The following is a 138,852-nucleotide window of genomic DNA, read 5'->3' on the forward strand; positions in this document are numbered from 1 at the left end:
TTCAGTGGAGATGTGGAGCTGAATGTTGGCCGTGAAGCAGTGAAACTAAACTCCATGATGGGGGATTATGTTTTCTTTAGCGTATAATCACCTATCACCTATAAGAATCATTGTATTTTCGTTACCCCAGAACAGGGGTGTCAAACATATGACCCATGGGCCAGAACCAGCCTGCCAAAGGGTCCAATCTGGTCCACTAGATGACAAGACTAAGGGATACCAGGTTTCAGGAGCAAGTTAAACAATGCGTTGCCTACTTCATGTAAAATTATATTTCAGTGTCTTTTCCACCCTGACCAGAATACAGTTGTCAGATACAACAATGAATACTTATTGTGATCATGTTTACAGATATTGAACATTGTGCAAAATATTGTCAATCAGAGGTTTCAGTTCCAGAGAATCTGTATCTGGAAATGTGTGGATAAATGCACATGTAATGAGAGTGAGAAGCAGACTGGCTGAATGTGGAAAAACTGAGACATACTGCTGAAATTGCAGTTATTTTTCTTGAGACATCTCAGGCTGTTCATCTGTTTTGTAAAAGGATGAGCGTGTATAGAATGTATTGTGATTCTTTGCACAGAAAAAGGGAAAATATTGGAGCTGAAGGTGCTTACAGGTTATTGTGCAATGGTATTATTGGTCTGGCCCATTTGAGATCAAATTGGGCTGTATCTGGCCCATGAGCTGAAATGAGTTTGACATGCCTGCCTCAGAACAAGGGTTTATATCTACATAGGGAGGCTGTTTGTTTTGGGGAGGAGGAGACCATTAAGAACAACTCGTCTACTGGTAAAACACCTCTTGAATGTCTTGATCTTAAGTTATCAGAGGAAAAAGTTGAGCACACATTAGCATGTGGTGGGCGAGCCACCTGTCTCCGAGATGCAAAACAGCGTCTGAGAAGCTTGTGATTGTTTATCTTCATGTTTGTGTGTCCACTTCCTGTTTTATTTTGAAATGTGTTCTCATTGTGTTTAGTGTTTCTTTTACTTCCTGAATTTTTGTTTATTACCTCATGTGTCACCTGTGTCTTGTTCCACTCACCTGTGTGCAGTTAGTAATCAGCCCTTGTGTATTTAAAGCCCAGTGTTTCCCCAATTCAGTTGCCAGATTGTGTGTTCATGCTTTCCAGCCTTTTTCTCGTGTTTGATTCCTTGGTTTTTGACTCTGCTTGGATTTATGAACATTGCTCTCTGCGTGATTTCCCTGAATGGACTTTTCTGCCTTCACTGACTGCCTTCACGTGTTTGACCCCTGACCTCGTAAGTAAAGATTTTGATTTTGTTTTGTGTTTTTCTCAGCAACTGAGTCCCAGTTTTGTACTAGATCGTTACAAAACTGTTTTATTCGATGTTTTAAATGATAGGTCTGTTTGTTCTGGAGAGGAGGAGACCAGTAAAAACCTCCTGAATGCGTGTTATGGTCGAGCCGCCTGTCTCCGACATGCCAAACAGCATTGGAGAAACACTATTTTGTAACATGAGACTGCTTTATTCAACTTCTTAACAGTTTTATTAACCTGGGCTGTTTGTTTTGGAGAGAAAGAAACCTCTTCAGTTAATTCAGATCCTGCTAAAAACCTCCTAAACAATGACCACTAAAGGAATTCATACCTGGAGAAGTTTCAGATGGTTGCAATCTGCAATCCTTACAGCCATATGTCACTTAATCCCCTTAAATCTTACACACTGGACCTATAAAGGAACAATTCAGCGTTTAATAAAAAGGCTCATTTGCTTTCTTGCAGAGACTCTCATATCTAAGTAGTATCAACCATCTCATCTCACTCCACTGATTAAGAATATAAGCACTTTCAAAAATGTCAAACTATCCATTTAATTAAACATTCAAATGCTTCCTGATTTTAACCATGGTGTCTTATCTGCACACTGAGGTCAGGTCAATGTAGTCATATCTCTTTTGAACGACACACGGCTACAAGAAAACAAGCAGTAATTTGTTTGTTTACTGGTAGTGTGCAGTATGTCACATCCCTGCAAGCTGAGAGGAAAATGCTTTCATTATTAAACAAAGCCCTAAGACGCTGAACATTTGTGTTAGCAGTAATTAATGCACTTTCCTTCAGGGTAAACAGTTTAATTAATAAATAAACAGAAAACAGCTGAAGGGTTCAGTGCTCCTGATGCAAGGTGAGTGGTCGGAGCAGATTTACAAGTCTTCCTGTAAAGCTCGAACGAGAAAAACTGATGGAAGAGGCTTGCGCTTTTATATGAGCGGTATTCCCTAAATCCACATCTCACGTTAAAGTTTCATGTATCTGTCACTTTCAAAGTGGTATTGCGGAGTCAGAGCAAATTGAACATTCATCCTGAGGGGTTATAAATATCACATCAAAGAATCTGATCTTTTTTATTGAGAAAATGTACACTGCCAACTGACAAAGGCATCAATTCTCCCCTGATGGACTTGGGCTCATGGATTTATGATTTAAAAATGAGCTTTCATATGAAACCTGGCAGTCAGGTGTTTCCCCTGAAACCACCCGCTGAGTTGACATGAAGAGAAAAATAAGAGCCAACCTGCTCCGCTCTGCTTTTTCTATTTGCTTTTTTCCCCCTCGTTGCTTCCTCTATTCATTAATTCCTCTGCCTCATATTGCATGTGACATTTATTCTTTGATGCTGCAACAAATGGATGTTGAAGTACGACTTTGATATGACAATATGTCACAGCTCATTGGCTGAGCTTTGAATCACCGCGGCTAGTGATCCAAGGTTAAATGTTCAATCAGACTCTACACCTTCACCTTGTCTTGTCCTTGTACAGAAATAATTACTCCACTGCGCCCCCAGTTTCTCATGATAGACCGTTCCAATCAATCACCTGGATTACCTTCGTACACCAATCACATCTTCAAATAATGAGACTAAGATCCATCGGTAAATGAATGTGTCACATCACTCAGACGGGATGGGGATCATCTTTGCCCTGGTGGACAAATAACTGTCCACGTCTTATCCATCACTCCACTTTCATCGACAGACTTGTTGGACACATGACCTTTCCATCCAAAGTAGGTGACCAAGCCATAATAATTACTTTCTGAAATAAGTTTTAATAATCTTAAAGTGATTATTTATTATACATAATTCTTTTAAATGTATTATTTATTGGTCATAAGGGATGGTCGGTGTGTGCATTGAGCAAATGAGTGTTGTGAGCAGAATACTGGATTTAACCCCTACAGAGGCAAGCGTCTGGAGGATAATATGTCCCAATCTACCAGTGAAGACAGCAAACAACTGAATTAAAACTAGGTGCTGTTGGTGGTTGAGGTGGTGAAGATGAGATGAGAAGAGGATGTGGAAAAGATGGAGAAGTGCTGATGATACGGATGAGTAGAGGAGTCTCCGTTCATCTCCTGGATTCTGGATACGATGGCTGGAGGTAAACGGGGTGGAAGAGGGCACGACGATTCTGCCTAAAGTAACAGCTCACAGCAGCAGAGGAGAGAGCAGATTTAAAATATTGCAGTAGCATCCTGATTGGCTGATAGAGATCGTAGCGAAGTTTGATTGGATAACTAGAAGAGTGAAGCCCATTGACAGTCGTTTAGAGGAAGCAGTGGGAGTGGGAGAAATGTGAATGGATGAGCACAAAGAAAGTCTTCCTGACTGAACTTACGCTGAGCTTCATTTACTGTAAGTCCTGGGTATGAATATTCAAAGCTATGAGTTTATGGCCTATAGAGTGCTTCGGGAATGAATCCTAAAATCGGGAAATGAGTTGGCACTTTTGCACTTTGGGTCCTTCATCTCAAAATCAATAAGTTATTTTAAATGGGTTTTTGGTTAGATGCCTGAAACAAGATCTGTGGTTAACATAAGCTTAAAAGATTTACATGTTTTCTTATGACCTAAAAAACCCAGTAATTTGTTACACTACTTGTTATGCTACTTTCCCATTACTCCCCATAAAATTGGTAATTGTGTATCTCCCCAAAATTCAGATGTGTGCCTCTGTTTAATGTCTAGCTGAGGCTAGATAGCTTCTATTTACCTGGGGGGGTTTCTGTTGCCTGTGACCGGTATTTTCCCAAGGCTCTGCCTGAAAGACAGAGTCACATTTCATCCCCAACATATCCAGCCACAAGTTTCATGACTTCTTTGTAGTAGCTGTCCAAGATTAAAATCTAGTTTTGGTTGTTAAGCTAGTGTAGGGCTACAGCTTACCTCCACGGCTGAGGAGAGTTCACCTTTGGTGAGGTGTATTTCCTTGTTGTGTGGTCGATCCTAGTAGCCGAGTATTTCAGACCGGAGGTTTGAAGACATGTTTTTTGCAGTGGAAAGAGTTTTAGTCCAACTACCTGCAGCAACAGTCCAAGTCTGCTGCTGTTGTATTTCAAGTCAGTAGTGATGTGATAACAAAAGTAACGTTGCAACGCGTTGTTTGGTTTTGGAGTAACTGTAATATTATTACTGAAATTTAATTGGTAATTAGTGACACTACTCATCACTGGAAAAAGTAATATCATTACTACTGCCCAACACTGGTGGTCGGCGACATTACACTTCATCAAGCTAAACACAAACACTTTTGCTGCCTTCCATGTACGTCAGAAGTTGGAACTGGGATAGATGTTGCACCTAAATTGACTGCGTTTCAGTCCAACAAGCTGGAAAACCAAGATGTTGTTTGCAATCTGCTTTAGACAGGTTAGCCATTGTTAGCAGTACCAGTTGATATATGCATTATGCTGCATTTTGTGCATACAAACACTGTGGCAACATGTCTATGGATAAAAATTAAACAGCTCTATGTGTGACACACAATAAGACAGACGTGCTAATAAACAGCATATTACTGCAGATTTCACTACTGTTAAAGTGCTGAGCAGCCATCTTGGATTAAAGACACTAACAAGCTCTGTAGAGTCACAGTTTAGAGTCGCATGTTAATTATCTGTGGATTCATCACTACAAGCAACCCCTTTACAGTTTAAACACATTAAACCATAGTTGGCTATTTTTTCCATGCATGCACTTGTCCAACTGATTCCAGCACTATAATACTGAAGGCTGCTTTTGACTGCAATGTTTTGGCTGCAGGGCCTTTCCAGAGATGAAAGCTTGTGCTACTGACCTTGTGTGACCATTAGGGGCTGGTGCTGGAGCCCACTTACAGTAAGTTCTGTATGGGGAGGGGGAATCGATAAAGAAATACAGTGCTGTTATTGCTCTTTGCTCCGAGATCATCACTGACCTTTTAGGCTTCCTGATATTTAGGAACTGCAACTTGTCTGGTGAACACAAACATCCTGTTAAAAACAGAAAATGCCAAGGTGTCTCTTTAAGCATCACCTTTTCTCCAGACTGAGGTGTTTATTCATCCATCCATGGAAACAAGACCAAAACAAACATCTGTTCAGTGCAGTAGGTTTTGTTTTGGACTCTGATTTTGGGGTATTCCCTGTGTTATGTATTTTTCAGCTGCAGCTCCTGTGCATGTCGGAACAGGTAAGCTAACACTGCCATCACGAGAGGAGCACCTGATTTTGTCTTCTAGGATCTCGAGTGAAATTATGCATGCAAGTTCTGGCACTTTGAACATGTTTGAGCAATTTTCATTTTTGTCAGGGAGTTGTTTACATCCAGATCTGACGACATCTGGAGTTTTGATGAGGAAAAAAATCTTTTGTTTGCATGCTCAGATTTCTGCTCAGAGTATTGGACAGGTGTTTCTAAGGAACCAGTCTGTTCTGCTTATTGGCCACGCTGTGCACACACACGTGTAAGTCCCTGATGGTTGTCCTCAGGCCTGGTGAATCTCACATAGAGCAGACAGTAATGAGAAAAAGGATAACTGTGTTCCATCAACAGCTGAGCCCTGCAGCTCCTGTCAGCATTAAATGCACATATATAGCCGCTGGCCATGCAGTTGCTAAGGAAGTGTCGGTATCCAAGCAGGAGTTGGCAGGGAAACATCCCCAAAGTTGATTCAAGAGATTGGATGCCGCTGGAGTTGATTTCGAGCTGCATCCATATTTCATTTATGTATAGTAGCTCTCTGAAGGGAAAGAGGAAAATTACCTGGGCATCTGTAAAAAGGCTGCGGTGTAAAGTGTAGCAGGTCCAAAATAAACTCTGGGAACGTCATTATCGGCTTGTGGACATGAAAAAACAACGTTAGTGGTGGGACAGGACAGTAGTGAGAGTTATGGCTCTGAAAGCTCCAGGCTCAGACTGTATTAACAGGTTTCTACATTAATCTTGGGTCTGCAGGGCCTCCAGCAGGCCAGAGGCAGGAAAAATAGTGACCACCATGACGATGCTGTTTCCACACCTGATAACTGATCTCCAGTTAAAAGCTGTCAAAATAAGACGTGTTGCAGAAGTGCACTGTAAAACATCAGACAGGAAAACACAAACTCCTCTGACTAGAAATTATGATTAGAATGAATGCACCACTGAGATTTCATTAATCTCATTAAATTAAGTTTCTAAGGAGTCATTAGACTTTGGTGTAATGGTGTAAATCAAATTTCTTAACTCAGCAAAACAGTGGGCCTCCTGAGGTAGTTTAGGACCACTTCTATTTTTGGCTTATAGTGTTTTACTCTGCTACCCAGCAATTAATCATAAATATTTTCTAGGGCTGACATGATTCCTTGAGAAACTTGGGTAACTTAATGACTAAAATTTAATACCACCTATCTCTATACAACACATTATTTCACACAGATGATTATTACTGTCACACAACGTGTTTGCACTGTGGACAGGCAACATGATGACATGGAATTGCAAAATGGAAGAAGCGAAGAGAAAACACAGGCCAGAGAAAACAACAAAGTGTCTTACGTTTGGGATCCTGTTAAGCTGAAGCAAAATGAAAACTGCAGCGCGTCCAGTGCTGGCAAACTGCATCTCCGAAGTCGCATGCAGCTCTTGAGCCCCTCTCCAATGGCTCCCTGTGTCTCTGACCAAAAATTAGGCTTCATGGAAATGAATCATGGTAATTTTTGAACATTTTAATTTTAATTTTTATTAATTTAATTTTTTTAATTTTTTAATTTATCGTTGTTGTGGTTCTTGGGATTCTTACATTATCCAATTGTAAAAATATTTAACCTATAGGCCCACAAATTTAAAAAAAATGTTTTAACATTTCATCAACTAAAATGTGAGTCATAGCTTTGTCTACAGCCTGGCGCCTTTTGTCTATATTTTGCTGAACATCAAGAGCAGGGGCTCATCTTGAGTCTCCTTAGAGAGGCTAGCTATGGATTCAAAATCCAGACAGGAAAAGTCTTGGAGGAAAATATTAAATTTAATAGTGCATAGACAGATCACTGCAAGGTACCAAATATTCCTAAACACCTTACAGCAGAGTAGCCACCCAATGGTAAAACATAATAATGATTACACTTATTAGTAATGTTGATAAGCTAATTCAGACTTAATAAGGCTGTGTTACCTTTATTAAGGCTCAAATGTATTTTATGGCTCCAGACAGATTTAACTTATTTTTTTGGACCAAAAATTACTCTTCTGGTAGTACAGGTTGCTGACCCCTGGTGCGATGTAAAGCCAAACTAGCCTTCCACAATAGCACAATGTCAATGCCTGAGTGTCTCAGCAGAAATCATCCAGTCTATGCATCCAGTCCGTGAAGCTGACCTGAAACAAGGTTAACATTAACATAGCATATAATGTAAATCAATATTATTGTGGTTGCTAGTTGAGATGAAGGTCCCTAAGCGCTGAAGGCTGCACCGACTGAATTTGAACTGCTACAAGCACTATCTGAAGGTCTGTCCCTGCAGTTGGCATCCACTTTCCTCCCAGCAAAGTAGTCTTCAAGTGACATGGAATGAGACAATTACTATGATGACACACACACACACACACACACACACACACACACACACACACACACGGGAGACCTCTTATTTTCTCTTTTGTATATTTACTTTTGCTCTTCAATAAAAGTAGGCTATTTCTTACCTGAATACCCAATTAATCAGTGGAATAATTGGTAGCATACTCGATTATAAAAAGAACTGATAGCTGCAGCCCTGGTATTTTCACAAATGCAATCACTGATTGATCCCTGATAGTTTCATCATTTTCCTTGTGAAAGTGTTCATCCTTTTTTTTTTAAATTTATTTTTAGGGCTTTTTGCCTTTATTATATTGCAGCTGGAAAGAGACAGAACAACAGGTACTGAGAGAGGGGGAACAACTGGCAGTAAAGGGCCACAGGTTGGTACTGCGCCTGTGCCACTGCAAAGGCCTAAGCCTAGTTGGCCAAACATCCTGCCAGGTGAGCTGAAGTCACCCAGATGTAAGGGTCTATTCTGAGGTTGTATTGTTGAGTCTCTTTTGTTGTTGAGTCGATTACCATTATTTTTCCTTTGTTTTGTCTTGGTTTCTGTTTTTGGTGAGTGTATATTTTAGGACCTTCTTGAAAACAAATGATACACCTCGAGGGGTTTATCCTGATATAAAACAACTAAAGAAAACAAACATAATCAGAAGTTGCTGTGTGTCCTTAATACACGCTAAGTCATTTCATGGTTATTTCCTGCGATAATATCAAAAAAACAGTTCTATCCGTGATGATGGTAAGTATTCACTTCAGTCCCTAACCCCATAAACCTCTAAGTTAACAAATACTCACATGTTTTTATTGTAGCGCTGGTACAGAAGTGTCTCTAACAAGGACAGCCAACGCTGTGAGGACTTTGTGGGAAATGAAGAACAGACCCTTTGTACTGAGAGTGTGTAAGTGGAACGCAGTGTGGCCTGAACTGAACATGTTTAGTTCATTGTACTTAGCTAAGCTTTCTTTACACTTTGTTTGGATAAATAATGAATCACTTTGCTGATGTGAATAGTTTTGTTCATTAGGCTACAGTACAAAGACTCATAATCACAGACCATGTAATTTGTTCCCTTTGTGTGTGTAATTACATTACTAAATGCACTTTACTACGTACATCGATGAATGAACACAGCAGAGTTCATACGACTGCAACGTTCAGCACTGATTTTGACTGTCTTCAGTTCAGTTTTAATGTTCAGTCTGTTGCTGCTTGAAGCTGTTCAGTTTTACAAAAGCAAGGTGGCCGACAAGCGCTGTGCCTAAAGGTGGTTTCAGACAGCGAGCAGGTGCCATCACAATCGGCAACAAAAGCTCCTAGCTAACTCTGATAACTGCTGTTTTTTTCTTTTTTTCTTTTTGGTAGTATAATCTCATCACAGAGTGAAATAGAGCAGGTTGTAGCTTAATATAGAGGAAATTATTAATTGTTGATAATTGTTAATATAACAAGTTTTGCTTTAAAAATGTTTGGAAATTGTCTGGATTAACAAACTAACCTTACTTACTCCAATACCACTTCTCTCACTTCTCTCACTGATCTGTTCGTTCTCTGCTGGTGAAGAATTGTATAAAAATTAAAATAGAGATATTACAAATTAGCAATAAAGTCGTAACCTTGCAAGATGCAGTCACGCAAATTTTACATGTGTGTAGTTGAGGTCAAAATGAAGGTCAAGTTTGAAGATGGGTGTGGTCCGTGCAAGGGCGTTGGAAGTAGGGAAAGGGCCATTGGCCCCTGACTTTAAGCCCCTGGCTGACATTCGCTTTAAATTACAAATCGTTTGTTGTGACTGGAGTGATCTCATCACAAGATGGTCTCTAGTTCCTGCAGTTTTTTTTAATTAAGCTTTTGACCAGGATTTAATGAACCTTTTATCACTGCTAAGGTTCACAGCGGTGCTCTCAGTCTCAAGTGAGGGGAGCCCCACTGCTAAAAACTCAAACTCAGTCTCACTCCGAAGTCATCGATATCTGGCGCTTGGGCAGTGACTTGGGGTGTCAGACACTAATGAACAAAGCTGTCCTTTCACGTCGGAATGAAACGCAGTCAGTTGCCATTTTAGTTTTACGGCACTCGGTGGCTTCGGTGGAAACATGGTGGGACAAGAACAAAAGATAAGGCGAGGAAAGTCCGAGTGGGGCATGTGGGAAGGGTGGTCGATGGGTCCAACGAACACTGACTTTCACCTGGGAAAGTAATGTTTGCATTCCATAAGATTATAAAGCCAAACCCTGTTTTTTTTTCCTTAACTCAACCACATTAGGAAAAAAAAGTCAATTTGCAGTGTTGTATCAACGTAGTGCATTTATTTTGAAAGAGACTGTATGTAAATGTTAAATTTCCTGTGAAAACGCAAGTATATTTTGAAAGAAGACAATGCATGTAACAGGCAGAACTTGACACAGCGTCCCAGAACATCAACAACCAACACACCCAGGGTATCCTGCACGTCATCTCTGGACGTGGAAAGTCCATGACCAAACGTCAATATGTGACGAGGTCAGAGTGAGAACGTGTTTCAAAAACTGCTGATTCATTCATTGCTAAAGGTGAATCAGTGTTAGTCAGTTTGAAGATTTGTTGTTCCAAGCTCTGAACGCCTCTGTTTTTCCTCAGTTTAACCAGCTCACAATATTTTACAGTGCACAGGCCCACAACGCCTCAATCCACAAATCATTATTCATTTCAAAAAATCTTTTAAATCCCACATTTCCACCTTCCAAGACTCCCAGACCAGAAAATGTGTCTGGCCTGGACCAATAACCACAGATCTCTGTGCTTGTGCTGCACACACAACCACAGTCCTCTAACAGAAGAAGTGGCTCAGACCTGTTTGAATTAAACTAAACAGTGATGTCTTGTCACGCTGAATGTATAGCACACCTACAGCTACCGAGTGGATATGAGAAATCTACAGAGTTAAAGATGCATGTTCTCTCCGAGGTAAACGAAATCCCCAAATGAAACAGAGGAGGAGAGAAATTGTGTGTGACAGACAAATGGATCTTTCCCTCTCGGTGAATCAGATTTCTGGAGGAGGAGGAGGAGGAGGAGGAGGAGGGGATGCATTGGTGGCTCCCCTGGCCTACTTTCCTCTATTCACCAGCCAGCACATCCTCCTGGGAACACTGGAGGTATACAGTATAAGGAGGCAGTTCAGCCATGCTTGGCTTGTCGCCGCAAGACAGCAAAGAAATGGCTGCACTCAGGGGGGTTAGCAGGATGGGGGGGAGAGTCAGTCAGCACACTTACTGTACATAAAGAGGGAGAAAGGGCAAAAATGGTCCAGTCATTCCTTATTTCGATCTTTACGCTCTCCATTTCCTCTCGCTCTACATCTTCGGTGTGTCTTATGTGTGTTTGCTCACTGCTTGGTTAAACTCAGGCCCAGCAGATGTTTTCTGTTGTGCCTGAATTCCTGAAAAAAGAATAAAATATCAGATTGACATACATCTCTACACTCTTCCCCCCCACTCTCCCTCTCCTGCTCTCTCCTGTATCCCCAGGCTGCTGTCACTGGCTGAGCTACAGCAGGTAGACACCCGTAATTATTAAGGTGGAGGAAAACCTCACACTAAAGTGCCTACAGGTGTTTTTAATGCAGGGGAATGCACACAGAAACAAAGGAAAGGTAAAAACGAAACAGCACAACGCAGTCTCAACACAGAAACACACGTCTAAAAGCTTTCTTATTTCAGATTAAGCATGTTAATACTCCTCTTTACGCCTCTTCCTACAGATTTGTCCAATTATTCCTCTTAACAGCGTCGGGGGCTTGTTGCTAGGTTACAGCCAGGTAACGCACACCATTACCACAGGAGTTGCTGAGATGAAGATGTTTCCAAATAAAGACGATTCAGTACCTTCAAGCTTAAGAGTGTCAATTCTATTGTCACCTTCCTCTACCCTCTCGTCTCTGCCAGCTTGGCCATGTGACAGACACAGACAGGCTCACTTAGCCAGATGGAGATGCATGAATTCACAGATGATCTCATGTGAAAGCACGCTGATTTTAAATGGTGTATCAGTCAAATTCTTTGGGGGGTGAAATGTTTGCCATTTGCCTCACAAGGATGGTTTCTGCTTAAATATCTGTGTTGATGAGAACTATTTTCCAAAAGGTTTCGCCTCAGGATGAATACATGTTGAAGTTCTGGAAAACAGAATTATGAGTCAGGCTATCAAATGGAAAATTAAAGACAGCGAAGCCTATTCAGTGGCAGTGCAACCAAATGTGTGTGTGGTTCTGCTACAGGGCACACAGGCGATGAGTCTTACCCGTCTACACCCAGTCTCACAGTTTTGATCCTGGTCCCAGAGTCATACAGGGGGCAGGAAGCCATGAGACATGATGGCATGTTTTTCCCCTGGGAGCTGGCTGATGCCCCCTGACAGATTGAGGCTGCATGGGTGTGTTTGACATCTTCCTGCACGCATCTGTGTTTGTGTACGTCTGCGTGTGTCTTAGGGACGTTGCGTTTATCAGAATAATGGCAGGCAAATCGCACAGTTGGGGACAAAACCTCTACGGCTTTGTTTGTTTGTTCAAGCAAATTAAATAAGAATTCTAAAATAAATGAATCATAAAAAGCAATCATCAGTGTTTTGTGACTGATCCTCCTACTGCGATTTCTGCTCTATTTATCTTTTTAAAGTTGCCAAATAACTTTTAATTGCCTTTTTGTGAGGGTGGGCCTAATCCGAACAGTTTATGTTCAGTCACTGAGTTTGTCTCTGATGCACACTATAAATTTACATCTAAATAAAGACAAGTTTTGGTTTTACAGGGAGTAACATGTTGGGACTACATCTTCTTTAACTGCAATTTTGGAACCCATCGACTATCAGTCTGATGACGATGGCCAGTATTTCAAATTTTGGTGTAGCCAGCGGATACCTAGGCCAAGACTTCCTCTTTCATGCACTGGTCATTGTTTACAGCCTAAAGATTCACAACCTGAGATGCTATATGAAGGGAGTCATGATGTTTTATCACTGTCATTGTCCCGGATGTGGGAGGACATTGTTTGTTTGCTGCTTCTCCACCTGAATTCAATTCCTTAACTGTCTTAGTGTAGCCTAGCACTTTGGCTGGCTGTGTCTATTCTAAAGTTTTAACTCAGCTGTATTCACAAACTTCTGTGTGGATTCTGCTGTTTTGCTATAAACACAATTCTGCATAAGAGTGCAGATGCATTAAAAAGGAAGCTAATAAAAAATGAAATATTGACCTGATTGGTCACTCTGACTTCACACGGATTAAAAACGGAAACCAGAATGCTTCCAATACCAAAATCTTGTCCTGTTGCCTTGAGATTCTGCCTACGTATACAGGTGCCTGTTCATAGAGACTAGCCAAACTGCAACTAGACACAGTGACTTTAAGGGTCCTGACACACCAATGTTGGGCTGTTGGAGAGCGTCTGTCACCCAAGTTTTTGCGGTGTGTCCCACACTGTTGGCACTGGTTGGCCCTTGATGGCTTTTTTCGGCTGATTCAGTGTGTAGAATTGTGTAGGAGCTGGCAGAGCCTATGGGTGAATGACGCCACTCTGATTGGCAGTTCAACTCAATGCAGGTGAAGAGAAATGGAGGTAAGAAAAGCAAACAAAGTCAAGATGGTGTAAGACTGAAAGAAACTTGTTATCATATGTTAGATGTTTTAGCCATTGAGCTCTTGTGCAGAAACAGTTGGTGACTGTTTGTGTTATGTTAGGTAGCGACAAACGATAAATATCCTTTGCTCAGGCAACATTGAGTTGTGTTGTTAATGTGCTAGCTGGCTAACTAGTGTCCTAAACACATCTTGTTAGTCTTCCGATTTCCCTTTGTGAATGACAAATACTGACAACAGCTGCCTGCTGCTATGGAGAGTTATTTCCTCTCGCGAGGGAGCAGAATGTATGTGCTAGTTGGCCCTTAGCTGTAGTCTTTGCGTGTGTTCGGGTGGAACTTTCTGGCCAAGACACAGGGGAAATGGGGCGCTGCAACAGTTGGCCTTCATCACCACTAGTTCTTTGATGTTGGTTAAGTGTGACTGGGCCTTAAGTCTTGTCGTTGCTGTGAGGTTGCCAGGCAACCAGTGGAGACTCCAAGAAGTCACAATATGTCTGGATGCTGGTTTTAATGCTTAAAACTAAGTTTAATTGTCTTCTGACTCTAGCTACATACAACGCTACAGCTGAAACAGAAAATTAATGAGCAAATATTTTAATAATCACCTAATATTTTTCAAGTAAAAATACCAAACGTTCACTAGTGTGTGATGATTTGCTGTTTTTCACTGGTTTTCATCATGGTGAGTTGAGTATTTTATGGTTTTGAACTGTTGGTTTGACAAAAGAAGAACTGAATGTTTTGACAGCCAATTTTCACCATTTTCTTATAGACTAATTGATTGATTGATCAGTTGACAAAATTATGAGAAGATTATTTGATAATGTAAAGAATAGTTTGTTGCAGTTGTACTTGAGACGACATGAGCGTGGGATCAGTCCTTTCATCCAGATCCCAGCAAGCATGGGTGTAGGTTTCATTTCAACATTGGTGGGGACACATATGAAACAGGGGATTGAGGGGTCCTCTGCTGGAAAATTTAAGCAGCAAACACTTAATTTTCTGCATTCTGGTGAATTTTTATGGAATAATTTGTGCCTTTTCTGCATTTATGGTGGAAATTTCTTGAATTTTGACAAAATAAAAGTCCTCTGCTTCCTTCATGTTTTTATTGGGGGGGACAAATGCACATAATCTACATATTGAGGGGGACGTGTCCGACTGTGTCCCTTCTGAAATCTGCACCTATGCCAGCAAGAAAGTAAATAAGCACATGTCCCAAAATTCCACACTATTCTCTTACTCGACACACTATGCATGTCAGAGTGAACACAAAAGAAGCGGCACAGTTGCAACAGAAAAAGGAGCTTTTATGCCATTTTAAACCTGCACAGCATAAACCATGTTTCATCATGAGGCAAAGACAGTTTTATCTCTGTGCAACAACCACAGAACGGTGAAATTACATTGTGTGTTTACGGGAACTAACATTTACATATTAAAAAAACATTTAAGGACAAAACAATCCAGCATCACATCACCACAAAAATGCAAATATTAAATTACTTCTATGCTGTTGCCGGGGAAATTCCTTAAGACTACATCTCCTGTGTGTGTATGTGCGTGTGTGTGTGCGTGTGTGTGTGTGTGTGTGTGTGTGTGTGTGCAACAATGAGGCCTACTTTGTGCGAGCTTGTGAAGCATGTCTGCAGCCTGTTTAATGAGATAGCATGTGGTATGATGCTATGTGTGTGAAATTGAAGCGCGGGCTGTGTAAATTGAATTAAATGGGTTTGTGTGCGATAAGAATGTGCATGTGAGGAACGGCCTGTAAGCTAGCACAGTCCGCCTATCACTGTGCGTGTGTGTTATGTGATTAACATGGACACAAGAGTAAATTTTTATTGCCGGCAGCTTGGATGATGGTGGAGGAACAAGTAGACTGTTCACCGAAACATGCCAGAAAAAAAATGGGTTTCAAATTATTTCTGCACATGTAATGAACACAGCGTTCAGTCCAAATTCCCCGTGGTTCGACATCCGCATGGTTTCACTGGAAGCTTTCACTGAAATAAATAGTTTGCTTTACTCGTTCCCTGCAGCAGCGAAAGCTTCCATCACCTCATCTGAGTCACCTCGAATGTCATTAATTAAAGTTTGGAGAGTGAAAGGCACCCTGGGTTTTCTGATCAGTCACCACTTCTGTGAAATCCTTTCTGAGTCTATTAAAATTGTTTCCTCGAATTCTTGCAAAGTGACTTAGACCATCACCAAAAGGTCAAAACCTGAGACTGTAAAGTGATTTCGGAGCTGTGTATTGAGTGGTGCACTACATCCCAGGGGGCCACGGATCACTACATTTGTTGATCAATCACTGATTAGCCAAGAAAAACAAATAATCTCTGAACTGAGTTGTGTCAGAGCCTGAAGAGAGAACTTCTCCCCAACACCAGTGATCCATGTGAGCGCTCAAGGGCTGGGGGAGGAGGCAGTTTTAGTCAGTGATTCACCTCTGCCTTTCTTTACTCTCTGAGCCCTCTGAAAATACCCAAGGAGCCAAAAAGAAAATACCTCACAGCTGTTCTCTCGGCAGCCAAGCCATTCCTGTGATACTTTTCTTACACAAGCAGGCAGACGGAGGCCCTGCGTCTGAACCGAGCTCCTGACGAGTCTTTGAATCCAACCTTTCCATAAGATAATCTCTGCCTTGTTTTAAACTTCACTTTAAAGCCCTCTTTGCCATTATTCTTGACTCCAGAAATGCTCTTAAAATTGCAGACTTCCTATGGGCCAATAAGAAAGGGATCAGGAGAAAACACAAGGAGGCTGGGGGTTGGAAGTATCACGTATGCCACTGGGAATGTCAGTGTCACGACCTTAGAGGAGAAGGCAAAAAGATCAGTCTCTGGAGCGCTTATCTTGCTCTCCATCTGTAGTAGATTTTGTGACACGAGGAGCACAGAGGGATAGAAACACTTCAGACAACCCCCCCTCCACCTTCACCCCCTCCAAACCTGAAACAAACGCACTCCTCTTGTTTTCTGGCTGTGAGAGAGGCACACAGCATGAATAATTAACAAGGGACAAACAATAACTATCAGCTGTCTATCTGAGAGTTGTCACTTATCTGTGGCTGGAATCAAAACAGAGTTGAGCTCATTTCTCAAGCAAGCAATACTCATTAATCCCACAAACACAATATTAGTTTATGCCTTAGGATACCCTCTAGTCACAGTAATTTGTTGTACTGTAACTTTTTCATTTCTTTCCCCACAAGTGATGGTCTGTATCTTGTCTCATATGTATTAATAAGATGTTGACTGTCACCATCACTCTGTTTGTGTAAAAGATCATCAGGGTAAACACAATGACATGAGTGATTATTTTGTCCAAAGAAGAGACATTTTCCCACGGAGACTACAACAACAAACTGTAGAGGAAGATAAGAGCCACATGAAAACAAAATATATTTGAATTCTGAGATTAATATCTTCAGTTTGAATTCAAAGAAAAAGATTAAAGTCAGAATTTTGCTCAAATTGTTTTTATTCTGCAACTGAAAGAAGACTTTGAGTTTTAAGATGAAAAAATCTGACTTTATTGTCATAATTCAGATTTTATGATGGATTTTTTTTTGTCTAACACTTAGCATCCAGACATTAAAGCAATCGTTTGAGAAAAAGCGATCCCACTCTGATTTAGATGAGAGGATCAATACCACTCTCAAATCTATCATTTAAGGGGACATTTCCCTGATCGTCTACTTACTTTGTCAACTACAGTGTGGATCCCTGTTTGGCCCTGATTGGATTTTAGTTTCCAGGTGGTATTTGGGGCTCCACAGAAGTACATTTGAAAACTCAAAAGCAGCAACTCTTTCCAGAAATCATGACCCACAGACCTTGTCATGAGCAGTTTCATGCAGGGACTATTTTCTGTACACCAACCACACCCACCAGCTGTATCACTGCGCAGAAGGGAGTGTTCATCTACTGCTAGCTCACTTAGCCCCACTGAGCTAGCTAACAATACAGCTCAGCCGAGGAGGACGCCATTAATGTTTACATCTCACATTGACCCAACCAGCATTTGTATGTGGGCCCCATATATGAGCTGAAAAATGGGCCCTATGTAGGATTGTCCAGGGGTTCCATTGTGGCTACATGCCAATTGCCCACATGGGTGGTTTTACCCAAGTTGGCCAAAGATAAGATGCCTATTTTGGGCCCTTACCCAATTGGTGCCCAGGTAGCCGTAGCATAACCCATGTGGGGACCACTTGAATAAAACCACCCATGTGGGCAGTTGGCATGGAGTCATTATGGAACTCATGGACAGTCCCATATAGGGCCCATTTTCAGCTCATTTACTGACCACATGGGAAGTAGATGCACACTTGCACAGTGATACGTTTGGAAGGCGTAGTTCTGTAGAAAGAAAATAGTTCCTACGAGAAACTGCTCACAACAAGGTCCGTGGATTATCTTGAGTAACTGGGTCATGATTTCTGTAAAGAGACATTGCTGTTGAGTTTTTCAAATGTATTTTTTTGGCGGTTCGAGCACCACAAGCCAAGTGCCATCTAGTTCTGTTGTACTGGAGAGATGGTGGACGCCTTTATGGCTGATATATCCAAAAGTCGGCAACTCACGCCAAAGTAATCTAGCCTGAAAAACTGCACTACAGGTAAGAGGAAATATATGTGTTTTTGATTTAGGGGTGAACTGTCACTTTAACTCTTGGCAATAAGCACATTTTCCCCAAAATGCTGTTCTCCTTTAACCTGAAAACCAATTTAATGTGTCTCTAAGGAAGGAAAAAGGAGAATTAAAAAAAAGTTTTAGCAGAACTTGACTACAATCCAGAAGTATGCATCTTATTTTGACATGTGGTTCACTGCTGTTGATACAGATGCTAAAATGTATGATTTCTGCTGTGTGCATTAACAACTCCAAGAAGTCCTAACACCGGAGCGACAATAGAGCAGAAGGTAAACTGGGGGCGTGTATATGAGCGCAGAGTCTCCGCCCTCCGGAGCAGAGCAGGCAGCTGGATGAGCCGCTCCGCTTTCAGTGACTTCACAAAACTGTTTGCATACCAATCTCTCCTCTCAACACTGCTTGTTACTGTTAGTCCAAACTGGGATCGCAGATCTCGGAGCGGTGGATTGTATTAGCTGGACTCTGCTGGGCACAAATCACCTCCGTGGACCTCCCAGCTGATCGGCATTTTTATTTTGTTTCATATCAACACTTCCCTCCAGCAGTCCCAGGCTTCTCACAGCGGCTTTTTGGGGACATTTACGCAAGGAAGCAGCTTGTCACAGATACAGGTTTCGGCACTGAGCTGCGCTTTGAGGTAAGAAACACGCTTTACAACTACAAGTCTCCAACTTAAATGTGTTGAAATGACAAGTAAACGATCATATTTGGGATCCGTGGATTGTTTTCGCGACTGTCGTGTTGAACGCGCTCATTATTTACAACAGCGTGTCTGATGGGTGATGTGCTTTGATTGCTGCTTTACTTTGTTGCTGCAAGTTGAGCTAATGAACAAATAGCATGACAGAGAAATTACACTAAGAAGAAATCACACCCAATTGTTTAAATCGTTTATCAGGCTTCAGTCAACTTGAGGTCAGTGTTATTATCCTTTTGGGAATAAACACTCATGAGCAAACACCCAAGATCCTCAGGTGACTATCTGTGTCCTGAATCAGTCTGTGCAATGTTATAAATATGCTGTGTACAGGTAATAGTGGGTTATACTATGAGAAACCTGACATCAGGGGGGGGATCCAGAGTGATGTGTGTCAGTCTCCAAGCTGGCATCCTTCCCACGGGGCTCCAGCCATAACCGTGGTGAGGCTGTCTGCACACATGTATGGGGTCAGCAGATGGATGCCTCTGACGGCGCTACCTTTGCTGTAGGGCAGGAGTTCACTGTCAGTTTGCATTAATCAGAGAAGGATACATCATCCAAAACTACCTCATCCCCCTCCACTTCTCCCTCTGTGACTGAGCTCCACTGAGGCGAGCATGATGCATTCAAGAGCTCTGAGATAGAAAAGTCAATACACTGAGGACACTGATAACACATGCTTTATTACAGCAGTGCTGATCATGTGACTTTTAAGTGAATTCAGGGTGGTTAACTCAAAAGTTTGGACACCAACAGAGTAAGAAAGTTATACTCCCGCTGACAAGACTCGAACATTTCTCCAGATACAGTAACAGCTGGAAATAAGGTTATAATCAGATTTCACCTGAGGAGATTGGCTCCAGGGGAACCATTAACACACACCAGCGTCCAGGTGAGTGTGCTGGATTTTCTTGCCTCGAGTTACTCACTCTGGCTCTCTGTCTCCCCGAGGCTGGTACAGTGTGTGTCTGGAAAGAGGAGAGAAGAATCATATCACGCCCCACCAGCTTGCACAGACTGACAAATCAGCTCCTGTCGTGATTAATGAGCTGGGCTACCATACTGCTGCATCATGTAGAGATTTCTCTCTTTCTCTGTCTCTTTTTTGTTCCACCCTCCTTTTTTTCCTTCTTCTCCCAAACCCCCTAAATGACTGGGAGTTAACAATTTGTAGAGAGAGAAGCTCACAAACTGGAAACAGAGGCGTGTTTGTTCGGCATGTTGCGGGTGAACATTTGCCTTGTCAAAAAAAAAAGAAACAGTAGTATTGATGCTTTTGGAGCAGCTGCCAACACGGATGACTAAACTCCGCCTAAAGCCTTTCTCTCCTCTGCTTGATTCACACGAGTGTTGGGAAATAGTTTTGTTGCTCAGACACACAAGTGATGTCTGCGGGATAAGTACAAATGCAAACAACAGGGTTTATAAACCTACAGTGTAATTTATACAGGGAATAAAGGTTGGCAGCAACAATGGGGAGAGTAGCAATTAGGAGGGAGCATGTTTGAGTGTATTCAAATCTCCTCCGAGCCAAGCTGCTATTTATTCCGCCTACAGACACAAAACACCTGGTGTGAGACTTGCCACTGGTGATCAGTGCACTCATTTTTAATAGTGCCTCTGATAATGTGTTGCTCTTAATCACACATTTGCAATGCCAGCGAAGAAACGTACAGCAAACACAAATGAAAAGGACAAGAATGGAAGTGTGAGATAGAGTTAGAGAGACATACGCAGGCTGAAGAGACATATAGTTTATGAGTCTGTGTGTGTGTGTGTGTGTGTGTGTGTGTGTGTGTGTGTGGTGAGTTCTCTGCTGCTCGGCCTCCCAGTCCTTAACAGAAAGTGTAAATTTCAGTGTATGGCAGCTCCTGCTGAGAGGGACTGGGTGACTGACACGATGCCACCTGACCTGGCAGAGCACCGCTCATTAAACGCATGAAATTAATCAATCCATGGTTCCACTTGGTTGGGTGCCTCGCTACTCCTCTTTCCCCCTCACCACTTTCACTGTTTCTGTCTTTCCTATCTATCGGCTGATGTGCCTGCAAATGAGTCTGCTGCCTTTTTGGCCGGTCATTTGATCGCCGGCCCTGATTTCCCATCCTTGATTCATCCTGCCTCACCACAACCTCCGTCCACCTCCTCTATCTGTCTCCCTCTGTATCGTCTCATCTATTATTCTTTCTTCTTCTTGTCCCCATCCTTTCTCATCTGCCCCGTCTTCATTCCTCCTCTCATCCAGGCTGCAAAGCACGTCTGTATCTGTATCGATGAGTTCAGAGCAGCAAGGCGGAGGGAAAACGAGGCTGGGTCATCACTCTACACTCTCTTTCCCCTGTATCAGCCCCACTACGGCAGCAGCGGTCCGTAGAGAGCCCGGAACTAAATGGAGTATCTATTGGCTCAATGAGAAAATTGCTTTTTTCGATTGCTAGAGGACCCTTCATTTAATGTGTGTGATGCAGAGGCCTCGGCTAGTAATGGGTTCAGCATCTTTGTTGTCAGGAGACATGAGAAAATGAAATTTGCTTTTCAGCTGGCAGAAATAATTTACTCTGGGAAAGGTGTATTTTTCATCAGCTGTTTAAAAGCCATGAAGGTGTGTGTTATTATATATGTCTGGAGTGTGATTTGTGAGCACCGAGTGTTCAAACTCTGTGGTTTGATGTTGTGCAGTTTTAGCTAAAGGTCATGTCATACAAAAACTGCTTTGGTGCTCCTCTAAAGATGGATTTAGTTGTTTGTTAGGGAGTTATGGTGTAGCTACAAGCACAGACAGACTCCTCAAAATGCAACTACGTGTCGGGTACGGCTGTGCCTGACTCAGAGTTATGTCGGTTGAATCAGATTTGGCTGTTCAATACGAATATTTGAGTACTTTTCCCCCTTTTTCCTTTTGTGGAGTGTGAGAATTTAAATGGGGTTTGGCAGGACGTTTCGGGGCGACAGTGATGCTCATCTAACAAGTTTAGTTAGCTAGTAATGCTAATAGATAGCAAATGTACAACACTTCGTGCCAACACTAGTTGCCATGAGCTGTAAATCCTCCACCTCTAAGTAGAAGACAAAAGATAATTTTATTTCAGAGCTTGATAAGGCAAAGCTTCTCTTCCTCCTGGCAGCTGCCTCTATCTCACTCAGGGTCACCCTGGGTCTGGGTCAGCAGCTGCCTGTACCAAAGAGCAGCGTGAAAACAAGGAGTACTCATTCTGCAGTTACATCTGGGGACCAAAATGTCCCCAGGAGAACACTACACACTGACGGACAAAATAAAAAAAGCAACAGCTGCTCAACTTAAAGAATCTCAGCTCAGATCTTCAACTGATGATTCAAATATCTGCCTCTCCGTTGGCTGTCATTGGCTGTTTACTGCTGGACTGATGTAGAAAAATGGATTTATAGATAAAAGTAAAATGAAGCAAAGTTTATTTAAAACATACAAAGCGAATGAATCAACCACGATGTACATAAAGCATGAGACTGATGCATCCACAGTAGAACATCATATGTGTGTGGAGCGATAAGGAGACTGTAACCTTCCTCAAATAATTACATGAAACAAAGATAAATGCCATATTTACATTGCGTTTTCCACATCATTTAACTGACGTTCTCTTAATTATGTCACCTCTTACTCCCTCTTCTTCTGCAGTGGTTTAATGGCATTTAAATAGAGAATTAGCCACTGACTGTTTATCTTCAATGTGATATTTGCATAAAGATACTGGATAGAAATGCACAATAATTCGCACCTTCTTTTGCACATTGTCTGGAAATTTGGTCCAATTTGGTCTAAACTTAAATTGAAACATGTGATGGTTCAGTTTGAGCTAATTATCTTTTACAAATTTCTTAAAACGTCTCCAATAAAGACATGATCTATTTTAGTACAAGCTTTTGGTCGATTTCCTGCATGGACATTAGAAAATGCTGTCTAATCCAGTGCTATCCACCCATTCATGCATTCCTTTGGCCCTTGCGTGCCTCCATATGGGCCAGGAAGTAGCGAATGACCTAAGCTAGTTCGCTGAGAGCAGGAAGCTGAGGGGCCCCTCCGTGCTGACGTTTCCTTTTTATCTGGAGGAAGCAGGCCGGCTGTTTGTGCTCAACCCAAGAATTCTTTGTGCTTATCTTGCGTTCACCCTATTTCCCTCAATAATGGCTGTGCTGAGCAGGTAATGAGGTAAAAGGTATGTATTTGACAAGCTGGGCTCAGCAGATAGCGGGCTCTCCAACGGGCTCACGGCTTGGTAGGCGCTTAGTCGAGGGTACACTCAGCCCCGTATCGGGATGTTCAAATCACATCTATCTTGAAATCCCCCCAGCCATCTTTTCCCCCGCATAATGTTTTTCAGAACTAATAAACCGTGTCACTCAGGTGTCCATTAAAGGCCGCTGGTGAGTACCCGCTGGTCATTACACTGAGCAAGCACACTCGGTAAATCCCTGTGCCTTTGCTGGAGGGTTTCTTCATCACCTTGTGCTCTTTTCATCCCCCAGATGTAGTCAAAGCTCAGAGAGGAGCTTAGGCTAGCCGGGGAGTCTGGCACAGATATGTGACACGGGGCTGACTTGTGGGGAGATTACCTGCCTGGCTTTAACACAACTCTGATCCACTGAATGATGCTGAAGTTTAAGCACATTGCCGCCTGAAAGAACATGGAACAAAAGATGTGGCAGAGCACCACACAGCGTTATGCTTTATGTGTGGTATTTGTTTTTTTGTTTGCCGCATGAACAACCGGCTCTTTACTTAGTTCACACAATAGCGCTGAGTTGACTCGCAGTGGGCTCAGTGTTGGCACACTGGGCAGGAGGAAGCTGGGTGCTAATCAAGTAGCACCAGGGAGGAAGAGCTCATTTTATGGATGTGTTTGTTTCCCACACTCACTGACTAACACTAAAGCTTTTCACTATGGATGATATTTGGTGCCAGATTTAACATTTTATAGATAAAGAGCTAGTAAGACTCCTTGTTTGTTGGATAAATCGCTTGGTTCCAGTTAAAGATTTCACTATTCAGAGGAATCATTTATAGACACACATGGAGGATTGTACATTGTGAATCATTGCAGGACAGATGATGTGTAGAGAATAAGAAAAACACTGTTATATTTGGAGTTCATACTGTCAATAGACTGAATGTGAGGAGGTGGAACATGCTTCTCTGTCTGTCTGTATGTAAGCAAACATCCACAGGTGTTGTTCTGTGATGGGGTTCAACATTAATGTTTTATTTTCACTTGCTCAGTCGGGCAAGTGGATCAGAAATCTGCCAGCAAGAAATCGATTTTTACTCGCCCCATACAAATTGTTATATCTATTATAGCTGTAATGAAGTAACAAAGACTAAAGTTAAATGTCATGTTTAAATTTTATGAACGCCACCCAACTGAACTACTGATTCCAGGATAATTAAAATGCTTGCTTGCGTTTCAGCTCATAAACTTTGTCTTTATTTGCTACCATTTTCTTCTAAGTGCCCGATCAGTGCTGCACGTGTGCAACTCCCAGCCAAAATGAGAAGAGAGGTGACTCAGTTCTTAGCCACTTCCATCATCAGTTCTGGAAAAACAATGTTTGTACTTGTTTGTTAACACTAGCTGAATCAGGCAGGTCAGTTGCTAGATTTACTTGCCCCACGTGGCACTTTACTTGCCCCGGGATATCGGACAATCCTTATTGTTGAGCCCTGTATACTTGTTCAGATTTTGGGTACTATGTTTGTATGTCCAGTTCTGTTTGGAACAGGATTTGCTGTTTGTGGTTGAGATTTGAAGGATGTGCTGTACACATTAGAGCTGAATACACAAGTAAATTAACCAATTATTTGATAAAGATCTTGTTTGAGTGTTTCAAGTGCTTTTTAAGTCATTTATAAAGCAAAAAATCCCAAAATGTCCTGCTTCCAGCTTGCAGAGATTCACTATAATAATTGTGTCTGTTGGACGTCACCTTGCACTTTAGGAAACTGTGATCACCAGTTTTCTAGACCAAAAAAATAATTAATTGATTTATCAGAAAAATAATAAGCAGATTAAGTCATAATGAAAATAAGCTGCAGCCCTCTGTGAACCTCTTTGACCCACAGTTCCCCATAAAACTGTTTTCTGTGTGCATATGCAGGGACTTTTTTTTTTTTTTTTACATAAGTATGACATCAGTTTCCACTGATGAGGAGGCAATGGCATGCTTCTGGGGATAAAAGCCATTGTGCTTCACTTTCGGCCACTGTTCTGCTTCTCTTTGGCTACTTTTCGGGGATGGTACTGCGAGCCGAGCTCAGACCAGATCTGTTTTTTCAGCCTCTCCCAGTGACTCATTGGGTCTAATGGTTCTCTCGTCTCCTGACTCAGGCATTTTTCTGATGAAATGGGACTCTCTCCCGGCTTCTGGTCTTTCTCTTTTCTGTTGCCCCAGCCACAACTGTGTCCCGTCTCTCCTCTACTCCACCCCTTCTCCATTCCCAGGTTCTCCTCCTCGAATGCTCCTGCTCTTTCCATCCACGTTTCTGGAATAAGAGAATATAGCTTTACAAGATTGCCCTCATTAGTCTTCTGGGGCTTAAAAAAAAAAAACGTGTCCTATTTTATTACATATTCAGCTCTGCATTTTTTATTTCCTCTGCCTAAAGGGGATCTGAGTCCCTGTAAATATCCTGTTTATTTTTAATCACTGATGATAGGCTACACAGTATAATGTGATATGGTAATTGTTTCTCGCAAATACAAACACACACTTGCTCTCGCCACAAATTGATTCCGTAATGTAGAGTGCAGAAATTGTTGTAGGGATGGACAGTAGATTGGTAATGATGACCCAGATAATTAGCCTATTATCATTTTAAACAAATTAAATGCATGTCGGGTGTTGGAGCTGGATGTTCGCTCATTAACTCACCCTCTCTTGATTGGAAGTTGGGATATGAGGCCGAGATGGTGTGGTTACATCAGATTTATGGACACAGGGAGGACTGGTAGTTGGTATATATGACGTAGTCTTGTTTGCTGTCTCGGCTTTTCCAGCATGGCTGAATTATAGAGTACCTCTAAGAGATTTATTTTGAGCGTGATTTGGGTTTGCATCCCAGTCTGCTAATAACACTTTGCCGTTCCAGTCAGTGATAACCGTACAAACCTCAAATACACAAACACAAATGCACATGAAGCTCTCCCACACACACACACACACACACACACACACACACACACACACACACACACACACACACATCCCTGCAGTCTGGATGCTGCTGGCAGAACTCAGCAGGAAATGGGGTTATTTTATATTTACTGTACATGCATCTCATATCTGCTGGAATCTAGGTTAAATGTTTTGCATTGAACTCATAAACATGGCACAGAAAAAACCTTAGCAGAGACTTCTTGATTTCGACTTGGAAGTGAAGGTTGTAAACTTCAGTAGATCTAACTGGGCTAATGTGATTCTCTTTCTTCCTTCTTGCAATCTGATTTTGTGCATTTGTATTCAAATACCATGCCAATATGAGTAAGTACTTTGAAAAGCCCCAGCAAATTTCTTTCCGCTAGGCTGGCTGTACTTTGCTGCCTTTGAAGCCCACACACCTTGTCCATAGCGCTGCTCCCTGCAGCTCCTGTGGGATAACAGCAACGTTACAGTCCCTCCCACAGGGCGAGACTCACCGCAGGTCTATCAGACATATGGGCTCCTTGTCATCCTCCGCAGCATCGGGGGGACAGATCAGTGTTTGATTAAAAAAAATCCACAGCAGGGTCCAACTTCTACCTGGGGAAACCTGGGGGAAGGGTTGGCTAATGATGTCTCTCCTGCCAGGATCACAAGACTCTGAGATTGACGCTTGTGTTTCATTTCTAGCTTGTTAAAGAGCAGGAACTGAATATCTTCAGAGCTCCTAAACAAATAGCAGTGTAAGGTGAGGGCCATCTGTCTGTTTGTATTTAGAGCCTCTCTTGTGGTTTGCTTTGCTTGACTGATAATGTTATCTCTCCTGCAGTTACAGCACATAAAGTCCTCCTGTGTTGAGGGTGTGATGCAGGTGTCTGCAGGATTCTCTGCCGGTGTTTCTTCAGTGTCATTCTGTTTATTGCCCTCAATCACACCATTACGCCACATGTGGTTGAAAAGTGAAGCACAAAAGGGGTGCTGAACTGTTACTGACATCTTAGCCCTAAAGCCAGTTGAGGTCGTTCAAGCAACCCAGCCGGTTTGTGCGCTGATTGCAGTGCTGATTCTCCCCTGCATGCTTCTTGCGATGATGAATTTACTTGTCTTAACAGCCTCTGCATGTCTGACTGAATAGTAGCCATTGCCTTTTAGCAGCAGATCAAATGTACATGCTGTAGACAGTTATTTTTACTCCTCAAAAGGGAAAACAATTAGACAGCAAAGACCGAGCGCCTCACTGCCTCATGATTATTTTATGGTGCTTTATGAAATTTTTAGCCCACTACCACTTTAAAAGTGCGCTTCTCGAGACGCATTCACGGGTCACTGGACTAAAACACGGCCTCTGTCCTTTGGGCAAACAGTTGGTCAATGCCAGTCGATGTGTTACGGCCACAAGCAAACCACGGTGCCATTACTGTGGAGGGAATGAGCTGCATTTTATAAACTCAGTGGCTCAACTTCAACATGGAATCCTTAAGAGCGGTTTTCTAAGAAGAGAAGAGCAAAAATAGATATGAGGCAGTATTTTCTTCGCTGTAAAATTTCTTTGCTAATAGTTATTAGGGTAAACACATGCACACCATGAAGCATAATTCCTTTTTTCCCTAATCCTCACTGCGCTGCATCTCCTTTTCTTTGAAGCTTAGGGAGAAAGGAGAATCCACTGCACAGAAAAGCTAGCCACTGTTTAACCATTTGAAGTATATTAAAGGAGTTTGATATTTTCATGAAAATGTATTTCAGTTTGTATGTCGAATCCGGGGATCACCTTCACATGTGTTTGTCAGAGATAGCACAGGCACGGCAGGTGTCTCCGGTACGTGAAATTAAATTGGCTGCAATGTTCATTGATTTAGGCGTACAGATGCCTTTGGGGATTTTATTTTCAGTCGAACATCAGGTGATCTTGGATGGCTTCCCACTGATTTGTCACCCGTCCCGTGTCAGAACGACAGGCCAGCAGCAAAGTCGTCCAACCTCATCTTGACCACCTGGGTGTGACGCTCAGAACTGTGAAGTGTTTGAGGAAAAAAAGCAGACGGCTCAGGCATTTCTCCAAGAGTTTGCGCCCTGGAGAAACGGGCCCAGATCATGTTTCCCGATAACACTTGGCAGGAGTTGGATCCCATGTGAAATGCTTCAGCACTAATGTTGAAGCCAGAGTGATTTTGTGGGTGTCTCTGAAAACCCCTGGATGTATAGTGGTTCGTTTGGTTTTATCTGTCAAGCCATACAGTAAAAAAAATCATCCGTCTTCATAAAGAAGAGGGAAAGATGGCTGCAGGGAAGATGGTCTTTTCATAAAGCTGGGCTGTCTGTGCAGTAGAAAGATGCAAATACTTTACCATTAGTGCTTCATGACTGGAGAAAACAGAGGAAGGGGGCTGTGGCATTTGCTTTTACAAAGAGATAGAAAACCTACAACTACCAGAATGCGCTGCGCTGCACCGGATCAATGAACACTTCCATTTGTGGGTGACATATAGCTAAAATATGTTTCTATGAATATCTGAGGCAAGAAATTGGCAACACAGCAACAGAAGCTTGGTTCATATGTGATCAGCACTGCTTAGTTTTAGCGTTTGAGCTCAGTATTTTCAGTCTCTCTGTGAATTCCAGTACCCATATTACCATGCTATATAGTGTGCCAGAAAAGGTTTAGTATGTCACAATACATAGTCTGTCAAATGTAGTATGCCAGAATTTTTTTGTATGCAGTTAGCAGTATGTCCTGATTGTGTGCATACTGCATGCAACAGTGCATACTGTTCAAGTGCAGCTGCAGTACCTACTAAAAGTAAAGAGGAAAAGTATGCGATTCGGAACACCATCTGTTTTTACAACACAGGAAACAGTGGTGCCCACTTCCAGTTCACAAACAGCTTGTATTACAGCCAAACAGTGCACTGAAACATGTTTCTTAAGACATTTTAGGCAAGTAAAGGCAATGTAGTAACAGAATCTTGGTTTATGTTTGCACTGCCTGGTTGTACAGGGAGGTTTTTTCGTCTGAGTTTGAGAGACAGCGAGAGAGGGGCGGATCTCTATCACAGCCTGGTTCTATACTCTTTGTGTCTGTGGTGGTGGGCATATGAAAATGTGGAAGTACAATCTGTAGTTCCAGCCTGCAAAAATCAGATGAGCAGGGAGATCTGGGCACTGGTAAGATAGAGGGCAGTTTACCACAGTTCATTTACACATACTGCCCACATTGTTATGATACAAAGCTGGTTGAAAATCATCAAAGTCTCCCTTTAACTGGTGGCTCAGCTGGAGGCTCCAAACTGGTGCTGTAACTCGCTGCTTGCTTGGACAGACGACAAAACAGGATGTAACACAGATAAAAGCTTTTAAACTACTTTCTTTAATACATAAATAAAATTTAGTCTCAGTCAGTTACCGGACATGATCTCATTTGATCTCCCCACATTAAAATGATGCACTAAAGAAACAATGAAGGAGGAGAAGGCCAATGTTGTGAGCAATTACTGAAACCACTTTCACTTATCTCTGCAGGCAGTTTGGATTTGGACAAGCTGCTTTTTTTATGTAATAAGGAACAGATGTCCAACCTTTTCTTACTTAAAACATCTCTGAGTGAGCTTTCCTTACATTTGCCACATCTAGAGCAACCCCCACCTCACACAGCCACCCAGCCTTGATAATGCAGTCAATGCTGCGCGCTTTCAAAGCACTCCCTTCAAATATTTGGCCGGCTCTTCTTGCGTATGTATTTATTCTGTTGCTTTTGGCCTGAGCTGAAGTTTTGTTGTGGTTCCAAGAAGCTTGAGACTTTGCAGACAGTTGGAGATATTGCAAACTTTTAAAACAAAAAACATTTAATATCTCCTACTGTAACTCTGCAGCTCATTATGCTGAATCTCCTCCATAATCTCCCCCTGCTTTGCTCATATCGTCACCATTTGGTGGCTGGTATCAAAGTCTCATGTGGTGAAAATTAATGAGTCGCGTTTTTCCTTTGTTGTGTCGGCTCATACGTTGTTTGTCTGGACTATATGACAGAAGCCCTGAGGAGATATCAGCTTTCTGACTTCTTGTAACAATCTACAACATTCATCTGTGGCAATTTGATGAACACTGCTAAAGTCATGGCTACAGGTGATTAGCACAGCAGTCACACAGTGGCTCGGCTTCAGTTCACAGGACTTCAGTACATGCATCTCCTAGACAAGTGGAAGGAAGATAGCAATTGTCTTTTTTTTGCATTTTCTATTCAAATGTTTAAATAAGCAGAAGAGCAGTAATGTGTTTCACCATAAATATCCCAGCTGTGGTCACTCCTGTGGTCATGTTACAGTAGTGGAGAGCACTAAATGGGCTGTTTATTTATAACTGTTAGGCTGCGGTGGGCTGATGGAGATATGCTATCCCGCTAACACTGCAGTGTGCACGCTTGGGCGCGTTACTCACAATTTCATCACTGCACCCAATTAATACCCAAGACAGCATTAGCAGCATCTGCTCGGGCAAGACAGTTGTCATCAGAATTGGAAGTACGCTCAGCAGTGGGGTTTTTGCTATTCTGAACTTGTCATCTGCATGTTCTGCATGAGCACGCTCATCGAGAAGCTTCCGTATTATGGCTGTTTTCGTAGTTTTGTGTCGTAAATCAAAACCAATCATTTTAGATAGGCTTGACCTCACCGTGTTTCTTTGACCACATCCGTCTCCACACAATTGTCTCAAATCCATCATGTTTTGTGGTGTAAACCTATTGACTTGTGTTTCTTCAGGGACCAAATCTTGGACCGCCTCCAAGCAGCTCAGTTTCCATCCTCTCCCCATCTTTCCTCTGTCCCCCATAAATCAATGTGATGTAATTGCATAAACTCCCTTTCCCACAGCTCGGGGCCTGGAGGCAGTGTATTCTCAGAGAGAAAGTGTTTCAGTGTGGCCAGTTAACCTTAACCCACTGACTCCCACAACTGTAATGTCCCTGGCTTGTGAAAGTTTTATTTTGGCCCTGAAATATTGCTGTTTGCAGAGTTCCTTTAAGTGGTAATGTTTGATGTTTCATGCATAGTTGTTCCAAGCAGCAGGGCTGTGGAAGTTAACTTTCTCACAGCTGGTACTGACTGTTTACATCTGGCTAATACACTTTAAGCTCAGCAGATTAAATCTCATTTCTCTGAGTGCTTTTTGTGTTGAGCCAAGCATGATTTCTCCTGACGTCTCCCCGCTTGTGGCTCCCTCAGCCTATCGAAGGAATGTTTCTTAAAGCACTCCTGCATTTTCACTAGATTGTGCCATGGAAAATGTCCAACCCTCTTTTTCCACATCTCAGTCCCTCTTGGCTTCCTCTTGGGACTCACATACAGGCAGGATATCTCCTCAAAGGATATCTTTCAACTACTTATCCCAGGAGTATCGAGCTTAGAGTGAACCGATGTGGAAAGGAGTGTACCTTAAGGTTTTTGGAGTGGGCAGAAGTCTTAATCACACAGTTCAGAGTTCTTCCTTATCCTAGTTTCATCTTCCGCTGCTCCAGTAATCCTCCTGCCATCCGTCTCGCCCTGCTCTGTCGAAGAACACGAGTGATAAAACCTTCTCTTTTTTTTTTTATACTCCTCATGCAGAAACATATTTTCAGGCTCTTTGGCCATTAGTGAGAGCATATTTGACAGTGTGAGAGACAAAAAGCATGAGTCATTTTCACTGCTGGTCTCTCTGTGATGTTGTGAGTTTGTCACAGCTTGTTACCTGCTATCACCACAGCTGCCACATACAGGCTGACACAGATGAAGGATTCGGAGGGATTTGGGGTTCTTGGGCACATGTGCAGCTTTATGAGGAGGTCCCAGTGTGGAGCCCCCTCTGGGCTGAGGAAATGATCCAGATGCAAAGCTTCTGGGTCTCATAACGCAGTGGGACACCTGCCCTGCTGCTCCTGTACAGCCTCCTGCAAAATCCACAAAGACGCAGACCATCAGCTCTTTGTGTATGCAGCTACATAGTTATAAAGGTCTGTTTTATACTTGTATTCTTTGTAGCTTGTATAATACGTGTGTTGGCTTTCAGTCTTGCAATGGAGCACAGCTTTGTGTGTTTCAGTGGAGCACAATTATTGCTAAGCTCAAGTCAATGTTTGCTCTTGAACAGTCTGCTGCCTCAGTCACTCCTAAATACACCTGAATGTAAACTGTTGAATCCAATGCTAGGCTTTGCATTTTGAATAGTTTCACCAAAGTTAATGGCTCTAAACCTGACATAAGTTACAACACAAGACTTACTTTTTCTCCAGGGGTTTGATAGAAAGGAAGACCTGCTCTGAGTAAAGCCATGCCGCGCCCATTTGTGTTTATACTGTCAGTTTAGCCTCGCCATACCACGCCAAGCCACGCAGGAGATGGACCTTCTCAGGAGTAGGTCCAAAGACGGGCCGCCAGCCCTCAAGGGGGGAGCGGTGACGTCTTGCCGACTGCAGCCAACCCCCGACGACCCTGCTTCTCTGCCCCAAACAAGCTCTGCTCTACTCACCTCTGTCTGCAGTAGTATACTTGTTATCACTACAGTTACTGAGAAACAATATGTAATTGAATAACAGTCACTAATCTAAACGTTGGTACTTACGAAAGAGTTATAACTAAATGTAAAAGAATATATGAATTTTCATTAAAAATTGACAGTTTCAGTGTTGAGTACTGATCAGAAAGTGATCAAATGCAATCACTTACATTATTTTGATGATGTAACTACAATAGTTACATTTTTAACAGGGTAACTTGTACTTTGTAACCTATTACATTTCAAAAGTAACCCTCCCAACACTGCATGTAGATGAATACACTAAGTTATGCTTGTGTTTGTAGGTGCTGTTGAAGAAAAAAAACTACAAGTCAGTGCAGTTTTTTTAATTTATTATGGATATCTTGTCCATTTCCAGAGGGGATAATAAATCAACTTACCTTCTTTATTACTCAATAAATCTGAGCACAAGAAATTGATTTTAGCATACGCATAATTGCCTGTATCAGATCAAACTTCATTGATTTTTACTGTCAACTAGTTAGATGCAAGAGTGCAATCAGCAGGGACCTCCTCATATTGATTCATAAGGTGTTAATATCATATCTGCTGCAATCAAATTGTTACAGTTCTGTAATACTGCCTTACCATATTGACATTATTTTTGTAATTGTGCTTATTTTTTTAAAACGCTGCCCCCTGACAGTTGATTGATATTGATGAGTGATAGTACTCCATAAGTAGGATTTCCCCCAGGAATTGGTTTAGCAGTGGTTGTTGCCACCCAGATCTCAACGCTTTTCATCTTGTACTCAATTTAGTAAAAGTAGCAACACTCATTTAATATACAGCACTTCTGCTCTTTCCCTGAAGGTTAATGTTTTATTTCTTAAGAGTGTATTGATTTTCAGGATGTTAGTGAAGGTGCTCCACCATAAATCACTGTGGGAGCTCCAAGGTGTGTCTGTAATGTGTTTCTGGAGTCTTTTGTCCAGATTAAGCAACAGGTTTCTTCACACCTGTTCCTTCTGTACTTATCTCGACATGGTTTTTGAGAGGGATTTTGGCTGTATCGCTGCAACAATTAACAATGCCATGACAAAGTTGTGAAATCCAAAATACCAGCAGGCCTCGGATATAAACTGGGCAGAGATCCTGCCATCGTCCTCCACGTTTGTTTATACTTTTGTGTTGTAATGTGACCCACATGTTTGTACTCACAAACAATGGAAGTCAGTGTGTTGTTGCAGGCCAGGCTTTACGATGTTGTTTAACCTTGTCTGAACCTGGTCGAAAACAACGAGTCTATGCTTCAAATATGCCAAATAGAAACATTTGTTTTGGAATCTGAATTATCTGGATGTCAGTGTGGTGTGTGAGTAGAGTAGTTAGTTTTGCTGGGTGTGCTCAGTAAAGTATGCAGTGAAAACCATCAGCAATGGGAACCAGACCCACTGGGCCTCAGATTCTGGGCTGAACTCATGGTGTAACTACCAGGCAGCGATCCAAGTGTCCCTCTGCCCGTTTTTTTGGTTTAAATCTTTTCACTGGGAGTTATATTTTATACTAATCCTAGTTATGTGTCAAAGTTTTTGTTTTTCATTTGCACTGCCATGTCATGTACAGCTGCCAAGTGGTCATGAAGCAAAATTCAGATTAACAACAGCAAAACACTGCTTTGGCAGTTTCCCGTGCATATGAGCAACATATCTATTTCAGAGAGGGAGTTTTGCTTGTGGAGGAGTCCAAACTCAAATGCCCTCCACTGGTTTTAATTATAAAAATAAGTTGCATCTGGTCTCACTGAGCCAAGGATCTGTTTCCACTTCTTGTGTATATTCTGCATTTAGATGTTTACCGTATTGTTTGTCAGCACACTAAACAGCTTCTTTCTTCAGCAATATAAAGATGAAGGTGAGGGCATGTTAAGGACAGATAATCACAGTTACAGGTAACCTTACAGGTACAGGACAGTCCCCTCTGATAAGGACCTTGTGGTTATGATCACAGCTGAAGTCTTTGCCACAGAGTGTGATTTCAACAAATGTACAGAACATACTGATCTCTGGTATTTTAGTAAAATTTAAATGAGACCTAGAAATGGTTACCAGATGTGTTCTTCTTAACACATGCTGCGGTGGCTGGTTTGACTTATAGGACAACAGTGGCCACGTATTTCTACATCCAGTGTCTTGTGGAAAATATAACCATGTGTTTTAGTAGAAATACCATGGATTCCCACTGGATTTCAGTCTTTTGGGTGTAGCAGTCAACACTAAACAACAAATATACTCATCAGTTACTGTTGTGTAAGTGTTATAAACATATTTCAAGTCCCCTCTTGTTTAGAGTGAGTAGGTTTAGGGCCAGTTCAGTATGTGCTGGTTGACAATTCCTTATCAGAGCTGAAATGATTAGCCAATTAAGCAATTGATGTAATGCCAGAAAATTATTAGGACTGATCCATTTAGACTTGGGTTAGAATAGTCACACTGCGGCTACTCGACTATTTACACCCATCCCCATGAGGTGTTATTATGGATCCCACTGAGTGCTGTGAGTGGCTACTCAGAGGTGGTTAGTTGAAGAGGTGAAGGTAAAGAGGTCATGGTTAGGGCTTGTACTAGCCAATCTCAGACATTCTCTGAGAGTAAAGTGGTAGATTTTTAAGATGAAACTCACAAAAGTGCCACCAAAAAGTCTGGTGATGTATTATAAAGAGCGAAACAGTCTACAAAGGGAGTGAGACACAGTGGATAAATGGGTTAAGCACATGACTTTCGCACACGAGACAGGGGTTTGTTTCCTGTGTGAGTAAATGCTGGGTTTTTATGTTTAGACTTAGTTGACTTATTAGGCTTATTGCAAGTTTTTTGGATGTATAAAGCTGCTGTATGCACACTGTGTTAATCAACTTTGGCAGAATAGCTGAATAATCCCATTTTTGTTAATGCCATATTTCAGCATTGTTAGGATGCCCAGGAATATACACTTGGGTGTAGACAGCCACATTGGCAATCCTGCCTGGGTGTAAAAAGCATTGCTGGCTAATCGTACGAGCAAGCATGAACGCCCTAAATTCTCTATTTCCATCATCTAAATTGTCAGGATTTGTTGCTTTTGTTGAATCTAGTGATAAAAACTTTTGGTTTTGGAATTGTTGGTTAAACCAAACAAGCAAAGTCAAGATATCACCTTGGGCTTTAGAAAACTGTGACGAGAATTTTTAGAAAAGCTTTAGACCTTTTTTAGCCCAAATGATGACAGAATAATCTGCACAAATCTATAATGAAGACAGTCATTGCAGAGAGGGCATGGCATATATGGATACTATGTCGATATCATGATATAAGACTCAATATCACCTTAGACAGATAGATTTTCATGATATTAGGGACGTCCCGATCAACTTTTTGGCCCCGATCCGAGTCATTCGATACTGACTATCAAAAATCTTTTTGACCTTGTCTCTGTCCCTTTGAAAGAGTACCCTGTTCTTTGGTGTTTGTAGCTTTGTTGCAAACGTTGCCTGAGTTACCTGAATGTACAGCATTTCATTCAGTGTTTATTTTCAGCATCTGTACATCTTTTTCGCAGATTAGACTTTAATAATGTAAAACTCTTATGTGCTTTTTGCTCCTGGGGCCTTTGTTGCGCGGATAAACACTATACACCATACATGAACGAGACTCTCATACTGAGCTGAAATGAAACAAGTGCTTATAATTCTGGTAAAAAAACACTAATAAACAGACTCACACTGCACTTTTGCTCTCAGTTATGGCACGTGGTGTTTTGCAGCGGGCGTGGCTCAGCCCCTGCTCTTACACACACACAGGAGCTCAGCTGAGTGGAGGAGAAAAGCAGAGTGGAAAGTTTAAGACGACTGCATTCTGTGTGTCTCTGCATGAAAGCTTCCCGAGTAAAAACACCTGTGTGACAGATGACGGTAAACAAAAGATCGGATCCTCCGTAGAACTCAATATAGCCGATCTCGATCAGATAAAAGATGCCTTGATCAGTCCTGATCCTGATTTTTGATATTGGATCGGGACATGACTATATGACTATATGACTATACTATCATAAGTGTTGTCTCTTCCTGGTTTTAAAGGCTGTATTACAGTAGAGTGATGTAATTTTCTGAAATTACCAGGCCTTTACTCATGTAATAATTATATCAACATGACTGATTGATATTTGTAAAAAAATTTCATTGTGTTACTATTTTGTGAAAGTACCAACAGTCAGCTGATTAAAAATATTGTGCTATTTGATTTTCTACATATTGCCCCACTGTAGTGTGGTCCTACCTTTTTTCATAAAACTATTTCATCATATATAGTCTCTCTTCTAATCTGACTTGACTACAGATCTGGTGTGTTGTCTTTTGTGTTCGTGTGTAACATTTTAGCTGAGGAAACACATCCTGAGGAAAGAGTCAGTGCAAACTTCCTCTTTGTGCTGGCAGCTTGGATCTTCATCTTCCAAGTTTTGAGGCCCTGTAAGCTGCATGATTCTCAAGCTTTACTGGGCTTTAGGATTTAACTAGGGTGGAAATGGTTATCATGCAGCTCCTCGTCAGCTTGTAGGGCCCGTGGGTGGGGGAGTCGGTGAACAAACTGGCGAGAGTTTAATAGCCCCAGCCTCCTCTGTGTACGTAGTAATGAACTCTTACCTTGGCTTGGAAGGCTGCACTGCTGCCATCCTTGCTGTGTTTTTGTAACCCTCACTAAAAAAGCCTTGCTCTTAATTGTGTCCCAGGGGGCCCGGAGCGCTCAGTATTCACAGCCTTTCCTGTCCCTCGTACTGATCCTCCCCCTCTTCCAACCTTAGCCCCATCATCCCAATTCGACAGGTCTCTACTCTTTAATCGCTCAACTTCAAAGCGCCGTTGTGCTGCCCCTCAGGCCCCTGGCTCCTCAGAGACAGGGGGCTAGCCTTTGGGGCCTGGGAAGTAGGGTGAAAGTGTGCTGGTGTACGAGGCGGCTTGTTAAGTTCGACAGGCATGGGTTAAAGAAAACAACAACAAGTAGTCCTGCTGCTGTTCTTCATCACCGTGTCACTGGAGTGAAGCTGATGTTGTGTAATTATAGACGCAGGTTGCAGATGTTTTAAAGGGTCTGAGTTAGACACCTCTCACCAGTCTTTGATGAGGCCATCTTTGTCCAGGCGAAAGATACGGGCTGCTGTCTGAGGAGCCTGCTACAAAGAGAAGAGGCCTGGTTAATATTTGCCGCTGACTTACCAAAGAGGTGGACACAGTGTCAGCTTTCATCAGCAGCAAAATAGCACCCTCCAAGCACGTTACCAGGGGCTGCGCTCTTATCAGGTTTCCATTAAGCACAAAACAATTAACACAGAGAAAACAGATGACTGCGTAATGAGTTCAGTCTGCATCTCTAGCTGGAATAATTGTGTACCGCAAATGAGTGAATACATTCATGCCCGGTGTGTAACCCGAGCGCACCTACTGTAGCGTGGAGAACAAAGAAAACAGTGGGTTAGCTGTGGCCAGAGAAGAGAGAGTGAGTGATTAATTGAGCGATGCCCTCTGATCATAGTGGGGATTGTTTCTCCATCGTGGTGGTTTATCTTTATCTCTGGTGGTTGACTCACACTGTTAGATCAGTAAATCCAGATGGGGTGAGATGATAATTCTGCCTCAGCATTGCCCTCATTAAAGCAGCCATTCGGGAGATATATGGCTGCTGGCAATTACCCTCTTTCTCATTTCTATAATATTATCCGGTGATGTATATGGAATTGGACTTGCTTGGCGATCACCAGGGAGAGCTGACATCCAGAGCTGTGGATTTTCCCTTTTATTAAGTGTGTTTATAAAGGTTTGATTCCAAGCATAAAAGGCCCCAGAGGTCATCGTCTGTAAATGTGCCGTTGCCTCTCCGGCTCAGAGGTTTGCTTTTATCAACACTGGTGAGAAATTGAGGGCAAATACAGCTGTGAGGTGTAGATGGAAGAATAGTCACTTCCTCCCTAGGTTTCCTGCCCATTTCCTGTCCCCAGAGGAAGTGTCGCTGGTCAAGCTCCCTGCTGTTTTCTGACCTCTGACATTTCAGTCAAGGTTGGCCACCTGATTGGCAGGATGAGAAGACTTATGGAGGCGAGGAGAAAACATAAAAGAGAAGTCCCTAGCCAATTGTGAAAATGTAGTAAAGGTCAGGGCGTGCTTGAAACAAACAAGTTCCTGCAGTGTGTCATCAGATCATGTTTGAAGGTCAGTGTTAAAAGGATACATTATTGGTTTTCAACCAGCTGTGTATCATTTCACTTCCCTCCATCTTACCAGTGCTCAGATCTCCCTGCTCATCTCTCATCTCAAACCCAGCGGATTTTTGTTGGCTCTAGGGCTGTTGCTTGAACTACAAATTGTGCTTCCGCCTTTTCATATGCCCATCATCATGGATGCAAAGAGTACAGAAGCAGATCGACAAAGAGACGCATCCCTCTCTCTCTCTCTGTCTCTCAAACTCAGATCAAAGTGTAAAACTAAGAAGTGCTGACCAAATATAAACCAAGGTTCTGTTACTGTATCGCCTGTATCTCGCCTTAAATGTTTTCAGACACATAAATAAGTGCTTTGTTTAACACTGTCTAAACAATGAGACATTTTAGACAAGAAGCAGGTGCTATACTGTTTCCTGTATTATAAAAACAGGCTGAAAATACTGAAATCAAATGTTTTTAGAAACATATTTTAACTTACTGTTGAGCTTACAGATTGCTTGTTAGTAGCCAGCTATCATATTGTTTCCTGTGATAAAATGGCCAAGCCTGCATTACTGTGTGGCGCTGCGCATCATGTTAGTTCTATGTTTTCTCCCTCTTGAGCGAAAGCAAATGCCGCAGCCCTTTCTCTCTGTTTTCTCTGGTCACATTATAACACCAATTTTAAAAGCATTTGCGTCTTTCTTCCACATAGACAGCCCAGTTTTATGAAAAGAACACCTTTCCAGCAGTGAATTACTTCTTTTATGTCTGTTATGAATGTCTACACTCAAAGATATGGTGAAAAGCCTGCGGTCACAGGGGCGAAACACAAAGAATCATACAAACAGAGGTAATACTGAGTTCACACTTTCGGACAGTCTCTCCTCATGTTGTCGCACTTGCATGTACACACAAAAAGTACACAGAACAGACAGAAGTAGATGTGTTAAAAGTGAAAACAAGAACTTTAGAGAGAAGTTGAAATCCTTCCCACACTGAATACATTCAGACCCAACCTCAGAAGACCTGAGGATAATTAGACCTAAAATCCAAAGTGCGGTCAAGCTGGACAGATCCTAATATAGAGAGAACACCAGCACAGCAGCAGCATGAACCCCTTTTTTCATCTCCTGCACCAGCAGTGAAACATTCTGCAGCCAACTGGGCGAGAGTAGGTAATACTTTACAAACTTTTTAATGTCTGTCAATCAAATTCCAAAAGTCATTTAATAGCATGCATTTTCATAGGCTACAGATTTCCAGAAATCACATTGTGAATATGATGCACCATGTGATCAGAGCTAATAATGAATATGCTGGGATCCATTCAGTTTCGAGACCTGTGGCAGGAAAATGAGACCCGACCTGAGCTGATTAGACCAGTGGTTCCTAACCTACTCACCAGTTGGGAACCACTGAGTTAGACTGAGTATAATTTGGATCTAGTCCAACTTGAGTCCGCAGCCCCCAGTACAATATTTGATACTTTTTGACGATACTTTTTTATTTGAAGCATAGCCACTCCTTCACTCCTCTTATTTCTTTATGGCCACTTCAGCTTCCTCTGTTATCTCTCTTGTGAATTGGCCAGTGGGGTTTAACTACAATACAAACTGTATGTAGATTAAGCACATAATTTGTAATGTGCTAGTGTCTTACACGCTGAATAGATGTTGGTGATGCAATAATATTGTCAGAGCCTGAAATAGCAGAGGCTAATCAATTAGTGGCTGCCTTGATGTTTAAATTGCCCGCAGTGCTCGTGAGCTTAAATGTCAATGACTAGTTGGCGAGAGAGATATCCTTAAAAGGGAAGCTATTGAGCGGATGTAGATGAAACCTTTTCTCTAGTGTTGAGTCGTTCGCCGCTTTGTTGGACCCTCAGCGGCCTGGCCTTTCTGTCTCCCTCGAGGGTTCGTCCCATTGTTGTGCTTTCTCAGCCGTCTGCGCTGATCTCTCTTCTCACCCCCATAACCGATTCAATGAGGCTCTGCGATCCTATTGGTGCTCCACTTTGCAGTGAAAAGGGTTTCCATGGAAACCAAAAAATAATGCAGACCCTCACCACTGTTGCTCTCCAACAGCTAATAGCTCTCTAAACAGGGGTTCAGGAGAGACACCTCTGCAACAGGCTTCAGGGTAAAATTTGACCACTCTGCTGCTCAGCACCAGATTACAGACGATTATGTACCTATCTGCTGCTGTTGTGATGGACTGAAACAAAATGGAAAGGGATTATGGTGTTGTATTGCCTAGGGATATGTTTGCTAAGCCATATGGTGAATATTTTGTAAATGACTCTTTCAAATAGACTCCATACGCTGGCTCCCTGTGCATGTGTAACCACCGTAGAGATGCTATTGATTCCCTGAGCTCGTGCTTTGTAGTGTCTGAATTCAATGGTCTTTGATAAGGGAGTGTATCATTCCGGTGCATCTTCCCCACTTCTCGGATTTGTCCATTTTCCTCACTCAGGCTTTGATTGCCTTTCCTAGATGCAATCAGAAGCCCCTGTATTGTGTACGGGGGAGGGTGTGCTGCTGCCACTGTCAGTTGGGTTCTACGTCCTGGTGAATCTGATGTCTGCTGGCAATATGGTGTGTCGGCGGGATGATGTGGCTGGCTCTATCAGCCAGAATGCTCCTGGGACATTCTCCATCCCCAGCCCCCTGTCAGACTGAGAATACCCTGCCTGTATTTCACCATCTAATGTGGCAAGAGCTGCATGCTGTTCATGCCTCCGTAGGCAGCTCTCGCCATATTTGATGCTGTAGTTGTCTGTGCCAGTGCTTTGAATACAGCTCCAAAGTATTGTCAGTCAAAACCATGCTCCTGACTATTTTTGCACATCGATGCTGGAATACCAGCAGTTTAATTGGCTCTCATTGCTATATCGTTATTTTCAGCTGGGAGACACTTGTGGCAAAGCAGTTTAGAACCAGGAGAAAAAGTTTAAAGCATTTATGCTCATTAGACACGGTTGGTAGGAGACGTATTGTGCATTGACAGTTTAAGCCAGCAAGTAAGAAAGCAAGGTATTCTCCTCGCAGTGAATAATGCATGAGTTCAGATGCTCATCAAGGTCACGTCAGAAGCTGTATGAGGAGTCTGTGGTGAGTTGAGTCTTCTAATAAAGGGTAATTAACAAAGTGAGAAGATACACACATTCGAACACCTCAAGGCAGATATTAAATTTTTACCTGCCAAGAAAGGAGGCCTGGACTGCGACCATTAAAGGCACTACCTTTATTTTATTCTTTCCTTGTTAATTTTGCCTTCCAGCTGAGAAGTGAAACATTCACACATAAAACACTGATGCAGTCTTAAATTAGCTCGCTGCTGGGAGCGAGCGCTTCATACATAATAAATGCAAACTCTGTCATTTTAAGTGTCCTAGAATTTTATTTTCTGTGGGGGTTTTTTTTTCTAACTCAGTCTTATTCTGCACAAATGAATTACGCATACCAAGACAAATGTGCCACTTTTCTGTCTCCTGGCTGGTGCCTCACTGTTTATTCATCTCATTAGCTCAGTCGTGACCTCTGCTTCTTCCTTTGTGCTTCTGTCCAACAGCCCATGAAAACAGGAGAGGAGAGAGAACCGAGAGAAGTCGTCAGCTTCACCTGAACAAAGAAGAGGCACAAGCAGATACACATGGTATGGCAATATTTTATCTATAAACGAAGCGCACATGGTCTTAAAGAAAACTCTCAGCTGTTGTTCTGCCCAGCATCCGTAATGTGGGGGTGTTGCCGTGAATGATTTCTACTGAATCCAGCAGTGATTCCACTCTCAGCAGATGCATGTTAAATCAGCGAGAGAAATAGCAGAAAGACCTTGTTGACAGACTCTTTTCAGTAAGATGCTGACAGCACAGGCGCAAAGCCATTGTTGCCGTCAACAGGAGGCACGGCGCTGGCGAGAGCCGGTGCGCGAAGCTGGTCCTGCGAAGAGGCAGACAAGTGCTTTTGTCCTTTACCCACCACAGCAGGCCAGCACTGGTCTTTGTTAGGCTCTGATTTGCATTGGCATTTGTAATATTAGTATTCAAGGCACGGCTGAGAGGCAGACATGTATAGATTGAGAGGTTAAAGGGGAGTTTAGACCCAGACACATCAGATGTAATCAGTCATAGCACATAACCATAAAAGCAGCAAAGCAGACAAACAAATGTGTGTTACATGTGCAAGTGACGTGAAACATTATAACCAGATTCTTGAGACATTATTAGTTTTATAAGAACTGATTTAAAGATTAATGCTGGTTTATTACAATTTGGGTCTTGCGTTCTGAGTTTTTGACATAATTTAATAAGATTGTAGCGACTAATGAGCTGCTGAGACCTGGGAACACTGCAACATTGTTTGAAAAAAAGAGGTCAGACAGGGTAAGAAACACGAGTTGTCAGATGACCATACCCATTTGAATCAATCAAAGGTTGTTTGGAAGAGAAAAGAAAGGCCTAATTTCCAAGATTACCCAAATCATCAGGTATAAGCATCCAAAACAGTTTACACTCTGACTTCTTGGTACATTTACTTAGTATAGTACAGTTTTTTCCTGTGCAGTGAATGATTGTACCAACATTTTGGGTGCTCACTTTCAAGTTTACCCCCAAATAAAGTGGTTCATATCATTTATCTATACTACAAATTAAGAACAGTTATATCATAATCAGTGTAGATTATTTAAAGGACAATTCACACCAGAATCAAGAATACATATTTTACCTCTTACATGTGGTGCTATTTATCAGTCAAGATTGTTTTAGTGTGAGTTGCAGAGTGTTGGAGATACTGTCGAGATGTCTGCCTTCCTTTAAAATATAATGAAACTAGATGGCACTATAGGCTTGAGGTGCTCAAAGCATCAAAAATATGTTTCAAAAAACTCAACAGCAATGTCTCTTTCCAGAAATCATAACCCAGCTACTGAAGATAATCCACAGACCGTGTTGTGAGCCGTTTCATGTAGGAACTATTTTCCTTCTACCAAACTACACCCACCAACCGTATCACTGTGCAGAAGGAAGAGTGCATCTACTCATGGACAAGGGGTTTGTGCTTGTGAGAGTGCGAGATGTTACAATAATAACATCCTCCATGGCTAAGCTGTAACATTAGCTAGCTCAGTGATGCTAGGTGACCCAGCAGTAGATGCACGCCTCCCTCTGTGTGGTGATACAGTTGGAGGGTGTAGTTCAAAAGAAACAAAATAGTTCCTAGATGAAACTGCTCACAACAAGGTCTGTGGATTATCTTGAGTAACTGGGTCATGATTTCTGGAAGGAGATATTGCTTTTGAGTTTTTAAATGTATTATTTTGGTGCTTTGAGCACCACAAGCTGAGTGTCATCTATTTCCATTATATTGGAGAGAAGGCAGACATCTCTATGGCTGATATCTCCAACACTCTGCAACTCACACCAAAACAGTCCAGACTGATAAATAGCACTACAGGTGAGAGGAAAAATGTGTATTTTTGATTTTGGGATGAACAGCCCCTTTAAAAATTAAAGTTCTTTCTCGACCTTGGAAACTGTAGTTGATCAAACGGTCTCACCACATGGTCCATCTACAGTAGTACTTGCTCCTGAGCTTTTGATCAAGCAGTCTCACTCGACAGAGTAAGTTTGCCCAGAACTTTTTCCATCTTGGTTTAAAAGTTAGGATTAAATTTCACTCTTTATTTTAGAGACAGCGGTTGACAAAGCAACCTCATCAGACGGAAATGGAAGTTTCAACATCCACAGTTTCGGTGGGGCAAACTCCATCTGTGAGACTGTGTGATACAGTTAGAAGCTCCGGGACAACTAATCAATAAACCCTGTGGTGAGACTATTTTGTTAAATATAAATGAAAAGAAGACCCAGATTATAATAAACCAAAGTGATCCTTTTAAGTTCTGTGATGAATGCTTCAAGAAAGCTTGAGCTCAACCGATGCTCTATAATCACACAGTCACAGAGTTACATTAATAACCACATGCAGTACAAGGTGCCTCCGCTGCAGAAAATCACAAGCAAGATCAAAGAGTCATGAATTTTCTGCTACGCTCTTCATACAAAGGCATTAACACACTTTTAGGTTTATTTCTATGAAGTTGTTATTTTTGCAACGGGGCCTCCGATATAAGTGGATATCTCTTTCATCTGAGGCACAAACATTCACAAGCTTTATCCTTGAGGCTTTTGTTTTTAATCTTTACATTGCGTTTGAAACGTCAGCCTGTAACACAAATTAGGTTACACTGTTCCTTTTGCTGTTTCTCTCTTTCTTTTGTTGAACTTTAGCTGAGCGTATGAAGGTTTAGATGTGCGTGTGTGTGTGCTACAAGTCATCAGTGAGTGATGAAACAGCTTCGAGGTCCTCTTCAGAGAGGAACTCTCTGTATTCAAACTAACATATGGCCTTGCAACAGGGTGTGAGTGATCGCTCATTAGACAAATGGCCGGCCAAGCTGTCCCCTCTGTCGTAAAGTGCAGGGCTCCGCGTCCCTTTGTTTTCTAACAGGAACTAATGCTAAGTGGAGATGCCAAATACTGCTCTGCAGACAAAGGCCACTCTCACCACATATCCGGGTTGCCGTGGAGACTGGTGTTCTTATTGGAGGGCTGGAGAGATTACAACTGGTGCTAAAAACAACCTCAGTGGATATTACAAAAATTGTGTATCTGAGCCACAAGACAGTCAAAACTAAGATTGTTTTATCGTAGAGAGCATATTTCTGCTCACTGTCAGGATATGGTGACGCTCGAGCACTTGTGTGTGTGTGTGAGTCGGTGTGTATTTTGTGCTTCTGCGCATGTTTACCCTCCTAAGTTTCCTTTTGTGTTTGGTCCCCTGAGGCTGAAAGCGTTGTCTCTGCTTAAATCCTCCATTGTTTACTTCTGCCGAGGCCATCTGTGATGTAAACTCTCTTTACATGGAGATTTGGCAGAAACAACAGCCTTGAATTGAATGATATATGGTAGAAAACAAGGTCCGCAGAGAACATTACCAACATTTTAATAGTTTCTTGCCTGAGGGTCAAACACTGGTCACATTAGAGTTGGTGGAATTATTGATTGGATTTTCAAACTTTTGGTTGAACTGACATTGTTTTTTGCTCCTCATGACCTCGTCATAATGAAAAGAATTTGGCTAAGATTGTGGGAGCTTGCAGAAAAGAAGGCAAAAATACAAGGACTGCAGGAAAATAATTCATTCTGTTGTCATCACAGTCATAATTGAGCATTTAGTTTTGAATTGAGTTATTACTCATTTTTGTGGAAAGCCCCAGTGGCATTGTGTCATCCTCCAAACCTCCCCGTGGGAAAAGCCCGAGCTGAGCCCTACCAGGCGGTTAGGTGCAGAAGTGTTTATGTGTTCATTGTGTGCTACTACCACATACCCTCACTGCCAGACAACCAGTAGACTAAGAGCTGGAACTCCCGGGGATCAATGCCTCATTGACCATGTGCCTGGGCCTGGTATTGATCCAGCCCGGCGCAGCCAGTTTGTATCTTCACTCAGCCAGATAGAGGTGCCGACACAATTAAGTGAGAATCCCTGCTTTGAGAGAGCGAGGATCACACACACACTAGTGTTCAATAGAAGCCAAAATCTACTCATCTCAATCACATGTCCTCTGCTGGAGTTAACCGAGAAGCTATCAATACCCTTCTCCCTTCCAATCTTTCTTATCTAAGGAGCTGGAGAATTTCACTGTAGGAGCATGAGCAACTGTTAGTACTGAACGAACAGCTGGATGCGTGCCCAGTTGGGATGTCAAGAATGTGGCCTGCAGTGCTGTTGACAACACATGGTCAGTGAGTTTCTGACTGCGCATTTGTTCATTTTGGAAGTCTTCTCTAGTTAATCAGGCTTTTGTTCAGGAGTGTGTCAGCTGCCTGGTCAGAGGACTTCTGCCCTCCGGGGTTCACACAATCTCATCCGCAAACTGAATAGGTCAGGAGAGCGCCACTCACAGGCTCAGATAAGAACTGCTTGAGATTCACTGCACGTATTGCAACAATGGACTGAGATGATAAATGGCTTTGCAAGGCAGAGCAAATTCATCAGTGGCTGCCTACTTTTTTTTTTGTGGTGAACTAGCAATGCCCATAATGTGTAGAAGCCGTTAATGTTCACAATCCTATATATATACTGTGAAAACTCATTAAGCTAAGCTTGCCTGAGGGTAGATCATTTGTATGTCTCCACCTCAGCATCGAACCAACATGAAGACCTTTGCTACAAGCCTGGCAGTTTCTCCAACTTCCCAACCCCGGCTGAGTTTCTACGCTGTGCTCCCTGTGTGAGCTACTCCCACACACACTGTGTGCTGTGTTGCCTTTGAGCTACTTTCGTACACTTTCTCTCTGCGCTTGTTCACTGTTGTCTGCAAGCTGCATGCCCTCTAAAGCAGCATACAGTGCTAGAGCTGCTTAGCATTCAGTACACTTCAAAGCTCCTCAGTGTGACAGCACAGCCCAGGGCTCATTCTCTCCTAATTGGAGGTTCATTAAGGGACATGGCGCGCCTCAGGGGAGCCCTGCTCACTGCCAGAGGAGCCTGTCTTTATTCGGATTTTGGGGTGTTTACTTGCTGCGGCTGATTTAGGAAGTCATGGAGAAATATGAAAATGGGTTTTTAATTGAGATAAAGGCTGATGTGGCATGTGTGTGGTCCCTTAGTGTCATTGTCGGAGGGTATTAGCGCACTCCGGAGAGAGCTTTAGTGCGGCACGGAAAAACACACCTGCTCCAGCTGCACCAGGGAGCCGGAGGACGAAATGTGCCATCCCCAGGGTTCAACTACAGGTGATCATTTAGAGGGTCAATGACATTTAAAAGGGTCAAGCTCCAACCCTTCTATTCTCAACAGGGTTCCAGTATTAATGGTTATTTGTAATGCTGGCTCACGCTCAACATGAAGTGAACTGGTTAGCGGGAGGGTGGAGGGTGGCGACAGTTTGGCGAGGAGCAGACACACTGTCCTTGTCATGGTGATCCATTTGTCCGGGGCGGTGGCCAGTGAAGCAGGGGAATATGGACTCACTTCATTAATCGTGCCGAAAGTGTCAACTTCAAGGAGAACCACCCAAGGGTGTACTATTTATATATGCTCCAAATGCAGGTCTATGTCTTCCTTATCTTTTAACCACAGTGGGTTGACATGACCATCATGATCGTGTAGACACAGGCCAAACATACCTCCAGATTATTGAGTTAAGTGTGAAAACAGGCCTGTAGAAATGTGTCAGAGTTCCTCATCTTCATACTGAGAAGGATGTAGGTCAGATGGGTTTGCCCTCATTACAGTGCTCTGGCTTCTGTCGGTCCTGTGAAGTTGATTTAGGATCACTTCTCATTAATCCCCTATCAAACTCAACCATGCTGGGGCTCCGCTGCCCAGGCTGGCTGTGGGTCGGCCTTTGCCAGGAGTAAACAATGGGATCTTAGTGCCGTTTGGCATTTCATGATGTCAGTAATAGGAGATGCTGCAGACGTAGATGGAGTTGGCATTTACTGGATACCTCAGGGCAGAGACTGCCACTTAGATTGTCAGATTGAGGACATACAGTATTTCCAGCTAACAATGTCTGCAAATATAGCTGTGCAGGATTCCTTACGGCTGCGTTTGTTTCATGTTTGTTTATACTGGGTGGGTTGGTTCTTTTTTTGCTAGTCTATACAAACACAATGCCACACTTATCCTGACACATTGCTGGCTTAGCAAAGCAGCACACCTGAGGAAGATCTGCCTTTAATCTGGTAGTAATTTGTCGATGTTGTTGTTGTTGCTGCAGCTCCTGGGGTGTGAACCACGTTTCCCCTGTCCACATAATGCACTCTGCAGAATATTCAGAGAGACCTAGCGGTCTGATCACTACGCCTGGGCTGTGATCGATGAGGACCTGCGCTCCCATGGGAGTCATGGGAAAGACCAGTTTGTTTACTCTGCACTTTCTCCAGGGTCCCGGTGGCAGTTTGATTTATACTTTGCTGGTTTGCACCATAAGCTTGTTATTCGGAGCCCGGCTAGGCCCGAATCGTCCACTTCATTCTTAAGCATCCAATGCATTTTAATGCAGAAAAGAAAATTGGCTCCAGATCTGAAAGTTGGTTTGACCCTGCGATGGGAGCGAAGAGCAAAAGGGTGAAGCTGGAAGAGAAATCAGACATTTTGTTTGGAGAATGAGATGTGAGCTGAGCCCTGAGAGTTTTTCCATCCGACCCTTTCCTCCCCTTTCCTCCCCCTCCTCGTTCCGCCTCTTCATCCCTTGCTCCAATAAATACAGTTTGCACTCTTCATAGGGGCCCAGGACTAACTGTGCAGAGCAGGAGGGATGAGAAAGGGCCTTTTCTAATGCTTTTTTTTCTGAGACTGTAATGTATGCAAATCTCAATTAAGACCTCCTGTGCCCTCATTAGGCCTTTCAGTGGGGCTTAGGAAAAAGGGGGGGTTAATTAAAACCCATCTCCAGCAATGAGGCTGTTGGTTGCTCTCAGAGTACCACTAGGAGAGTGATCAATACCTAAGCATATCATTATGATTTAGAGGAGGTGTTAAACCATAGCTCTAAATCAATTTCCCTGGGTCTGGGGAGGAAAGGAGGAGAGGAAAAATAATGAGCCCTCAGGCTGGTGAGGGGAGGAAATGTTCTCATTCTGTGTTAGCTCGCTCCCGCAGCAGACAAAGACCGCCTTCACATCTTTAGTATTGTTCAATTTTATTGTCACGGCAACTTACACAAGCTCACAATGAGACAAAAAACTTTCTCTGGAGCTCACAGCACATTGAAATTAGAAGCAGGAGGAAAAACAAAGCAGTGCAGGCACACCACAATAAAAGAAAACTAGAGTAGAAAAAGATATGGGTCATGACTTTCTTATTCGCATGACTACTATACTTTTGTATGAAATAATAATTTGCAGCAACCAATTGAGAGTTTTGTTAAAGACATTGGTTTGGAGAGATTGTGGTTTATTTCACCTGAAAATGGGGAATTTCTGAGTGAAAGGGGTGGAAGGGTCAAGGCTGAATTACATCTGAGCGACAGCAGAGCCCCTTCAAAGACGGACAGGAATCAAAGCTGGCGTCGATCACAACCCGGGCTTCACTGCCGTCTCAGGGAAGCAGAGAGATCACCCAAAGAAGCCATCAGACAGCACATCAGGCATTGGGAAGACTGCCTGAAGATTATGAGATTACATTTGACAGACGTGCTTCAAAGTACAGACAAAGAGAAGTGAAAAGAAGGCGTTTAAACTTTTTTTTGTTTTCAATTAAAGGTGATGGTGTCTCGCTGCCTCGTTGTGTAAACCTATTTACAATTCCTCAGAGAAGTTGCTTTCTAATCCGCTTGTTTCTCAGCCTCAATCCTGGCTATCACTATGGGAGAGCAAATTAATAATCACAACTACAAAGCAAAGAGTGCCGGTTTGTTTCTGCCAAATAATTAATTTTCTTCTTTCACTGAGACTGCAATTATAGCTGCCCCACAGATTTTTTCGTACTTCAGTTTTTGCAGAATACGTAGAGATGAATCCTTAGACAATTCCTGTCCTCCCTGAGGGGGAAGCGTGTTCATTTCTAGTTTGGTAGGTTAAACAAAAAAAGGCCTCAATGAAGGTTTTGTGGTGCATCAGATATATATAGGTATACAGGGTCATGGATACTGAGGCACCCATGTTGTCTCTTAATGCAGGGGAGGCATTCTTCATTAACCAGGAGTGCCTCCAGGACGGGCCCTCATCAGGTAAAGTGTGTTTATGTCAGATAGAGGAGAGCACAGGGCTCCTGCCTCTCATTACATTAAGTAAAAGAAGCTCCATGGTAAAAGCCATGCATTGTCGGTTAATGTGCATGGAGCCCAGTCAGGGCTCATATCCTTAAAATGCTCTGAGATAGACAGCCCCCCCTGTGTCACACTAAACCCAGAGACCCCATCTGTCCAGAGACAGGAAGTGCTGATAGGGAATCAGGCCTTGTGACTGTGAAAGCGCTTTTTAAAATTACATAAGTTGTCACGGTGTGTGGTGAGATGAGATGTGTCAGGTTGGGTTGACATTTGTAGCCCAAACTTGTAGTTACTTAGGGATTGCTGAGAGACTATAGCTGGTACGGTGCGCCTGAGGGGATAATACAAGGATTTTCAGCTGAAATTGGACCAAATGAACTGACAGGCCTGTGTGTGTGTGTGTGTTGTATGTTTGAGTGGCAGAACTCATTAAAAATGTGAGCAGGTTTTTTTTTTTTTGCAGAGTATTATTTTTTTGGCAGTTTCATCTGAATGCATATCCAGAGCTCAGGAGAACGGGAATACTGTGAGCATTTGGCAGGATTCATTAAGTGGCACGTTTTCATGTTTATGTTGTTTTCTTCCAGGGGCAGGGAGAGGCTTCAGCTCGGGGGACGACCATGGAGGGGGACTGTCTCAGCTGCATCAAGTACCTCATGTTTGTCTTCAATTTCCTTATCTTTGTAAGTATTTTTCATCTCTTTCTCAAAGACACTTAATCTGGCTATCTGTGAAGTTAGCGTCAATCTAATGATTTAAGATCGGCTTCTGGCTGCCCCCTGCCCGACTGACTAATGGAGCCACATTTGCATTTCATTAGACGGAGGCAATCTTGATTCTATCAAATTCTCTTTTGATTAGATTTTAGTGTGGTGACACACATCTGAGGCATGGTGTGCCACGAAGAGTATGTGACTGGCACCTGAGTTTATCAGTCTTGATCAGACAATCAAGAGTAATCCTGTTAGTCTGAGCCTGCGAAGGGGGGGAGGGTCTGAGTAAGAAGGTTTGTCTCTTTTCCTGCTTTATTAAGCGCAACCAAACCGTTTAGTGACTCCACTCAAAGGCGGTTGTTCAAGGCCGGGGTAATAATGCAACCAACAGACCAAAGAATGAACTTGGCTGTTAGAATCACTCAATAACAACCACTGTTTTTACTGACATCCTTTGTTTCTCCCTAATGCATTTCACATTCATGGAACACAACCTTTTTTTTAGTAATGACTATAATGATAACCTTGGACAATATAGCTCCTTTCATAACATATAATGCATCTCATAGTGCTTAAAAAGAGAAAAAAATCAACACAAATATTTAAATACAGGAGCGAAACAAGTATTGAAAAAAATAAGATAAAATCTTGAGATTAAAAAAAGGGATACTACTAGTAATTAGAAGAAGATGATAATGTTAAAAACAATTTTAACATTAAAAAAAATTGTAAAGACAAGTATTAGAAATATAGAAAAACATTTCACATATTAACAATGATGTTGAATTTATTAAAAGCAAGATCATAAAAATAAGTTTGAACTGTTTCCTAACTATGAACACAAGTTGCTTGTCTTATTTGCTCCAAACCTTTGTGTTCAACAACAATAAGCTGCATCACAGTACTCTTGGTACATTAAGCAAGCCAGCGCTAAATGACCCAACTGATTGCGCTGCTTCATGTCGCAGGTGTCTCGGCCAAAAAGCTGTACCTGAACACACCACAAAGACTACAGCCAACGGCCAACTTGCATGTACTGTGCCTGCGTGAGAGAAGATAAATCTCCATAGTAGCAGGTGGAGGAAGTCTGTATTTGTCATTCAAAAAGGGAAACCGGAAGACCGATAGGATGCATTCAAGACGCTAGTTAGCCAGTTAGCACATTACAACACCAACCTGATGTTGAACGAAAATGAAAGAATGATATTTACTTTGCGCTAATGAACAATAACACAAACAGTTATGAATTGTTTCTGCAAAGAGCTCTACCGCTAAAAAAAAATATTTTTCACTGATATAACAAATTTGTTTCGATCTCATGCCCTCTTTAGTTGTTTGTTTGCTCTCCTCACTTCAGTTTCTCTTTTAATGCACTGAGCTGAACTACAAATCAGAATGGGCTCCTTTTTTTAATTGCAAGCTAAAATAAGTGTCAACCTGAGTATCTTGGTGTGCACTGGAATTTTGATTTCCTTGTGGTTCACCGCCAATCAGAGTGATTTCACTCACTGACAGGCTCCGCTGGGTGCGACGCTGATTCAATATTCTGAATTGGTCGGGAAAAAAAGCTGACAAGGGCAAACACGAGGAAGACGCACGCTCACTGCTCACCGATGGCCCGACATTGACCGACAGCCGACTGTTGGCTTGGTGTGTCAGGGCTCCGAGGGAGCGGTTTGGAACATGCTCGGATATGCAGGCAGACAGATGCGAAGGTGCAAAACCACTTAGGGCCTTAAAAACAAGTAAAAGCATTTTTTTTTACAGGTTGCCAGTGTAATAATGTTAGACTATGAATGTTTTTTACAGTAGTCTAGGTAAGCAAATACAAAGGCATGGGTCAGCTTTTTAGCATCTTCCAAAGAGAGGTAGGGTCTATTTCTTGTTGATATGTAATTTAAAGTTGAGCTTGTAGTGAAAAACAACACCCAGGTTTTATAATTCAGTCTTATTCTGTAGAGCCAGATTTCCAAGTTTGCTTAATATAACTTCTGTCTGTACATTTAAAGAATTTCTGTTTAAATTTCATTTAATTGAGGGAAATTATTACTCATCTACTGCACAATGATGGAGAGGCAGGTTGTCAAGGGGCTTAGAGCATCAGTGTCATCTGGCGCTACAGATAAATATAACTCAGTGTTATCAGCATAACAATGAAAATTGACTCCTCCAATGAGCTTTCAAAATAGCTACCTCCACTCATCACACCATATCCTCTGCCTCCGACGTGAAGTGACGTTCATTTGCTGAAGCTCAGGTCTCTCCTTCCTGTGACAGGAAGAAGGGGATTGTAGTTCAAGTGTGTGTGAGGCTCAGATCTCTTCCACCCCCTACCTCCATACCTTCTTTTCTTAATCACATGAGTCACCCCACGGTGGCTGCAGATAGGGTTTTAGTGAAAGGGAGGATGGGAGAGGATGGAGGCAGCAGAGCCGTGCATTTCTTTAGCAGGTTGGGGGGAGTAGTTGAAGCAGGGGAGACATCTCCACCCACCCCCCACTGAGGCTTTATAGCACTGTAGATATCCTGCCATTTATCTACCCTCAACTCTTAACCCCAGCCTTTCAAAGATTTGCATTACCAGCATGTTTTCCTGGGAAAAAAAGCACAAATTTATTTTCCATTATATGACATCTTGTTGAATGTTGCGTGTGCCACTGGGGATACACTGAGTTCCCATTAATTTTTAAAATGCAGCCAATTTCTGTTTTGTCTAACTCGTGTCTTTCTTTTCTCCATCAGCTGGGGGGCTCTTTCCTCCTGGGAGTGGGAGTGTGGGTACTGGTGGACCCCACAGGGTTCAGGGAAATTGTAGCAGCCAACCCCTTGCTGTTCACTGGTGTCTACATCATCCTGGGCATGGGAGGCATGCTCTTCCTTCTGGGCTTCCTGGGCTGCTGTGGAGCCATCCGTGAAAACAAGTGTCTGCTCCTCTTTGTGAGTCAGCTGACAAATTCAAAATGTAGTTGTGTCACTGATCTTGTTTGTGTGCATATATGTTGATTATTCTGTCTGTCAGTTTTTTGGACTGTCATGCTTGAAAAAGAAAGCCAAAAGAGCAAAATGCCCTTCTATTTGCCTTCGTGCCGCAAGCCTCATGCATAGTTAATGCTGAGTGAAGCAGGCACAGCCAGAATGTGATTTTTACTGACTGACATGCACATTTTCTGCCACTCATCCACCTTGTCTTACTCTCTCTTTCTCTTTGCCCTCTGTCTTTTGTCTTACTACAGTTCTTCATGCTCATCCTCCTCATCTTCTTAGCAGAGCTGGCTGCTGCCATCCTGGCTTTCATATTCCGGGAGCATGTAAGTTACCTCTGTCAGTGTTGGGCCAGTGTAAAAATGTTCAAACCACTTTGATATTTAGCCAAACACCAGATCAAACCGGAATACCAAATTATACCTGGTGTCCATCTTAACTCAGCTCCTGAGTGGAAAAAAATGACTCCACATCCCACAGCATAAGATATCTGTTTATCCCATCACATATCATTGGAGCTCTCTGTAATCACTGCATCTGTTAAACCTTTGAAACCTGAAGCGACATCACTTTTCTTGTGCCGGTTTCAGACACATTTCTCAAGTCTTTAAATATGCACTTCTGTGACATGTAAATATCATCTTTTTGCTCCAGATCAGACTGGAGACTTACCCACTTAAAAGGTGGGTGATGGGGGTAGGGGTGAGGACCCAATGGCGTGGTGGGTAGAGCAGGTATCCCATATATAAAGGCAATGTCCTTGCCACAGCGTCCAGGGTTCAATTCCAGCCTGCAGCCCCTTGCTGCATGTCATCCCTCCTCTTCCTCACCCCTTCACATTTAGACTGTCCTAATAAATCTAATCTAAATCTAATAAAGGCAAAGAGCCAAAAAAAGGTGGGTGAGTAGCCCACTTGCTATCTTCCTACATTTGTAATGTTGTCACGTTTATGTCGTGCTATGAACAGGAAATGACATCTTATATAGCCAACAGCAAGTAGCCTAGCTTGTTATTAGCAATGGTCATTTAGCTTACCAGAAATTTTCAGATACCTAGCAGACTACTTCCAGCCAGCCTTTTTCGTATTTAGGTTTTTGTAGAAAAATAAGGAGGTGTCATGTAAATAATTCCTCATCTTAACTTAGCCATTCCACATCCATTGCCGTGCTTTCAAAGCAAGCAACAGGAATAAAAGGAAACAGGGACAAAAATTCAGCTTGCAACGACATCACTGTGTCAATCGCAGTTATTTATGATGCCTCTTTCATTGGCTTTAAATTCAAAATGTTGCCATACAGATGCAGTTTCAGTTTTCTTGAGACACTAACTCTGCCATGTCTCGTCTCGTTACCCAAAAAACACATACATTTTTAGTAAACAAACACGTCCTGTGCTGCTCTGCCCCTCCCATCTCTACTGATCTCCTTCATGTTGCTGGTGCTTGGCTTGAAACTGAATTGCACACAGCCTGTCGGAAATTAGTGGCTCAATTAGTCCGTTTATAAACATACTGTTTTATTAATCACATTGTCATATTGCTTGTTGACACTAAGTTGGATTTAGCAACGCAACACCGTCGGCACAAGTTGCTGATTTAGACTACTCTTTAATTGGCCAGAATGTGTCATAATATCAAACCGGTTTGAGCTCGTACGCCAGAAAACTACCCAACTCTAGCCTCAGTATTCACCTCATCAGTGCAGTTTCCCATAAAATGATACCCAGCCCTTGTGTCCAGTGAAGGAAACCGGTATAATCCCTGTGGTGACACTAACCTGTGCTCTGTTGTTTCTAGCTGACCAGAGAGTACTTCACCAAGGAGTTGAAGAGACATTATCAGGGCTACAACAACACTGATGTCTTTACCTCCACATGGAATGCCATCATGACTACAGTAAGGCCACAGCACACATGGCAAAGAGCTTACACACTGTAGCTTTTACCAACTCATTGCTTTCACCAACAGTCTGTGGAAACAGGAAGGGTTTGCAGCCTGGCGTCAGGGGGCTATATTTTATAGATAAAATCCTAGACATTTAGGTCAATATTCATGCTGGATTGGTGCACGCACACAGTGGACCACAGGCCAGTGCACAAACAGGCACTCAGAAATAAGGGCTTCTTCCCCTATTCTCTTCTCTCCTCCCACCAGTTTGACTGCTGTGGGGTGAACAGCCCAGAGGATTTTAAGGACAGCCTGTTCAGGATGATGAACCAAGAGGTGGTGCCACAAGCCTGCTGCCAGCGTGCCAGTCAGACCGCGGAGTTGGCCTATATCAGCCATCAGTGCTTAACAGGCAATATGATGTTCCGCAATAACAAGGTAACTTCTGACATCCACCAAGACACCCTCTCTCTCCCTTGCCCTCTCTCCTTCTCCTTCCTTCCAAACCACCTCCAGGCTTAATTAGAGCTGGAGACAGTTGAGGGGTGACATCCAGGGACTCGCTTACTCCTCCATGGCTGATTAGTGCTTTTGGGTGTCATGGGAGGCCATCCTACTATGTGCTGTAGTGTGGAGACACCAGTGTGTGTATGAATCTGAGCATGTGTGTGTGTGTTGGTGTATATAGTGGTTAAATCTTTGTGGAGCATGCATGTGTGCAAAAATAGAGGATAATGAGTGTATATGTGAAAATTAGCTGTGCTTCACAGTTACACACACACACACACACACACACACACCCACATCCCTGCTTCCATGTGTGTAAAGAAAGCCTTGGAGTGAAATGTAATTACAGTGAAAGCTGATAGGAAGAGGTTTTTACCACACTCTCCACCTGTTGTTTTTTTTCCAAACCACTAGAACAATGCGAGATGCCCACAATGTGTGTGTCTCTCTATTCATTCACACAAAGAGCCCTCATTAAAAGGCAGTGAGGCTGGAGGCCCTGCTTCCCACTCATTCAACCAGCCTTTTGTTTGGAGCCTCACTCGATTAAAGCTGTGATGTTACTTTAATTGTCTTGGTAATTCTGCAAGTTTATAGCCTATTGATTCTCTGCTGAGCGCCAACGTCTTTGTGTGTCCGCAGGGCTGTTACTCTGCAGTAGTTGACTACTTTGAACTGTACATCTACGTGGCTGGAGCACTGGCCATTGTGGTGCTGACCATTGAGGTATGGAGGATTTTCATTTCAGTTTAATCGTCACAAATGCAGCATTTTCTTTGTCTCTCCAGTTATGTGAATATTTATTTCAGAAATGAGTGATTCTACATTGAGCTGAGGATGTTTGCCTCAGTGTGTGCAGTGTTATTCGAAAGCTCTTTCTATGGCAAGATCTCCATCTAGTGGTGAGACTGGATGCTACAGGAACATAGATTTGACTTTAGTTGGTTATAAGCATGTTTCTCTGTGCTAAGCTCACTTTTACTACTGTACAGAACACTGATTTTTTTTCTCCCTAAATGAACACAGTGTCACTAATAACACAATGACTGAAAAAACAACAGCATTACAGGATGTATCGCTTTTCCATTTAAAGTAGCTTTATTCATTTGTTTAAAATTGTTTCTAATTGTTCATAAACCAAGATAATAAAATGAATTGTGCTACACGTGTGCATGCATGTGTATGTGTTACAGAAACTAATGAGAAATATTGCAGTATGTCTCAATATGCAAAGTAATGCCAGTAATGTCATACAAAACAGTATATTGTAGCCTATATTCATCACTATACATATATATGAAGGACAGCAAAATCTAACCGCTAGAATATATGTTGGCATTGTTCATTTTTGTAAACCAAAGGTATATTAGATTTGTAAGTTATTGTGTAGCAGATACGTCAAATTTTACTGTTACTTTATGTTTCAACAGTGCTGTGGTTAATGTTTGGTTATGTTTAGGCACATAAATCACATGGTCATGGTCAGTAAAAGATCATCCTTTAAAAAAAGAAAATACCCAGTTTTAGTGGCACAATCCAAACTGGAAACGCAGTGATGTATCTGTAAAAAAACAATCACTTTTCGTGGTACTATCATAGCAGGAAATGCAGCGATGTTTCGGGAAAAACAATCACTTTTCTTGGCACTCTTTGGGAAGGAAACTCTGATCTGATCGTACTGTAATGACTGTTAAATCATCCTGGAAAACCAATAGTAAGGGATTTGAATAATAAGAACACCTGCTTTTTGTGGCACTATCCCCGGTGGAAACACCCACCTCGCTAAAAAATCATCTGGTATTGTTGTTTGTTGGTCTCGATCAGTGGTCTGCAGCTTGGCAGGCATCTCACCTAGGAATCACACCGTCCATTATCCCCTCCACCTTCCAATGAAAAAGTCAGCTCATATACTACATCACTAGAAACGTTAATATGATATGTATGAAACGTACAAATCAAATGTATTTGTGGTTTGCAGAAACATACAACGCCAAATCTTTCTTCTGGCCACTGGGCAGGATAGCTACAGATATAGATACAATATTGTATGGCCAAGTTAGTGGTTAATGTTTTTTATTCTTCCATGTTTTGTCAGTGTAGATGTTGCAGTCTAATTTACAGTAAGGAGTCGTAATTTGTACTGGTCGACTGTAAATGTGATGGTTGAGTTTGAGTGAGAAAACAAGTAATGAAGTCTAAAAAATGTGGTCATTCAATGCATTTTGTTGCAAAACATCAACAATGTATCTGCTTTAATTCACACTGACTGCTGTTGTGTAAAGAGGGAAATGTATATAACCAACTGCAAAAATGATAGCAATCCGGAGTTGGAATGATATGCTGCTGTTCAAGTATCACATGCTTGTCATAATTTTGTTAAAAATAATCTATGTCTTCTTCCCGTGTTCTGATCATTTCCTTTTTATTTTTCCTTCAGCTCTTCGCCATGGTCTTTGCGATGTGTCTCTTCAGGGGAATCCAGTAGAGCTGCTCCATCTGTGAACTTCTTTTTTTAAAAAAGGGAATTCAGGAGAAAAGAACAAAAATGGACACTTGTAAATTTGTTGATCTCTTTTTTCTATTGGCTAATTGGTGGAAAAACCAACTCTTAAACTCTTGTACTTCACAGCTGGACTTTTGAGGTACTGGGTAGCAAAAAAAAAAACAACACATTCACACACAAACACACACACACTCATATGTAAACCATAGAGAAAGTGGGAGATCAGAGACAAAACTGATGTAAAAAGATTTGTGTGTAAAGTGGAAACAGTAATTTTTTTTGGACCAGGTCTAGCATAGACTGGGTGTAACGTGGACCAGGCATGAGGACCAGGTGAAGCCTGAGCAGAAGGCACTGCACTGACTTTTGGATGAAGAATATTTATATTAAGTAAAGTTGGCTTAACTGTAAAAAAAAATGTGTTTTATGTACACTTTGGCTGTTTCCCTTTTCCTGCTCATACTGTATACTGTAACACACTCCCTCTCTCCATTCGCCTTTTTTACAGCCACTCTTCTTTAATGCTGTATTATACAAGCTCTGTGTGTCTGTGCGTGTGTGCGTGTGTGTGTGTGTGTGTACATACTGGACGCTCTTTTTTGAATGTGTATGAACTAGTTTGTGAGCATGTGAGCTCATGGCTCTTCATGACCCTCTCCCGAGCTTGAAAGCCAACCTCTGATTCTTTTTCTATTTGTATGGTGATGTTTATTGCAGTAGTGGTTATAATGTGGTTTTAGGTGGTGAAATGTATGTGTATGCATTTGTATTAGATCCTTGAAAAGTCAATGACATAAATGGCATTCTAAATGACCGTCCTTGTCTTTTGCTTTCTTAAAGTGGTTGCACAATCACAGATCATATTCCTAAATTAAATTAAACATGCGTGTAATTCTGCAATTAATGCTTATAAGTAATGAAAATGCATCCTTGCATGATGGAAACATATACACTGTATGGAGGTTTTTCCAGCTTTTTATTTGTTATTAAAAGTTAAAGTTTGATAGGAGAGACGAATGAATTGTTAAGAGTTTTTAAAGAACAGCTTAAAGATGTTTTTTCCTTGCATCTGACCCCATGATAAAATCAATTTTCTAGTTAAACCACACAACCAAGTTATTTATCAGAATAGTCAGAATAGACAGTTCTCTGCGGCCTTGGCCATTATTCTCTTTTAATAAATCAACAACAAAGCATTCATCTTTCCTTCACCTTTTTGACATTTAAGGTATTGAAACACAAAAGATGGATGCTTCATTTATCGATGAGCCGAAGCATAATAAAGTGTGTGTAGGGTCCACATATGGCTCTCGGTGTTATTGTGATAATGGGCTCAATTTCACCTCGAATGCATTAGTGTATTGATTTTTTTTTTCTTCCTGCAAGAAAAATCCATGAGAAGTGTGAACAACATACTGGAAAAATGAATAAGGTCAAGTTCATCCTGTGCGGATATGCCAGAACATGTGGTGCGGTAGCAGAATGCTAAGTAGAAAATATACCCCCTGTTTGTCTTAACAAGGACTGGCTGCACAAAAGACACTTTCACTATGGCTTAGAGCCAACAAATATGACTTCAGGTACACATCCCAGATTGTTTGTCGTAGGTACAAACCTGCCTATCTCTTGAATATGAACACTAATGTGTCAATTACGACCCTAAACAAACAACAGCAGCAAAAAAACACATATGTGACAGAGCTCCAGCTCCAGCTTTGTTCACTTTATTGGGGACATTTGTGTTTTGTGAAATAATTTAAGATACAAATACATTTGACAAGAGAGAAAAACACTAAGGTGGAGAAGTAAATACAGGTTCCTGTGGTCTGCAACAACTCATCAGTTTGTGCACAACACTGGCACAACACCAGCGCCATTTAATTTCATAATGCAGCCTATATTTATTTATTTATTTGTCAGCAGATGTGACTGACTGCTGCAATGCTCTCAGCTCAGAAACAGCCTGGAGGCAAAATGGTAAATTTGCTTTAAATGAAGTCTTTATTTTTATGCAGCTGAAAGTGCAAAACTAATTCTGGCTCAACCCCACGGAACAGTCTTATCGCTGTGCAGCCAGCAATGTGATTGATTACGCTGACATATTGTATATGCATGCAACTTCCTCCATTTTACATAGCCTTGATTCAGTATACCATACACCTCTATGTTTTATTACAAATGCAAAGTCCCTTACTCATCACTGCATTCTTTATGATTTAGTGAGTTGGATGTTATTGACCACTCGCAGACAACAGCACTGGTACTATAAACCAATATTGGTTACCAGCTACGCTCCTCCGAGTGGTTGCTTTTTAATGTACCCTGGGTTTTAACAGATCTGGGGAAAACTTGATTTTCCTACAATGCACCATGGACATGGAACAATCTACAAAAGATCTAAAATTAGATTCACTTATATACACTGATGGATTTAAGGGCAGGCTGAGTGGCAGGACTTACATTATTGCACCTATCAAGTGTAGATATTGTCGATTTTTGTATTATATGTTGTATTTGTTGCATGTTAATGTATTTTGACTGGCTGCTACCTTGGTCAGGTCTCTCTTGTAAAAGAGATTTTCAATCTCAATTAAATTTCCTGCTTAAATAAAGGTAAAGTAAGTAAGTAAAATTAAACAAGTTCCTATATTAATCTAAAGCGGGTGCATCTTTGGCCACTAGGGGGCAGAAAAACATCAAAACAAGAGGGACGCTGTATCCTGTAGACAGGCCTGTGGAGCCGTCACCTGTCCGCAGGTAAAAGTGCTTCAGGCTGACGTGTTCGCGAACAACAGCTTAAATATTCACATTCAGTGGAAACGGAGCAACATGGATATTCAGTTGGAGTCATGTCTCTGGTCACCTGATGGATGTAAGTAAGGGCAATACATGTTCAAGCTCTACTTTGGTTTGTTGTGGCTTGCTAGGTGTTCAGCTGCTCTGTGTGTGACCAACATGTGTCACAGTACACCAAATCACACATTTCAGCTACATTGCCACTGCAGATGTTTTTAACATAGCCACACACTGGATTATGACAGTTGCAAAGAGGATGCTATCAGGGATATTTATCAGTCCATTGTTTTTCTGTTAATATAGCATATTCCTTAAATAAACATCAGAATATTGAACAAATGGTGTGTCACAATTCACCAGAACCCAAAGTGACGTATTTAAACGGCTTTATTTAGTCTGACCAAACACTCCAAACACAAAGATATTAAAATTACAAGGATATAAAACAAACAACAGCTGCCTGTCTTAGCTATCAACAATCAAACTTCCAGTTACTTCACACTGGAAGAAGTTAAACTGCAGCAAAGGTGCCCTAAAGAGAATTATAGATTGGGTAACTAAAGCTACTGAGAAACAGTATTTCAGACTTCTTTGTAAATAAACAAATTGACAATGTACATGCCATGTACCCTTACCCTGCTGGTATATAGTATATAGCTACCATAATATAGTATGTGATTATATGAAAACATATACTGTGACCACATACTGTACCTGAAATTCGTATTTGGGTCACAGAATCTGCCAGTCTTTCACAGGTTCCAGGTCTTCATTTTCTCTGCTTGTGTTGTTCAGATATGTTGGCTACTCACTGGTTACTGCTTACTAGGTTACTGCAAGGTAACCTTGTAAATTAACTGTCTTTGTATATAGGGCTAAACACAATTTGGAGTTGGAACATGGAAACATTTTGACGGGCATTTTCCCTAATTCTGACATTCTATAGACTAAATAGATAATATTTACTCACAAAAATATGATAAAGAGAATAATCAATAATGAACACGGTATTTTGCTTATGTTATTGCTGGCCTAATGTGCAAATTATGAGTGTGGAGCATACTATGCAGCCACATCATTTTCTGTAATGCACCACATCACTTGCACTGTCCTGCAGATGTTGAGGACATTAGGGCATTCTCTTTCTGGCAAAGAGCACCATCATCAGGTGAAGGACTGAGTTAAAGATGTGCTGGAGTGCCTGTGTTAGCTCACTGCTGCGTGCTCTCAGCACTGAACAAGGTTTATTGCTCTGCCTCTCCAGCTCTCCTCTCACCTGGGAGACACAGACCCACTGTTTAGGTGTGTGAAGTCGCTGGAATGTAACAGTAAAATAGTGAGAGCGAAGTGCACTATTAGGCTGGGGGGTGGACATATCTGGACTGAGGTTCCCCAGTCAGGCTTCGCAGGTGTTACTCATTCACTCTTTCCTGGTTGCCCTCCATCATTTGTCCTGGCTGCTTACAGGCAGAGATTCTTTGCCATGTTTCTCCGTGCCTCCCTCACACTGTTGTGTTGGAGCGTTTCACTCGTCTCTCCGTAGGTGTTCTTTCCATCTTGAATTTTATTCAGCTCCCTCTGGGGTTGCTTTTTCAACGGCACACATTGAGCCTGGCGTAGATCTAACAAATAGTAAGTCAGATAGACATGTTGAGTTCAACAGTTGCAAAAAGCTGTCTCGTACTTGGCTACCCTTTAAAGGGGACTTGTTTGCTATGCATTCTGGGTAACATGGGACTCTTTTCCAACTTAAAAAAAACATCAGAGTGAGCTACAGCTTCAAGCTGCTCAGTGCTGCTGATGAGTGAAGGAATACGAGAGGTAACGTTTCAAGGGCTTACTGGGGTCTGTAATAATTCTTTCCCTCCTCACAACACTGTTCACAGACCACATGTTCGCTACGTTTTTGTGTTTTTGGCAACAGGTGACTGAATAAATGGAAATGCTCCTATTATTTCTGGGAAAGACTTGCTCTGAAGTGGCCAACATTTTAGACTTATAGGACTATTTTAAGAGCAACTATATATAACTTAACAGATGAGAGTCTCTGTGCTCAGGCTGAGGGAGATACTGCGTTATCAAGTTATTGTCACCTTTAAGGGGCTGTTTGTTAGTTATTTTGGCTGAACTTTGTACATATCAGGATGCTCTGATGTTTTTTTTTTTCTAAATGTGTTGTTTTCTTTAACCCATACTGTAGTTTCTTGCAGAGTGTAAAAGAAAAAATTCTAGACAAAGATCTCTTGCAACAAATTCGCATATGGTTTGCATTTAAGACCAGACTTTCTTTTTATTTATTTGTTTATCTTTTCTTTTATTTTTTTTTCCTAAATTTATTTCTTAGGTTTTCAAACAAATCCATAGTACCAAGTTTCAAATAAGACTTTAAAGGTCCACTGTGCAGGATTTAGGGCCCTCTATTGGCAGAATTGGTATAATATTCACAGCTATGTTTTCAATAGTTTATAATAACCTGAAACTAAGAATCATGTATTCATTACCTTAGAATGACCCTTAAGGAGCGGGTCCTCTTCCACAGAGTCTGTCATGTTGAACGGACACACCAAACACTGGCTGTGGACAGGGCCAGTCATGTTTTCGTGTTGATTACCATAGTTTTCCCACACGCTTGCCATGCAAAAGTTTCAGCTGGTTGCAATCTGCAACCTCACCACTAGATGCCACTAAATCCTACACACGGCTCCTTAAAGTAATTACACAACCGAGGATCAAAGAAAGAAAAGACACATCACACCTTTAGTAGGAAGCAAAGAACAAACAACTGGTCACCTATGAAGAAATTATGTAGTTACATTACATGCATCTGTAAATATAAACTTATGTGTATATACATACACCTGCGCATATGAGGAATATGCAACAATAAAACACAATGTGAAACATTTAAAGGACAACTCCGGTATTTTTCAACCTGGGCCCTATTTCCCCATGTGTATGTGTGCATATGATTCATGGGTACCACTCGTTATAAAATTGGTTCAGTATTGAGCCACGAAACGAGCTAAAACGGTAATGGGGGCAAATGCGTCCCATATAAAAGTGCTTTTTTTCGCCACTGACCGGTTCAGATCGCCAGTGCTATCTCTGTAGATAGCATATTGTAGCGGCCCTGGGGCAGTGGTGACTGTGAATGAGTGGAGTCAGCTGTCAGTCAGTGTTGGAGCAGAGAGGCGGAGGGCGTCCCCGGAAATATCTTTAATCCAAGGAAATATCTTTAATCCAAGAGTGATGGGTAGGGAGAGCGGGGGATTTTCACATAGCAAGAATCAAGTGTCTCGCCCAGAGAGTTACAAAAGCTATTCTTTGTATAATTTAATGTTGCAGGCATTAGGGTGACTCCGAAAAGGGCAGTGATTGCAGATGGTTTGACAGAGACAGAGATAACTTGTGAGATTGTGTTGAATATTTCCAACCAAAAGTTATGCAGAAGACCAGATTTAATTATTAAACTATAGTAGATATATACGGGCATGGCTGTGTCAACTCAGTTAATATCAGTTAAATGAAATGCAGAGATGCCCAGTGTTTTGTTTCTGTTTTGCATACTTAAATTCATAAAATACAGATTTTCTTTTGCTGTACTTGAACCTCCTTTTCAAAGGAGATTTGTCAATATTATATGTTTATTGCATTGTTTTTCTCAGGGATTTTATTTATATGTTTGTTGTTGTATCCCGCTTTTTAATAATTACACAGAATTAAAAATAATAGGGGAGATAAAACCTTGGCTGGACCCTTCCAAACCGTCCACACAACCGCACATGTGATTACAATTTTCCTAACAGGCTTATTAAGAAACACACTTTTAGACTTTTGGGAATGTATGAATACTTGTTAAGCTCAAGGTGAAGCGAACAACGGCCAGCTGACTTCTTTTAGTCTCCCTGCCTCATTACCATATACTGGAGCTCATTACAGTCACCTCAAATAAAAAAAGAAATTTGCAGCTCTGCTTCCTGTGCCATGCACGCCGAGGGCAATCAACAACGGTCGCAAAACAGTAACCAGTGGTGTCAGTGAAGCGTAACCAAACTGAATCATAAATTCAAAAAGCTGTACAGCATCTCACAAAAGTGTATATTCTTTCAAACTATTTTAAACTTTCATTAGTGTGTTCACCCTGGCTTTTATTTATTAGCTTTCACTTTAACTTGTACTACTGTACTACTTATCGTACAGTGTATATTTCCCCAGACGCTAAAATATTTAGTGTTAAACAATCAATGAAAAATTCAGCCCAGTTTCCATCATGTTCAGTAGCCAACAATAATTAAGCCCACCACATGAGGGCGGTAGCATTCCTACAACTGCTCCATCCACTGCTTGTCAATGTATATTTTCCTCTGAGCATCAACAAGAAGGGACCTTTGTATAGAGACTGAGATGTATGCATAAGAATTTCAGCAAGTATTTATTCATCATTATTTAATATGTAGGTTGCTTCTTTAGGTAGTTATGTGTGTGTTGTTTTAGTATTTAAAAATAAAGACCCAAGTACGTTCATCTTTATTTTCATAGGTTAGAAATGAGAAATGAACGTAGCTGTCTGCCACACACAAATATGATTTAACACCATCTGTATGCATATGTTCCAAGGCACCCTCTCACTGACTCTGTAAACATGAGCTCCAATCTCAAGAGGTCTGAGATTTTCAATCCGACAAACTCTGAATGTTGACTGAAGCAAATTTGACATGACTATAAGGCCGGACCCTCAAATTAAAACAGTGTGTCTTTGGTATTTTAGGCACATTTTGTGTTTGACCTGCTGATCAGAAAGTAAGCACCAGTAGCAGTCAATGTGTCAGAGCGCACCCCCCACCATCACCCCACCACCACCACATCTTGCATTTGAAGTGTCTGCACTGGTTCAGGTCAGGTTCTCACTGAGTATTTAACAGCTGCTAAGTGTTACTGGTGGTCAGCACGAGCAGCTCCTGATCCTGGTGGTTTACTCTCTGCAGCACACTCACGTACAAGCCTGAGGTGTCTGCAGCCGTCCTGGTGGCATCACAGCAGATGTATAGACTGGAGCAGCTATTTTGTAATACTCCTCTTATTGCTTCTGCCTCTGGGATGACAACACTTGAATCAAATTTAGAGCCGAGAAATTAAGTTGAAAGCAGCTGAATTTCAAAATCTGGCAAAAAAATCAGTGTGTTGACACACTGGGAGGATTTTCTTCTGTTTGTCATACCAGATTAAAGGCTGCTTTAATTTTACTGAAAAATAGAAAAATGAAGGATTTATTCTGCTTTGATTTTTTTTTTGCAAATCACAAGTAAATCTTAAATCTTTACACTCAAGTCCCGAACTTTGAGTTTCAAGTTCTAAATAAGTCATAATGAGCTCTTCAACAAATGTAACGTCATTAATAAATTTACAAAAATCACAAAGGCTTTTTAAAATTTATACGTAATTTATTTGTAAAAACATGTTTGTCTTAGGGCGGCACGGTGGTGTGGTGGTTAGCACTCTCGCCTCACAGCAAGAGGTTCAATCCCGGGCGTGGGAGCCCTTCTGTTTGCATGTTCTCCCCGTGTCAGCGTGGGTTCTCTCCGGGCACTCTGACTCCTTCCTCCCCCAGTCCAAAGACATGCAGATTGGGGACTAGGTTAATTGGTAACTCTAAATTGTCCATAGGTGTGAATGTGAGTGTGAATGGTTGTCTGTCTCTATGTGTCAGCCCTGTGATAGTCTGGCGACCTGTCCAGGGTGTACCCTGCCTCTCGCCCGATGTCAGCTGGGATAGGCTCTAGCCTCCCCGCGACCCTCAAGAGGATGAAGCGGTTAGAAGATGAATGAATGAATGAATGTTTGTCTTAAACTTCCTGTTGGCTAAGCATTAGCTTGCTAACTATGTTAATATTTGCCTCGACTTACTGTCGGTTTGTGCAGCGTCAAATGTACTGCAATATTTTATTCAAGTTTTTGTACGCAAACAAAATGAAGTTTGGTATAATTTTAATGAAACCTGGCCCTCGGTTATGTAATGTTGGTTCTCTGTGGTTCTTCTTCTTCTGCTACTAGATTGGATGCTGTCCAACTAATTGGATCTGGGGAATTATGTTTGGACTTACTATGAATATATAACGTTAACGTTCGTCGATTCAGGAAATGAAAGGAAATGAATCGATTGGTGGCACACTTTTTAACCTTTGGGCCTGGGGGAAGGCATCATGTTTTTTCAAGCTTAAAGGCTCGAGTCCAAGTGAAGTCACGAGTCATTGGTGTTTAAGTGCAAGTCAAGTAGTGAGTCTTTTTTTATTTTCTCAAGTTTTGTCTAAAGCCATCAAATCTGTTACTCCAATCTGACTCGAGTCGGAGTCATGTGACGAGTCCACACCTCTGGTTAGTGGTAAAACGTCTCTCAGGGCCTCTTTGATTGTGTCAGCATTTTCCATCTTAATTGTGGCCACAAGAACATCCTCGCAAAAGCTTTTGCATCCTCTCTGTGGTACCAAATCTGAGCAGAAGAACAGACACTGAACAGCATGCTGCTCCTTTGTTGTCATTATGTTGCCTGTAACAGGAGTAGGATTTGTAGCCTTCCTACTGCCGTTAAGGAAACTTGTGTAAAAGCCCTTAAAATAATGTTTGATTATTTTGTAGTTCGGGGTCACTGCAGAGGCTTGGTGTTGTAGTATTTACCTCTTTGCTCTAGTGTAGTCTTGCACCACTCCATCTCTTCTTTCCTCATAAAAATTCCAACCAGGAAAAAAGGGAGAAGAGAGCGAGGGATGGGGGTAGTGGTGAGGCTGAGGGGCTCCGTGTTCAGTTTGTTTTAGCCCCCTGTTTGGAGAGGAAACTTTCATTGCTTGATGATTTATGAGTGGTTAGACTCCCAGGGGAATTAGAGAGTACTTTTTCCTGCATGTAATAACCCACCCTCTAACATAAAACTTACGTTATTCCTTTGTGTTGTGTTTATCCAGTGTGAAAGGTGTTAGGTCCGGTGGGGAGTTGAAGGGCCCCGGAGAAACCCCTGAGGACCGTTCAACACAAACCATACCGGGGGCAGATGATTCACATCTGCTGCGATGTGACCACAAAACCCATTGTGAAAATGTGAGAATCTAACAAAATACACAGTGAACCAAATAATGCTGGAGCCCTCAGTCACAGCCTCGCTGTTGTGGTATAGAAAGACTGAATTGTCCCACAGCTACTGAGTCCCACAGAACTAGTGGCCCGGGACGCGACAGGGCAGCCTTTGTGACGCACAGTGTGGTGCCCATGACCCAGCGTGAAACAGGAAGTGAGCTGGAAGGGCCAGGAAATGAGTCTGTAGGGATGGGTCGTTTCTCAGGCCGAGCATCACCACTGTCTTGAGAGTTCTCTTGAGCTGTGTGACTCACTCGTGGAGCATGTGTTTTCAGTCCACAGGACTTGGATTTAGATGATGACTACAAATAGATGGCCCATGCTATCCCATGTGAGGAGACCACAAAGTGCTCTATGGTTACAAAGGAGAAGAGTAATGTTTTTGCGGCCAGCCGTCAGCCAAGTGATAGGGACTGTATGAGGCCACATTTTTCCTCATTAGTTATCTTTGTTTCGTTTTTTACTTCTGCCCCCTTAAGTTCCTGTGTTACAAAGTTTCCACCCAGCTGGAGCATAATGCAGTGCTTAGCTCCTCATTGCACGCCTGATTTTCTCACCCTGTGGCCTTCACTGTCGAGCCGTCATCCCTGCCTGTCAATCAGGTCCAGAGTGACCCGTTGCACATGAGTCCGCGAGAGGTCAACTGTTGTGTGTGTATGACCTTTGAGCTCTGCAGCAGGAGGGCTTTTTCTGCAAATGCACTGAACAAGACTGGACTTGAGTGCACAATAAATCAGAAAGATGCTCCACTGCCCCCATATTCACAAGATTCATAATTGGAAGCATACTGCCGAGAGGAAAGACAAAATGCTGCTCTAGAGCAAAGAGGTTGAGGAGGTTAGAAACACAGTCTGATAATAAACTTGAAGGAGGAAATCATCAGTAGACAGGCTGCCGATTCAGTGCATCGACTTAAATTTTAAGGGGCTGCACAGGCAGAGAAAAAACTAGGGGAATCAACAGGGTGAGTCATTTCATTGCTACAGCATGCCAGCTGACAGTTGAAGCATGTTTTATCAGTCTTATTATTTATGGTCTACCATATGCATCCTGTAAATACAAAAATAACAGCTTTTATAAACTTAACCAATCTCATCTTATAAGCATTGCCTCTGCAAAAACACACTTTTATATTCGCTTGTTACTTTTAACAGTGCTGCTGCTCTACAACAATACACGAGTGCTGATTTAACCCACTAACCCAGTGTGTTAGCGCCATGCCGTTCACCTCAGTCTGCCCAAAAACCTCCACCCATGTGTCAGTACCACTTTAAATCCTTTCCCTCTCTGTTTATGTTAGCATGTCAAAAAGCCACACTAGACATTTCCACACTCTAATAAACTGGAGTTTTATTAGTGGGAGTCAGTGAATGATGTGAGCCATCGTGAGGCTGTCTCCATGGTTACAGACCACAGTGATGCCTGTCATGCAGCTGGCACAGCATCGATGGGGAAAATGGAGGAGAGGTTGGAGACAGACCACAGATTAAAGGGGTAGTTCACCCCAAATTGAAAAGTATAGATTTTTCCTCTCACCTGTCATGCTATTTATTAATCCAGATTGATTTGGTGTGAGTTGCCGAGTGTTGGAGATATCAGCCGTAGAGATGTCTGCCTTCTCTCAAACATAATGGAATTGATGGCACTCAGCTTGTGGTGCTCAAAGCACAAAAAAAGAAAGAAAGTAATTTGAAAAACTCAATAGCAATATCTCTTTCCAGAAGTCATGACCCAGTTATTCAAGATAATACACAGACCTTGTTGTGAGCAGTGTCATGTAGGAACTACTTTCTTTCTACCAAACTACACCCACCAGCTGGATCACAACACAGACGGACTCATGCATCTTCTGCTAGTTTGCCGAGCACCACTGAGCTAGCTAACACTAGAGCTTAGCTGAGGAGGACGCCATTAATGTTTACATCTTGTGCTGTCACAGGCACAAGCATCTCGTACACGAGTAGAGGCATGCTTCCCTCTGTGATACGATACGATTGGTTGCTGTAATAGGGTCACGATTTCTGTTGAATTTATGAGATGCATTTTTTGGTGGCTTGCACACCACAATCCTAGTGCCATCTAATAACATTATATTTGACAGAAGGCAGACATCTTTACAGCCGATATCCTCCAACACTCAGCAACTCACACCAAAACAATCTAGATTGATAAATAGCACTACAGGTAAGAGAAAAAAATGTACTTTTGATTTTTGGGTGAACTGTGCCTTTAATAAATCAAGCTAATACCTTCTCAAACTTGCTGTGAGTTTTGATTCTAGCTTTGCACAGTGCCCACTAATCCAAACAGTACTTTTGTGTTGTATTTTACAAGAAGGTTTCCCCTTTGTTGCAGATACAGTAGAATCACAAATATCACACAGCCTTCAGACCAGATAGAAAAGAAAACATTATGGTTACTTGCTAAATGGAAAAAAAGTACAGATAAGACGTCTCAGCAACATTCACACAGAGGCCTCCCAAAGATTTCATGTACTGCTAAGTGCTGTAAGGAAGTCATGATGGACTGGTCCTTGTGTACCTACTTCAGTTTAAAATCAGTATATTGCTGCTGAAGATGTGAATGAGAGCAAAATGCAGTTCAGACAGAGTGTGCCGAGTTCAAGGTGATTACCGCAACAAATAATAGCTCGTGAAGTTATTCAGTTACAATCCAGCTTTTTTTTTTTGTTTTTTTTCCCTCACAGCTTGTCAGCAAATGTTCTGAGGTACAGTACTGGTCTGCAGCCCAGAGGTTGTGAAACCTCTGTTTTGTTTTATGTTTTTTGTCCCTGTCTGCAGGTATACTGATATTTTTGAAAACTGATATTTTTCCCCTCCATTTAAAAGCAATAATTCTGTCCACACGACCCTCATTTTACAAAATATCTCTGTCCACACTAGAACGCAAAAACGACTCCAAGGGCTTACTGACGTTAGCTGCTTTCACCTTTTTCAAAACACTTAGAGATCTCATCACAGTTGATTATCGATGACTTTAAGGATGACGGAGCTCAATCAAACATACGAGCGATACTCTGGACATGTGAAATTTTCCCATCAAGTTCTCACTGACAACAAACCCACTCAGGAAAGCATCTCAACATCTGCTGGTTTGACTGGGTTTGAACCAAAACTGTCATTTCTTTTTTGGCTTTTTGCCTTTATAGGACAGTCTAAGCATGAAAGAGAGGGGACAACATGCAGTTATGGGCCACAGGCTGGAATTGAACCCGCAGCCGCTGCAGCAATGACTTTGCCTTTGTATATGGGATGTCTGCCCTACCCACTAGGCCACTGGGAACCCCAAAACTGTAAGTTTGAAGTTTATTAAAAAAAACTCCATTTTAGCGACCTAAAATTTTGTTTGTGTGCACATGAGAGGCCAAAACGTAGAGGAAAAGATCATATACATGTAGAAAGGGCCTTACACAGCATGTCATCAGCCATGTGAATATTACAGGAAGAAGGGAGAGGACCACTTCGTCATCATACTTTAATAAAAGTCATTCCGATCAGGAATGACCACGTGTTTGCAAATTTACAACACTGCAGATGTGCTCCACAGTATGAGCATCAAAAGAGATGGAAATGATCTGGTTGATAGAGTTGAGTTGTAGATACGTTGATAGGTCAGGCTGGCCCCGAGCCAGAGACCCCATTAGAGGGAGCTCAGGGAAGTAAGGTATCCATGCTCCTCTCTCAGTAAACCTCCACTCTGATCTCACCTCTGAGCAAAGTCCTCCTCCTACACGTACCTCCTATTGCAGACACCATGACCTGTCGAATCATGTGATGCACGTGACATGATGACTACACATTTTGGATTTTTGTTTATTTCTGTCATCTTGAGTTACATCTTAAATTGTCCCAACAAAGTCCCAGTGAGTATTGCTTCACATCACATCACAGCTCAAACAAAACCATCCTGTCTCTCGCTCCTGCTGTTTGCCTGTTTTCTTTCTTTACTCAGTTGGCAAATCTTGCTAAAAACAGATGTCACTACTTTTAGGTCAGTGGTATATTCAAGCTGTTTAGGATTGGTTTCTTATGTGTGTCAAAAGCTTCGCTAAAAGTGAGCTGTTTACTGGCACTCTCGGCTTGTAATGAGGGACATTTTACTGGACAAAGTGATGTATGTGGTGTTCCTTCCTCCTCAGCCGCCTGCTCCTCTCCACAAAGCCGTGCTGAGGGGCTGCAGTTCTGACTTATGGCCACAGCATGAGACTGCTTGGCCTTTTATGTCCCTCAGGACAGAATCAATATATCAAACTTCTGCTGGCTCTTTTGATTTACGACGACACGTCATTTGAAGTTATTTGAGTGAGGTAGACTTCGGTTTCATAGTAGCAAACATGGCCTGCGTGAATTTACATGTCGGAGTCTGCAAGGTGAAGTTTTTTTTGTTTTTATTGGTCAGTATGCTTGTCATTTTCCTTTGGCTCCAGACCTCTGCAGTTCACAGGAGCTCCTTCATTTGTCCAAAATTAAGTGGAAAAATTTGATTTACAGTGTGAGCACCAGCTTTATATTCAAAGCAAAGGGATCATTTAACAGTGTAAGCCAAAGTGTCAGCTCTAAAATATGACCTATAAGAATTTTTTTGCTGAAAGCTGATATAAGTGCTGATTTACAGCCTTGGCCTTGCTAACTATGGCCCTTAATGAGCAGCTCAAGCATCCACTTGTTTATGGAGCGGGCTGATTGACAGGCCGACCAATGGAAAAATAAAGTAGTGAATTGGATCTGTCCCGTCTTTGCCATATCAGCAGGGCCCTAATGTAGTGGGGTGAACTTTGAAGTGCCCTAATGGTCTTCATGGTCCCTTAACCATGCAGGCTTCTATTAAGGGTGTCAGTGGAGCCTGGCTGGAGCAGCGTGACCCATTAGATTTAATGAGTGCTGTTCAGGGCACAGTGGGCTGCTCTTCTTCCTCTCTGCGAGTGTTTATTTATCTCATCTACCCGCGTTTTAGACAGAAGGGGAGTGCAGAGGAAGAGGGAAAGACTCTTTAACTAGCGGCCCGTTTTGTTGTTTGGGTCTCTGGTTTTATCAGTCCTGTGATGACCTCTGAGCTCAGTCTGCGTCAGTCAGATGGTCTCACTGGGGTCATGAGTGGCACCTAAAAGTTTTGATTTGCTCAGAGATTTTTTTCTACCTTTTTATCATCAGTTATTAAAGGATAAGCCTGGTGATATTCTATATTTTTCAACTCTGAATTTGTCTTCACAAGTATTTGTCTCTTACTAAATCCTGATGTAGCTCATCCTTCAGTGTCATACACCTCCATTGTTGTCCAAACACTGCTGACATGTTCTTTCATTACAGTGAACACACTAAGTGTAAATACTCACCAGTGCCCCAAACCTGCAGTTCAAAATGGTCCCCAACAAATGCACAATAAGAATTAAAAAAAAATCTTTATTTATAAATTGCTTTTCAAAAAAGAGTTAAAAGAGATCACTGACTCCGCCGACCTGATTTCCTCAGGCAGATTCTTCCAGAGCCTCGGGCCCTGACAGCAAACGCTCTGTCCCCTTTAGTTTTCATTCGGACCTCTGGAACAGACAAAAGACCTCTGCCCGAGGACTTCAATGTACATCCTGGCATGTACGGCACTCACAGGTCAGAGATATAGTTGGGAGAGAAGAGTCTTAAAAGTAATCAGTGAAATCTTAAAATCTGTTCTAAAACACACTGGGAGCCAGTGTAAAGAGGCTGAACCTGGAGTGATGTGACCATGTCTCTTGGTTCTGGTTAAAAGCCTGGCAGGTGAAGTCTGTACACTCTGGAGTTGATTAATAGATTTTGATTTTTGAAGATATGGGGGACATGCCTGTATTATTTGGGTTTTTAGAGTATTCTTTGGACATGCGCTTTCAAAATGCGTCTCAATTTGGGTTTTACCGCAGTTTGTAACACAAGGCCTCTTACCTGTTTACAATCAGCTCCGTGCGTTGTACACAAACCAACTAGCCAACAGTTTGCAAGGCAGGGGTAGAGATGCATGCCCAAAAGGAAAGCCCACATTTCTGGTCGGAAGAAGAAACACCTGTTTTTAAAACATAATGCAAGACTTGGATATTAAAAGCTTTTTGTATGTGCACAAATATTGTAATGCCAACTGTTTCATGAAGGTGGTTGAAGGAATGAAAGAGGGAGGCTGTGTTTGCACTGTCGAACAGGTTCGCCACCAGTGGAACACTAAAAATAAAAATGATATCTTGATGCAAAGAAGTATAATGGCACAAGCGGCTCCAGCTGTTCCACTTTCACGTATTTTGACATGATAAATGACATTTTAGGGCATGTTAATCAGAGTGCGCACGGCTGTATGTAAACAGGAATATTAATGGAATATTCATTTTCATTAGCCATGTGAACAGTTAAGTAGGAATATTGTCTTTCTTGAATTAAGGGCAAAAAAATGAATATTTTGTGCATGAAAACATAGTCCCTGTTGGTCTTGGCCTTTCTGTGGGATTTGTTCTTCATCAGAATACACCAATGTTTTTCTAACAGTGCACTGTGCGTTTGAGAGCACTGTAAAACATTTAAAGCTGTTCTGAAGAGTTTTATGTTAGTTAAGTTTATTGGTATGACCATTATTATTCACATCATGATGAACATAAAGAATAAAAGGCCATTGCATGATAAGTATTTCATTTGACATGTACAAGCCTGCACTGAGGCAGGTCCTCTTGTACCCTTCCAATGCAGTCCTGTTGATGATCTCCAGTTCCTCAACTAGAGCTGGAGGCATTACTGGGCGTCTTTTGAGTTTCCCCATTCTCATGCGATCACAGTGCTCCAGTTAAACTCTTGCACAACTGTGGAAAAGACAGCAATTGTTGCTGGGAGCGAGCAGAAATGGGAACGCTCCAACATTCTTCGCAGGGCAAAGACCACAGCGATGGCAAGTTGCAGATTGGCACAGGTTATCTTTTTTTTTTTTTCCTGATCATGCCTTCCCTTTTGTCTCATGTGAGACTTGTCCCAAGTTGTTGTGCCTTCTGTGGATGATATTCAGCACAAAGTTTGAAATAAAGGCTGGATTGATTGCAGACACAGTTTTTGTTGTGTAGGAAAGACGTTTTGAAGTGATTAGAAATGTTTTTCTGAGGACTGTTTTGTTGCATGATTGAGCTCGTATTGCAAAAACAAAGAACATCTGTGTGAAACGATGTTGCATACTGTATTGCATGACAGCTTTCTCTCGCCGCGGCCGTAACTACACTGTTAGCCAAAGACCACCTGGAGGTATTTAAGTCCCATTCAAACTATTAGGCTTAACTCTGGGCCTAATGGCTTGGGCAGAGCATCCCATCTGGAAGCTGCTGATGCGAGAAAAGGAATGGGATCACATATCATCCACCTTCAACCACACACACACACTCATACACACATGCACACACATTCATCTTGGGTTAGAGATACGTTAAATATTTCTATGGTTTGCCAATACATGCTGGTTTTATTAAGCCCTTTATGTCATTACACATCAGCATGCAAGTATTTGTGGACATTCACTGGTTTTATTTTGTTGGATAGTTGTTCAAAACTTGGTTTCAGATTTTTCTGCAGAAGTTACAGATTGGTTTGTATTTATTAAAGGGCTAGTTTGACATTTGAAGGAGGTTATTGAAGTTCGTGTGCAGAGTTATTTGAGAAGATTGATACCACTTTTATACATGTCTGTTAAAGTTTGTAAAAGTTGAATTTTTAAATGAGATACTTATCCACAGTCAGTGTATTACCTGCAGTAGATGGTTGTCAGCACACCCCCAGTTTGGAGAAGCAGGAAGGTACAGCTGTGTATGGGGGGCAGCAGCAAAAAGCATTTCAACCATTTAAAAAAGGTCCACCTAAAAAAAATCAATATTAGTTTAAGTGTACACTTTATTAAGAATAGTTTCATCATTGTACCTTCCTGTCAGACAGCCCTTAGTGATGGAGAACTGAAGCAGTTACATCACTCTTTTCAAAGCCACCAGACTCCTTTGAGCACAGGAGTTGCTGGTTTACCACTGCCTCAATCAGTTAATTAGTTTGTGTTTATGTATGTATGTGGTGTTTTAAATGATTAGTTTGTATACACTAAAGTCACACAATTACATGAACAAACTAAGCGATCAAGGCAGTGGTAGACCAGCAATGTCTATGTTCTGTGAGGTATTGCTTTTGTCAAAGGAGTCTGGTGGCTTTAAAGAGCAATGCAACAGCTTCAGTTCCTTGTTGTAAGGGGCGCCTGGTAAAGGTAAAGCTGTGAAAATATTCTAAATAAAGTGTACAATTAAACTAATATTGATTTATATTAGGTGGCTAAAATATTTCTTATTGCTGTCCCCATTCACAGCACTCAGTGTTGTGGCAGTACTCCTTTCTTCCTCTCCAAAATGGGGTGAGCCAGCTGCCATCTGCTATAGGTATTACATTGACGATGGATAAGTACTACCACAGTGTGTGACTCTGGATTCTGTGGATTCTGTTTTGTTTGAATTATGACTGCTCTCTGTATCCCAAATTGCCCCCAGGGACTATAAAGTTTTACCTTACCTTACCTTACCTTGCCTTACAACCTTAATTTAAAGAATCTTAACTATCCCTTTAAATATCAAGCATATTAGCATACAGTAACATAAAGACTGGAAACAGGGCTCTGTTCAAAAGTCCCCCCACCAGCAGCTCTAAAGCTCACTAACTTACACGTTACATCTTGTTTGTTTAATCTCAAAAACTGAACTGTAAAAATGACACGTTGTGGCCTAACTCTCATTATTGTTCCCAAAATGTTGAACTATTTATTTAAGGCAACATTCAAAAATATAGCGCGTTATATTGCATATGTATAGTGTATTTTATATACCCCTCCACCATTTGATTTGAGTGTCTGAATTTTGAGTGTGAAGTTCATGCTCCAGTGCCCCAAAAATTCCCAAAATGGCAGAAACATTCATTTTTGCTGCTGCAACAATCCCAGAATGTAATGTAGTCGCACTTTATAGATAGTTGTGTAACTCATCAGTGTCTGAAATATCAGTTTACTGCTCACTATACACTAATGTGAGTGTCTCTTATAGGGGGACTATACTAAAGTCTGCTTCAGTGTGGGTCTGATTTGATCAGATTTAATTGACAGTGGCCTGACAACAAAAACCAAACAACCCAACAAGCGTCATTAGATGTTGATTCAGATGTTGCTAAATCCTGATTGGTGTGTAGAAGTTGGTGACATCTCCTTTTTCCACCTGAGCCCCGCCCACTTCAAACCAGCATGAAGAGCACAGACAAAAACACACATACAGAAGTATCTCATGTGAAAATAATGATAAGAATAATAAAACTGTTGTGGCAGCTTTGGCTGACAATAAGCTCCTGACAAACTTAACCTCTGATTGTCTGTTACCTCCACTATTCCCTTGCATCCCTCTATATTTGCACCACATTTGATATCTGCACTATATTTCATTTTTGCACATATTATCTTTGTTGTTCATAGTTTAGGAGCACAACACAGGAGCGAGCAACAAAGAATTCACTGCCCGGCATAGAAATATGTTGAGTATGTGACAAATAAAATACTTCAACAGTAGTGTGATCATGTAGGACTTCATCAGCTGGAGAAACAACGTGAGAAAGTTGTTTTCAGAGGCTGTAAAGAAGAAACTACCTGAACTCTTTCATCCATTGGAGACTCATTTATTTCAAAATCACTTCAAAACCATCAACAGAAACAGCAAGTTACTTCTGTACAAACAAATGTCAGGCACTTTAAACAGATGTCAGTGATGCTGTTCATGGTGCTAAATATGGACGGGCTTAGGAGACAGTTTTCGACTGTTGGGACACAAAACCACACGCCTCTGGCTTTAGCAAAGAGGCCACTGTCCCAGTATAAGTCAAAAATAAAAACTTCTCCAACACTGTAAGTGCAATAACTTATTGCAATGGCACATTATATAACATCACAATCAGAAGTAGAAATACTTGATTAATATACAAAAAAAAGCTGCTTAAAGCCATAAGAAAATTAGAAAGCAATTTCAACCTCGGTAAAGTCCAGAGCAACTCTTCAGAATAACACACACAAAACATAATTTTACATTTCTTGGCAATATTATTGTAATACTTCAATGGTTTATCTCTGGAGGTCCATTATTTGACAAAATAAGCGAAACAAATGTACAAGCAAAAGAACAATATCATTAATATTGCCCACATTCACACAATACGACATTATAACTATGGATCTCAATTGCTTTATTTCAGTAGTATCAACGTGGACGGAGCTGCAGAGGAGTGGAGCACTGAGGGAGGACCAGCGGGAAGACACACTCAACAAAGTAGGAATTCAGTCACACAAAAAGTCATGTAATAATTTAATTTGATCGCATACTGTTTTTATAATGTGTTTGATTATTATCACTCCCATCGAACAAAGACTATACTCATTCAAAATCTTTATTGGACGGAGAGTCATGGCTTTATTTTAGAGGCCTTTTGTCTTTTTATTCGATTCCAATGAACCCACTGTGTAGAATATATTCACAGCATGAGCAGTTATGTCAAAGTAATCATCATGTTGTCACCTCATTTATTCGCTGCTGACATGAAAGGGCTTGGTTTTAAGGCAACAACAATCTGTTTTGTCAGCGGATGATATTAGGAATTTCAAATTGTTTTTCCTTTCATATGGAAAAAATTACAGATTTGCAAGTCATTTCTACAATTAAAAGCAGGAACTGTGGAACTGCAATGATGGGTCGTCAGAAAAATAATCCACGGCTATCTTTATAATAATTTCAAATAATTTTTCAAGCAAAAATGACAAATGTTCTCTGGTTCTAGCCTTTGACTCTGCTGCTTTTTTATCTTATATGATAGTAAACTGAATATATGACACTTGAAGACGTAACATTTGGGTTTTAAAAGATCGGGATTGTGATTTTTCACAGTTTTCTGGCACTTTACAGTCCCTCCAGGTTTTCTTGTGCTTTTTTGGGAGGGGATTGTTGTGCTCTGAAATGCTCCAATGCATGTGGTGATGTTTTTAGGCTTTTTTTTTTTCGTGATGAAATGGGTGGAGCAAGTGAAAACTGCAAAAACAGCTGTATAATTTATTAAAACTCAGAATAAAACCCACTGTTCTAAATTTGCAATTCATACTACACTAACGTCACCACTAACTCTGCATAGTTAATCTAGTCTCTTGTCAAAGCATTTCATTCATTCTCTGGGTGTGTTTTTTGCAGTAAAAAAGTATTTGTCAGTTGATGTTGTTCATGTTCCACCACAATGCTGCACACAGGGCAAAACAGTTTACCTCCAAATGAGAAACGTTCATGTCACATGTCAGCATCTTGAGTTTGGTGACGTGAAGACTGCTATGATTGGTGAAACTCACAAGAAACTATGAAAACTGGTCAAATTTGCGAAAAAAATTATTTGACGAAATTGCAAGGTCACACAGAACTCATGGGGATTGGTTTAATTTGCGTGTATTGTGCTGATTGTGTAATCGCAATATCTTGAAAGGCCTGATTTTAAAGACCGAACAATCGACAATCGAGAAAATAAATCAATACTGAAAACAGTCATAGGTTTTAGTCTTACTCTCAAGATGGAGGACTTTAACGGGCACTCATATGTTACAATGATCAACCAGCTATGAGGAGCAGAAACAGACTCTCCTGCCATCATCCTCACCGGGGAAAGAAAACGGATATGTAGCCCAGCGGGCGTCACAGAGAGATCAGCCAAAAGACTAATGAAGCCTGTCTCTAGCCTCAGCCTGCAGCCCAGCTCTGGTGACAAGCTTATTCCGGCGGGGCAACACACAGAGACACCCCTGCAATCACTGGACATATTCACCACATTCCTGCAGTCCAGCTCTAAAGTCATCACATTACCTAAACATTACAGAATGCTCTTCGGGACAATTGGGGCCACTGATTTGGCCTGCAGTCTCTGGCATGTGGCGGATTGTGTGAGCGAGCTACAAACTCCAAGAGTCATCTCTGCTGAGCCCACGTCTGACGACGAATTGATTATTACAGCGTGTGGAACTGTGTGTGCAGCATGTCCTCGCCGTGTACGCTGTGATGTGCTACGGTGTTTGCAGGGCAGGACGGCTCACTTTGAAGCTAATTAAGTGTGTCTATTCCCGGTGGTTGCTGATTGAAGCTGGCATGGCTAGTTGGTGTTGAAGGCTGCTGCTGTGCGTTGCTGCGCCTTGTCTGCCGGTTGAGACGGTGTTTCCTGTAACCTGAGGCCTGTGCCTAGCAGGGGAACCTGTGGAGGCAGCCCTGGGGGAGGAAATGACACGTTGGTTTGAAATTGCTGCCAATCCAAGGCCTGCCCTCCTCCCAGAATAAATTGGCACAGGCCCATGTCTGCTCTCGCTCAATTAGACTCTGTTCGCTTATTGCATTCAACCTCTGTCCTTCTTTGCAGGGACATAGACTACCCACTACTACCCACCGCAGGCTTCCAAAAAATTGTTTTCTTTGATTGTTTGCTTTAAAGCTGTGGTTCCCAACCTTTTTACTTAAGGGACCCCTTTTCTATCTTTGAGTTAAATGACAAACCCGACATGAACCCGATATTTTATAGATATTTTATATTATATTCAATAGATAATAAAAACTGTACAATTAACTTAAACTGTGAACACAATAACTGGAGGAAGTTTGTGTAAAAAAAAAACAAACCTGATTATGATGAGTTTTGAGCGGATTATTTCCTGTGAATGTTGCATCAGAAATTAATTTTCTGACATTTTTATACTTTGTTTTTTTACGATTCTCTGAATTATGTTTTTTATTTTCATTTTTAACGATCTTACATACTTAATAGACTTCCTTTTTAAGTGTTGAAGTGTTTTCTTCTCCCTGATGCTTAGCCATACCTCTATTCGAACTGCATACTTTCAAATGCAGGAGCAGGCTGTTTGGCAGACAGTTAAGGCTCTGTGAATATAGCTTGTGTTCAGGTCCCTTATCCTGTAAGATTCTGTGAGAAGTATATATCTCAAATGATAATCTGAGCTTTAAATATACAACTTAATTTAGTTTTTGTCACGGAAATAAATGTAATGCTGAGATGTTGTTTACTTTATCTTTTAAGTTTTCTTACACCCTTTAAAAACAGGAAGGGCTAGCGACCCCCCCTGAAGCTTTGGTGACCCCTAGGGGGGCTGGGACCCTCAGGTTGGGAACCTATACTTTAACGGATGCTTTGTAAGTGACAGAAAATCCATCTAAGCTTGGCCTTGTTTTTTTTTACATGGCTTTTAAAATGCAGATACTGAATGTTTAGATATGTACTTGAACTCATGTATATGGAATAAGAGACATGTCCAAAGTAAGATACATAAAATGAGTGTGGAGGGATGGGCGGTGTAAAAAACTAAAGGAAGTAAAAACGTGAATCAAGTCTCTGTAAATGAAAATACTGAATGAAAAAGCTGGATTTGGCACTGAATTCCTGGATTCTGTTAAAGCAATTTGTAAACCATATTTATTATATTGCTTATTTTACTGAAACCTTTCATTATCATGAATGATACCCAGTTTATTGAGGACTAAACCTCATATTTCAATGAGACCTGAGAGATCAAGGAATCAAGAATGAACACGTCTCGGTGACATCTTCTTCTGAGCCACACCTCTGTATTTCTCTCACTTTGAGCATCTGCTGATTGTCACAGCCACAGTTGTTATCTCGGTTACGCTGGCCGCTGTAATGGCCTCTGTTATCTCCACAGTCTCTCCCTGTTCATTTGACCTGTGTTATCGTTAGTGCTCTCAGGAAAACTCCCTCCTCCCCCACAGCACTCGCTGTTGGCTGCTCCAGAGTCGAGGGCCTTATGGGGGCGGGGTGGAACTGGGCCGAGGCATCATGTAGCCCAAGAGATGGCTGCACTGTGTTCCTTGGCCTTCATACGCAGCGCAGCTATGCTGGAAGACTTGCGGTCTGGATCGCCATTAAGATCATAGCCATTGATTCCCCCGCCCATCCCGGGACCTCCAAAAAGGCTACCCATATGTGTCTGTCCCATGTGGCTGCTCCCCGGACTGGGCACGCCCAGGAAGTCAGAGACACCTCCAGGACCGTGAGGGTGAGGCGGCATGCAAGAGGGGACGGAGTCACAAGGCACAACGCAACCCGGCACTGGAGATGCTCCACTGCTGCTCCCAATCCACGAAGGGTTCTGGATCTGGAGAAAAGCAGTGATTTTAAGTTAAAGAGGCTATAATTGATTAAAATCAAATGACGGTGTGAAAGGGGATGCTTGTAGTAATGAAGCTACAGATAGTTATCACCTGAATCTGCAGCTTCTGTATTTACAGGACATTATAGTTTAGGTTTAGCTCATTGTTTAGCTGTCTGGATGCAACTTTACTGATTTGTTTACTCCCACCACTTTCATTCATTTTCAGCCCAGCAGCAGCTGTTTCAGTGAAAAACCTCAAAAAAACCTCCGTACGAAACCTGCTCATCATCAAATGACAGACAGACACAGTTAAAAACCAGCTGGCAGTGCACAGATTGTGATGCATTTAGCAGTTAAAGAGACAGAAATTTCCCCCAGGAGTTGGTGGAGACCAAAACCAGAGCTAAAAGGGTGATAATTGGACTTATATTCACCAGGTGGTCAGAAACACAACTCCAAATGAATGATAATGTTGCTCCATAACATCTGTCTGTGTAAATAAGCAACTCTTCGCTAACTAGGTTGCCATATGAACTTAAAGGCCCCAATACACCAAGCTAGCAGTCGGCTGATGGTCAGTGTCAGGCTGTCAGTGAGTATCTGACGCCCTAGTTTTTGGGGTGTGTACCACACTGTTGGCACTAGTTGGCCCCTGTTGGCCCTTGTGGCCTGTTTTTTGGCTGCATGTTGAATTGGCGTCCAACATGGTGGAGCCCATCAGTGAGTGAAATCACTCTGATTGGCAGTTTAGCTCAGCGCACCAGAAGAGAAACAGGAGCGAGAAGAGCAAACAAATGACTAAAGTTTGGAGGTTATAAGATTTTTTTAGGCATTGAGCTCATCAGCAGAAACGGTTCAGTAATGTTCATGTTACTGTTTGCCAGCACCGTAAATATAATTTGATCCTTCGACACTGAGTTGTGTTGTTAATGTGCTAACTGGCTAACTAGCGTCTTGAGTCTGTCCTGTTGGTCTTCCAGTTTCCCTTTTTTTAATTATGAATGGTATGGAGAGTTATTTCCTTTCACACAGATGCAGTGCTAGATGAACGTTGACTGTTGTCTTTGTGATGTGTTCAACACAGGCAACATGAGGTGACACAACAATCTGCCTTCATCACCACTGGTTCTTAGATGTTGGTTTGTAGTGTTTGGGCCTTAAAAATTGATATTATGTCAATGTTGTGTTCACATATTGTTTCTGCTGCCCCCAAGTGGCTAACTAGAGTTATTGTGGGTTCATTAACAAACCTTACTCATTACCATTTATGACTCTGATACCTCAGATCATGAGTATCTGTGCTACACTTCCATTTCTTTTCCTTTTACCTGTGCGTAGTTCTCAGGCCGAGTCAGTAGAGGCAGCTCATAAGCAGTAGAGAAGTGTGTCCGGACCTGTTGCATCTGGCCATAACGCTCCCTCTTCCTCCACTTGGCTCTGCGATTCTGGAACCACACCTGCAAAGAATTCATTTCATCAGGAAAATACTGACCAGCCCTGACAGAACAAAACTTGAATATCACTTTAAACATAGCGCTCATATCACAGCAAAACCCAAGTGCTTTCCTTGTATAAAACAAGGCCATCCTCTCTGCTCAGCAAGACAAGGTAAGAAACTGAACCACATAAAATGAAGATAGTGAAGCAAATAAATTCTGCAGCACATGAAAGTCCAGGCCCAGGTTTTAAGACTTGACGTGTCTTTAAAGTGCCGTCCACACGGAGCTATTGATGTGAAAATGGTGAGTCTCCCCTGGTGCTGCACGAATCAGCTCCTCCCTTTGATACACAGGCGTCTGCCTCCCTTCAGGCTGCCAGCGTCGACAGATCCACATCTGGGCCTGTAGCCATTCATAAATCACTCTGAGAGAGGTGTGCTCTCCCCCACATGTCAGCACGGTGGGATACAGCGGGGAATCCCTCCGTATAATCCATGAAACCAAAGTTCAACTTTTGACCAAGAATATGCTTTGCTTGTCCGTCTTTGGGATAATTAAGTATTAGATGCGGTATATGAGGTACTGGGTGATTTCTCCCTGTGAGATTGATAGACGTGCTACTCTGCAGAGAGGCTGTGCTCTCAGTACCTGCTGACAGACCAAGTGCAGGCCACTTAGCCCACTTCTCCCTAACAGTGGAAGGCACTGAAGGAAAGTAGGACTGAGGGGTGAAAGACAGTTTTGAAAGAAAGTGTGCTAAGTGCAAAAAAGTAAAGTTTGTAGCCTAAATATTTCTACTGCAGTCCTGGTACTCACTGTCAATGCTGTGTAATGTAATCATTTCTACATATCAAGATATTTTTACCCTAATCGAGGGTCTGAGTAAAGAGGGTGTCATATGTTGTGAAGATTGCAAATCCTTTTAAGGCAAATTTACTGTTTGTGATTTGGGGTTATATAAACAAAATTGCCTTAACAAGTGTAGATAAAGATGAGTAACAGCAGCTCTGTCACCGAGAAATTACCAGAGATGGGACCAACCACTGTTTTGCAATTCATAAGCGAGTCTCACATCTTTGCACTCAAGTCCCAAGTCAAGACAGGCAAGTTACAAATCAGCTATGTCCTAAACTCTATGTTTTGAGTCCTACACAAGTCATAATGTGCTCTTCACCAAATGTAATACTATTTTAATAACTGAATAATATATTAAATTGACAAAAATCTTGCATGCTTTTCAAAATTGTTTTGTTAAAACAAGTGGAACTGAGTAAAAGTCCTAGTTTTGACATTATAATTTCATAGCAAGAACTATTAACCAGCACCACAACAGAATGATTTTTTGTGTGTTTCTGTCCTGTCTTATGGTATTAAACTCAGCTCATATTAAAAAATGTCTAACTTTCTCTTCCCAGATTGGCTCCTGGGAAGGTATCAAGTATTTTCAAGTCAAAAGGCTCAAGTCCAAAGGAAGTTGTGAGTCATTAGTGCTAAAGTCCAAGTCCACTTGCAAGCCTTTTTTGATTTTGTTGAGTCTTAAGTCATCAAATTTGTGACTCGAGTCTAAGTCATGTGACTCAAGTTCACACCTCTCGAAAATACAACAGATTGAAAGAGAAAATGTTTTTTTGAGGAATACGTAAATTACAAATTACTTTTTGTATCAACATAAAGAGGAAATGTTGCTTATTAATGTATCTGGCAAGTCGCAAAAATGTTGATACTAAGCATATCAGCAAAATGCTCACTGAAAACATATTTCATTTATTTTCCACCAGAATAGGCAATCTCTCAATACAATATCCACTAGTAGTGACTGAAGCTTTATTTTTTTATTTTTACCTTTTTTATTAACTTTTAGCCATAATCCTGATCCTTTCCTGACTGTAATCAAAGTGCCTTTTTTGCTTTAATTTGACAGGAATCAGGATGTATACCCCAGATCCTGGTGTCACAGTCCTGCACTTTGTATATTCACCATCCATCCCTACCACATCCTTATGAATCCAGTGTGGTATATAAATGTAGTTAAATGTCATGTTTCATGAACTCAAAGAAACAACAGCGATTACATTGTTAATGTAATTATGTAAACAATTTTGTAATATACAAATGTCATGGTTGGAAACAGGGTTGGAAATAGTGACATTGTTGGCCTTATAGAACACCCACTGGATATTGATTGTAGACAGAGAACCGACCACCTTGTAGCCAAAATGCATTCCTTGGCACAAGCCATTTCTTTTCAGTCTGCTTTAAGTCTTACACTGCTTTATAATTGGTTAAATACCAGCTATTCAGACACCTAAGTGGCTTCCAAACTACTACCATGCTCCTATAGCATGTAGCAAGATCCTTACTTAAATGATCTGTGGAAAATCTTTTCAGTTTTTAAACAAAATTGCCAAATATTTTTTGGTTCCATCTTCTGAAATCTGCTTGTGAACCCTACTTGTTTTTGTTTTCATCATAGTTAACTGAGTATCTTTGGGATTTGGACTGTTGGTTGGGCGAAACATTTGAAAAGACTTCACCCGAGCTCTCTGAACTTGTGAAGAGCATTTTTCTGTTTTCTGATGTTTTTATTTAATAGACAATTATTCGTAATTTGTATCGATGATTGTTCCCAAACCGTGCAGATCAGTCAAGTTGTGGAAAAAATCACTTTCCTTTCCTTTGTTTTGTGTGAATCACATCCAACATGAGTTTCAGATACCTTCAGCCTGCATGTTTATCCAGCCTTTTTATGTAGTCACTTTGTAGTCACAGTGTTTGAAATGATACAATTTTTTGGCAATTATTAACATTCAATGGCATTAAATCTATCAAAGCTAAAAAAAAATATAAAAATCAGATTTTCAACCAGAGGCTGCATGGATGAAACAACTGAGGAGAAAATCAGCTGTATTCTCTCCAGCAACGAACCCATTGTGTGACTGTTGGTCTGTGTTCCGTGACTTTGTCTTTATCAGCACTGTGTGCAGGTGGTTAATCTAAGAAGAGAAAAAATGGTCCTATTTTTTTGGTACTTGGACTTTTTTCCCTTTTTGCCATTGTATCAAAAAAGGTATTGAGTATCATGTTTTTCTAGTATGGCGTCAAACTTTAAAATTCTGGTATCATTCTTACCGTTTTAATCCTTAATACATTAATATCATAAAATGAAAGCCGGTGGTAGCCTCCTCATCTATTTCTCCACATTTTCTCCTGTCCTATCTGTTTATCTCTGCTGTTCCATAATATAATCACTTGTAACTTTCCCTAATCTTTCTTCTACAAAGTTTTCTCACATCTTGTTGCAAGAGAATGGAGGAGCAAAGGGAGGTACTGGATGACTCCACATGTTTATTTGTATGTATTTGTTGGTTGTCTGAATCTTATCCTCCCGAGAGGGAAAGGGAAACGTCTTCAAAGAGAAAAGAGAGAGCGATCCTGCTTCGACACAGGGGTTTGAACTTGGATTGTGGGCTGATTCCCAGCCCAATCAGCTTGTGGTTTTCACAGTCCCTGACATGCAATTTCCCCTCAGTCAACCTCCTCAAATCCCCCCTCATCGCTCTCTCTCTCTCTCACCATTTCTCTCAGTCAACTTAAACGCAGCGGAGCTTAGTGACAAACATGAGCAGTGTTGCACAAAGATGTGATTATTATAAAAGCAGACGGGGTTTGATATGATCCCATACTAAGTTTTTCTCACAGTGCAGGATGGGATTTTTATTCAGTGACATAAAATCTGCTATAAGCACCACAACATGCACACAAACCTGTTGTTCTTCTGACCGGATAGAACAACAAGTTAAAAGCTGGCTTGTTTTCAAAGAGAGGACCATATACGGCCTCCTGTGGCACATATAGCCGCTGACTGTGTTTTTGCGAGAAGTGACGTAAAGAAATGTTGTCTGACTCCGACATTCCTCGGGTCAGCTGGCGAGATTAGAGGACAGCTCACCCTTGCAGAGTGGTAAGATGATATCTAAGGCTGTGGCTGAACCCCAATGTCAAGGTGAGGGGTTGTTGCCCTTTGAATTATATCATATGTTTGGAGGGGGGCTGGGAGTCTATGTTATGCTCCCCCTGAGGATATTGGGTCTCTTATTGTTTAAGGTTTGTCATGTCTTTTCTTTGGTTCTCCTTTGGTTATGTGAGCTCAGAACATCACAGCTTTCCAAATATAAGCCTCAGCACAAAAAGCCTGATTGTCCTGATAAGTGCAAAGCTCGGTCGCAGTTATAGTTTTAGTTTCTGGAAAGTTGTGGCACAGTTTGATTTATCGGAAGGTAATGTTAGCCAAGTTACACCTCTTTTCCGTAATTCAAACAATGGTCCAAACAAAGATGGTCACCACAAATGATATACAAATCTTCTTGCTCAATATGTGCAACATAAACAGCAATGAAAATTGATTGATGTTTCCGTCCAATATTTTAGATATTCATATACAATAACATGTTATTATTTGGTTGTGCTTTGTAAAAAAAGACCTAAGAAATATTTTCTTTCTTTATTTATTTATTTGGTAGCTGATGGAATAAATTTGCATTCAGATCATTAGAAGAGTCTTTAAGATTCCAGAAGGAATTTCAGCACAGTCATCACTGTTGCTTAATATCTTCTGAGTTTTTCAAAAATCACCAGGTATTTATTTTAAGGAAAATGGGACGCTCAGCTCTGTGACTTGAATATAATGGTAATACATGAGAAGCACAAATTGGAGCTAAGGTTAAAGGAATACTTCATCAACATAACGATCATTTGCAAATCTTTTAGTCATGCTGTGTAACCTTGAATTTGTGAAGAAAGCTTTGTTTTTCTCGCATGCCTCCAAGGAAAATGGCCAACATATTAGTTTCTTGATTGAGTGTGTAATATGTTAAACAATAGCAAAACTCTATCAAGACATCCGTTTACAAACTCTCACACAACTTGTGCAGTATAAACCAAGTCTCATTTATCCAGTTGTATGCTCAGTACTTCCCAAACACATGCATTTTCACTGGGGCTGACCCCCAATAGTCGACCAAATGTTAGTCAACCAGAAAGGTTGTTAGTCAGCAAGATTTCATTGGTTGCTTAGTCACAGAAAAACAAAACAAACAAAAACATGACACTCTATTATGAGCTGCGCCTTGTCAAAATAAATCAAAACCTGTATGACTAGACCATGTGGGAATTTAATTTGAAAGGACAGACACAGGAAGTGGCCACGCTCAGCAGTCAGACAGGAGTCAGGTTAATTTCCAGGGCTGGTACCTGCGGTTATTCCACAGGCTAGTTAATAACATGTCGGGCAGGAAATCCAAAGTGTGGGATCATTTTGAGAAGGTGAAGGACGAACCCAAGGTGATATGTAAACTCATCTTCATTGGTCGACTACAAACATGACGTATCATCTGAAACATGTCAGTAGCTACATGCCCATTAGCCACTTAGCACAATCATTACTGCTTTGCCGACAGCATCATTAACAGGCAGCTCGCTCAGTGTGTGACGTGCACTTGTAGATAAAATATAGGCCTATATTAATGAAGGTTCATTAGTACGGTTTTGTATTTCTCCGTAATGTAGCACAGTGTGAACAATGTTACTGATAATATTCTTTCTCACACCTTCAACTCAAACCATTGTGTTGCCCCGCCCAAAATATATTATTTAATAATTTAATTAACATCATAAACATGCGGGCAACTAGTCGACTAATGGCCCTAAATGACGACTGTTGGTCGGCTAGGAAAAGTCTTTGTCAGGGCAGCCCTAATTTTCACTAAAAAAAAACCTTAGTATTTAAAATTGAACTGGAAGTGAAACTTATCAATGTTCTCTTCGAAGTCAGACACCAACAGAGTCCTCAAACCCGGAATTGAGTCAACACTTTTGCACTCCTGGTTCCCTCGTCTCGAAGTCAAAGTGTTTTTGAATGGGTTTTTGGTTAGATGCCTGAAATAAGGTCTGTGGTTCACACAAGCTTAAGAGACTTCACATTTTGGTTTTACGACATAAAAACATTAGTAAATACCCCACTTGTTAATTTTGAAGCTTTTAGGTGTCTTTAAGACGGCGGTTACTAAGAAGTGACTAAATGAGGCTACAGAATGTCATCACGTTGAACGCGGCTTTACAGCCTTGTTGTTGTGGCAACTTTGAAGCCATAGGACCCTGGTGGAGTTAGTTTACAGCCTAATGTTAGCTTTTTATGTCTGGCCATTGCATTTGCTATTCAAAAATCATATGTGAAGATTATCTTGCTGAATAAAATGTGTAAGTATCATAAACTTTTGACCTTATTTTCTGCAATAATCCAAAATCCCCAACACTATAGTAAGATGGGTTGTTTTTTTTTTTTGCGAAAATGCATGTGTTTGGGAAGTACTGAGCATACTATTGGACAAATGAGTTTTTGATTATAGTACATGAGCCGTGTGAGAGTTTATAAATGGAAATCAACATGTTTGCCGTATTCCGTGGAGGCATGCGAGGAAAACAAAGTTTCCTTCACAAATTCAAGGTTACACAGCATGACTAACTGACAGACAAATAATCATTTTGTGGGTGAGGTTCCTTTGATAAGGTTCGATAAGGTTAATGTTGTACGAGTATTTCAAAGTTCCACTCTCCTTATAAAATATAAAGTTTTATCAGTTACGGAGCTGCCATCTTAATTGTGCTGGATCAAGATAACCCAACTTAACTCCTCTAGTCTTAATCTCTTTGTCGTACTCCCACCCCTCCCCTCTGAAGCTCAGCCTCTTCTCTCCCCTCTCCCACCGCCGACCCCTCTCTCCATGTCTCTCTCCTCCCTCCTCCCTTTTAAGTCAGCGAGGGGAAGTGGGGATATTGGAAAGTGAGATGGGAGAATGTTCAAACTGGAGCTTGTTTTCATTTCATGTTTAATTTCCTGACGCCTAAGCCCTTGGCTTTCCGCAGCTAACCCCGCTGACCTTTCGGAGGCGTGCAGACGAGAGCAGCGGACCATGCGCACACATACACAGGATACACTCAGAAAACACACACATTTACATACGATGTTATATACAAAATTCAAAGTCAGTCACTAACAAATGCGTTCTTTTAACCTGGACGCGCACACACTTACTGGAGCCTTCTATAAACAAGCAAACAATGTCTGAGCACATATATGGCCTGAGTCTTGGTTTCTGGGTACAGAGTGTGTCATGTTTCACAGAGGGTTTGCTCTGCGTAGCTTTGCCTTTGAACGGCAGTAGGAATGAGACCCAAGCCAAATAGTTTGGCAGGGAGATCATTCGGGGAACATTATGAAGTCAGATGTGTCCTTTGCGGCTCTGTGTCTCTTATTCCCAAACTTTTAAGTTCGTTAGGAAGGAAAGCTCGCCGTGTTTTTGCACGGGCAGAGTTTCAATTAACACAAAGAATTTTTGTTGTTTCTCATAATGATTAACGCTGACCCATCGTGAATATGAAGCCCGAAAGGATGATATTTACCAACTGCAAACACTTACTACTCTTTTTTATTTTATCTAGCGGACATCTGCAAAGAAGGTGGTTCAGAGCTCTCGGAGCTCAAAGTGCTTGGCGGTGATACAGTAATTGCTAAAGACGTTGACAGCAAAAGGCAGCTTACAGAGCCATTAAAGAGCTTTATTTATGCTCCAGAGCCAGCAGGCAGAGAGAGAGGGGAAGAGGGAGAGAGGGAGGGCAGAGTGCACAACTCCAAAAGCAGCTTTGAAGTCCAGCCGTCTCACCTCATCTCTGTCATCCAGGACCACTACGATTGATAGACTGCCTCAGCAGTCACTCACACACAGCCTCCCTCTCCATAAAAACGTGGGCAGTGTGGTGAAGTTCAAGTCTGAGGTTGAGAGCTAATTGTGCTAAATAAACTAGTGGCAGCAGAAGTTGCAGATGTGATTATGGAAAACTGCAGCCCGACTTTATGAAGACATTCATCATCAAGCTGAGGATGAAACCGTGGGACCTTGACATTGGCATTTTGGCAAAAAAAAAAACATCTGTACTTTGGATTTCAATGGCTGTTGTTTGAGATGAAAAGGATTCTCCGATTGCTTGCCAAGCTTCGAGTGCCCCTTGGTATTCAACAATTGCATATCCCTGGACTTTGTCTTGATAGACCTTCAGTTGAAATTGTGGGATTTAGTCTTGATTACGTACATATTTAGGGTCTGATTTTAAGAAGTATGGGTCAAACCTCACAGTGACTCAACAGAGTCTGCTATGTGCCTGTCAGATGAGGAAGTTAATTATATTCATCTGGGGAATAGATGGGTCTGTGTGAACGCAACATGAATGTACTTACTTTACTGTACCACCACAAGGACCAGGCCAGGTTCTCTGTCCCTGACTATGTCTTGGACCATGCGTGGAAATTGAAACTGGCATCTCAAAGTGTTTTTTATATCCTTGCCAAATAGCTTTGATGACTTTTCTTTTTTTTCTCCATGTGTTTTCCCTCCCTGCTTCCAGAGTTGTGCGGTGAAGTAGTTTGAACATAGTAGTGCTGAGGAGAAACCCTTGGCCTCTGACCCCTCCGCAGAGTCTGCAGCATGTAAGAGCTAAGAGCAGAGTATTCCCTTAGTCCCACCCATCCCACTCTGATCTAAAACTGGCAGGCAGAAAGAGAGATGAAGAACAATAGGCTTCGCTGTCTGCTGCTCCGAACAATCTTTGTCAGCATGCCAGTCTTGACTCTCCCAGCCCTCTCTGTCAGCTCCCCAAGTGATTATTAGCACGCAAACATTAACGACTGCAGTCATACAACACAGCTCATGGAGACGATCCTCCAAAGAAAGAACAACAGCTTTCGTGGTTTCAGCAGATGCCCCAAAATGACTTATGTTTATGATGAAGTGACAAAGCCCTCTAGTGGCTGGAGTAATTTTAACGAGTAAAGCAGATAATCAGATGACAGTTAGAGTAATGTGGGGGTCGGGCTGGATGGACTTTAACATGGGAAACAGCTGTTTCTTTCCCTAATCTTTACCTTGTCACTGCGTAGAAGGAAGAGTGCATCTACTCATGGACGAGAGGCTCAGGCTTATGACAGTGCGAGATGTAAACATGAATTGTGTCCTCCTCGGCTGAGTTGTAATGTTAGCTAGCTAAGTAGTGCTAAGTGAGCTAGCAGTAGATGCATGCTTCCTTGCATTGATATGGGTGGTGGGTGTAGTATGATTGAAAGAAAATAATTCCCACATGAAACTACTCCCAACAAGGTCTGTGGATTATCTTGAATAACCAGGTCATGATTTCTGGAAAGAAACATTGCTGTCGGGTTTTTCTTAGCGCTTTTTTGGCGCTTTGAGCACCACAAGTCAAGTGCATTAACAGAGGTGTGGACTTGAGTCACATGCCTCTAACTAGAGTCAGACTCGACTCATGAATTTGATGACATTTGACTCGACTTGACAAAATCGACAAAAAAAAAGACTTGCAACTTGACTTGGACTTTCACAACAGTGACTCATGACTTAACTTGGGCTTGAACCTTTTGACTAAAAAATAGTTGACACCTTCCCCCAAACCTGAAGATTAAAAAAATTTAATAAATTCAATGTATTATCAATACATTCCATCCATTAAAATTGTATTACATTTAGCGTAGAGTGCATTATGACTTGTTTTTGGATTGGAAACTCAAATTTTAGTCCTTGGGACTTGCCTCGGGATATTAGTGCAAAGACTTGAGACCTACTTGTGACTTGTAAAACAATGACTTGGTCCCACCTCTGTTAATAAATAGCACTAGCAAGACAGGTAAGAAGAAAAATATGTGTTTTTGGAGGTGAACTGTCCCTTTAACAAAGTAGTCCCATTTAATCCAAACCACCATGTTTCTCTAACCCCTAACGACAGTGGGGGGTTTTCTAATTCTAGCCAAACATCTATCAGAGTGTTGTCACATCATAAAATTTATTTTTACAAGAGTATTGGCTTTGAAAGAACAAACAACATTCACCATTCTAGAGGGCATGAACAAAGGACTTATTTTGTCATTCAGTTTGAAGGACTCATTGACTCATGTCAAATACAGGAAGGATCATGTAGAACCTGATGTTCTTCCCCCATCCTCACCTGCACACGAGCCTCCGTCAGGTCCGTCCTCAGTGCCAGCTGCTCGCGGGCATAAACATCTGGGTAGTGTGTCTTCTGGAAAACCTTCTCCAGCTCCTCCAGCTGGTAGCTGGTGAACGTGGTGCGATTGCGTCTCTTCTTGCCTTTGTTGCTCTCTGCCTCACTTTTGTCCAGAGGGCTGGAAAGTTCCGAGCCCGGCCGCTCGCTCAGCCCCTTCTCCCCTGGCACTTTCAGATTCAGGTAACTACCCTCCATCCCGGGAGGGTCGACACTCGGGGGCAACTCGGACTCTGTCAGGCTGCTGTTGTCTTTTCCTGTAAGTATCATAAAACACAGATAGAAGTGTGCAGGGTTACAATCAATGGTATTTTGTTCTTTTAAAGGGGCACTTGTCCAGTTTTACACATGAACTTTAAGCCACTTTCAGACATGTACTGAAAACCTATAATTGTCATTATCCGGAGGAGCTGTATGTGAGAATGCAAATGTCCAAATTAGTTGGGTCGGACATCAAACGGACTTTATCCTGCCACCTCCCTACTACAAAGTCTGTGTAGTGTCTGATTGAACCTGTGTGAATAAAGCAGGTAATTGTCCAGAGAATTCACAGCAAGCGAATAAGTGTGTTAATCACGTTTCTATCACGAGGCTCACGCAAAACTGGAAGAAAACAATCATCAGAGGGTGAAAAAGAAGGGTCATGTACAGAATGTCGGTAACAAAAACATCTAAATGGAGAGATGAAGAGATTCTGGAACTTCTGTCTACAAGGTCCCAAGCCGAAATCATCAGAAAACTCAAGGAAAGGCAGGAGACGCTATGTTTATGACCAAATGACAAACCACCTGTGGGACCACGGTGTTGTCCACATCATGTCCTGCTTCCTACATTCTCTACCCAGGCTTTGGCTTCACCAAACATAAGATTTCCAGTAAGAGAGAACACCTCTCTGAAACTCTGGACATTGTACGAAGTTCATATGAGAATATGACATTAGTTTATGTGTCACAAGAAGAACTATTTGGTCAGTGAAAGGAGTTAATACAATTAAATATAATGTAATGTCTCCATCTGTGGCTCTAGAGGGACCAAAGCTTGAAAATATCTTGGCTTGGACTTTTTTAACGGAAAGCCTGCATTACAAACTGAAGGTGTGGAGTTGGCAAGAAGTGGGCTGAATAAAAGACACTGTCCAGTTGCTTAGTGGGAAATGTAGGATCCAGGGATTTTTAGAGCTTTACCTTTGCTAGAAAATAGAAGTCAGGACATCTTGACTTCTGCTGCATCAATTTCAACCACTATCTTATAAATATGTCTTTAGCTTTATGGATGTACAATTTTAAATCACCAGAGAATTCCTTCATTCTGTGAGATTTATTGACAGAACTGCTCAAAAACCTCATAAAACATACTGGCGATTTCAAAGTTTAGATGTAACACTGTGGTTTTAATGAAACACATTTGAGCAATTTTGGTTTCGGTTGAAGTATGGCGTTCTTACGATTTTCATGTGAAGCCTGAAAAATCAAAATAACCTTCACAGTTTAAGTGTGGCTTCACATATAATACTAATCAAATTCTTACTGTAATAATATTATGCTCAAGCAAGCTATTAAAACCAACTTTCTGACCATTTTAGAGCAGAAAAAAAGAGGGGCACATGTTGTCAATAATAGTCCTATAATTATAGTTACTACACTATAATTGGAATATTCAGCAGTGTGATACTTTCTTTAAAATGTGGCTGAATGAAACCACGGTGCCTCACGTTCGAGTCAGGCAGTGTGTCTGCTCATCATCACGTTACAACATCCACACAAAATGGCATTTACTTTAAGCTTACATCACCTCTGTACTGTTTTATTTTGACGTTCAAAGGCCTTGTCTGTTTGCCACAAGAGAAGAAATGTCTTTTACTGTTTGAAAGCTATGTCACTACACATTGGCGTGACCTGTGACACAACCCTTGAAGCCCTCTCCCTCACATCTCTCAATCACGCCACCTGAAACCCGAGTCACACAGGACCTGCTCCGTCTCGAGCTGTGTATGGCGGGCCTTGTGTACGAGCACGCTTGCCCCTCGCAGCCTTGCCCCAGAGATGTAAACAACATTGTGTTTGTCACCTTCAATTTCGAGAGCATCCATTTTGTGACAGACCTCGCTCTGTTCCTGTCAGCGCTCGCTAGCTTTTTTTGTTTCCTTTTAGGAGATGAAGAAAGCTGTCCCTTCTCCTTCAATAAACAAACAGCTGTGTGAATAAATAAGCTGAAGGGCTCTGGTTGCGGGCCAGTGAGAACAGTGTGCTCTGTCAGCCTCTCTGTTTGCCTTTCCTGCGACTGGGCACGGTGAGTGCCCCGTCCTAACTGTATTGGTCCGAAACCAGCGCATAATGGTCTCCTCTACATAAACAGACTTGTAAGTCTTGTGCAACGCCAGTGTTACTCAAGTCTAACAACATTTATCTCAGAGTAAGACTGAGTTTAAAAGGATTAACGTGCATTTTACTTTGTCACTTTGCATTTTGTTTATGAGTAATGGCCTCCTGTCATTTCCAGAAACCCAGTGCGAAGAGGGAAAGAAAGTTGACACCTTGTGGCACTGGTGACTCTCAGAGCCAAGTGTTTTAGTGGTTAGTAAGATGACTGAATAGTTTGAGAGTGATGAAGCTAGGCGGTGGCTGTCTGCAACATGCATGTTTGTTTTCATAGATTAGTACGCCTTTGGCTAGTGTGTCCCACAATGAGTTGTCAATAGTCATCCTCTCAATACTGCAGCAGCCCTCCCCTGCTCTCTGGCGCAGACTTGCCCTGACAGAGACACTAATGGAACAACACAGCTCGCCCAGCTGGAGTTCATGACCTCATATCGCTGTGGCCCACCTGTCAGACCCTCTTACAGTCTCCACACAGGCAGATGTTCTGACATCATCTACCCCTGCACTGGCCTCTAATGCTAAAGCACTGTGCAATATTTTCTTTCTACCCCTGAGCAGGAATATGGTTGAAATGTTGAGAAGTAAGACAGGTCAACTCCAGGTTCCTGCATGGCATTTACATCTGTGAGAGAAAATGCAGTCATGCCCCTGAGCAAGGCACATATCCTGTAAGGCAAAGGTTGCAGCTGGATGCACAGATGAAGGGTCAGGAAGATGGTGGAATAGTGAGTGAAATGTTTAAAGACTTCAGTTCTATGCAGACTTATATATCAGCAACCTCAGGCATTTTAGGACCAAACTGTTCTGGGGACTCCCTGAGAGGAACTGCCCAATGGAGAGCTCCACCAAGAACTACCTGCAAGGGCTTTTTTTCTGTCTGAACTTGCACCACCAAAAGGAGCGCTGAAGTTAGGTAAGCCTGGCAAGCAGTCAGTATAGCAGCGTAAATTCTGTGCGACATATATTGTCAGTTCAAGAACCCAAAATTCGCCTATGGTCAGTAATGTCTGGACTTTACTGTCGGTCCATTGTCCATGATCTCTTCATGGTTTTCACTATGAGCTGTTTGTGTTTGTATTGTCTGTTGTTAGCACAGCTAACAGGTTCTTAAAAATGGCAGTTGCTCATGCTGCATTGGCTCATGTGTTCAACCAATCACCACCCAGCTGGCCACCAACGTCAGTATAACATGAAATGCCAACGTCAATTTGATGTAGAACAGTGACAACAGATCATTTTGATATTTTGTTGGTTTTAAGTTGTATTGTGAAGTAACCAAAATCCAGTGTCTTCCAAATGTTTCATGCCAACGACACCTTGACTTAGAATAACGATATTTAGTCATGAGGTATGGAGACCAAAACCCAGAGTCTACGAGATGTCATAATGCAAACATCCACACAAAATGTCTTTCTGACGTCACATTGATGTCAGGTATCAGCTGGGCATACACTTTCATCATTCAAGATTCCTCTTGTGCGGGGAGAGTACCTACAGGAGTTAAATAGTCCCTCAAACTGTGTTCTAAGAACTACAGTAGTTCCTAGTTCTGGTGGTGTGGAGACGATACAAAAAAGGAGGGTTCTCAGAACTATGAAAAAGTCTCTCTGATCTGAAAACACCTATTTACATTGAAATATGCACTAATTACAACATGAAATGAAATAGTTGGACATTATGGGACACACGTTTGCTTTCTTACTGAGAGTTAGATGAGAAGAATAATGCCACTCTCATGTCTGCACAGTTATTACAAAGCTACTTTGAGCAGCTGGTTAGCTTAGCTTAGCACAAAGAGCTAACAATCACCAATTTATAGGAGTTTTGTGACTATTGCTTAACTGGAACTAGCTGCCAGGCAACCAGCAAAGACTCCAGGTTGTTACTGGTCCCAACTGAGAAACAGTTAACCCCACGTAAAATGACAATTAGACATTTTAACTTTGTTTATTGTACAAATTAAACAAAATGAGACACAACTTTTTAATTAGTGAGCTTTAGAGGTGCTTGTTGTCGGATTTTGTTACCTTTGAGCTAAGCTAAGTGTTTCCAGTCTTTTTTGCTAAACTAATTGGCAGGAGCTTTATATTTAGTATATAAACACGAGAGTGGTATCAGTCATCTCATCCAACTCTGGGCAAGAAAATGAATGAGCTAGTTTCCCAAAGTGTCAGACTATTCCTTCAAGTTTCTCAGCCTCATACAGACTTATATCACCACAGTTTGCACTAGAATCTTTCTCTCAAACTCATCTCTCTCTTCTCTGTCACGCTAACAACATACAGTCCTTTGCCACAAACATCTTCCAGTATTCCCGCATGCTGAGCTGTCTTTTCTGCACGCTGTTCTGGAGAACACAGCCATCACACACTTTCTTTTGCGAGCCAAGATTCCACTGTGTTGGCTCCAGCTTTTTTGGCATTCAGAGGAATGTGTTTTTGACTGTTCTCATTTCAACATGCATCAATGTATATATATATGAATGCAGCGAATATCACCGGCTGATCCTGCAATTTGCCAAAGCTACTCTGTGACAAGCTGCAGACCTCTTCAGTTAGCTGAGGTCAGATGTTTACTAGGGTCAGCAATTTAATCACTGCTGAAAACAGAGAGAAAACATCAAAGTGTAATTTAACTGGTTGTAAAGCAACAGGGCACCCTCTCAGTTTTTATGGAATGGGACGGGGAGGGTCAAGTGAAGCCAAATAAAAGAAACACTATAAATTAGTAACCTGGGGAAGGGTTAATGACCAAACACTAAATAGGGAAGGGAATGCTTTTAAACAGAGTGCTCCAAAATGTTCTCTCAAAACACTCAAAGCTGACAGCAGTGTGCCACAATGGCTCTCCACTTATCACACCTTATATGGACCACATAAAGTCAAATATTCCATTGGCTTTGGTGGCTTTTAATTTTACATTCATTGCTGGTTCACAGACATGCTTTGGGCTGGATTATTTTTCCCGCAGCACAGTCTAAGACCTGATGTTGACTGTTGTTTCCTCAGTGGAAGGGAGGCTCCCAGATGTTCCTGAGGAAAGATCTATGCCAGCGGCTCAAAGAGGAATGCAGATTCCCTGGGAAACCAAAAAATCTTTCTGTTCAGCCTCAGCTCCTGATAAATTGACACGTTCGTGAACTCACTACTGTCATGATACCTTGGGCTGTAGCTGTCACTGTCTCATATCAAACAGCTCGGAAGCACTTTGGGAATTTAGGGTGTTTACTGTTTTTTTAAACGGTGGTAGAAGTACATTGTGTTTTCCTCTTTGAGGTCCCGTGTGTAGGATTTAGGGGGATATATTGGCAAAAATGGAATGTAATATAATAAGTAGGTTTTTTTTAGTGTATAATCACCTGAAAATAAGAATCCCCATGTTTTCTTTACAGTACCTTAAAATTAGCTGTTTGTATCTACAGTTGGAGCAGGTCCTTGTCCAGAGAGTCCACCATGTTGCACCGCAATGTTTCTACAGTAGCCCAGAATGGACAAACCAAACACTGGCTCAAGATAGGGTCATTTGCATTTTCATGGCAGCCCTCGTAGTTAGCAGCCCCTCTGTGGTGAGCCAAAAAACATCAGAAAAACACAGATATTTTTGATGTGAAACTGTTTTATTTAAAGTTTTTACCAGTTTTAATCACCTGGTCTGTTTGTTCTGGAGAGAAAGAGACCTCTGCGGATAATTCGGCTCCTGGTAAAAACCTCCTGAACAATGAACACTGGGAGTTTCAACTGGCTTCAATCTGCAATCCACACCGTTAGATGCCACCAAATCCTACACACTGCCCCTTTAAAGGACAAAATCCTGTAGGACACATTCTTATAACTGAGTTTTTAAGTATTTGTAGTTAAATGCATGTGCTTAAATTAAAAGTACATATTCATTCTCATATTGTAGTATATGAACTGTCTGTAATCAAGATCAAGATGAAGAAAATTACAAGTAATTTAAGTCTAAACATGACATAAAAAGAGGACAAGGAATTAAACTGATAAGGAATTCAAATCAAATGTGACTATAGATTATGTAATTAATCATCTGTTAGCCGCTCCCTGACTCCCAGTAGCCCTGAATTCAATCCATGACCACATTTATACCGTCTGGATCATGTTGGAATCACATTTTTATGAAGTAATTTTGCCTCTTTGCAATCACAGAGATGCATAAAGAAAGTATGTGCTGCAGGCGGTGTCACTCGATGATTTGGGTAACTTTCCACCTCTGAGTTTTATTAGAAAAATATATCAAACAAGCAAAATGAGCTGCGTCTTTCTGCTGAAAGCAAGCAGAGAAAGAGAAAAAGAATTATTGTTAATCACGGACCCAAAAGTGATCATCATACTTTCGCACTGCCCAGTAGTTTCCATCGTTAGCCTGTCACAGTTGGCCCTCTTGAGTTCACATTTTGTGACATGTCAGGCAAAAAGCTTATACCCCTTTTATGACCGTATATTATAATAACGTTCGGCCAAATGTTGCATTATTCAAGCGCTCCTCCAGAGGTTAGATGTAGTCCATTGATAAGAATAAAGGAAGTCAAAGGAAAGACACAGCGCCAGCCTCAACACGAAAGGCACAGATCAAAATGTGCACCAGCTGGTTAAAGTTTCCAAAGCATCTCTTTAATCTGGCCTGCATGCAGTGCTCAGGTAGGCAGTGGGGAGTTACCTTCCCCTGCAAGAGAAGAGAGGTGGCTCAAAGCAAAGGGCCAAATCATGCTGTGTTAGCTGCACAACAGCATGAGGAAAACATATTTCTGAGCGGTGACAAGAGGGGATTCACCCAAACATCTCATGAGACGCTCTGTCCCCTGAGCTGATGTCTTTTCGTTAAATGGCTGCTGCTTCACCTCCTGAGTCACACGCTCATACAAGTCATTACATTTTAACTAGCCAAGAATTCATCCTTTCAAATATTCTCATTAGATATTCTAATTTATTCTGGTTCACAGACACACGCCGGCACGATCACAGGTGTCATTCAGGCTTATTGTGAACATCGACACAATGTGTTAGTCATCAGCACATGCATATCCTGTGACATCACTTCCCCGAGCCTTTTAACATGTACTTAGAGTACTATATTTTGACAGGAGGCTTTTAAAACACTGCCAGGACTTTTTTCTTGGGGTCTTGTTTTGGTTTTCATACACAGAGAAAAATGTTTTACATATCACAGGATGCTTCAATGTCCCGCTGAAGGGAGGAGGGGTTGTTTGAGAGAACAAAGATTGACGAAGCTGTGTTTTATAAATGTTTAATTTAAACTGTTTTTTGTGAGAAGACAAAGAGGATGAGGCACATTCAGCCCTGCAGTGTCCCCACAAACACTATGTTGTACATCAGCAATGCAGAGCTCAACCTCAGTATCAACTACAGGCCTGTTAACACAATTTCTACTTTTCAGATTTAGCCTCCATTTATGTTCTCTCAAATTCATAAAGACAGGAAGAATATTCATATACACAATGCATCTCAAAGCCAAAGAGTTCAGCAAAGTACGTGCATGTAAACATTCATCCCCACACGTGTGCAGCTTTCCCAGAAACCCTCTCATTTCTCCCGAGCCCCTCAAATCATTACCCAATCTCGATGTCCATTTCTGACTCGTTGCTTATTTGTACAAGGTATTGTTGAGACGGGGTTATGTAAACCAGTCCCACTTTGTCACTCTCTGGGACTCTCTGAATCTTCGGAGATGTGATGTTTGGGGAGTATGAATAATAACTATAGGAGCTCAGTAATGCACATCTGCCTCAGATTAATGCGGACCTCTCCTGCAGCGCTGACCTGCATTCCTCAGCACTCGATCAGCTCCAGGGATTTTATTTCATTCATCGCCGTGTGAGCAGGTAGACGGCTCCATCCCTGCTCTCGCTGTGGGACAGTCTCGCTAATTAACACGCACTCAAGGAAGCAGACCCGCCAACCTGAGCCACTACTGTGCAGAAATAGGTTCAGTCACTCTTCCTAAGGCAATATTGTATTTTTAATTAACATCTTTTAAATGATTTATGATTTTAATCCATGCTACACAACATGAAACTTGCAAAACACTATTTTAAACAGCAAAAATGTGCAAGAATATGAATTTTAGAATAAGCTCTTAAATTTGTGTATTGCTTCACTACAGCTGGATCATACTTAGTGGCACTGGTTTAAATTGATTTAAAAGAAATAATTTGCAAAAGGAAAAAAAAATGTCCTGAATAAAAAGGGTAAAAATGAGCATGCAGCATACGCCAAAAATATTTTCCCATCATATTTAACAGGAAAAAATAACAACAAATCCACACTTAACCTTTGCTTCTCTTATCCTCGTGTGTTGATATTAATATATTAGATATTTTAGCATCTCCTTTTTTATGGTGTATTTGGGTGTACACAGTCAGAATGACACATAGCCAAAATGTTGCCATGTAAACAGTATCACAGTTGTAGCTGAAGCTGCCACACAGACTCCCCTCGGGGTATGAGATGACTTTTGTCACCATGATGGAGTTAAAGCATCAGCATTGAGCAATATATCTCCCATTGAGGACCACACATAACAGCACAAGCCTGTTGACGCCTGAGGCTTTGGCAAGGCCCCAAAGCATCCTCCCCAGAGCCATGATGCCTTCATCTGGCTGCAACATTTTTCAATGATAACATTGCAGAGCTCTCCTCGAGGGAGGCATGTTGCATTTAATGATGGTGCTTAAATGGTTCTGTCAGTGCACTTGCCAATTCACTGCAGTGCAGGGGTGCTGTAGTCTGTGTGGAGGCATTGCTCTCAAACTCCAGGAGAAGAGAAAAAAAGTGACACTTGAGTTTAAAGTGAAGAGTGACTCCAGTTGTTTCTCAGGAAAACAGATTACATTGCACTTCGTGGATGTATCTTGGCAAAGTGTGGTACTGGCTACTGCACAGAAAATACTCATGCTGAGGCCTAGTTGGTCCCTCTGAGCAGAGTCAGGGCAGCTCAGCTTTATGTCTCACACGTAATCCTTAAACTGACAATTATTGAGTGTATTTAAATATATTTGTATTTTCTGACCTGCTTTATTTCAGCGACTGAATCTATTTTCCACCACGAATCGCCGATTAAAAAGTCCATTTAAAGGTTGGGTTGCTGCCTAAGTTTCGAACAACATCAAATTTCAGCCACGATCATAACAGATGTTTTCTTTTGCAACATCCGCATCGTGATAAACATCTGGACCTGCAGATATAGGCGCCGATGAGTCTATACGCCGATATCTTATTAAACTTATATTTTTGATGTAGTTTTTAAAAGGTAGACTGTAATATATTCTATATGAATATATTATGCGGAGTCATTTTTACTTGTAATGGATTTTTTTAAGAGTCTCGGCCCTCTCTTGTGGACCTGAGTCAATTTCGTCTGCGCAATAAGAAGCTTTTCTCTTTTTATTCTAAGCCCCCACGTCCCATAAAAGGGACAGTAAAATGAATTGTTTTCTTTAAACGGTGCATTTGTGGTGCAACGAACTGTCGGCACACTGTAAAGTTGTGAAGCTTTTAAATGAATGCTGTTTGTCATGACGTCCAAGCTGTTTCTAAATGTTTAAATTTGTCTTAGACTGTTGTGTTGTGGTCGACAAATTGAGAAATCCTGGCCTATAACTGGAGCCACTCCATTAAATAAATGTGTATTCCCATAGCTGTGGAATAGCTGCGCCATGTTATCACCAGTTATTTTAATTATCATAAAATAATCATGTGCTTAAAATAGAAATTTGAATAAGCATAATGGATTAGAGGAAAATAATCCAGTTTAAATATTTATTCCTTTTTTACACACAGGCGCGTGGATTCCCCATGTGTGTGTGCGCGCGTGCCATGGTGCCTTGTAGCTCATATTTGAATTTTAAAATAATTAATTACTGTATTTATCAGTGATGAGAGTTTAACTGTCTGTAGACAGCAACAGGTTGTAGCTGTAGGCAGTAAGATCAGTGAGAGATCATCTTCAGCATGAAATTATAGTGAAGCGTCATGAGGTCGACACACTCTAAAATGCAAACATCCATTCAATTAAAAAAAAAAGTTTTAAATAACCTCCTTACCTCTCAGTCTGAGCACACATATGAAGAAAATAATTTGCAACAGGCCTTATGCAACGCTGCAATTATAACTTGCAAGATGACAGCAGTTAATCTTATTTTCTCTGGAATATATTTCTAATTTATTCATGGTTGCTTTTTGTCAATCAGTGATTGGACTCAATTCTTCTTGTAGCTACTTATTCCATGCAAATTTTATTTTAATTTGTGATGGTTTTAATGGTTTTAGTGTCTGCAACTCAGATATTTTGCTCCCAGTGCGTAAAAAGTACTTTTTCTCCTCAGCTCACAGTTGCGCACATCTGTTTCATAAGAAACTAATTGTGACAATAAATATGAATTTATTGAAGTAATATACACAGTTCTGCTCTGTTAAAAAACATGGATATGTGATGGGAGCCCTAGTGGGTTTATTCTCTCCTCCTCTCTGCTCTTTGCTCTCACATAACTTTCAGATTCTGTGTTACACACTACACTCCAGTTGTTGTTTGCAAATGTCCCCTTTTCTCATGCATCTCCGTTCAACTCATGTGTTGCCTCATGTTTGTGTCTTTCTCGTGCGCACTCACCATAGCAGGCAATGAGCGTCCCGTTGTGTCCGCTGTCCGGGTGCAGCTTGCCGCCTTCGGGCGGAGTTTTGCAGGTCGGTCGCTGCATGAAGAGCTGGTATTTGCTGAAGGTGCCCTCCTCTGCGCCATCCAGTGACTGGCACTCCGGCTGGAAAGGACTCCGGGACTTCTCTCCGTAAGCCTGCCCTTTACCCGGAATGAACGTGGGGCTGTATTTGGCTTCAGTGGTCGGGAAAGTCCTGAACGGGTTCGCCTGGTGATCCCTACCTTGCGCAGTAGAAGTGCTATAATATGAATCCATCGATGTCATATCGCAGTATGAGACGCACGCTGCGTTCATACCTAAAAAGTTATATTAAAAAAAATCCACACGGTTCTTCTTTCCCTCCCCTTCTCTAGACAGAAGATATTCTCCCCAAATTCTCATGCACTGACAAACTCACACTGACGCGCTCATGCACACACACTCTCACGCTGCCGCATCTGGGACTGGTTAAAAAATGAATCAGATGTTTTCCAGAGACTGCAGACTGAACAAATGCTAAAAGCCCCCTGAAGGTTTGTCGGGGTAAAGAGAAATGCCTTGCTCAAGCTGATGCCGCCTCAGTAGCCTACAGTGCATCTGACACACACACACTAACACACACACTCCCAGTACTCCGACCTTCAGGCTCCACACACACATCTGAAGTAGGCCCACACCGAGCTCCAGCATGCGCTATTATGCAGCCTGTAGAAATGGGAGGTCAAGCTCAGAAGGGGGAAAGCTTTTTTGGTAAACACGCGGGAGACACAACACATGACGTTAATGTAATTAGAAGATGAATATAGCTGCTTAAATTCCTGCTGTTGCATGACTGAGAGCCCTGACCCCTGACTTCTCCTCACATCAAACTTTAAAGCTTTTTAAAAAACAGTTTCCATCTCTGTCAGAGGAGCCTCGCTTTGTTACTGAAGGAAAATCAAATCTGTGTTTTCTCTGCTTCCTGCACGCAGGAGAGGACCTTAAAATAAAGTGTAAATGAAAGGATCAAGTTTGAATTTGCACCAATAACAGTGCGTAAAGTAAATCGATGTTAAGCTTAAATATTATACAAATAATTTCTTTATGTATTTGTTTTACACCGAACAACATTTACGCTTTGGACAGGAGGTTATGTGAGAAGTCAGCCTGTCACTGCGGATATATCCACTTATAAGGATGAAAATTACAGCCCATTATCGCAAACGACCTTCAGCCGTGCCATTTGAGAATTGGCTACTTCTTAATATTAAATTAATTATAAACCATTAAGCCCTGCGATGCTCATTGAAACGCTTGACTTTGTGCGCATTTACAATTTGGTAAAACGCCACCGCGCCAGAAATTTGCCCTTTCTTGGCTATAAAAATCTGAATTAAAGGGTATTTTAAGGAAACAAGAGGCCTTTATGTCCGCCGGTCGTTAAATTAGATAAATTATCTCAAATCAAGTCCTTATCTTTTTCCTCTTTGAGCCATTATCGAGATTTAGGTGATAGTAATAAATGGCGAGAATAAATCATATTAAATCTGGCGTTATTAGCAGAAAGTTTTTGATGAATTTACAACGCAGCTTTAAGTAAGGTGTAAAATAAGTCGTAGATTAAGGAGCAAAAATAAAATTATAAATATTATTATTGTTAATTGACATGAGGGAATTATATTTTAAAGAGATTAAACGAAATGTTTCTTAACAGTGAACTGCGGCTGCCAAAAGTTAACACTTTTTCTTTCTTTCTTTCTTTCTTTCTTTCTTTCTTTCTGACATAATTAACTTATTAATTATGACTCCAAACATAACTCGTGTCCTGTCGCTGTTGTGCAACATCACGTCGGTCAAATCTGCTGGAGAAGGAGGATTAAATTTCTTAATAAATAAATAAATAAAATAAACATTTTCCAGATGCATTTTTTTCTTTTTCCCATCTGCAATAATCTTTTAACATCTATTAAGTTTCTCGCTGTCAGGAGGTCACGTTTTTACATTTGGGGAAAAAAATAATAGCTCAGTTGTAAATAAATTAAATGAATAAATAAAACAAATTTACTGGTTTGGGCCCAGTGCACATGCAGGCTCATCGGCACCTCTCTCGCTGTGCAGGTATTCGTTAACGAGACTTGTGTCTATATGGTTTATTAGGAAATGTCTCCTGTTCAAAGGTATATCCAATATAACATAATGAGTTTAACTTTGGCTGCAGCCCCAACTTTTGTTCCGTCCTTTAGGTATTTGTTTTATTGTTATTTTTATTTATTTTTTAATGATGCGGCTTTGTATGAGATGAACTTTTCATTTTATTATTTTCTTTTCGCGCTCTGTGCTGCAGTTTACTTCTATTGAATTTTATGCATTTATGTTTCTGAAGATAAGTTCAGCTTTTGACTGCTTGATCAACCTTAAACATTCATCTATAGTTTCAGGAGGAGGCAGGGGACACGTCTTCCTCAATATTTTGAGCATGTGCGTTTTCCCCCCCTCAATAAAAACATGAGAGTAGAGGAGGACTTTTACAACTGTATTTTGGAAAAGAAAAAAAAAAAAGAAAAAAAAAAGGAAAAGATATTTACTCATTGATGCAGAAAAAGACACAAATCAGTGCATGAAAAAGTCACCAAAATGCAGAACTTAAGTGTTTGGTGCTCAGAATTTTCAGATGGAGGACCCATAAAACCCCCCATTTCATATATGTCCCCCTAATTTTTTTTTATTTATTTAATCTTTATTTAACCAGGAAGTCCCATTGAGATTCAAAATCTCTCTTACAAGAGAGACCTGGCGGAGGTAGCAGCCAATCAAAATACATTCAAAATGCAACAAATACAGCCTATCCACTATAAAACAACAACTTTTCAAACACAGTGGCCTCTCGAGAAAAACAAGCACATGTCTCTGTCACCACCTTCTTTATGATGCCCTTAAATTCATTGATGGATACAAGTGTTTGGACCCTTGGTCACAAAAAAGCAGAAGCTTATTTGCACATTTACACTGTTTTTATTTATTGAAACATTTTTATTTGTTTGCTAAAACAACAAATTGGAGTTTCATTTGACTTGATAATCTCTCTTAATGTTGTTGGATTTATTCAGATTTTTTCAGCATCAAAATAAAAACCATCCGTCATCATCTAATTAAATGTGGTCTAGAAATTATTGGATTTTTTGCACTCTATTTGCTTGCCTGCACAGAGTAGTAAAGTGCACACACATGCATGTACATACACATTTGCACATGACAACATTTGGCTTTAAATTTAAGAAATAAAATTGAACTACATTGGAGTGATTTTCTTCTCCTTCCATTTTGTTTCCTCCTGAGAGTAAACTTTCCTGCAGGAGAAGCAGAGACAAACATTTTAAGATAATATTGCCTCAATAAAGAAACTAGAAATTACAAGTGGAAGTTCGTCACACAGCAAAACAATCAAGACTGACAGACGTCTGCTCTGAGTGCAGCATATATGTGTAGGCCTCCCTTAATATAAACCACTCCACTGCTACAGGCTAAAGTCTCAGCTGTCACAGATATGCATCACTCATGCATGACATTCTCTCTAAAAGGTTTCTACTAAAGGGCGACTTGTCTGTTTCACTTCCAGCAGGCACCATGTCCAGGTACTCGCTGCAGAGGGGACGGGTTTTCCACTGATGCAGCAGCTCGCAGCCTCCGGGGTTTACGTTGGCACAGGCCTCCATGTGTATCAGCAGCAGGGTCCCTGAAACTCGTCTGGCTATCAGTTACTTGTATGAGAGGCGTGGCGGTGCGGGTAATGGGCTGGAGAGAGTGCTCCAGGTTAGACTTTATGTCTCAGCGATGCCATGTTCATGCTTGGCTGTGGGAAAGGCCAGGCGGGAGATGGGAAACATGTAGCCTATATGTTGTTGTTGCTCTTATGGGAACATTTTCTAATGTTCACATATGTTGAAATAGCATTTTTTGTGAAAACAGCACATGTATGGAAAGTTTCTGGAGCGATGACGATAAAAGTCTGTAGTCATCTGTGTCAGATTTAAATAAGCTGTTCACATGTCATTCAGCAGGAACACTTCACAGCACTGAGAGCAGTTAATTGAAACTGGAGTTGGACTTGTTTCCTCTTATGCCCAGTTTCACTCATAGATGGGAGTTTTAAATAATTAGAGGAATGCTGGGAATTCATAAACCAGCTGAGGCCTGAAGCATCACAACTGCAGATCAGATCTCACTCTGTCATTTGTCCCAAAATCTATTTTGGGGGGACATTTCCATGTGTCCTCTGTGCATGGCTGCAGTAATCCCGCCTCTGTCCTTTCCCTGCATTATCTGTGTCTCCTGTGGCTGCAGGTTATGTTCATTTAAAGGATAGCTCAATCTTTTTTTTCAAGTCCATCTTAAAACAACACTCACATGCTCATGTGTGCATAGAAACACTTTTTGAGTACAGTCGGTCTAACTCAATGCTTCCTACTGCGATTTTAACTGGCACTGAGACAGAAAACAGCTCTGTGTTTAAACAATGCTGCAGTGGAGGGGGCTGTTGTTTCAAGTGACAGTGAGCCAAAGAAATATGATCCAGGAAGGCCAGTTTTAGTCACACATCTATGAAGTTTGAAGGCCGTGAGATGCTGAAAAAGTACACACTGATTTACAATACTGCAAGACAGGATTTACAACTCTGGACAGCTATCACAGTGACAAAAGAATCCACCAGGGATGTGCACTTGAATGAATTTGATTGGCCAACACAAAACAGGAAAACAGAGTCTGCACATTAAACCATGCTACCATGAACACATGTTTCATTTAATCTCTAATTATCAGTGTTGGGCAGTAGCGTCACTACAAGTAGCAACGTTACGAATTCAACTGTGTTTCTCAGCAGCGTGGTGATAATGTCACTACTTCTAAGTCAAATAGCTTTTCAATAGCGAAGTTAATTAATTGACAGAGTAGTACAGTAGCATCCATTAAAGCTACAAGCTCCTTTTCTCATGGAAAGCTCTGAAATCCAGCTGACTTTTTTTTCTGCACAGGTCTGGATAAAGTAAGGACAATAGAACTGAGGACAAGTAATGTGATGTAATGTGCAAGAGGAAGCACTTGCACCTGACATCACGTACTAATCCTTCAGTTTGTTCTGCCTGCTACTTTGGCTATTAGCCTCGCGTCACCAGGCTCTTCAAGCGAAGAGCCTGGTGTCTATTCACTCTGAATTTTGTCTGGATTCTGGTTCTGGTCTAGGGAGCGGATGCGGTATTCACCAAATTCACCAAACTAAAAGTGTTCACCATAGTAAAACTTTAAATTCTGGTGCACCATCGATTTGGGGTGATGAGGGGTGTAAGAAAATCGATTAACTTAATGGCTTGGGGCTTTTCTTGTAAATTATATTCTTTAAATTAAAAGTTTCACCGCATTTTTATTAGCTTGGTGCTTTTATTTTTACGGAAAGGCACATCCATCGAATTCCGGATCCTGTCTCACTCGCCCTGGTTCCGTTTCCTTACCAAAACGGCCACTAACGGCCCCAGACTATTTGGCTATTGGCTTTTCTTGGCAAGACCCGCACTACTCTACCTCTGACTGGCTACATTGCAGTTCTTGATGTGTCTCTCACGTATCTTGCCCATAGACTATTATATTTAGTGGATTTGCGGTGGACACCAGAAAAATAGACACAACAAGGGCCCAAGAAAAGTGCTTAGACACAGAGAATATGAATAAGAAGAAATAGATAGAGTGACATACTGTTGTCACATGTCATTTTCAAGACATGCTTATGTTCTAATGTCCCCTGGAAAGAAACGTTTTAATTTAGGTCTGTTAATGCTATTGTTTTATTACTGCCTTTTATTTATTTATTGTGGTTTTACTGAGTAAAAATATATTTGAAATTCTGACATAACCATATAGCCGGCTGGAAAAGGCCAAGACAGAGAAATGCAGTAAGTAGGAAGAGGACAGAGAAAGACAGAGAGCAATAGGCCGACTGATGATGTCATGTTATTGGAGGACATGTTCAAGTCTTAAAAAAATGTGGAAAGTTTTAATTAAAGTCTGTAGTTTTTCTTTGTCTGCCTATTTGTTTGGCTAATATTTTTTCTTATCACCGAGATAACGCTGATTTGATATAAAGTAAAAAATAAAATAAAATTAGCTTTGCAAGTAGCGAGGTACTTTTGCCATTTTCTGATAGCTTAGCTTGGAGGTAGCTTCAATGTAGTGAAACTTCATTTTGACATAGAGTAACTGGTAGCTCAGCTCACTACATTTTCCGAGTAGCATGTCCAACACTGCTAATTACAGTATTAGTAAGTTTCAAGCTTCATCAGACAGAGTGTGAGACCCACCTTCAAATACCAGGTAACCTCTCATTGTATTTGGTTTGATGAAGAGGGTGATGTTGGATACATTACCATGGTGGTAATTAAATTAAATATATGTCCATGGGAGCATAGTCTAGTGTGTGGACTCTGTTTTTCTGTGTTTTCCATGACCTCTTGTCCAGTGAATATTGTTTACAGTCTGTGTATGTGTGCTTTTGCAACACAACCTCTTGCCAGATGATGCTGAACTGCTCTGCAGCAAAAGTTTAACATCATTTAAGTTTCTTTTGCCAGAAGACTTTGTTCACTCTTTTTAATGTAAAATTCTCTCTGTGTTTCTGTGGGCAGTGTTTTCTTACTGAGCCATAGTGGAGGGACAGTAACGTAGAGTGGCCTTCACAAGAATCTCTTTACAACCAGTGCAATCAATCAAGAACTGTTTCAATTTACATATGGGAGTATGAGTGTTGCCTTAAGACTAAAACATTGCGAACCTATCCTTTGAGTCATAGCTGCACTTGAAGAATGTCGCACACTGGTGTGACTGGGGTCACTGATTGTGAATGTGAAGCACTGGACATGTTGTGATTTTTATTTATGTAACTTTACATGTAAACAAAGAGCAAATGTTCTCAAGTTACATCTCCGGACTCAACTTGTTCCATCCACAAAACTGTTGACCCGTTGCCGTGGCAACCGGACGACGAGCCTCGGTGATGTTGCCACAGTATTTATCTGCATGTGGTATAAATACACAATCCTGCAAACCACATACATTTTTGTAAACATGGCTACACTCACGATCGTTGCCACATTGCTCTATACTGCTGCGGTGTCCAGTTAAAGCTGAAGATCTCTGTCTCACCTGTGGACAAACCATCAGCTGGTGTTCCCCCGCTGAGATTTATACAGACTAATTATTACTACAAGAGTGTCTCTGACAAATGGCACACACCACACCCTCTGTATGTGTGTATGTGGTGTGTGCGAGGGAGAGAGTAAAAGAGACACCAGATTTTTATGTGTAGCTTTAAATTGGTTTCACATGAGCCGGGCACACACTGCATCAGCAGATTCTCTGATCAAATTAGGCAGAGATGAGGGGAGAGAAAAAAGAGGCAGCGGTTGTACTGATGTATAATTCAATAAACAGGACCAAGCAGGGCAGACAGAGGAGATGCTGTGTTGCCTTCATCTCTCAGCTCTATATCTGGTTTAGCCACGCACTGTTAACCCATGAGCGGGAGACACACACCTCCATCCATCATCACTGCAGCAGCCCACACTCTGCAGTCACTACACATAGAAAGTGGATAGAGATATGTAGGAGCAAGGATTTAGAAAGTAACATTGCACTTGATGTTACTTTGTTCATCCAAACAAACAAGTGTTATATCATTGTTGTAATATATAGAGGCGAAACAAATAGTCAGTTCATTGATAAGTTGATTAACTTAAAACATTTTTGAATAAGTGATGCATTGTTTTAGTTATTTTTTAAGTAAAAACACCACATTCTTTAGATCCAGCTTCCCACTTGTGAGGATTGTCCACTTTTTTTGTGTTCTGTAATAACAAGCTGAATATCTTTTGAAAATTTTGAGTTGTTGGTCGGACAAAACGAGCCATTTGAAGATGGTACCTTACATTTTGGATGATTTAATAGGCATTTTTATCTATTTTCTGACACTTAATGGGCAAAATGATTTATTATTTTATTTATTAACAAGTTTATTTGTCAGGGATCATGCATTATAAACATAATTTTCAACACTTGAGATCGAGTGTGCAGCTAAAGTGAAACAACTGAGAGGATAATCTGCAGTATATGATGGCTAATCATCTTAAATTGTTCACTTTGTAATTAACTTCCTGTTGAGCGTTGCATTGCTGGAAGCATCAGGGTTAAAGTTAAGATAACTCATATTCAAAATCTGAAACAAATACTCAACTATTGGATTAGTCAACTGACAGAAAATTAATCTGTTTTGACAATGGATAATTGTTTCAGTTGTTTTTCAAGCAGAAATGCCAAAGTTTCAGTGATTACAGTTGTTCGCCTGCAGGACTCTGCTGTTCTCTGTCATATTTGTATTATATTTTTGGACTCTGGAAAATTATTATAGTAATTTAATCCATTTTCTGACATGTTATTGACAGAGTCATTTAACAGTTATTTGAGAAAATAATTGCCAGATGAATAAATAATGAAAATAATCGTTAGTTGCAGCCCTAGATCATAATAATGTCTGGCCGCTGTGGCTTTAATAAAATAAATAATTTGAGTATTTTGAAAGTATTTTTTTGTAATGGAGATTTATTCTCTTGTGTTCAGCTGCCTAAATTTACAATAAATCACTTTTTTAGCTCTGCATTGCTAGGAGCTATATATAAAGGTTAAGGTTACTTATTGACTTGACTGTTATTTATGTTATTCAAAGTTGAATCTATTAGTCGACTGAATTAATCAATGATTGGTGAGATAAGCAATTGATGGTTTAAGTTGTTTTTCAAGCACAAATGCCAAACATTCATTCCTTCAAGCTGCTTAAATGCTGTTCTTTTTAATGTATGATAGTTAATTGAATATTTTGGGGGTTTGGAATCTTTGACAAACCCCCAAATTGCTTCACAAAAAACAAGCAATTTGAGGATTTCACCTCATGCCACGTAGATAAAAAATGAATTTAATAAAGGGTATTTGTTTTATATATGATTATATATGATTCTGAAAGAAAATAATCCGCAGAATAATCGATATTAAAACAATTGTTACTTGCAGCAAGGTTATTTTTGCTGTTATTACAATTATTATTCAAGGGATTACACTATTGTGCCCACAGTATCAACCCAGATTCACTGTCCTCCTCACTGAGCTGTAGTATTAATCTACATAACCTATTGAACATGTAGACAAAAGAAAAAGCCTAAAGTCTAGGCTTACTGAGCATAACGTCAGAGGAACACATAGTAAATGCACATTACAAAAGGATTGTGCCCAAAATAGATCAAACATTTGTCATGTGGAAGCTTGAATGTGGAATATATTTATTGCTCCACAGTGTTAACATATTCATGGAGGTGCCTCGCTGTAATAACGAAAAAATTGAAGCAACACTCATGATTGTTCAAACACGGAACATATGGAAGACTTCAGAGGACGAGGCTGAACAGTTGCGGACACATGCTGCAAATATCACCAGAGCGTGCGCATGCACACACACACACACACACACACACACACACAATAGTAATGTATTCCAAAAGAAGAAACGTCTTTGCACTGGTGTTAAATGTCTTTGTATTGAGCACCAGTTGATGACAGCTAGAGGGCATCTTCACTCTGAGCTTTGCGGAAGATCAGTCGCTGCAAACGAACACGGGAGATAATGAAGATAATGAGTCTCTCTGCTAATGCTGTGCAAATTGATTGCAGACAGAAACTGTGCCATGTGCCAAGCATTCTGAAAAGATTACACTAATATCCTGTAATTTTGATGTTAGCTTTAATATTACTGGAAAAAGCCAGATGTGCTTTGTTCCCAGGTCATCATAAAAAGCAACAATGAAGGCATCGTGCGCCGTCATTTTACAACTGTACTTCCGAAATGATTGTATTTTAATATCTTCCTCATCATGCTATGAGGCAAATATGGTTGTAAACTATTTGTAGACACAATAAAAAGTAGTTTGTAGTGTCTGCAGTGCATCTTCTGAGCACGTTCATACAAAGACTGACATTCAGGGCCAGTCTAAAGCAAGTCAAATGCTCTCTGTCTGAAAATAGCACTTGTTGCATTTCCATGAACTAATGCTTATTGTTTACTCTAGCCCTAATTTACATGAGTGCTCTTGAACATGCTGACTTTTCTGTCTTTTTTCAACAAAGCCAAGTTACCTTGAGGACTGATCACGTTTCAGACTAGCTTTCTTTCAGATCATTATGAAATAAGCCGCTGACGATGGCCGACTTCTCCTACCGAAGTCTAAATTATGATAATTGAGCCAAACAAGAGTATCTATTTGGTGTACATGTCAATACAGTATTTCTGCAGGGAAAATGGAGTTCATTTAATTAGATGTAACACGGCTTGCATTGTATCTAAACAGTGTAATTGCCCAATTACATTGACTTGGGTTTGTGGAGGCTTGGAACTAAATAAATACACAGTGAATTACAGTGCACTGTGAGCTTCAGTCTCTCCTACTCACACTAAGTTAGTCGTGTTTCATTTATTGCATGTGAACCTATGAATATCAGCCACTGTTGTCATCTCAAGACCATGCAAGGTAATAGCCAAAAATACATTATTTTTTTTACCCAGGTCTCCTCTATCTGCCCGTTTGATACAGTTTTAGTAAGTGTTTGGATTGTAACAGAACACCATGTGTGCGCTGACCCAGCCTGATCTTCCCACAGCAGTGTCTGGACCAGGCGAGGCGATGTGCGCAGAGACGCAGCACCAAAACAAAACAAACGGGTCCGAGGGAACATGTCTGTGGATCCAGGGTTCAGCGCAGCCACACAGGGCTCAAGGAGGACTCCTATCTAGATGGGGAAAGAGCCACATTCCCCTGAAATGAGCTTCTCTGGGATGAAAGCCTTGTGTGAGCTCCCCAGATGACCCACGACCCCGTCTGTATTTGTGCAGGGGGGAGCCCTGATCCTGGGTTCTCTGCCTCCCTGCCAGGATCCTGGGGAGTCGGGTTGGGGTGGCCTGACTAGCCCACCATTCTGCCCTCAGGTGTTTTGCTTTTGGGGTAAAGGGAGACCCTCAGATGAGCCGGCACTGTCACAGCAGTGACCTCTCACCCCAGGAGTTTCAGAGGTGGGCCATAGGAGGCTGTTCCTGGAGCGATGCGATATCCCGTGTCAGTTTGCATCACGCTAATATTTCAAGAAATCTTGAGATATGTTGTCAGTGTTTTGCTTCAAAACAGTTTGATATTTTAATATTGGCTGAAAAATCATATGTATCTGAGTTCAAATCGCGGTCATGTGATTTTAGCATACTGCACAGGCAGCATGATGTCCACATTTCACATGCCAGTAGCTGAGAAGAGCCTGGCATGTTTCAGCCAGTTGGAGGCCAGCTCCAGAAAATCAAATCTGTTCGAGCAGGCGAGGAGAGAAGCTGTCATCGGAAACCTGTTGGCTCCTTTAATGTCTGCCAGTGACGGTGTGCTGACATCATTACACCCAACAGCCTCTGATAACCCGCTCAAGAGATCAGAGGAGCAGAGAGGCGGCTTCATGGGTCAGACAAAAATACTTTTATACCCAAAAATGATGGTAATACATTTGGAAAATAAGGATGCTCAAAGTTCCACAGCAGTGGTCAATGTGCAGTTTCACGCGTGAGCAGTGTACACTGGGACAACGATGGCTAACCTCTGCCCTACCCCTTAGGCTTTGCAGGATGTCAGAGTCAGCCCCAAACACACCCAATTACAAACAAACACAGATGCCCCAAATTCCACTTTCACTTGAAACAGTTGGCTGACCCCCCTTTCCCCTCTGTTCAGGTTACCTCCAGCCACTCTCACCCTCAGGCCAACGTTAATCCAATAGAGCACTCGCTTTAAAGGAGGTTGAACAGGAGGACACTGTGGGTGACTGGCTAACCAACCCAGCCTCCACCCCCTCCTCCACCAGCCTACATATGTTCCAGGGGGGGGACACAAGGATAGAGTGCATGTTGACCCGATCGTTATCGTTACCGTGACCTTCCCCAGGTTACCTACACTTCCTCCAGCTCTACATCCACACAGTTTCCCCTCATATTCAATTCTATTTTCCCCTGTGGCTATTTTGCAAAGCAGTGTTTCCTGACTGATCATCTAAAAATGGCCCAGTACAACCATAAAATGACTCACAATGGAAAGAGTGAGAAAGTAAGATTAAAATTTTTAACCTTAATCAATTACAGTTATGGAAAGTGCACACTGTTATTAAAACAATAGAACAAGACGAAGAGTGTACAGCCATGCTAGGAGCTCTGTGAGGCTGCACTTTGGGCAAAGTGGTGCTCTGAGCTAAGTATGCTAACGTTAGTGTGCTAACAAGCCTAAAATAACAATATCAACATGCTGATGTTTGGCAGCTTTTTACCATGTACACCAAAGACTCCATACAAACAGCCAAAACATTAAAATCACTGGCGGGTGAAGTAAATAACATTGATCATCTCATTACATTGTAATGGTTTGCTGGGAAACTTTTGGCCCTGGCATTTCATGTTGATGCCAATTGACGCGCTCCAACCACCCAAACACCATTACAGACCAAGTACACCCCTCATGGCAACAGCATTCCCCGATGACAGTGGCTCCCTGCAGCACGACAATGCACCATTCCTCACTGCCAAAACTGCTCAGGATTTGACCTGATGAACATTCTCCAGATCCCAATCTGATCGAGCATCTGTGGGATGTGCCAGTACCCCATCTCACAACCAACAGGTCTCAAGAGATTGCCACCAACACCTGGTCCTAGACACTACAGGACATCCCCCAGAGGTCCTGTGTTCATGCCTCAACATGTCAGAGCCAAGTTCCATCCAAGGAGGCCCCACTGGGATCGGGGTTACCTCTGGGGTACCAGTACATCCTTGAGCCCTTTGTCACATTCCTCGGGCCATTCCTGAGCAGTTTTGGCAGCGTGGCATGGTGCATTGTCCTGCTGGGGGGGGGCAAAAAATCACTGGGGAGTGCTGTTGCCATGAGAGCGGGGGGCTTTGGTCTTAAATGGTGTTTGCGTGGTGTGAATCAAGTAGTATCCACATGAATGCCAGGACCAAAACTTTCCCAGCAGAACATTGCATTTTAACAAGATGATCGATGTTATCCACTTCTCCCGCGAGTTTTTATGTTTTGGCTGATCGGTGTATATGAAGATTAACGACATGATGACTCCCCAAAAGTGAAGCCAAAACATCTCCCCTGCTCCCCGGTGGCTGGCTGCAGTACATGTCATAAACCCTGTTCCCTCCATGTTAGTGGATGGTACACAGGCTAAACTAAATGATCAAAGTACATGTCAAATGCATTTTTCCAAAAGATGATGTCTGTCATTTTAGGTAGTTCTTACCATGCAGATGTATGTTTAAGTGTTTTTCTTAAAGTTTGGTTATAATTAGTTATTTGATGCTATAAGAACGGGGTTTGATGTCATGACTGACTGCTGTGTGTTTAGATCAGTGTGCTCCAGATCGATGCTCGCGATATTTTGAGGACAGGAACTCGATACTGTGGGAATCGCTACAGCACAGACTCTGGCTTCAAATGATGTCACCAGCGTCAGATAGCAGCTGCTGTATCTGTAATATTTTGGCTTAATTTTTGTCTAATGGGAGAAAATGGGATGCGTTGTCCATCTTTGTACACAGTCATTCATGTACGCCATCTTAGCTTAGCATGTCACACCACAGTGTGTTTGTCACAGCTTTTTTTTTTAATTTAATTTAATTTAATATCATCCATGCACTAGTTTTTAAGATACTGTGGACCATGCCGCTAGTATGCCTAAAGAGGCAATACAATTCTTTTTTTAATAGATACACAATACAAAACAAATTTTGTTCAACAATCTGTACATATGATGGTACAGTATTACAGATTCAAGTTTTTCTTTTTAAATATTTTCTTTATAAATAAATAAGACAAATAGTAATAATTTGATAGAATAGGTCAATTGTAATTGTTCAGCTTTAAAAAAACAACAACAACCTAGTAATAAACAAAATCAATATGGCAACCTAACCTTGAGCAATGCCTGCACCCCACAAGATCACAGTAGATGTATGTACCCACACTGTTACACCTCCACACATATTTACCCACTCATACACACATATATATGTACCCCCACAAAAGTCCAGTATTTACCTCCAGTCATACTCCTCATACTTTAGTTGAATAATTAGACTTGATGAAGCTGCAAGGTCACCTGCTGTGCTCTTGACTTTAAGAGAGTTGTTTTTTTGCACACCAGAAGGTTGGACCCACACCTTTATGGGATGTTTATTTGTGAGATTGTGTATGTCTTCTTTGTTCAAAATCTTTTCCTTTTTCATCTCTGAGGAAACAAACCTCCCCCATTCATATCACTTTTATTATCTCTCTTTTTTCCACTTTCAGTCCATTGCTCACATTGTTCCTCTCTCTTTTAACGTTTTAACTTTGGCACTAGAGGCAAGGCTAAGCACCCCAAGAGGCAATATCCGGATTTGATTTTGTGGTTGCACCATAAAATATCCTGACCAAGTGACATTCCCGTTTATGCTCTTTAACTGCAGTCATATTAAAGGCTACATCGGCCCAATAAAAATGGCTGTCGTGAAAAAATGAAAGTCTCTCTTTGTACACAGGCCTCATCTGTTTCATTTCTTTGCTGTTCTTCATCTGTAACTGACACAATCAATAATAGCACTTAACTTTGTGAGTCACAACACTTCAGATTTTGGCTCTTCACCTGCCATTTGTTAATGTTATTGCTGCAGAGCTGCACACAGACAGATCACATGGTTCCCGTCCATCTTAGACTCCCAGGTAGTCACTGACCCAACAGACAAGGTCGCCTCCGAGAGACAGACAAAGCTGTTCTCATCCTCCTAATTGCCAGGAATGTCCTCATTGAGACAAGAAAGAAGCTCATTCACATGGCGTTATAATCAGAGTCATGCTTCCTGCACTGAATTTCGGAGAACACTTGTTGAACAACTGCCTTGTCCTCTTTCAGATGGTTCTGTGTCCTACTCACCCCTGCAGAACCAACACAGGACAATGTTAGTTCACAGCCTTTGCCACCATCTCAGTCTCTGTAATGCCATGTCCGTTCACTGCCACTTTAAACGACGTGCCACCTTTTTGTGTTCCTTTGATTATTCCATTTGTTCGTGGTGTCAACATCTGGGGAAAAACAGGAATTACAGCTGTCCCAGAATAAGTTTATCAGGGTTGTTGTTGAACGCAAGGGCACATGTTGCAAACAGATTCCAACAGCTCTGGTGGTTACCTTTGAAGGCTAAAGACAAATACAACTGCAAATCAGCAAAGTTTGTACTCAGGCTCTGATGCTTAACTGCAGTGGTTCCCAACTGGTCTGGCCATTGGGTCCAGATTTCTCATTAGTTCAGGTCCACACAGTTTAATACCTTCTGTGTCATGTCATGTCATGTTGTCGAGCTAGTTTGCTGTCTCTGTCAAGTAGCTGTCCGTTAGTCACTCACTCAACAGCAGGAAACGGCACTTACACATTTGCGAGTCACTTGCAGTCCATTCAGAATGGACCACCAACCCACTTTTGGACCAGGACCCACCAGTAGGGAACCACTGCTTTACTGTGGTCACTGGCTAGTCCCTACATTTTTCTGTCTACCATCTGATGTTGGTCAGTAATGCCTAGTTCACAATACTTTAACCCTGAGTTTCTGCTTGTCAACAATTTTTGGAGCTCCAAAACAAAAGCCCTAGATCAGAGCAAATCAGCATTTGTCCAGCACTCACAAATCTGTGCCTGAGTGCTACGTGTGAACTGTTCAAAAACTCAAGCTGAGAGGCTCACTCATGCATCGCAGAAGCTCTCCAGATATGTAGCATGCTAAATATCCAAACCTGTCTGGGACTTTGTCGATGAGGTACAGCCAATGAGAGCGCAAGATAAAGCACTCTGGAGCTTTCCAAGGTGTGTGTTTGAGAGGGAAAGAAAGGAAGTGACCAAGAGAGGGGAGGAGAAGATGAACTATTGCACGTAATGTTTTTGTATGCTATTAGCCTGAGAACTTACTCAGAATGCTGCTTTGTCACTTTTTGACTTCGATATTTTCTAGTAAGCACCCCCAGAACCCAGGTTGTGGTTCACCCCACGCATCTTAACACCCTTATCTGGGGTTCCACCTGGTGAAACATCTTGTAGTGTGTGACCTCTTGTCACTGATCAGTCATGTAAGTGTGAAAACCACAACACGACTCCTGATTACAAGATGGCAAGCTTCCTAGTGTGAACAGTGACAACTCTGAGGGTCGTAAAGCGTCAACCTAGCATCAAGTGTACAGTGGGTTCATCACTGAAAACGGCTGCCTGCTGCAACTGAAAACTACATTGATGAGAGCCTTGAGAGTGAACCAAAACATTAAAGCTGAGGGCTGTAAAACCAAAAACAATGAGCTGAAAGACACCAAAACCCTCCATAGAGTTGAGGGGACCTGCAGAGTCAGAGAATGAGTTTCTGTGTGTTCATCACTACAAGCGACTCTTTTCATGTCAGACTTCATTTGATCCATTGTTAATATAAAAATAATGATTAGCAGCTTCAAAGATAAAGGAAAATTATAACTCATGGCAAACTTACACCTGTACACTTTATATATTACGATTTGTCTGTTCCTACACGAATGTGTAATTCTTGTATATTGTTTATATTTCATAGGAGGATACAAAATTGATCTGCTTTTCTCCGGTATTTATTTTCTTGTGTGTATGCCAACATAGTGTTGCTGAAATGCTGTTGTCTTATGTGGGATTTATACTTCTGCTTCAAATCAACGCTCTATTTTTGTAAGCTGAAAACATTTCCCTCAGTGGAAACGAAGCTTTTATGTACTTCTGCACTACTGCATGTAACTTCACAGATAAGAAACAATAAATTGTGAAGACAATAAAGCCTCCACAAAATAGCATTTTAAGTCCAGTGTGTGATTTATCCTGGCTTCATATGAGTAGAGGAAATCTCCACTAGTTGCTAGGCTAATTTATACAATGTAAAATGCCATAGACTTGTGCTAAAAACATTAGCATGTTGTATTTGTGGGGAAAATATGTCCAGCAAAAGACAAGTGTTTGTCTGTGAATGCTGTGAGTTATAGTGAAGTCAAGTTGTGTACTTGTATTTGAAATTGTTGCTATTAAGTCATGTTTAATGTGTGTTTTGAATCAACTAAACTTTACAGCACTTCACAGAAACTCCACTGCCAACTAGTGTTTTGGAGGTGTAACTGCAGTATGACACAGACACACCACCGCACAAGTATAATTTGTCACAACGGCATAGGCTCTGCACAGAGCTGACGCACAAGCATAAATCCTGCTTTTTTAATCTGTTTGGAAACACAGACCCTGACGTGTACCTCACCATTTAACAAAATCACTTGATGCCGGATGCTGAAAGTTCACTGTTAGCAGCATTAAAAATATAGGTTTCTTTTGAAGACTATTATGTTAACCTTCTTATTGAACACAAAATGAATCTATTCGATATTGTTACGAATGAGTATGTGAGTCACAGATATGATGTTAGTGTCTGAGCGTCGATTACAGCCTCACTCTGCTATGCTGATACAAACACACAGAATGTGAAGCTGACTTAACTGTGATTTGTGGGTTCAGATGTGATCTGAGTCAGCTGCAGTAGTCATCATTGTATCCAGGAGTCTGTAACAATTATAGTAACAAAGCTTTACAACATATAACTTGAGAATAGGGCCTCTGGCTGCCCCACAGGCCTCTGCTCTCACTATTGTGCTGCAGGGTATTACTGTAAATCTATGGGCCTTCTTGGCACAGTCCAAGAGGGTGTAACAATATGACAGTTGGCAAGTCGGCTGACCAAGCATTAAAGACACATGGTGGATAATACACTTGTCTACACACACATTTGCCAAGATTGCTTCCACAAGTCAGCTCCTCAAATGGTGGCGAGAATTTTCTGACATTTCTACGATCCTGGATTTAAGATTAACATTTTCTTTTATATTTTGTAACTAGCCCTGACTTTCTAATCCCACTGAGAGCTGGTGTCCCTTTAGTTTAGTAATGAGCCATATTTTACAGACTTCAGCTCCTCTAGGGACTTTGATTTACTCTGAGAATTAGCAGACTTGAAGTAATTTATGGAACTATTTCACTGCATCATAGTAAAGCTATGGAGTGGGCCATTTTCAGTTTCTTTATTATTATGCCAGCCATTTCCTGCCAAATTTGCATGAGCTGGGGCAGATTGACAGTAAACAGCTGTGTGAATGTGGGGCTAATGGGTCCACACGCAGCAGTAATATTTCAAGCTGGGATAAGTTGTGTCACAATTCAGAGTAATTTCACAATCCTGTGTTGCTGATGTTTTTGAATTCAAGGCTTTTTTCTTGCAGTTGTTGAAAGCAGTCAAGTCAATGTGCTTTTTGCTGGGTGATAGCTTTAGACTGAATGTTGGCCTATCAGAGTTCGCTCATAGAACGTTCCCAAAACTTCTCAGCAAATCGACTTGAGGAAATTCTGCTCACAGACAAGGATAATTGGGATGTTTTTATGTGGTTGATCGCAGTCTAAAGATAGTGACTCACATGGCAAACACAAGACATGGCAAGAACTAAACCTGTATACTGCGTAGTTCCTGAAATTGGCGGCCTGGACAATTATAGTGGAGGAGTCCATACAGAGGTGCTGGCCAGAGGCCGATCAGGCCGCGTGATTTAGCCTGAAAGGTATCAGCGATGATGGAGGGTCATGGACAAAGGCTCCACTCAGCAGTGCTCTTTTGCTTTACGCCTCAAACTCACGCGCACTGCCCTTCGATTGCTTATTGAATTACATCTAATCACTCAATTAAAGTCACATGGAGGAGCAGCATACGTCGGAACGCTAGATAACGGGCGCTGTGTTGTTGTCCGTGGGAAGTTTCAAAAACAAGATGTCTGAAATATTAGCACTATGACAAGCGTCTCAATCTCTGGCTGCAATCAGTTTTGTTTCACGACATCTTGGGAAAGCACCAAAACGGATCTACATCAAAAACAGGCATTTTTCTGTAACGACATCCCGATTCTGCAGCTCACATAGTATGAATTCACATAATTAGATGGTTATAGACTTCTTTTATATGTACACTATCTGCCAGAATCATCTCTTGTGTAGTTATTCAAGTGTATTTATTTATAATTGAATAGATTTTCAAAAGAATGATGTGATCAGCAAAGATTATCCCGTGAGAGGGAAGAATTGAGAAGAGGATAGTGGGACTCAGTATCAGTATAACAGTGGTTGGAAGAGCAAAGAATTTTTTAATTTTAATGTGTGCACGCTGAAGAAGCAGAAGACCCTGTCTGTTATTGAATAAGAACAGGACAATCAGGCTGCACTAAGCAAGTGATCGCCTATAACTGAGGGATCTAAGAATATAATCTGTTGTCAATGAATCATGTTGATGTTGGGAAAACAAGTGTCATAGTGTCGACTGCACAGGGCAGGCTGCTGCAGTATCAGTTCAGCAACAACGATTTTTGCAAAACAGATTTGATACTTTTTAAAATCCAGACTTAAATCTATCATGGAAATGTCAGCTGTTTCACCAGGATCTATAGACACATGTACATGCATGGTGAGTCCCTGTCTCTCAGGGTTTCAGTTAGCAGTTATTGTCAGTTAATGTAAAAGTTTCCTAATGATCAGTCATTGTCCAAATACTCAGAGGAAAAGCATCGAAACACTGGGCGAGAGGCGGGGTACACCCTGGACAGGTCACCAGACTATCACCGGGCTGGCACATAGAGACAAAAAAACCATTCACACTCACATTCACACCTACGGAAAATTTAGAGTCACCAGTTAACCTGCATGTCTTTTGGAGAGTGGGAGGAAGCTGGAGTACGCGGAGAAAACCCACGCTGACACAGGGAGAACATACAAGCTCTGTACAGAAGGGCTCCCCCACCCCAGGCACCAAAAGCTAACCACTGCACCAATGTGCCACCACCCCCTTTTTTTTAAATGAATAACCTCTTTTTGAAGTTGTGACACACGAATAGAAAATTTTAGAAATGCATTACAATTTTCAAAGTGTAAGTTGACACCTTTCAGTTGCTTGTTTTGTTTTCTCAACAGTCTCAAACCCAACCGTTACAACTGTGAGCATCGGTACTCGATACCTTTAAGGTATCGACCAAGATGACCCAGTACCAAGTAGTATCCAAACTTCTCCAGTCAACTGATACCATTAAAGAAGATTATTTCATTAGTCTGCTCACAGTCAGTCTCAATTTAATACAAGGCATGATCAGCCCACCACTGCAGCATCAGCTACAACCCATACACTCTGTCTTGTACTGAAGTCGAGTGTGGTTTAGTTGACGGAGTTTATCAGTTCAACATGCACTGAGTTCAAGAGTATACTACACACCTGTGGAGTCTGGTGGCACTCTATGCAAACGAATGCTCCACCTCACATAATGGGTATCAGATGAAAAAGTTCAGGTGGAGTATCAATATCACCTTAAAGGTATTTGTATTGGTGGTAGTATCATAATTTTCTATAAGATACCCATCCCTACCAATGATATTCATATTATTATTGTACGACTAAACAAAAAAAAAATAATAAAATACAATAAGAAGCAGTAAATCTTCATATTCTAAGATGCTGTAAGCAGTGAATTTTGGTCACCTTTGCCTGAAACATGAATTAAACAATATAGTGATTGTCAATTTTTTTTTGTCAATCAAATAGTTTACATTATTAAATGCAATTTTTGGATTTTTTTGCATATGTTTAGTCATAAAACATTAAGAAATATTTGTAATTACTGTGTGATTACCAGCGTGATAGAACTATATATCTGTATTTGATACGATAATCTAACAAAAACATCTCAGTCTTGTGTTTTTAAAGTGACGTTTTTCAAATGTTGATATTTCAACAAAGTGAATTATGTAATGTTTGGGAGAAATGTGTCATTCATTGGCAAAGTTCCCTGTGTATGTCTAAGGCTTTACGCAGGGTCACTTCCAAGGTTTCCCCAATCTATACAAGTTCCATGTGGAGATCTACTGTGGCTGCAGCCGGTTGGGTGTTGAGAGGCAGCAGTGAGTGAGGAGGAAATAGGGTCTGGCATGTTGACTCAGGACTAAATCCCCCCGGACTTCTCAAAAGGCTGCTATTAGAGTTTAATCACCCTGCGATCCTGGACACACTCTGAAGCTGAGAGGGATGACTGATGAGCATGCAGCGTACAAACTGTAAGCATCAACTCTTCCAGAAGCTGCAATCAACGCTTTGGATGGATGAGTGCAATCAAACGATGAAGAAACACAATAAGCTCTGAAAAAAAGCATTGTTACACTCTTCTTTCCACATTTCACGCTTCCCACGTTATTAAAAACTGGCTTTGGAACAATGGGCTCGTGAAGCCATTAGATTATGCTAAATGATATTTGAATAGCCAACACAAGTTATTCATCTTCCTAGTTATATTTTATTACCTCACATTTCTCAAGGCCTTCTCAACAGTGTTCTCAATTTTTCAACAAGCCAGGCTCTTAGTTTTCATTATGCACAGCTTATTTTTAGACAATAGGCCCATTCTGTTGTCTGCAAAGGCAAAAGGCAGAGCACCAGTGAATTATTTCAAGGAAATTTGCATAATGCTTAGTGACTGAGTCTCTATTTCGAGCTGAATTTTTTCCAGACATGGCTGCTTGAGCTACCAGAGAAAAGAGAAAAGAACAAGTGTGGAGAGAAATGGACTATCAAAGGAAGGAACTGAGCTTTCATGTTAGGACACTTTGATTGTGTTACAGATTGGTTCCAGGTGAGGCAACTCTGGAAGAGGGGAAATCCAAGGGAAGAGAGAACTCCTTAACTAAGGATGGCATTGCCAGGATTTAAGCATTAAGGGCAGATTTAGAACAGCAGGTGTAGAGAATCGATGATGCTCAAATATTTTATATTGTGGTGGGTGGCACCTCCCTGCAGAGCCTCAAGAGTCTGAGAAAGTATCTTGTTTTAATGGTAGAGAAAATTGTCACACACGAAAAACAAGTACACTTACTCAGCCACTGTACTTAGGTACAGTTTTAAGGCATTTGTACTTTACTTGAGTATTTCCTTTATATGTTGCTTTATATTTTAACTCCACTTCATTTCAGAGAGAAAAATTGTACTTTTTCTTCCACTACATTTAATTGGCAGCTGTAGTTATGACTTGTACACATAAAAGAGCTTTATGGCTGCAACTAATGATTATCTTACAACATCGATTAGCTTGATCTGCCGTTGATTGTCTAAATTGATTAATTCATAATTTTGTCTACAGTCTACATCACAATATCCCTCAGCACAGGGTGACATCATTCAATGTCTTGTTTTGTCTGACCAACATGCCAAATTCCCAAAATATTCAGATTAACTCAGCTGGCAGAGGACATCAGTATGACTTAAGAAAGACATTGGATTCTTATGTCACACAGATCTCAATCTGGAAATCCATCGGTTAAAAAAAAAAAAAAAAAAAAAAAAAAAATTTCTTCCTTTACCTCTGGAGGCACAGCCCGGAGTTTTTTCACTGACCGGAAGTGCAGGGGCCTCACGCCCTTCACTTCCGGCGGTGCCCCCAGGGAATCGCCATGTTGTTTACAAATAGAAAAGTAGAAAACCAGCAGAGTTTAGCTATATATCACATTTTTCACGTCACTATATCACCGTGTAGACTAATCTGATGTTTGTTAAGTCTATAAACACAATGACTGAACAAACGTTACTATTTCTGTGTGCACGTAATTAATATGGTTATCGTAGATTAGCTGGGCTAACCGTTAGCTGTTAACGTTAGCCGTTAGCATTGTATATAACCATAGACTATAAAAATAAGGTAATAACTCAATAAACGATCCGTGAATAAAATATTATTTTGAGCGGATATCTTAGTTACAACATGATTGAGCTAGCAAAGCAGTTTTGTGTTGCTATGTGTGGTATTTATTCAGTTATGGGAAATCACGATGTCTAGAAAGCATCAGTGGCTACAGCTGACAGGGACAGTTAGCAAAGCTAACATCAGGACGTCATCTGTTCAAAGCCTCCCATTGCTGGATACGACATGAAACTACTCCAGTTAGCTCAATCATGTTGTAACTCAGACATCCACTGGAAAAATTTTTTTTTTTTTCACGTTGACGAGACGGCATTACTGGAGTGGTCGCTATGGACGCGGGGCTTGCTGTTTCTGTAGGTACACATTTCCTGGGGACACCTGCACGTCTCTGCCGTGCCCCTCCATTGTGATTGGCTAAAGTGCAGCATCATTCAAACTCAAAGCCCCGCCCTCCCCCCTTCTCTAGTCGTCTTTCACACAGGGCTGCTGACAGATTCTACAATGTAGATTGCAGAATCTGTCTTGAGAGATTACACAGATCTTAAATTTTGGATGGAAAATTGGGTTGGTGATATTTTAAATATCTAATAACGTTCGAATTTCATGTTGTGTGGATGTTAATATTATGACGTTTTGCAGACACTGGATCCTGACATTGATCACCCAACATCTCAATCCAAATTCAACCTCATATCAACGTCAAATGAGGAGGGTGGCCAGCTTTTAAGAAGAGCAACAACTATCACATTTGAGAATCCAGATCCATCATATGTTTGGCATTTTTTGCTAAAAATGACTTAAGCATTTAATTAATTATCTAAATAGTTGCAGACTGTTGGTTGTTGGGTTTTTTGGATCATGTAATCAGATAATTGACTACCTGCCAGTTTGGATGCAGCTCATCCCAACTGGCATTCTAGTGTTTATTCACCATTCACCATGGTTGAATCATTGTTGAATTATGTTTTGAATTAAATGATTCATGAGAATTTTGTCAACCTTTTTACAACCATCAGAATTAAATGTTGTTTCAGTGTTGTTTTAATGTTGAAACAACATCTGACATAATTTCAATACCATTTCAATGTTGAAGGTTGGTCGTGTGCCAGCTGGGATAGAAAAGTTTATAAAATACGATACATTTAGATGAAACTCCCAAAGGAAACAAAGTAGTCCAAATTGGCCACATCGCAACCAGCTACAACATAAAAGTGATGCTTACACACACACACACACACACACACACACACACACACAACTTTTACTTGGAGTATGTAAATGTGTAATTTTAAATCCCTGCCCAGTCAATTTTCTGTCCTGAAGTTCTTCACAATCTGTCCAACTGTGGTCCACCGTCCTGCCAGTATGCTTGTGCTGTGCTGGCTCTCTACAATGATTGGAAGCAGGCATTGCGTGGGAAGTCCAATTAGAGACGGAAATTGCACTGAGCCTGATGCTGTGTAGCCACAAGTTTGCCGCATGGTCACTTACCTGCACATCTGCACTGATTTTTTTTAAAAGCAGTAGCCACCTTTTTCCACCACCTTAATTGGAGTTTCCATCGCTGATTGCTTGAAAGAGAAATACACTGCCACGGTCTGCTTCCTGGTAACGGTCTGGCTTTTCACTCAAGTCTGATGAGGAGGAGGTGGGAGTCAGGTTTAGATTTATACCAGGAGGTCTTTTTTAATGCTCATCTAAATAAAGCAGGTCTAAACTTATGGGGTCCTGATGATGTGTGGTGCGAGAGGTCACCTATACTGTAACTGGAATAATAGATAAAATATGATATACATTATAGTGTTGTCTTTCAATGAGAAAATGGAGATTTCTGGCTGAATGAAAAGAAACCACAGGAACCAATCTCCAAGTTGTTATAGCTTACGTATTCACATGTAGAAGAGAGTAAATCACAAGCATTATGTAAGTCTCACGCTTATGAAAATAATTTTTCTACTTTGTTTGGACAGGTTTACTCTTCATAATCAGCCGCTCTCGCTGCTCGCAGCACAGACAAAGTTCACCTTTGACCTGTAACACCGTATCCACTCACTCATGGTCACAGTGAACCCTCAAGAATGTTTTCATGTGTCATGTATGTTCATTTTCTCGACTATTCATCCATGAAGGTACAACAAGTCCGTGGTTTTGGAGTTATAAAACACATAAAACCCATTATTGTTGTTTCTAATCCATACTATGTGGTCTTGACTTGCGGCTACATTTATTATTCTGCAATATTGCTGGCTGCCAGTGTCAGTCAGAGTAAGATTAAAAAAAAATGGTTCACCTAACACCCCACCCATCCCATAAGGGCATCATGTTTGATGCTGGTCTTGGGACAGAGCCTCATGTGCAGTTGTGTAGTTGGTTCATCAGAAGCCAGGAACACTGCTCAACATATGGGGATCATTTTAGGGGGGAAAAATGACTTATGGCCAAAGAAACATATGTAAAAAACACACGGTAGATTGGCTCGAAACAGATTTACTACACTAGCATCACATTTTTTTGCAGATCTAAAGAATTTCAGCTATGATAAATGCAATAGTGTGTCAGTGTATGCATGTATTCAGACAAACTGCTTCGACAGCGGTGGAATGAAACAAAGTGCATTTACTCACTGAACTTTGAGGGACATCTTTGCTTATTCACTTTCTTACCAAGAGTTAGATGAGAAGATTGATGGCAAGCTTATGTTCGTTCAATGAATATGAATCTACAGCCAACAGCTGGTTAGCTTAACTTAGCACAAAGGCTCAAAATAGGGACACAGCTAAAACAGATAAGTGTGGAACTATTCCTTGAGATCCTATTCTGTGGTATATCCACTTTATGCTACTATACACTTCCACTTCACTACAGTTCAGGAGGAAATACAGTTTTTACTTCTCTACATTTATCTGACAGATACATATAAAGATTTTATATACAAAATATATTCCTATCTTTCAAAACTGGAAGCTTGCCTAGAGCTCTGATTGAGAGGGATGGAAATAGAGCACCTGGGTGGATGTGCTTAATTTTTCCCCATCCATGCCTGCCCAAGAAGTGCTCCAACATCGATCGGCACCAAGTTTGAAAGAGAGATTGAAACAGAAATAGCCACTGTAACATTTTCACTGTTCACTTACCTGTTTTCTGGACTATCCGTGAAGTTGAACGTAACACACCAGAAAAAAAAAAACAGAAAGGCATACTCATCTACTGCAGAGATTGGTACACAGCTCCAGTGTACTGGCAATGAGAATGGAGTCCACTGCTTATTTTTAACAGATTTTCTTGCATTGAAGAAAAAAACTGCATACACATGCTAACTTTGGTGGAAAAGGGGCACTGGGTACATGCTGCTTATGGTCTGGCACCTAGTTGCTAGCTTTCTGTAAATTCCCAACCTCACCTGCGCACTGTGCCCAGGAGCCCCTAAGAGGAAAGTAAGAAAATACAGGCAGAGGTACGGATGGATTACTGAGCAGGCCTTCCGGGCACAGGACCAGGGGCCTCCCTGGGCTTTACCTGCAAAAATGTCACTCAAATGAATATGTACTGACCAGGAAGAGACACAAAATGACCACAAATGACACAAAAGGACTTGTGACTACAAAAAGATGCAAAACAACATCAAAAAAAGAGGCACAACACCAAAAAATGAACCTGGTCTCATTCCATAGTCATCGAATACCAGCTTCTGCGTCAGACAGATGAAAACAGCCGTCCTTTTACATCGGCATAATACACGGCTGGGCGCCATCAGTGTGTAATGGTACCTGATGGCATCAGGGGGAAACGTTGGAGGACAACAATCTAAGGTAAGGAGGCAAAAAGTCTGAGTGGGGCGGTGGGTGGAAGGGGTGGTGGATGGGTCTAACCAACTTTCACCTCGTGGTTATGTTACACTGTTATTTTTTTCTAAACTTAACCACGTGTGTTTGTTGTTGAAGGAAAAAAACGTCAAGTTGCGGTGTACATTTATTTTGAAAGAGACTGGTGGTGTATTTTGAAAAGACGCAATGCATGTAACAGGCTGAAGTTGACACAGCGTCCCAGAACATGAACAACAGATGCACCCAGGCAACCATTGATGTCATATGTCGACATGGATGAAATTATAAAATTAGCTCCATCTTGACAATCTACAAAAGTAAAATCCACTCATACATTAATACATTAGGAATAATCATTCAGTGATTAAATATATAATAGACTGACACTCACAGGGATCAGTTTTCTGCGTTGAGTACTTTTATTTTTGGTACTTGGAGTACATTTTTCTGATTATACTTTACTCAAGTGACATGGATGCAGGAGTTTTGCCTGTAAAATAGTATTTTTACATTGCTGCTTTTGATTTAGTTGGACATCTGAATAGTTCCTCCACCACTGTGCTAAAGTCCCTTGGCCTCCCTGTTTGACATAAAAGCCTACAGGCATTCAGGCTGAAGCAGTAAACATCATAATAATCACAGAATCCATCACCTCACACATCTCTACACGAGGCTGGCTGAGGGGGACAGCGAAAGGGAAATACAAAAGAACACACTGGGAGTAGAAAATGGATGGAAAGGTAGATGAAAATAGGTGAGAGAGAGATTGTGTGAGGTAGGGAGAGAGAAAATATAAGGTGGCAGAGAAGTGGAAGTGGAGGCAGCTCAGTCTTGGAGTTTTTTCTGGGGCCCCAGAGGTCTCCTGCCTAATAAATCCTCAGCACATATTTAATCCAGTCAGAGGACAAGCCCAGCGAGAGTTAAAGGATGCACGCTTATTACTCACCTATCCACCTCTGAATGTGCTGCTGTTACCCCACAACCCCCACCCCTCCAAACTCTACTCCCACAGCCTGTCCTCCATCCAGACTGCAGGCGCTACGGGCTATCAGAGAATCGGAGCAGGAATGTGACTCCTGACAGACACATCTCTCAGGACCACGGACTGAATATGTTCCCAATTAGCTCCATCTGATAAAGTGTGAGTGCAAGTGAAACCCAAGGCGGGCATGATCAATAGCACTTGACTCATTTTGTCAGATGGGTTTGACATTGACGGGCCGCGCTGTGATTAATCACCATGGTGCTGCAGATAATTGTCCGACCACATCTTCCTTTGTAGGTGTCGTTGAACTCTCACTGTCATGTCTGTAGTGCTTTGAATATGGCTCGTCACTTTCAGTTCAGCTCTAATTAATCTTTTCTTGAGCTGGCATCCATATGAAAACCAGTTTTTTTACACGCACGCACACACAGCCTCTTTTTTTGTGCATTTCCCCAGGAACATGTACTTGGACTACAACTGCCATCTGCTGTTCACGCTGCTCACTGCAGCAGTGTGAGGTCGATGTGTGGTGGTTGTTTCAGTGGGGTGAGCTGTTTGATAAAAACAAGCTGCGAGCCGTTGCGGTTTCATCCTCAGAAAGTCTCCTTGGTTTCCATGCCCACAGCTGGATGTTTTTAGGTTTACCCGTACGGGACTGCTGTGACATGGGCACTGGAGATGAAACAGGCCTCCCTCAGCACACAAACACAGCACTACACTCCCGGCCTTGTGTACAGCTGGTAGGGATGACACAAGAGGCACAGGGCTTTATTGAGTCCTGCTGAGGCTGCTGTGCAAGTCAGGGTAGTGCTCTGGCAAAGCTCAGCCTGCAGGGCAACAGAGGAGAGGCGGCCGATAGAACGCAGGCCGATAGAACGCAGGCCGCTTGGCCGATGCTGTGGGTCTCTGTAGGCCGGTGTGTTGTGTGTGTGAATGTCATGAGATGAGACCTGGCCTCCACTCAGCTTCAGTCTCATTAAACTCAGTGAACTCTTTGTAGAAAGGGAGCCGCAGATAAAGAGTACAACACCCTCTTTAACACTCAAGTCCTGTTTGGCACTCCCGGCTTTCCTTGACAGCTCAAAAAACATACCTAAAATTATTTCACCATTGCACGCTTATAAACGAGATTTTGGACCGATGACATGTTTCAGAAGTCAGCTACAGAAAACAGTGTTTTACTTCTGTTTGATGACCAAGAGCTGTTACAGCTGTAAACATGAGTCTACAGCAAGCGGCATCATCCAAGGAGAAAAGTGACGCCAATGCACACGTGCCGAAAACTGCAGTTCTTTGAATGGCCACTTGAGGCTGGCACCAGAAATGATTCAATCCCCATAGACCCACATTTTAAAATACCTAGCTTTGCAGCAACCTGAGTTGGGACAGAGTTACTACTCCAAGAAAAGGAGTTCAAGTATCTCGGGGTCTTCGGTGGTTTGGCACAGTGCCAGCCGTGATGAAGATGTTGCACTGGACCGTCATGGTGAAGAAGAAGCTGAGCCGAAAGTCAAAGCTCTTGATTTACCGGTTCATCTACGTTCCAGCCCCTCAGTGGGTGACTGACAGCATGAGATTGTGGATACAAGCAGCCGAAATGAGTTTCCTCCATGGGATGCTCAGCCTTAGAGATAGGGTGAGGAGCTCGGACACAGTACAGGCATTCTGATCAGATACCAGAACCACCTAAGCTTGCCCCCCTCGACACAAAGGAGCCTCCTTCGTTTTGGAAGGGGGCAAGCTAAGGTGGCTCTGGCATCTGATCAGGATGCCTCCTAGGTGACTCCCTTTAGAGGTTTTCCAGGCACGTCCAACTGGTAGGTGGCCCCGCAGCAGACCCAGAACACACTGGAAGGATTATATATTTCACCTGGCCTGGGAATGCCTCAGGATCCCCCAGGAGGAGCTAGAAAGCATGCTGAGTAGAGGGACGTTTGGTGTGCCTTGCTCAGCTTGCTGGCCCCTCGACCCAACCCTGGATAAGAGGAAGAAAATGGATGGATGGCACAACACAGCAGAAATACACGTTTACCACCCTGTCCTTGTAGCTAATTTCCCCATTCATGACAACTGAACAGGGGGTACATTTTTATATAACTACTCTTTAGATATTATGCATAACTAAGGGCAAAGGCCGAAATGCAAAACTTGAGACTTCAAAACGGCAGTCAACAAACCAATGGATGTCGTCACACTGGCTACATCCATTATTTTGCACAGTCTGTGGTCTGCAGCTATGCTAGCGGCTCTGAGAGACTGTACTTTGGCACAGTGGTCACTCATACTAAATGCAAACACATCCCAAGTTACCATCTTATCATGCTTTCATTTCCCAGTCAGCAGCAAACAAAGCTACTACAGCTGTTGCTGATGGGAATGTAATTCGTTTTGCAAGTTTTTGGTTGTAAAAGAAAGTAGTTTAACCAGTTGATGGTGTTAGATAAAAAGTTGAGTGATCATTGACGTTGTTAGGATTCTTCCTGTGAGTATTGTGAATGTCTGTACAAATTTTCAGTCAAAGTCAGGGGAGTCATCACAGGGCTCATCCTCTGGGCACCATGAATATCTGTACCAAATGTCAAAGCAATCCATGTGACATTTCACAGGATATATTACTAGGAGCCAGTTGGTGGCACCAAAGGAAAGTCAGGGATCAGTAGAATTCATCCTCTGAGGACTGTGAATGTTTGCTCAAAATTTCATTTTAATTCGTTCAAGCATTGTTTAGATATTTAAGTCTTGACCAAAGTGGTGGAACTATCAGTAGGCCGACATTACCATCCATTGAGCCCTGTGGCTAGCATGGCTAACAGGGGGTAAATACAAGCATACTAGGATATTAGGGTTTGTTCACCAGAGGTTTAGTCTGACTCATCAGATGTGGGTATAAGCCTGCCATTGGCCGGCTATTTCAGCTACCCTTCTCATCTATCAGTGTATTACCTTTTTGCCAGGGCACCATCGCTGCATCTTGAACTTAGTGCCGCCCAAGATGGTTGTAACTGGTTTACAGAGAATTAAAAACAACCTAGAGCATTTATTTTGCCTACACCATAATGATAATGGGTGCTGTCAGACCTTTCTCTAGCACTGACACAGCGCTGTGGAGATAGGTGTGGCTATGTGAAACTATAGGAGGTGATGAGGAACAAGAGTTAATTGACCTCAATGCTTTGGAGTCATTTCTGTATTTTGTCACCTTCATTAAACACCTAAGCCCAGTTTGTAGCAAAGAGAAAGGTTACCACTTCTCTACATGTTGGGTTTTAACACAGTCAGAGGAGAAGAAAAAGCTATCCGGAGGGGAAAAAAAATGGTGGTTTTGCAGTTTTTATTTTTGCACACAGCTTTGAGGTTTATGGGACCCGAACAATGAGGAAGTAAAGCCAATGTCAGCAGAACACAAGGGTTAACAGTCCTATGTCACCAGCATTCTGCATGTTTTACTACTGAGCTGCTTCATTCATTTATGTAGTTACTATGTTATTTCTCCACACATATCTTAAGCCTGGAGTTCAATATGGAGCTGATTTGTTGTTGAGACCACCGTGTAGTAGTTTTTTCTTTGCAGCCATTCCTCAAGCATTGCTTAATGCCACACTGACGATCCTTCAATCTGCAGACCTCCAAATGAGCTAAGGCCAAGTATCCCTCTGTGTGCCTATACAGTATATTCCCATCTCTATTGTGGGAAAACTCGTTAGTCTCCCCATAAGTATCTCTTTCAGCAAAAGCGTCATCTCAGCCTGGGTGGGTTTTTTTAACTCTATCTGTTCCTTCATTCCTCCCTCGTCTATGAAAAGCTGTCAGAACATGCTAAAGACACCATCCTGGAGCTTCTGTGCTCTGCCTTCACCCTCTGCTCCACCTTTTCTCTCTTCTTTGTTGCAAATTGTTTCCCGATCACATTTTTCACCCGCTGATTAATGTCACTTAAGGCCGCTTTTCTCACCCACTAATACAGTGTGGTCAGGCGCCTTCGTTCCCAACCTCACACGCAAGAGCAATTCATGGATTCAATTATTGATGTTATGGCTGTAAAGATAACTGGGGATGGCAGGAGGTTGTGGGATGGCACTGGAGGAGCACGCCTCATAGCCAGTTCAGAGTGAGTTAACAGCTGCTGGCAGACATGAAGAAGAGAGCAGAAACACTAAAGGGCACCAGCTTTGAAGACAGACAGTGAGAAGGGAAAAGCCAGAGACAGTGAATGTTACAGCCCAAAACATCATGACTTCATTAACATCAATTTCTTCTGTTTCTCTCTCTAGGATGCAGTTTCTCTTTCTGCTCTGCCAGGACAGTTTATTATGAGAAAAAGCTGCATCCCATAATAAATGTAATAATTAACAGTATTCAGCAGCTTTCCTTGACCTGCCCACAACAACCCTGATAACTAATTGAACTGCTTACAAAGGATGGTTGGAATTTATCAATCTTTTAGTGACCTCTTGTGGCTAAAACTGGAATAGAGAATAGCACAGGAATTCACCCTAAGGATCTATAACTATTCTGTTTAACACACACCTACAAATTGTATGTCCAAGTCACATGACTTGGATTTGAGTCAGACTTGAGTCACAAATTTGATGATTTAAGACTTAACAAAATCAACAAACCTGCAACTCTACTGGGACTTTCAATGACATATGACTTCACTTTGACTTGAGTCCTTTTACTTTAAAGTTCTTGATACCTTCCCCCAAACCTAAAGCTTGAAAAATATATTATTTAAAGAGTATACCTCAAATTAATTTATGTCTTTTATTTCCTGAATCAACTAACATTAATGCTATTTACAACAAGTCAACACTTAATTCCCCAGATCCACTATGTTTGAACCAATTTGACAGCATCCAGTCAAGTTGCAGAAGATTGTAAAGATAAATTTGTTCATGCACTAAAACTACGAGTGGTCAACAAAAAGTGCAGCAAGGTGCAGTATGCAAAATGTGTGGATCAAAATTTCAGACAAAACAGCTACCAACAAATTTGTTTTAAGTAGTTTCAAGTACATATTTTAAAAGCATTCAGGATTTTTGTAAATGTATTACTGTTATATTACTTCCCTGTCATTAAAATAGTATTATATTTTTTGAAGAGCACATTATGACTTGTTCAGGATTTGGAACTCAAAGTTTAGGACTTGGGACTTGACTTGGGACTTGTGTGCAAAGACTTGAGACACAAACAATGACTTGGTTTCACCTTTGCTTTTTGCTTATCTTTATGTTGTTGCTATGCAGCATGTGTTTAAAAAA

At 41.5% G+C, this 138,852-nt stretch overlaps 2 protein-coding genes across 2 annotated transcripts; one reads left to right on the forward strand and one right to left on the reverse strand.

Annotated features, from left to right (window-relative positions):
* The first annotated feature begins 18,482 nt into the window (after positions 1–18,482).
* Positions 18,483–59,914, forward strand: tspan18b (tetraspanin 18b). Its single transcript, XM_033633996.2, has 9 exons — positions 18,483–18,769; positions 42,296–42,379; positions 51,097–51,192; positions 53,965–54,159; positions 54,456–54,530; positions 56,001–56,099; positions 56,358–56,528; positions 57,240–57,323; positions 59,035–59,914. The coding sequence occupies exons 2-9, from the start codon at positions 42,377–42,379 to the stop codon at positions 59,080–59,082; spliced, it is 771 nt and encodes a 256-aa protein (XP_033489887.1). The 5' UTR covers positions 18,483–18,769; positions 42,296–42,376; the 3' UTR covers positions 59,083–59,914.
* Positions 59,915–78,696: 18,782 nt separating this feature from the next.
* Positions 78,697–106,486, reverse strand: LOC117261729 (homeobox protein aristaless-like 4). The gene is made up of 4 exons (XM_033634175.2): positions 105,818–106,486; positions 94,740–95,053; positions 84,564–84,692; positions 78,697–83,238 (listed from the first exon to the last, which is right to left on the reverse strand). The coding sequence occupies exons 1-4, from the start codon at positions 106,155–106,157 to the stop codon at positions 82,918–82,920; spliced, it is 1,104 nt and encodes a 367-aa protein (XP_033490066.1). The 5' UTR covers positions 106,158–106,486; the 3' UTR covers positions 78,697–82,917.
* Positions 106,487–138,852: the final 32,366 nt, after the last annotated feature.

Source organism: Epinephelus lanceolatus, chromosome 5, assembly GCF_041903045.1.
Source record: "Epinephelus lanceolatus isolate andai-2023 chromosome 5, ASM4190304v1, whole genome shotgun sequence".
In the NCBI taxonomy this organism is placed as follows: Eukaryota; Metazoa; Chordata; class Actinopteri; order Perciformes; family Serranidae; genus Epinephelus; species Epinephelus lanceolatus.

Bases quoted from the DNA above. Each gene is read 5' to 3' on its own strand.
- tspan18b (XM_033633996.2), top strand. The intron at 56,529-57,239 runs GTAACTTCTGAC...GTGTGTCCGCAG, and splicing joins TGATGTTCCGCAATAACAAG to GGCTGTTACTCTGCAGTAGT. The intron at 57,324-59,034 runs GTATGGAGGATT...TTTTTCCTTCAG, and splicing joins TTGTGGTGCTGACCATTGAG to CTCTTCGCCATGGTCTTTGC.
- LOC117261729 (XM_033634175.2), bottom strand. From the start codon at position 106,157: ATGAACGCAGCGTGCGTCTCATACTGCGATATGACATCGATGGATTCA. The intron at 95,054-105,817 runs GTGAGTGCGCAC...TGATACTTACAG, and splicing joins GACGCTCATTGCCTGCTATG to GAAAAGACAACAGCAGCCTG. The intron at 83,239-84,563 runs GTAAAAGGAAAA...GCTTTTCTCCAG, and splicing joins GGCCTGAGAACTACGCACAG to ATCCAGAACCCTTCGTGGAT.